General features: G+C 44.9%; 5 protein-coding genes and 1 long non-coding RNA gene across 12 annotated transcripts in view; 4 read left to right on the top strand and 2 right to left on the bottom strand.

Moving 5' to 3' along the window:
- Positions 1 to 35,899: 35,899 nt before the first annotated feature.
- On the top strand, positions 35,900 to 80,133 carry LOC120655526. 3 transcript variants are annotated; one of them, XM_039933376.1, is made up of 21 exons: positions 35,900 to 36,086; positions 36,354 to 36,530; positions 36,929 to 37,085; positions 37,174 to 37,444; positions 37,539 to 37,764; positions 37,847 to 37,970; positions 41,902 to 42,111; positions 43,055 to 43,519; positions 45,448 to 45,942; positions 48,506 to 49,024; positions 51,254 to 51,309; positions 51,378 to 51,432; positions 69,098 to 69,607; positions 75,753 to 75,808; positions 75,878 to 75,932; positions 76,856 to 76,889; positions 76,997 to 77,316; positions 77,414 to 77,545; positions 77,836 to 77,981; positions 79,480 to 79,548; positions 79,769 to 80,133. In XM_039933376.1, the coding sequence occupies exons 2-21, from the start codon at positions 36,481 to 36,483 to the stop codon at positions 79,836 to 79,838; spliced, it is 4,020 nt and encodes a 1,339-aa protein (XP_039789310.1). In that variant the 5' UTR covers positions 35,900 to 36,086; positions 36,354 to 36,480; the 3' UTR covers positions 79,839 to 80,133. The 3 variants fall into 3 exon arrangements, with proteins under 3 accessions (XP_039789310.1, XP_039789311.1, XP_039789312.1); XM_039933377.1 differs by having other exon boundaries at positions 36,387 to 36,530; XM_039933378.1 differs by lacking the exon at positions 43,055 to 43,519.
- An 860-nt stretch (positions 80,134 to 80,993) lies between these two features.
- LOC120655527 lies at positions 80,994 to 82,161 on the bottom strand. The gene is made up of 3 exons (XR_005667568.1): positions 81,868 to 82,161; positions 81,707 to 81,794; positions 80,994 to 81,638 (listed from the first exon to the last, which is right to left on the bottom strand). It is a non-coding gene; the product is annotated as an uncharacterized LOC120655527 (long non-coding RNA).
- Positions 82,162 to 94,914: 12,753 nt separating this feature from the next.
- Positions 94,915 to 99,475, bottom strand: LOC120655528 (dnaJ homolog subfamily B member 4-like). Its single transcript, XM_039933379.1, has 3 exons — positions 99,069 to 99,475; positions 98,048 to 98,484; positions 94,915 to 95,553 (listed from the first exon to the last, which is right to left on the bottom strand). The coding sequence occupies exons 1-3, from the start codon at positions 99,426 to 99,428 to the stop codon at positions 95,115 to 95,117; spliced, it is 1,236 nt and encodes a 411-aa protein (XP_039789313.1). The 5' UTR covers positions 99,429 to 99,475; the 3' UTR covers positions 94,915 to 95,114.
- Positions 99,476 to 103,530: 4,055 nt separating this feature from the next.
- On the top strand, positions 103,531 to 109,722 carry LOC120655529. Of its 2 annotated transcripts, XM_039933380.1 has the most exons (7): positions 103,531 to 103,874; positions 104,120 to 104,283; positions 104,804 to 104,863; positions 105,443 to 105,556; positions 106,585 to 106,698; positions 108,620 to 108,724; positions 109,388 to 109,722. In XM_039933380.1, exons 1-7 carry the CDS (start codon positions 103,592 to 103,594, stop codon positions 109,409 to 109,411), a joined length of 864 nt encoding a protein of 287 aa, XP_039789314.1. In that variant the 5' UTR covers positions 103,531 to 103,591; the 3' UTR covers positions 109,412 to 109,722. The 2 variants fall into 2 exon arrangements, with proteins under 2 accessions (XP_039789314.1, XP_039789315.1); XM_039933381.1 differs by lacking the exon at positions 108,620 to 108,724.
- Positions 109,723 to 111,327: 1,605 nt separating this feature from the next.
- Positions 111,328 to 118,489, top strand: LOC120655531 (nicotianamine aminotransferase 1-like). The gene is made up of 7 exons (XM_039933382.1): positions 111,328 to 111,738; positions 116,185 to 116,524; positions 116,642 to 116,860; positions 116,951 to 117,010; positions 117,392 to 117,547; positions 117,823 to 117,916; positions 118,242 to 118,489. The coding sequence occupies exons 1-7, from the start codon at positions 111,422 to 111,424 to the stop codon at positions 118,373 to 118,375; spliced, it is 1,320 nt and encodes a 439-aa protein (XP_039789316.1). The 5' UTR covers positions 111,328 to 111,421; the 3' UTR covers positions 118,376 to 118,489.
- A 22,354-nt stretch (positions 118,490 to 140,843) lies between these two features.
- The window catches only part of LOC120655532, a 5,540-nt gene continuing 2,204 nt past the window's right edge, over positions 140,844 to 144,179 (top strand). The window contains exons 1-5 of one of the 4 annotated variants that reach the window (XM_039933383.1): positions 140,846 to 141,182; positions 141,549 to 141,676; positions 142,845 to 142,898; positions 143,149 to 143,262; positions 144,057 to 144,125. In XM_039933383.1, the coding sequence (XP_039789317.1) occupies positions 140,963 to 141,182; positions 141,549 to 141,676; positions 142,845 to 142,898; positions 143,149 to 143,262; positions 144,057 to 144,125 (585 nt within the window). In that variant the 5' untranslated portion in view covers positions 140,846 to 140,962. Of the gene's footprint in view, positions 141,183 to 141,548; positions 141,677 to 142,844; positions 142,899 to 143,148; positions 143,263 to 144,056; positions 144,126 to 144,179 lie in introns of all 4 variants that reach the window. The other 3 variants (XM_039933385.1, XM_039933384.1, XM_039933386.1) reach the window with 3 other exon arrangements.

Below are 144,179 nucleotides of genomic sequence, written 5' to 3' on the forward strand. Positions count from 1 at the left end.
ATCCACACACTTGCACATCTTGATCAAGGTTTATGACTTGTTTCTCCTTTGGATCCGGTCTTTAACTAAGCAAAACATGAGAAGCAGGTATGCCTTCAAATCCTCCATACCTATAGCTCCCCAAAAACAGCCATTAGTGATAGGTAGAGGAAGTACGGCACAATAAAAAGCCTTGGTAAGGAATCATACACATTGAGCGATCCGAGAGATCATTCGAGGAACTTTATAAATTTTCTTTTTGAAAAACTTTACAAAACCTCCGGATTGATGGTTGAACTAAAGAGGAAGAAATATGAGCACTCTATGATACCATTCTAACTCTCAACCGCCAAAGATGAGGTGAAGCTATAAGCTCCACAGGAGTAAGGTAAGAGTTAAGAACAAAATCCAACTTACTCAAAATCAAGGTAAGAAGCATTCGGTTGTGCCTAAGTATAAGTTGGAAATTCAACATTGTAGCAACTCCTGATCAACAACGAGCACCTTGTTTTGCTCGAGACGAGCAAAAGGCTAGCTTGGGGGTGTTGTTGATGGTCGTTAAGTGCAAAATATGACAGTCTACTATATTCATAAAAGAAGGAAAACTATACGCCTTACCCACATATTTGTATCACTAACCTAGCTCCATAGTTGTTTTCGAAGATTTATGATTTCAGGAGCACAAGTACGAAATAAGAGGAAAACACGACGAATACGCAGACAGAAGTTGCAAACGATCATGTCCTGCGTAACACAAGCAAAGGAGGCCCACAAACCAGACCAAATCGACCAACCAAGCCCCGGCACCGACCATCTGACATCAGGACCCACCAGGCAGTGTACCAGAGAAGGACGGTGGCCAGAGGCGGCAAGGGGGGTTCGGCCGACCCCACATGTCAGCCAAATAGGCTGAGTTTTGGTGGGAAGACTGATCCTATCCTCCTAAAGCCGGTTTGGCATGTTTCCATACAAGGAGATGGCGGGAACCGACCTCTCAAGCTATAAAAGGGGCATCCCACCACTCTCACCACACACCACTTGAAGGCCTCTCTCTCACTCTCATTTGTGACTAAGTACTCCTTAGGGTAGTGGAGCTAGGCTAGTACTTCATCTTCCTTAGCGAATCCAGTTGTCCTCGGGGTCGGCGAGCAATCCTCGGCCTCTGGTATGGCTTTATATTCTGACTTTCGTTATACTATTCATATTGAGTTCATTCTTGGTTATCTTGCTATGTTCGTAGCTTGCTTAGCCTTGATCAGTGCTTTATCAAGTTATACTAGTTGCTTGCTTAGACTAGATGATCTGGGTAAGGATATCGGTTCGTTGTGCTCTCGGGCTTGCCTTAGCATCTTACCTGTCCATCCGAAGGGTGGGGGACCCAGGGGTGCTAGGGTAGTGACTTCATATGCGGGCATGGTGCCCAGGTATGCAGGATCCTTTGGATATGACGGTGCTCCATGGTGTGACTGGGGTTGACCGCAGGTGGTGACAGCCCTGTCGGTCCGCTGGGAAGCTGCTTCTCGGTTAGCGTACTCCCCGATGTTCGGGTATTGTGTAGGAGTTCATGCAAAGATGAAACGGGTCTAGATGTTCTCCAGTGCGAGTCATTCTCCCCGATGTCCCTAATTTCCCGGCACCTGCAGTTCTAAGCATGTGGCTAACATAACTTATCTGCTAACATGAATAGTATACTAGGAATCTTTGCTTATGCTCCCACTAACCTTAGGTGTGCTTGTTTATTCTTTATTCATGAGAGTTAGCTGTTCTATGTGTGTCACATTACCCCTGATTATCCATTATTTATCACTTACCCCTGTATAGTCAGTGGTCTTTATCTTACTTCATACGTGTCATGGTTATGGAACTAGTAAATAAACTTTACACAACCTAGCCATCCCTTGGGAAAATATAAATAACGATACCATGAATACTTCTGGGTGAAATACTACAATGGTATATTCGTGCACTTGCTGATCCTTCTGTAAACATTAAGACATACCAACACGGCTTTTCCGTGGCGCCGTTGCTAGGAACTAACCCTTCCTAGTGGCGACGCTAAGAAATGTCAACAGACATGCAGTACCATGTCTTATAATTCTTCTATAAAAACAGGATTCATTAGATTATTACAAGGCTTACCTATAAGTACTCGACAATACTTTCTAATTCTTACCCTGGTACTCTCGGGTGGATTGACTGCTGAGAAGAGTGCTGGTAGCACTAATGACTTGTCGAAGTCATCGAGTACTTTGCAACATCTTCTGACTACTTCAGAATGAGACATTGCCTCTGGAGAAAGCCTGGTGGGATCTTTTGTACCCTCATATCTGAAGGCAGGATGTTTCCGACGCTGAAGGGGTTGGATCCGATGACTGACAAAGGAAAAGACCACATGGTCGCCTGTAATTCCTTTGTTCTTGGATGTTGCAATGGCATCGAGAAGACATTTAACTTGGCCGCCACCGTGTCCAGTACTCATCCAACATGCTCGGACTTGGGGGGCGCCAGGAGTTCTCTCTAGAAGTGGAGATTCAAAGTTCCCGACATGAAACCAGAAACTTTTCCACTCGACTCCTTTACCCACTGGCTTATAAGATAAGTACTCATCTCGGGTCTCAGGACAGAGTACCAATTCACATCCCCTGACTACGGTGGGTTTGGTAGCAATCGGAATGGGTACAAGGATGAAAAAATGTTGGAAAAGATGGAAGTGGGGAAGGATGCCAAGGAATGCTTCGCAGAAATGGGTGAATATAGAAAGATGCAAGACAGATTGTGGTGTCAAATGATGCAATTGCATTCCCCAGAAGTGAAGAAGAGCATGAAAGAAATCAGAAATAGTTACTGCAAGACCACGTTCCACAAAATCACAGAACACAACGATTTCAAGTGTACCTTCGAAGGGATAATCTTCCCCTTCGCCTGCGCGCCATTATATCACAGCTTGATTCTGGAGAAGACCAATAGTCTCCAGTTCTTGTACAGTTGCTTCAGACATTTTGCTTTAGTGCCAGACCGTTGAAAGATTCGCAACTGCTTCATCTTCGACTTTGGACTGGTTCTTCTTGGGAGCCATCTCAGTGTCACGAGCTATGCTCGGGGGCTACGAGAGGGGCTAATGGATGGAGAACTAAGAGCACAAGTAATTGGGAAGTTTAGATCCAAATTTGACTGCGGCCAGGAGTCAAAGGGGTAAAACCCTAAAAGTCACTGCATGGGTTTATATGGTTCACAATGGCAATTCTGTGAATACCTTGAAGATCAACAGTTATTCATTTCTCTGAGCAGTTTTACCATATATTTTGTCACAAGTTTTGGATTCTTAAATCTAAATTGACAAGATTTAAATTCAAGACTCGGGGGCCGCGGGATATGTGCTTCAAAGATTTATTTTTCAAATTTTTTGGAAAATAGTGAAGGAAAAATACTGAAGTGACCCTCAGCCTGATTCTGTGATTCAACCTAAGGCTCGGGGGCTACTCCATATGGAGCGCGAGTACTTCGCGCACCATATATGAACAAGATTTCGGAGCTTGAGCACCGCACAGCCTCGGAGCAACAGGAAGTACTTGGAGGACTATTCGACGTATCTGAAGAAAGGCCCAGAAGCAACCAGAAGGACGTTCTGACTACTTGAAGTACTCGAAGACGCCCAGCCAAGTACTCGACGCCTAAAGGACTCAGCTATGAAGAGCTCGGGGACTTGTCAGACCCGGGCAGCGGGACTGCTTATATGCATAGAATGTTCTAGAGTAAGGGATAGCTCATGGATGTACCTTACCTCTCTTGTAACTACCCGAATAGGTGTAAAACTAGCTGCAGTACGAAGGAAACTACCCGATTGTGTTGTAGTAAGACATCAACTGTACTTGGCTAGGACTTTTCATGTAACCCTATCCCCCCGGATATGTAAGGGCGGGCAGGGACCCCCTCAAACACGATCAACACCTAAGGCAATACAAACAACCACACAGGACGTAGGGTATTACGATCAGTTGGTTTGGTTGAAAAAAAGGGGCTCCGAAAACCAACGAAGTGTTTCTTTAGCATCTTCCGAAATACGATGAGGTGTCCCAGATTTTGCCGTTAGCAAAGATCTTCCCTATGCTGTTCCAAGTGCGAACGCTTGAGGGCAGCGTTCGGCTCGCATCACCGACGGGAAGATCAAACTCCCTCAGCTGACTGAGGATCCTTACCTTCTTACCTTAGCGTAGATGCGTCGTTACAGAAATTAAGGGTTGCTTGTGAGTACGGTTTGACAAAAATGTAAAGTGCTGGAAGTCAGATATAATAAACCATACATAGATAGCCACCTGATAAATCCCACAATTTCCCTAGGGCTTTACGCTCTATGCATAACCCTTAACGAAACCAACGTAGTTTTATAAACACTTTGTTGGTCCAATTTTTATACCGAAATCAATTTTTAAGGTTCCAACACCTCTGGTGTACACTTGTAGCTCTGATACCAGTTGTGGCAGAACCACCTGAATTATCCCGGCTCAAGTGCGCTGGCCATCACCATAAAGGCAACATCGACTCAAATGCACTTCAAACGGAACAATTCTTGGTCTGTCGGGTAACGTCCCGATACAACCATCGGTTCTCGGATCGAACAAGCATACCCCGCACGAAGGCGAGTCCAGAGATATTACAACCATGCATATTTTACAACATAGGCATAGTATTTATTACATCACATTCAAAGTACTTAATACAAATACAAACTTAGTAAAACATTATACAAGACATAAGTTTAAGTTCAGAGTTCAAAAGCAGCGGCAAGAAAACACGACGACTACAACACGTCGCAAAAGGTTACCAAGCTAGCCCAAGCAAGGTATCACTCGTCGAGGTCATTGCCGGCCGAAGACGGATCCCACTCTACGGACCAGCCAAGAGGTAAAGAGCAGGGCCAAGACAGACTAGCGATCTGGTCCTCAAAACTCATACCTGAAAAAGGTTTCAACAGCAAGGCTGAGTATTCTAATACTCAGCAAGACTTAACCGCCAACGGATATACTTAGTCCACCTAGCTAGACTATGCAGGATTTTGTAGGCTTTGGTTTTTCTTTTGCTGAAAAGCAATAAAGAGTAGGTCCTTAATTTCAAATTTTAGCTTTCAGTGTTCTAGTTGATTAACCATTCTATGTAAGCAAATACTTCTAATCAACCATGGTAGAACTTTAATTAAACATCAAGATTGATCATAATAATGTTACTCTTATTACTCTGTGTGGCAAAGGGATCAAGCAGTCCCAAACTATGAGAAGGGGACGATTAGAATCGAAATTTGTTGACCTGGCCAGGCAGACCTAACACACACGTTTGGAACACCGTCGGGTCGTTCCCAAACAACCATTGACCTTTCATTCCGGCTTGTGGATAGGGTCACTCTCCCCGACTACAGGGCACCAACTTCCTCCCTGCACCCGTGGTGTTGCGCAATATAAACCTAAATAAAACATATCTCTAAGAGAGAGTGAAAGGTATATCCACTACCCGATCCGATCGACTACTAGGCTTACCACGTACCATATTTACGACATGTGGCTAGTACGTTCAAAAACTTAACCACCGCTACCACACACCGCGACCTTAGCAGAATTTATCAACACAGACGGGGTCTCCCCCAAGGTCATGATATCGAACACGACCCCGTCCATCATCCTTAGATTGATAGCAGAAAGTAAACAACCAATTCCTATAGAGCTCGCGAGTGACAGGCAATCACTCGACTTTTACCGGTCCTATAAGCTTAGCAATTATTCGAACTCAGGTCTAGTGTTCAGTACATAGGTTCCTAGGATCATGTATCTAGGGTGTCAATTCAAATCCTAAGAATTGTAAATGCACAAGTAAGTAATAATGATAAATTGTAATAATTTGAAATATTGGGTTATGTCCGGGGCTTGCCTTCTCGGTAGTCGCTAGCTAAAACAGCCTTGGGCTCTTCCGAACTTTGGTCCGGGTCTTCAGTTAGTACAGCAGCATTCACCTGGACTTCTGGATCACCTTCTTCGAAATCCAGGATCAACTCGTACGTCCCGTCCGATAAAACAGTCGTATCTATATGTGATGCAAGAACAGTATTATGGAGTAGCTAATTAACACTGCAGTCTAACAATTAGCAAACAAACTTAACACATGGGCAGTCATTTATGGAGTAGCTAATTAACATCACTTACTCCACAAAACAACATGATCAACTTCACAAAAGAACTACACTATCTTCATAAAGCAAGTGGTAGTTGTTTCCTATAGCAAATAAAACATGGTTTGCTAATAAATCAACAACTCAATATTCAAACACCAAGAAATTCAAAAAAAATTACTGTAAACAGAAGGTATACAGAGTAATTAATCCTAAAAATTTCATATCAATTCATGCAGCCAATTATTCAGAACAATTCATTTACTCAGACAACACCTAGAAGAAGATTTAATTCTTCAGATTAAATCAAAGCAAATCAGAAGCTAGAACTTTTACATGAGATAAAAACAGATCTAACTTAGCTACTGTAAATTTTTCATGATTTTATATGCAGAGAATTTATCCTGAGAAAATAAAAAATACAGACAGCAATATAAAAATATTCATTTTTAGTTTCTGTTATAGACATGAACTGATGCTCAAATTTTACAGAGAAGAACATATGACCAAAACATGGTTTCGCAAATAGTATTAGAGTTTTCTGAGCAAGGAAACTATTTATCACAATTAAAGCCTACTTAATAAGTATTAAATCAAAGAAATAGCCAAACAGATCGAAAATTTCTAAAACTTGGGCAATAGCAAGGATTTAGTAACATGTATGCAAGGAAAATGTTTCACACTCAGAACTCTAATATTTCTACCACCACAAATATATTAGCATATCTAGTAGATCAAGGAATCTTGAAACTTTGACCTGGCTAATGATGTCAAATAAGCTTCAAATTTTTACCAGACACTAGTAATATTGCAAGACACAATCAAGCCTAAAATGACATGCAGTTACTGAGTAGAACCCCTAGAACAAATCAAGCCTATTTATGCTGAACATGCAGTCTTGGATTAAAATGCAGACCAAGACTGAACATGTGCATGTAACAAAACTTATAGTTCTTGTAACAAGGATACCAAAACATTTGGATTTGCGTTTTTCTGATTTTTCTACGAATTTCTAGGCATTTTCAAAATTCAGCCTAAAAACAAAAGGAAAAGATCTGAGAACTTGCAGAAAGGTCCCTAGAAGATTTCAAATCCTAGCAAATATGCCCTTGGCCGGAGTCAGAGCGAGGGGGAGGGTTTGACCGGCCGAATCTGGCAGCTCTGGTCGCCGGCGGCGAGGGTGGAGAGGCTGGGGAGGTTCAGGGCGTCACGCGCTACCTTCTAGAGGGTTTGGGTCGAGGAGAAGGCGACCGGAGATGGGTCGTCGACGGCGAGCAGCGGCTGTCGGAGCACGGGATCGACGGCGAGGGTGCTCTGGTGGGTTCTGGGCGAGGAGGAGAGGTCTGCAAGCTGCGCAAGGATGAGGCGAAGCAAATTGTGGGGTCTGCGTGGGCGGAGCGGCTGCGGAGGTGCGGGGCGACGGTGAGCTTCGAGCTCGCCGGCGTGCAGATGGACGGCGGCGGCGTTCTAGGGTCTGGGGGCGGGGAACTGGCGAAAGAGCAAGTGGATTAGCAGGCGGGGGTTCTTAAGGTGCCGATGCGCACGAAAGAGATAGCGGCGGGGCTCTATCCCGTGCTGTCCACGGCGGTGGCGAGGTGGCGGCCGGCGGAGCCGTGGGGGCGCGTGGCACGGGGAGGAGAGCTCCAGCGCAAGGGCAAAAGAGCGGTGAAGGGCTGGGGCGCGACGCGTGGGTGCCACGGAGAGCAGGAGGTGGCCGGGGCCGGCCCTGAGCGGCGGGCGGCGCTGCGCCGGTGGACAGAGGAAGCAGGAAGGGAGGGAGGAGGAAGAAGAGACTGGACTTCTTTGTAAATTCCGAAAAGATCAGGGGTCCCCCTGTAAAACTAAAATATCTCCTAAACTAGGGCTCAAATGAAAAAGTGTCCAACATGAAAGTTGCTCAACTTTTCAAGATCCACGACTTTGGTGTTGTGTAAAAATTGATTTGAGCAAAGGTTAAAGAGTTATTTTGAAAACATAAGTAGGATTTTGAATTTAATGGACTTTTGTCTTTTCCATTGCAAATTCAGTTTAATTTCAAACTAAAAATCAAAATTTTCTGCCATGTAATGATTACACTAAATTTTACACATAAACCCTCCACAAAAGCAATATTAGCTCTCCCTATTCAAATTAAACTATAGAAAGGACCTTGCATTAAATCATATTTACACAACTACCCTTTTATTTTTACAATAAGATCCTTTTTCAAGCAAATTAAGCACATGATGCATAAAATAAATACAATTCTATTATGCAGACACCTAGGGTGTCACATACACTTGGTCCATTTGAGCCTGAATCGGTACTCCGATATTTTCTGTGATTTTTTGCAGGGCCAAAGTGTGCTTGCAACCTGCATATTAGCTCAAAAACACAACTTGCATATTCTAGAAGGCAAAGTGTTGTTTAGGGACTTTATTGAATATAAGTACGTGTAAGAAATGCAAACTCTCATGATTTTCTGATCAAGTTGACGCCTAGAAATGATCGTTAGAGAGCGTCAAGAAATGCCAACAGCATTTGTACCCAAGGTAAACTACCTTTCGAGAACCTTCAAGAAAAGATGATACGATGTCATCCACGCAAACCGTGCATCCCTTCCTACCTTTGATCTGTCCTAACAAGACAAAAACTGACTGGTAATCATGGATGGTGATGAATATAATGGCTCTAAGATTAGGGCTGCCATGCAAAACCATCAAAGATATCAATACCCTCCTTCCATAAAATTTCCATCTCTTGCATCAGAGGCTCAAGAAAAACATATATATCGATGTCAGGATGCTTGGGGCCCTGTATAAGCACGGATAGAAAAAATACTTCCTTTTCTAGTACAACCATGTAGGCGGGTTGTACATCGTCAGTATCACTTGCCATGTGTTGTGGGTGCTACTTCTTTGACCAAACGGTTTCATTCCATCCGTACTCAACGCGAACTGAACATTATTTCTAGGGTCATTCCCAAATTCCAGATAGAACTTGTCGTCGAATTCCTTCCACTTCGGACCATTAACTAAATGTCGGAGCTTTCCATCACCCATCGTGCTCTTATCTAAATCCCACCATTGCATCAACTCAGCATCCTTTGGGTTCAAGAAGAAATGCCTAAGGCGATCGAAAATTGGGAGGTACCACATAACCATGGCGGGAATTCTGCTCTGCTTCTCATAAATGCCTAAAGTAGCATCATCTACCTCAATGGAGGCAACACTATTCTTCACCACATTCCTTTTATTCACATCGGATAGACCTTGATCGTCATCACCATAGTAACCAGCACTGTTTTTGTACTGACTTGCAGAAAATACATGGCATTTCTTCAAATCTTTGAAAGTAACCCAACGACACAAAATACAATGATTTGGACATGCATGGATTCTTTCCACACCCATCGTGAACGGGCTAACAAGCTTCTTGGCTCGGTATGAGTTGGCTAGCAGTTTATTTGGCTTTGGAAGGAACCAAGCCAAGATACGCAGTAGGTCGTTGAAACTACTATCTGACCAACTATGATTAGCCTTCAGAGTCAACAGCTCCAATATGAAACAAAGCACGGTCTAGTGTTTGGACATCCCTTTAATCGCTCATATATATTTTTGTCGGCCGATTTTCTCAAAGTCTCAAAGTTTGGTAACCCCCTGGCATTAGCAGCCAATACCTCCACTTTGGTGTGGCGCAACAACTGGCTCAGAAAATCTCCATCATCAAGTTCACCTTTTTTTTGAAGGAAAACTGTGGGGGAGTTGCCCACAGCGCTTCATTTTATTTTTTTATAAAAAGGACTGTACAGAGAATAGGGATACTTACAGAGATACATTAGGGGGGAAGAAGGTAAATGAAAAGAACAAAAATTTTAAACAAGCGTTTCTAGCCATTGTACAATTTGTGGGTGCAGAGATTGCTTCACTCTTAAGAGCTGAAGGTGAACTTGCTTCTTGAAATTGAATAACCATCAAGACCTACTAATCATCTGCTGGTTAAAGATTCTATCATTTCTGATCTTCCAAAGCTCCCAAGCAGCCACCAAGAAGATCTCCATAAAGAAAGGGCTATTAAAATCTGTCCTGGCAGAAAAGAGTTTAGCACGTATATCATGATCATCTGTCCACTGTATCTGAAGAGTGAGCCAGCAACTTGTTGCAAAAGGACAATCAAAAAAGAGATGCTGAATGTCTTCTTCAAGATCATGGTTACACATCACACATGAGTAGCCAGCATCAATATGGAAGTGCCTTCTTCTCAGCATATTTCTAGTATTAAGTCTATCCACAAGCAGGAGCCATCCAAAGAAATTTATGCGAGTACATTTTGATTTCCAAAGCCAGGAGAAAGAGCGTGGTACTTGCAGATTTCTAAAGGCCAGAGCATAGAATTTCTGAGATGAGTAAACATGGGAACCCCACATGAAGGTCCATCTATCAAGATCTTCAAAGTTATATGGGACTGATACTAGATCAGTCTGCAGTGTGTGCAATTGACTATAGGCTTGTTCTGATAGGGGGAGAAAAAATAGACTATCAAGATCTTCTGTCTCCATGACTTCTTTGACAGATATTCTTTGATTCTTCACAAAAGAGAATAGGCTTGGAAACTTTAGAGATAGTACTTCAGAGTTCCAAAGGTCTTCCCAAAAGAGGACAGTCGAGCCATCACCAAGCTGACATCTTGCTATTCCTCTATATAAAACCGACAGCCTCAGGATGTCTTTCCACCAGAAAGAGCCAATCTCTTTGGAAGCATGTGGCACTTTTCCATTGGCATAGTATTTAACGGGGGAATAAACCAGGGGTCCCTAACAGGCCTAACTAATATGGAGCAAGGCCCAGCAGGCTTAATGGGCCAAGGACGGGATGGCCTGCTAAGCCGCGTGTGGGGCTGCCTTCGCTGCTAAGCAACCGGGCCCGGAAGCCCGACCTCTCAGGACACGTGGCGGCCCCCCGACCTAGCGCCCCGGGTCAAAACCAAGCCGGTGGCCTGAGACGTGCGCTCCAAGGGCACCGCGACCCCTGACAGGTGTGCTGGCCAAGACAGCCTCCGTGCAGGCCCCAAGGCACCAGCCGTTCTTATCTTGCAGCAAGAGCCAAGCCAGCAGGCCTCCCTGACAAGGGGACAGCGCTGCTCACACGGGCCCCTTGACACAATGGGAGGGGCGTCTGCAGACGCTGCCTCCCCTCGCCGTAATGATGGTCGCCTCTGCACACCACTCCATTACGCCAGCGATCGTGACCGGACGCCCCCGGCCAGGCCTCGATAAGATGCCCCTCACTAGGCGCGCTGTTTGGTGATAGAGCTACGTAAGATAGCCCTGTAGGTAAGGAACCAAGGCTCCGACAGACAGGACCGGAGGAGACCCCCGAGTGACCAGCCGAGTGGTCGCGCCGCCCCGACTGAGCCAAGATGGGACAGCGCCAGGAGGACACACCGCTCAAGGAGATTGCCAGGATAATTCCTTGCACCAGAAGATTGTCAGGATCAAGCTCGCCCACTCCCGACCGACTGAGTGGGCCCCAACGACTGACAAGGGTGATTTGCGCTCCGACAGTGCAAAGGCACAATGCTAGATAAATGTAAATGGGGGCCCACCTTGGGCTATAAAAGGGAAGGCCCCCCACGTAGGAAAGGGTTGGTTGGACTCCCACGGGTTCGACACTACTAGACCAGCTTGTAAGCTCCCCTCTGAACTTTGAGCACCCGGGCTCGAGAGCAACAGAGCAAGAGCACCACCCCCCATACTGGATGTACGGCATTTCAGGCTCGAACCAGTCTAAATCCTCGAACCTTTGCGTGCTAGACCATATCCGATCAAGCGCACAACAATCAAGCAATTGAGTAGTTTTGTAGTCACCCATTTCCCGCAGTGACAGTTTTAGCGCCGTCCGTGGGGAGCGCTTTGTGTGTTCACTGCTTCGCGATCGGATGGTTTCGATCACCCCATTCGCCGCTCCGGCGGCCAGCCATGGCGAGACGATCTGCTTCGGCTCGCTGGTGTTCCCCGCGATCCCCCGCAATGGATTGTGGGCGCCTCCACCGTTCTCGCCTTCCCAGACCTTCCAGTTTGGAAGCCCAGAGTTCATCACCGACCAGCTCGGTGCACTACACCTCCATGAGGAGGAAACCGCTCCGGCAGACGCTGAGGAGCCAGCTCCTCCTCCCAAGTCTTGCAACTAGAGGCGTCGTCGATCTGTTTGCTGGTGCGTCAAGAAGCACAGGCCATCGCAGCCAACCCATGCAGTGCACCAACGCATCTCGCTCATGATGGCCACCTACCCCGCCGTCAAGGACGTGAATTTGGTCCTCTTCTCTCTGGCCAACGTCTCTCGGCAGCTCGTGGGCGGACCACCGCTTCCTACACCGCGCTCGTTCTCGGAGCGACTTCCATTCGGCCTCCGCAACGCCGCGAGCATCTACGCTCGGGAGGCGCGCAAGGCCGCCCAAGGGTCCCAGCCCGTGTCACAGTTCGTGGGCACGACGGAGAGCTACCCTGACTCCGTCCACGACATCCTATGCGACGAGGATCCCCTGAGCGACTCCTCCAGCACAGGGGACAACCGTCTGGAGGGGACATCTGCGCCACCGCGCATGTGTGCCATGACCGACGGCGACCCGCCTCCGGAAGTGGTGCCGTCTGAACAGATGCACACCCCGGCGGACCAACGTGAGCATGAACTCGCCAACGCGCTGGCCCACGGTGACGACCTTCGCCATCGCGAGCAGGCGCCTCCGCCCGTGGAGCGGCCCCACGGGCCTCCTCTGGGTGAAAAGGAATGAACCCCATGAGTTCCGCGCATCAACACGCACGTGCGGTCAACCACGACATCATCAACGACGCCCGCATGCAACTCCCGCAGGAGTTCCGTGCAGGCCAGAACATCGTAGCGGCTGCAATCCTACTGCAGACACTGCCAGAGCCGTAAGATCCGGCCCAAAGAGACCTTCACCGCTAGGTGAGGAATTTGGTCAAACTTGCCGCCGTCCAGCAGGCAGAGAGCTCCTCGTTCCACCGCCGGCAGGCTGCTGCCTCGTGTCCGGTTGGCGGCGCAAACCATGGTGGACGGGAACCATCCGAGGTGCAAGGCACCCCACCTCCGCGGTGGCCCGACGTGGGCGGCGCGCCATCCCCAGCGGCGGCGTCCACTCCTCTCCCGCCGAGGCCACCGATTCACGACCACGTCGGTCCTAATTACGACTCGCGCAGCGTGATCCGAGGCTGACAGCAGGCGAGGCACCTCGCCGACATCGATCGCATGGCCGCTCGGGCAGAAGATGCGTCGGCCTATGCCCCAAACCAGGAACGCTCACCGCTCCATCACGGAGGGCGTCCCTGCGACCCCGATGTGGATCACGACCGGAGTCCAAGTCCGGATCCCACCGGGCCAAACGCCTTGTCCAGAGCAATCCGGGGGCACCTTTCCCCCAATGCTTCCGACCACCAGTGAACATCGTGAAGTACACGGGGGACACGAACCCCGGTGTGTGGTTGGAAGACTACCGTATCGCCTGCCGGGCCGGAGGAGCAAATGATGACCGCTTCATCATCCAGTACCTCCCCATATGCCTGGGAGAGAACGTCCGCACCTGGCTAGACTTCTAGCCTGCCGACTCCATCGGCTGCTGGGCAGACCTCCAGAAGGTCTTCATTGGCAACTTTCAGGTCACGTACGTGCGCCCTGGCAATTCTTGGGACCTCAAGAGCTGCAAGTAGGAGCCTGGCGAGTCCCCGCGCAACTACATTCGGTGCTTCTCCAAGCAATGCAACTCACTACCAGGCGTCGTCGATGCCAACATCATTGGTGCGTTCCTCAGCGGGATGCATTGCAAGACCCTGGTTCACAAACTGGGATGCCAGAAGCTGCGTACCACGCACGAGCTCCTGGAGATCGCCACCAACCATGCCTCCGTCGAGGAAGCGGTCGGGGCCGTCTGGGAGCGCGGACAACGCACGGCGAAAGAGAAGCGGCATGACTATGACAGGACTTCCTCGAGCCGCGAGGACAAGAAGAACAAGAAGAACCGCCGACCTCCCGCTGCCGGCGAGGTCACGGTGACCGAACGCCAGGACAAGCATCCGCCGAGAAACGACCACTTCTACCAGCTCCTGGACAAGCCATGCACCAACCATGGTTATCCTGTGAACCACAAGTTCAAAGATTGTGATATGATGAATCGCCTCCTCCGATGGACAGCCAAGACCGACGGCGATGACTGCGACAAGCGGCCCGACGCCGGCTAGGACAAAGAGAAGCCGGCGGAAGGATAGTTCCCGGACGTAGATCAGTGCCTGGTGATCATCGGCGGCCTAGAGGACGAATGCTCCAGACGGCTGCAGAAGGTGCGACTCCGCGAGGTATGCGCTACCGCAAATTCAATTCCTAGAAAGTTGAAGTGGGCGTCCACGCCCATTATTTTCGATCAGGACGATCATCCAACAAGCATCCCTCGGCATGGGAGCTATCCCCTCGTCGTCGACCCCGTCATCAGCAACATGCGTCTGTCAAAGGTGCTGATGGACGAGGGCAGCAGCCTCAATATTCTCTACTTAGATACCTTGGAAGCCATGGGGATTCCGCGAGGCTACTTGCGGGACTCCCCCTTTCCCTTCTACGGCATCTTGCCGGGCATGAAGGCCTATCCGGTCGGCAACATCAACTTGTCGGTCACGTTCAGCAACAAGACCAACTTCCGCACCGAGATCCTCACGTTCGAGGTGGTGGACTAGAAGGGGGTGTACTACGCCCTCCTTGGGCGCCCCGCTTACGCCAAGTTCATGGCGGTGCCCAACTACACCTACCTCAAGCTCAAGATGCCGGGCCTGAACGGGGTCATCACCGTGAGTGGCTCCTTCGAGCAGGCTTACGTCAGCAGCCGCGAGTATTACGACCTTGCCACCACCACGGTGAACTCGGCCGAACTTGGCCAGCTTCGCGCCACCACTACCAAGTGCCGCCCTGACTGTGGCAGAACCACATGAATTATCCTAGCTCAAGTGCACTGGCTATCACCATAAAGGCAACACCGACTCAAACGCACTTCAAACGAAACAATTCTTGGTCTGTCGGGTAACGTCCTGATACAACCACTGAATCTCGGATCGAACAAGCATACCACGCACGAAGGCGAGTCCAGAGATATTACAACCATATATTTAACAACACAGGCATAGTAGTTATTACAACAAGTTTAAAGTATTATTACAAGTTCAAACTCAGTAAGACGTTATACAAGACATAAGTTTAAAGTTCAAAGATAAAGCAGCAGAAAGAAAACACGACGGCTACAACACATCGCAAAAGGATACCAAGCTAGCCGAAGCAAGGTATCACTCATCGGGGTCATTGCCAGCCAGAGACGGATCCCACTCTACGGACCAGCTAGAGGGCAAAGAGCAGGGCCAAGTCAGACTAGCGGTCTGGTTCTCAAAACTCATACCTAAAACAGGATTCAACAGCAAGGCTAAGTATACTAATACTCAGCAAGACTTAACCGTCAACGGATATACTTAGTCCACTTAACTAGACTACAGGGTTCTGTAAGGCTCTGGGTTTCTTTTTTGCTGAAAAGCAACAAAGAGTATGCCCTTAATTTCACATTTTAGCTTTCAATATTCTAGTTGATTAATCATTCTATGTAAGCATCTAATTCTAATCAATCATGGTAGAACTTTAGTCAAATATCAAGATTTATCATAATAACATTACTCTTATTACTCTGTGTGGCAAAAGGATCAAGTAGTCTCAATATCCGCGAGAAACGGACGATTCGAATCGGATTTTCAACCTTGCAAGGTAAACCTAACACACACGTTTGGAACACTATCGGGTCATTCCCAAACAACCATTGACCTTTCATTCCGGCTTGTGGATAGGGTCACTCTCCCAGACTACAGGGCACCAACTTCCTCCCTGCACCCGTGGTGTTGTGCAACATAAACATAAATAAAAACCTATCTCTAAGAGAGAGTGAAAGGTATATCCACTCACCGGTCTGATCAGCTACTAGGCTTACCGCGTACCATATTTACGGCATGTGGCTAGTACATTCAAACACTTAACAACCGCTACCACACACCATGATCCTTATAGTGATTGCAGGAAGTAAATAATAAACTCCTATAAGCTCGCGAGTGATAGGCAATCACTCAACTTTTACCAGTCCTATTAGCATAGCATCTAACTCGGACTCAAATCTAGTGTTCAATCAGTAGGAACCTAGAATCATGCAACTAGGGTTTTCAATCAATTCCAATACCTTAAATGCACAAGTTAATAATAACGATAAGTTGCATAATTTGAAATACTGGGTTTATGTCCGGGGCTTGCCTTCGCGGTAGTCACTAGCTAAATCAGCCTTGGGCTCTTCCGGACTTTGGCCCGGGTCTTCAGTCAGTGTAGCGGCGTTCACCTGGGCTTCTTGATCACCTCCTTCGGACTCTGAAATCAGCTCGTATGTCCCGTCAGCTAGAACAGTCGTATCTATATATGATGCAAGAAACGGTATTACAAGCTAGCAGAAAAGCAAACAGTAGAACCTTTTTCAGGAAAAACATAGAACAGTACTTCGATCACCAAGCGTTGTATGTTTTTTCCTCGTCAACAATCCCTCATAAGACAAAAACTAATACATCGTTTATTTGCAATGGTGGATCCACACTCGAGGAAGGAACGACAGACCCGCCGATCGACGATGTGTCTGCCATGGCCCCAGTGCTCCCGTCGCTGACTTCCAGCTCCTGCTCCGCACGACAAACGTTCCTCACTGCCGCGAAGGTCAGGCCTCGCGCCACTTTCTCGGCGATGGGTTCCAACCTCCTGGCCACCACAAGAGCGTCCTCGAATGGCTTCCTGTTGGAGAGATCATCCTCAAGGCCCGCCAGATCTAGCTCCAAATGCCATAGCACCACGGCGCTCAACGCGGTCGAAGCCCCGTGGTAAGCTGCTATGGCCGTCAACGCGGCCAGCTCCTTAGGAACCCACCAGAGCTCATCTTGCAAAGGACTTGAGGGCGGGGAGCCACGGACGCAGGAGCAAACCTCCTGGGCCGACGACTGCAGTCGGTCAAATTCATGGCGCAGGTCTTGGAGCCGATCAAATTCATGGTGTAGATCTTGGTGCCGGGTAGTCATTTCTGAAAGAAAGCATCACCACACCATGAGGATGTACTACGAGCATAATCAAAAGGAAGGAAGGCGAGGGAAATTACCATCCAGTGCCTTCTCCATCTCCTGGCAACTCGCCTCCTGCTTCACCAGGTTGGCCTCCGCAGGGACACGACGGGCCCGTTCTCCCTCAAGTTGGGCCTCCACGGCCGCAAGGTTGCGACGATACTCCTCAGTATCCGAAGCACGCGCAGCCTCCATGGAGCGCAACCGCTCCACAAGGTCCTGGCGTGCTGCCTCGCTCACCATCTCGAGACCATACTCATCCCGCAGAAAAGATGACTTCCTCTTTGATATGTTCTCCAACACCTGGAAAACGGAAGGGGGTCACAACAAGACACATGCGGGCAGGAAAGAACAGACCCGACGCAAAAGAACTCACCCCAACGGCGGGATGCAGGCCGGAGGTAACAAGCTTCTCAGCTCGCTCCACCTCCTTCAACACTAGGGCGAGGCGACTTTTAGCGGAGACGAGCACTTCCTGGGCCTCGAGGCCCTGCTGACCTACATGCCACCAGACCTTGTCTTCCTAGGAGTCGTTCAACACGAACCGTGCATCACCGCCTTCGTTGCAAGACGACCACTCTAGTGGCCCCTCCGGCAAACGATATGGGATTAGAGCACCCTCCACCGACGGCGGCCTCTCCGACGCAGTAGTCTCCCTCACGGGAGGCGACAGGGGAGAACTCCCAGCGGGAGCGCCCGCGTGACCCACCGGATGTGGCATGAACGCCAACGCCGTGCCGACCGATGAAAGGATGGGCCCCGGCATCGCCACCGTCACCACCTGCGACAAGGACGTGCCCAAAGGCACGTGACCTCCCCGACACCTAGGAAGCAGTGTCGCCAAGGCAGGGTGCTCGGTCCACTCCATCGGATCGGCTGCCGGCTGGAAACTGGTCGAGACCCTGTATTGCAAGAACAGGAGAACACGTCACCAAAAGCCCACCCCTCCAAAAACACCAGAACGGAAACGGCGAGGGCACTTACATTCTTGTCGTCCTCTTCGGAAGGATGACCTCGGCCGCCGACCAAGGAGGCAGGTGCATCGTGTCGGACGCCGCAATGGGCGGCGGTGGCCCATCGGCTTCTCTACGGCTCGGGTGGGGATATCATTGGCATCCCGAGGAACATCGCTAACAACCCCCGGCACACCCAGACCTTCACCTCGGAACCGTTTCGCCGGCTCCGGCTCCGCCTCATCACGGGCGTGCTTGGGGGCCCCGGACTCGCTCGTCCCACGAGGGGAAACATCCGGACCAAAGTCCACGTCCCCGGGTGTTGGCGCTCCTTAAGTACCCATTTTACTATATGATTAGGAGTCGTTTTGGTAAATTCTTCAGGATGATTCATGTACTAACCCGCCACTTGGCACCCGAACTTGACAATTTTCGATTTTGTCCTGGATTTTGGAGCATGTTGCATTTTGACAGGAATTTGGACATTTTTGGAGATGTTTTGACGCATGGTTACAACTGGGCTAAGATGAGGAATAAAAGGAAGAATCAACACACAAAAGATGGGACCGAAAGGGGACAGAAAAGGCCCAGGCCGGCCGGCCTGGAGTCCTTGGGCCGGCCGGCCTAGCCCTTTTCGGAGCCCAATCGGTCTCGGTTTTCTTCAGCATGAAGTATGCGTCAACCCTAATATATGTTTTACCAAAACCACCGACCATATTTGCCTATAAATACCCCGAAGCCGCCGTCAAAGAGGGGGACCATGGGAACATCGCAGAGATCGCAGAGAAGAGCATCCAGAGATACATTCGAGTTAGACACAAGAGAAAGGCGATACCGGAGGCCTCATCGTCCCTCGGCGCCGCTGTAAGTTGGAGGACAGCAAGGGATCCATCCCTTGCCGGAGATTTCGTCACCATGATCGACTACGCTTCGCTTAGCTTCATGGGGTAAAGTCCTCGTTTGTTCATGGGGTTGTAAGGAGATCTTGAGTTGTAATTGCCGAATCCTTTATGAGATTGATCTATCACGATTCTTGTTGATGATGCTTTGATGCCTAATAGTTTGCGGCTTGGCTTTGGGTTTGCTTTGCTCTTGCATGGTTTACTTAGATTACATCAACTATCGTGTTCTTGTTGATTCGTTACCGATTATCCTCGTGTAGTGATAGTATGTGGGAGGGAAAGGTTTTGATCTTGGAACACACCTTTGGTAGATTAGATCCGTTCTTCGTTGCTTGGCGATTACATCTCTAGTGATCCTAGACCCTATGGACAAATGCTCTTCATATCTTGTGCACACATCTATCATTGCTCACTAGTCTAGATTAGATTAGATTGGTTAGATTAGATCTATTTCACACTCAATCATTCAATATAGATCTTTTACCAACATCATTAGTGCTTAGTTAAGCATAGTAATACACTTGTTCCGTGGATTGATAAACCTTGGGGGAATACTCTAAGGGAAAAGCTACACGATCCGTGCGCTTGCGGTACGTAAATTGGCGCTTTAAGAAGCGTCAACAAGCTTTTCTGGCGCCGTTGCCGGGGAACAAGCGATTTTGCTACGTTTAACTTTGTATTAATTTTGTTGGTTACTAACACCTAACCTTTTCTCTAGAAAATTTTTGTTTTTGTTTTTGTTTTGATTGTCTAGATGGCCCATCTCATTCAACACATGCAAGAAGGAGAAAAATCATTGAGGGATTATGCAAGCCCGCGATCGGAGGACTTCGACATGCAAAAATCAGATTCGGTGTTGCGAGCCACCGAGTACGAGATCAAGCCTCAAATCATCAAGATGGTGGCAGCAAACCCCTTTAGAGGAGATGAGACGGACAACCCATATAGACATATCAAGTGGTTCACAATGCTATGCAACACGGTACAACAAGACGAAGTTCCGCTAGCTTGGTTTAGATGGAATCTTTTCCCATACTCACTTGCGGAAGAAGCGAGAAGATGGTTTGCACTTGCATCCTTCGAGGTAAAAGGAAATTGGGATGACTTGATGAAGAAATTTTGCGAGCAGTTCTTTCCGTTAAGCAAGGTTCAACATATTCGGAAGCAAGTGATCAACTTCGCGCAAGGAGAAGAAGAAGGGATAGATCAAGCATGGGATAGATTCAATGGATTGATTGAACAAGGACCGAAGCTCGGATTTTCCGGTGAAGTACTCTTGCATACTTTTTATTTTTCCCTAACCCCCGAGTGCATGTAATTTGTTCAAATGTGTGCAGGAGGAGATCTCATGGAGAAAACACTCACGGAAGCCGCCCAACTCCTACAAAAAATCAGCAAGGGTGCGGCCATGCGAAGAGATTGGGAAAAATGATGTTCGGCAAGCTCCGAGGAAAAATCTCAAGTGCGGGTGCTTGCTGGAATTTTCAGAAAAGAGACATCGGAAGTGAAGGAAGAACAACCGAATTATGGGAAAGTCATAGAGACAAACCACGATGAAGAAGCATCGATCCGGACTGCAACGAAAGATGACCCGGAAAAGAAAGGAAGAACCATGGGCACCGCCAAATCGCTAAGGGAATTCGAGCAAATAGATTGGATACCAATTGACTTCAGAAGATTATTCGACAAAGCAAGACCGCATCCAAATCAACGAGGAATGGCGAAGGTGATAGCGGAAGATTTTCCGCCGGATAATCACACGGGATACACATTTGGCAAGGAATCGGCCGGTGATATTATTCGGAAACTTTTTGAAGAAAAAGAGGAAGAGATTGACTTAGACGAAGTGCTAGATATCAAAAGGACCCTGGGAGTGAACTCAGAATCGTCACCCTACGCGCACATAGCCCAAGTATATGCGATTGGAAGCGATCAAGGCGAAGGTAACCCATCACCCACACCTCGTGTTGATTGCATAATAGAAGGAATAAAATGTTGCAATGTTTTATGTGACGTTGGCGCCCATGTTAGTGTGATGAGTTCCAAGGTTTATGTTGAGCTTTTCAACGAAACATCAAACCTAGATGCCACAATCATTAAATTGATCATGGGAGATGGTAGATTAATCAAACCGCTAGGAGTGCTTAGAAATCTAAATATTGCTATAGCGGGTAAAAAAATTCCTACCGACTTTTTTGTGATTAATGCTAGTGATGATGAGCATGAAGGCATAATCCTTGAAAAACCCTTTCTCAAATTAGTAAATGATGTTCTAGATGTTGGAAAAGGGATTGTCACTTTTGATCTAGATGGAGAGAAGCGTTCATTTGAATTTCATTCAAAACCGTCTTTTGCTTCACCTCTACCCCTTGATAACGAAGAGGTAGAGAGCATTCGTTCCATTGATTCTTTCAGGGATCCTTTCCAACGCGCTTTGGAGAATGAAGACGCTCAAGATGATCAAGACGGAGAACTAGTGGAAACAATGGAAGAGTTGAAGCCGCAACACGGGAATTTGGAGGAAGAAAAATTTGAAGACATTGGAGAGTTAGATCAAGAAGAGGATGGTGCGCCCGATGTTGAGATGAAGCCACTCCCTAAGGGATTGAAATATGAATTTTTGGGAGATGGCAAGACTTTTCCGGTGATTATTAGCGACGAATTGAGCCCAAAAGAGACGGAGAAGTTGCTGAATTTATTGAAGAAGCACAAAAAGGTGATCGGCTACTCGATCAACGACTTGAAAGGTATTAGCCCCGCTTTTTGCACATCGTATACAACTCGAGGAGCAATACAAGCCAGTCGTAGAGCATCAAAGAAGGTTGAGCCATGCTATGTGTGATATGGTGAAGAAGGAGGTTATCAAATTGTTGAATGCCGGAATAATATACCCCGTGCCACATAGTGAATGGGTAAGCCCTGTGCATTGCGTTCCGAAGAAAGGAGGACTCACGGTTGTGAAAAATGAGAAGGAACAATTGATACCGCAAAGAACCATCACGGGATGGAGGATGTGCATCAATTATAGAAAATTGAATAAAGCAACGAGGAAGGATCATTTTCCACTACCATTCATTGACGAGATGCTAGAAAGGTTGGCCAAGCATTCACACTTTTGTTACCTTGATGGATACTCGGGATTCTTCCAAATACCTATTCATCCGGATGATCAACATAAGACCACGTTTACTTGTCCGTATGGAACTTTTGCATATCGGAGGATGCCTTTTGGATTGTGCAATGCGCCAGCTTCTTTTCAAAGGTGCATGATGGCTATATTTTCAGATTTCATAGAAGAGATTATGGAGGTATTCATGGATGATTTCTCGGTGCATGGTACTAGCTTTGATAATTGCTTGGCAAATTTGGAGAAAGTTCTTAAAAGATGTGGAGAGGTTGATCTTGTGCTTAATTGGGAGAAGTGTCATTTCATGGTGAAAGAAGGAATTATTCTCGGTCATGTTATCTCCGAGAGAGGGATAGAGGTGGACAGAGCAAAGATAGAAACCGTGGAGAAATTGCCACCACCTACGGACATCAAATCTTTGAGGAGTTTCCTCAGTCATGCCGGATTTTATAGGAGGTTCATAAAGGATTTTTCGAAAATCACCAAGCCATTGACACAGCTTCTCCAAAAAGATGTGGAGTACATCTTCGATAGTGATTGTCTTCACGCATTTCGAACACTCAAGCAATCCCTCATAAGTGCTCCTATCATGCAACCTCCGGATTGGAATCTACCTTTTGAAATCATGTGTGATGCAAGAGACTACGCCGTAGGAGCTGTTCTTGGACAAATGAAAGAGGGAAAGGTAAATGCTATCTACTACGCAAGCAAGACTCTCAATGAAGCCCAAGTTAATTATGCAACAATGGAGAAAGAATTGCTTGCCGTGGTATTCGCCTTCGAAAAATTCAGATCATACATAGTAAATTCAAAGGTGATAGTTTATACTGACCATGCAACAATCAAGTATCTCTTATCCAAGAAAGATGCTAAACCACGCTTGATTCGATGGATCCTATTGCTACAAGAATTCGATGTGGAGATAAGGGACAAGAAAGGGGCAGAAAATGTTGTGGCCGACCACCTATCAAGGATGAACCATGGAGATGATGGAAAAGAACCTATCGAGGATCAAATGAGAGATGATCACCTATATAGAATTCTCGACAAAGATTGTTGGATGAATGAAATAATAAGGGCAATAAAAGGGATGCCCTTGGATCACTTGGACAAGAATGCAAAGAAAAGAGTGATCGCGGAAAGAAGAAAATACTATTGGGATCCACCATACTTATATAGATATGGAGAAGATGGAGTCCTAAGAAGATGCATACCGAGGGAGGAACGTGAAGAAGTTCTAAGAAAGTGTCACTCGTCGGGATATGGAGGACATTATGGGCACTTTAGAACTCAAGCTAAGGTATGGTCTAGTGGATTCTATTGGCCCGAGATGCAGGAAGATGCGAAAAGATTTGTTTCGACTTGTCCGGAATGCCAAAGGACGGGGAATATCTCGCAAAGGAATGCCATGCCATTGAACTACAATTTGCAAATAGATCTATTTGATGTCTGGGGAATCGATTTCGTGAGACCATTCTTGAACTCACATGGATTTGAGCATATATTGGTGATGGTGGACTATGCTTCAAAGTGGGTTGAAGCTATGCCATGTCGGAAGGCATCAATGGAGGAGTCCATAAACATGATTAAATCGGTAATCTTCCCTCGATATGGCGTCCCGAGAATCTTGATAAGCGATGGAGGAACACACTTCATGGGCAAAGACTTTGGTAAATGTTTGAAGAAATTGGGAATTGAACATAGAGTGTCCACGGCTTATCACCCCCAAACAAACGGACAAGCGGAAACTTCGAACAAGCAATTGAAGGATATCTTAAAGAAGACCGTGGTAAAAGGAGGAAAAGATTGGTCGAAGAGACTAGATGATGCACTATGGGCATATCGTACGGCACACAAAACCCCGATTGGTATGACTCCTTATCAATTTATTTATGGAAAAACATGCCACTTGCCGGTTGAGCTAGAACATAAGGCGTATTGGGCGATGAAGGAAATGAACTTTGATGCGGAAGCCGCTGGGATTAAAAGGAGAATCCAAATAAGCGAATTGGAGGAGTTAAGATTGAAAGCGTACAATAGTGCATCAATTTACAAAGAAAGGATGAAGAGATGGTACGACAAATGATTACAAAACAAGGAATTCAAAGAAGGAGACAAGGTCCTACTCTACAATTCAAGATTCAAACTCTTTGGCAAAGGAAAATTGCAAAGCAAATGGGATGGACCATACGTCGTACACTCGGTTTCACCCACGGGAGCAGTGACAATCATGGATGCGAAAGGCGACCAATATGTGGTGAACGGACAGCGACTAAAGGTATTCTTGGAGCCCGACGTCGTGCCCCTTCATTACATCGACATATACACCATGGAGGAGAAACCGGAACGTCAAGCCTAACGACGTTAAGCAAGGTAAGTTTGTAAATATTCTCTTTTAGGTTTTATTTTCATAGTTTTATTTCTATTCTGGATGAACTTTGAGTAAAACATAGGCTTCTAATTTATTGGTGTGCACCTCAGAAAAAGTTGGAGTCCAGGGGGCTGAAAAACCCCCTGGGCCGGCCGGCCCAACACCACTAGTCCGGCCGGCCTAAGCCTTCTCGTGTGCGAATCGGTCTCAATTTTTGGTAGGTGCGAGATAAGGAAATTTCAAACCTGTGCCTTATAGATTTCGCATGCCAAAACTGAAGATATTTTGGACTTCTCGTCCAAGTCTTTTCGGGATATAAATAGAGGCGCGGGGTAGATCTATTCCCTCATACTTTTCAATCTACACCACCAACTCATGAGAGACTTCGACAATGGCCGGTCCAGCGAGTGCAAGAGCCATGATTGCAGCAATGGAGATCGAGGAGAGGGGTTGGACGCCCGACACCCCCATGCCAAATTCGCCTAGCCCCATCTCGGCAACCGGTGCGCAGCCCCTCCTTATCGAAGCAAAGCGATGTGAAGCGAAAGCCCCTCCGAAGAAATTCAATATTCAGGCAAGGATGTGTCAGAGGGAAGGGCCTTCAATGGTACAACGAGAAGTTAGCTCAAGCCCAAAGGGTGGTTATAGTCATCAGCAGCGACGAAGATGAAGGCGAGAAGCGACAAGACAAAAAGCCGCCCGCACCTAGGCGTTCCTTGCGCCTTCTCGGAGTTAAAAGGAAAAACTACGTCGAGCACACCTCGGAGCCGAAGGAGTATGCTGGAGAGAGCGATTGGGAGAGCATCATGAGCCCTGGTTCATGGGGCGCCACCGGTCGTGACTACGATGATGATTGGCCGGGGTGGGCCGAAGAGGAGAGAAAAGAGGAAGACGACCCCTCCGGAGGTGATAGCGGCAAGAAGAAGAAGGACGACGACGAACTCGAAGATGACAGCGCCAACAGCGGCGGGCATCACTTCGGGTGCTGTTTCAAGTGCTGCAATGAAATCGCGGATCTCCGCGCCACCATCGATAGGTGTCACGATAGAATTGTGGCATTGAATCGAAGGATGGATGACATCGAGAGCTTGGTTGAGAGAGACTACAACTTCCTTGTTCGCAACATAAGGAAGTTATTCGGGATGGTCGGAGATCTACTCAAGCAAGGAGGAGGGCGTCCAAGATGCAATTGCCCGAGGTGCCGTTGAGAACGCCGACGAGTGTCACACCCATCTTTTATATCATTGCGACGAGGACGCCGCATAATCTAAGCATGGGGGGGAAGGTGTGACGACTCGTAGATTCAATTTTGTTGATCTTTGTTTACTAGAAAGTTCGTCGTGTGAGTGTGCTTTATTTTTCGCATGTGTGAGAGTCATAGTTTAGTGTTGTGTACTTTATTTTTCGCATGTGTGAGAGTGAGTCTTAAATTAGCGTTGAGTCATGAAAACAAAATAAAAAGAGTCTTTGTTTTTGTTGGATCGTGCAATTTTATTTATGCATTCAGTTTTACTTTATTTTCTTTAAAGCAATTGTTCACGAGCGTTGTCATGAAAATTATTTCGTATTTGTGGAGCTTAGTAGATTATTCATCCATGTTAATACCCACACTTGAGCTTTGATCTAGCACTTGGTTTTGATTACGCTTGCGAGTAAGGCATGATTTGGAGGACTTTAATTTCATAAAAATAATAAAACCCCTACAAGCGTAAGGTTGATCAAGTTCTTGACAAGTTGAGAGTAAAAATCCTATCATCCAAAAGCTTTATTCGTTCCACCATAAGTATTGGATGTACATTGAGTTGAGTTAGGATTTCTTTCTCTTGGGAGTTTTAATTTCGAGCAATGATCATGTACGTATTTTTCATCTCTGAATTGCTAGCCACGTCAATATTCGGTAATGAGAATTCCTCATTGGAACAACTCATGAGATCTACCGGATTCCAAAACCCGAACCTGAGATTATCTTGTTTATTATCATCTTCCTTGACCACAACCCAATTGTGAGGATACGTTCTGTTTCTGCACATGATTTGTATAAAACATAACTTTAGGATGAAGAAAGGAAGGAGTATTCAAAAGATGGACCGAATCCGACCTAGGAAAGCCCCAGGCCGGCCGGCCTATACCTCTTGAGCCAGCCGGCCTAGGCCTCTCTGGTCTCGGTTCGGGCTCTAAAAATTTAGGGAGACACTTTGGATATTTTCCTATCTATGTTTTATAGAAAGTGTCCTATGAAAAGGGTCGGAACAGAGAGAGAAAATTCGGGAGAGAAAAAAAAGAGAAAAAAAAGAAAGAGAAAAGAAAAAAATGTATGAGAAGAGAAGGAAAAAATAAAGGAAGGGATTCTATGGTTAGAGAAGTGCAAAGAGATATCACCTTGTTGTTTGAGAACAATATCTTCAATTCCAAACATGTGCAATCCGACAACGAGGACGATACTTGTGCCTTGAAGTCAATCTTTTTGTATGCCTTTGCACACGTCCACCATTCTAAATCTTCTTACCCTTGAACCCTTTACATTATGAAGAAACTCTCATGATCATTGGCTCGGAAGGTAAGCAATCATTAGAAGGTTTTCGTAATTTGACAACATATGTATATACTCTACTAAGCCTCACCTATAAGCCCCACTTTACACTTGAGAGACTTTTGGGAGATGAGAGTTTGCAAATAATAATAGGATAGCCACCTATATTGAGAGACATGAAAGGATTTGTGCAAGAATTTTTGGTCTAACCTTTGTTGCAGGGTATTTTGTTTCTTAAAAAAAAAAGAGAGAAAAACCTCCAAGGATGGCAAGAAAAGCAAGTGTTGTCGATATTCGAGTTGCCGGCTAAAGGTAAGAGTTGTGGAGTAATATTGGATGAGTTTTTAAAACGCCCATGATATGATTATCCTCGCTGCTCCTCTAACCTTTGTTTGAAGAAATATTGTTAGACTTGTTTGCATAAGTAAATTTTGCAGTTTGAGAACTCTTGAGCAACCCATGGAAGGATTTGGATGATTTGATTTGCTCGAGGACGAGCAAAAGCTAAGCATGGGGGGAATGTTGGCGCTCCTTAAGTACCCATTTTACTATATGATTAGGAGTCGTTTTGGTAAATTCTTCGGGATGATTCATGTACTAACCCGCCACTTGGCACCCGAACTTGACCATTTTCGATTTTGTCCTGGATTTTGGAGCATGTTGCATTTTGACAGGAATTTGGACATTTTTGGAGATGTTTTGACGCATGGTTACAACTGGGCTAAGATGAGGAATAAAAGGAAGAATCAACACACAAAAGATGGGATCGAAAGGGGCCAGAAAAGGCTCCTTGGGCCAGCCGGCCTAGCCCTTTTCGGAGCCCAATCGGTCTCGGTTTTCTTCAGCACGAAGTATGCGTCAACCCTAATCTATGTTTTACCAAAACCACCGACCATATCTGCCTATAAATACCCCGAAGCCGCCGTCAAAGAGGGGGACCGCGGGAACATCGCAGAGATCCCAGAGAAGAGCATCTAGAGATACATTCGAGTTAGACACAAGAGAAAGGCGATACCGGAGTCCTCATCGTCCCTCAGCGCCGCTACAAGTTGGAGGACAGCAAGGGATCCATCCCTTGCCGGAGATTTCGTCACCATGATCGACTACGCTTCGCTTAGCTTCATGGGGTAAAGTCCTCGTTTGTTCATGGGGTTGTAAGGAGATCTTGAGTTGTAATTGCCGAATCCTTTATGAGATTGATCTATCACGATTCTTGTTGATGATGCTTTGATGCCTAATAGTTTGCGGCTTGGCTTTGGGTTTGCTTTGCTCTTGCATGGTTTACTTAGATTACATCAACTATCGTGTTCTTGTTGATTCGTTACCGATTATCCTCGTGTAGTGACAGTATGCGGGAGGGAAAGGTTTTGATCTTGGAACACACCTTTGGTAGATTAGATCAACCTTCATTGCTTGGCAATTACATCTCTAGTGATCCTAGACCCTATGGACAAATGCTCTTCATATCTTGTGCACACATCTATCATTGCTCACTAGTCTAGATTAGATTAGATTGGTTAGATTAGATCTATTTCGCACTCAATCATTCAATATAGATCTTTTACCAACATCATTAGTGCTTAGTTAAGCATAGTAATAGACTTGTTCCGTGGATTGATAAACCTTGGGGGAATACTCTAAGGGAAAAGCTACACGATCCGTGCGCTTGCGGTACGTAAATTGGCGCTTTAAGAAGCGTCAACAAGCTTTTCTGGCGCCGTTGCCGGGGAACAAGCGATTTTGCTACGTTTAACTTTGTATTAATTTTGTTGGTTACTAACACCTAACCTTTTCTCTAGAAAATTTTTGTTTTTGTTTTTGTTTTGATTGTCTAGATGGCCCATCTCATTCAACACATGCAAGAAGGAGAAAAATCATTGAGGGATTATGCAAGCCCGCGATCGGAGGACTTCGACATGCAAAAATCAGATTCGGTGTTGCGAGCCACCGAGTACGAGATCAAGCCTCAAATCATCAAGATGGCGGCAGCAAACCCCTTTAGAGGAGATGACACGGACAACCCATATAGACATATCAAGTGATTCATAATGCAACAAGGTACAACAAGACGGAGTTCCACTAGCGACCCCGTCCAAAAAGGGGACAGACCCCAATCGGACGGCGACCTTCGCCCGCGATCATGCTGTCAAGCCACCTCCATAGCCCAGAGCTGGCTGGGTCCTGCAACTCCTCCTGCGGCTCGTCGCGCTCAGAATCCCACATCTTCCCTCGCCACGCCGATAGAATGTGCACCCTGCGAAGGAAGATGGTGGAGAAAACACGAGCGTCGTCCAAACCGCGGGACACCAAACCTTGCAACACCTCCTCGATCGCTCCCACATTGTTCTTCTTCCTCCAGGAAGCCCCCCAGATCCAACTATTCTGCTTGTCCGGGGCACTCCTGGTGAACACCGGGAATGCCTCCTCCCTTCTGGAGGGGTTCCGGATGTAGAACCACTCGTCATGCTACCCCCGGTTGTTGTCTATAGGAGTGTACCGGGGGTACGAGGTCTTCCCAGGCCTCCGCTGCAAGCTGAAGCCGCCCACGGGTGCAATGGTTGTTTCCGAAACGCGACGCCCCTGCCTCGCGCCTCAGCGTGACTGGGCGGCCGACGAACATCTCCCAGAATAAACTCACATGGGGATCTATCCCGAGGAACGCCTCACACACCGTCACAAAGCCCGCGATATGCAACATCCCAGCAGGATTGAGGTGATGCAGCCCGATCCTCCACCCCTCCAGCAAGCCTAGCAAAAAGGGGTGGGCGGGTGGCCAAGCCCTCACGCATAGAAGATGCGGAAAGTGACCACTTCGTCGGAGCGAGGATGAGGCTTACCTCCCCAAGCGGCAACGCCCTCAAGTGAGCAACATCCCTGAGAGGAATCGATCCCTCCGCGGCCAGCCTCTCGAGTTGGGTCTCGGTCACGGAGGACGGCCTCCACAGCGACATGGCTGCGCCGAAACCACGACCAAAGCAACAGAAAGGAGGGCGGAAGCAGGAGCGGCGGCGAGCAGAAGCAGAGAAGGAGGCGAATGCTGAGAGGTGGCAGAGGAAGGGAGTCGGGGACGGGTAGATAAAGAGACAGAACCCTTCACTCCGCGTATTAAAAGGCCAGGGGGTTTAGGCAGGTGGGCCCCGCCAGACGACAGGGCTCCCCGAACGACGTGTCGTCAAAACGCGCCCAAAGCGCGCCCCCTCAGGGCCGGAGGTGAGTCTGGCCCCACGGGCCGGCCACTCATTATGCATTCACCAAAGCCCGACTGCCCCCGACCTCTCCTTGGGCACCAACAGGCCTCGGGTCCATGAAACCCAAGGACGATGGACGGGGCGAAAGCAAGGACAATGGCTCTCTTTTGAGCTCGTCACTCACAAAAAAGACGACCCCCGTCCAAGGCGGTGCGCGTCGGTTTATCATCCAGCGGGTACGACGGAGCCAAGTCAGATCATGCAGAGCAAATTCACTTCCACATCGGATTTATTAAAACAATTGGCCAAAAGCCATTACAACGAGCCGGGATAGTCCGATCCCAACTCAGGAAAAACACAAATACAATGGATCAAATCCATAGATTTCCCACAAAGTGGGAAACCAAAAGAAAAGAGGCGGGAAGACGCTCCAAGGACGCCTTCTCCGGCTATGGCCTTGTCCCCCAAGCTGCAAAGGATAGGGGCAGCAACCACCCCGGGCAGGAAGCAGAGGACATGCTCAAGAGAACCCACAGGGTCTTCTCCGGGGCGTTCGCCGCCTCCTTCCCCCGGAGCCCGCCTCGCCAGAAGGCCTGCAGCGGTGGGCGGCACAGGGGGCCACGACGCAGGGAGACTCCAAAGCAGACGCAAGGTTAGGCGCTCCGAAAGCACCACCTTCCACTTGCAGCACCATGCCCCCGCCCGCGCCGGCACCAAGGAATACCAAGGGAGCCACAAGGGAGATATGGTCGCTTACCACGACCCTTGGAAAGGGAACCGGTGGTCAGGCTTGCCTAATCTCCCTCCACGACACCCCGGTTCCTTAACGCCGGCACGAGACTAGTGGAAAGAGCACGATAGCAGGTGCATGTCTGAGGAAGATCCCTCGCCGTTCGCAAGCATTCTTCTAGCACCAGAAAAATGAGCCATGCCCACTCTCATCTGGAGGACGGGTGTGGGGTGTGAGGAAGAGAACTAGCAAATGGAACTCCATGATCTGTTTACTTGTGCGGCACCATGTATCCGCAACCCCCCTATTTATAGGCGAACGTGGGCACAAACAGCCCCAGTAGTCAATGGGCCGGCCAGAGCGGGGCATACCAAAAGCCCTCGCCAAAACCAAACCCCACTTAAATGCCGACGAAACGGCGCCAGCACGCCCGGCAACTACCACACCATTCGGGGCACGATCGCTGCATGACCCACCAATGGGAGACGACCCCGAGCGAGGGAAAACGAGTCGTCCGCAGTACAACGATAAGACGCGATGACCGGCCTCGAGATTCCACAACCCATCAGTCGACCATCAAGATGGGATTGACCCCGTCACGCCTCGCCTAGCGCACGCCGAAAGCTGAGGGCGCGGGCAGTTGGATGGGACGCCCCGGTCAGGGGCCATCAAAATCATGGAACCGCTTGGGGGCCTCTGGCAGGGGAATAAACCAAGGGTCCCTAACAAGCCCGACTCATATGGAGCAAGGCCCAGCAGGCTTATTGGGCCAAGGACGGGACGGCCCGCTAAGCCATGCGTGGGGCTGCCTTCGCTGCTAAGCGACCGGGCCCAGAAGCCCGACCTCTCAAGACACGTGGCGGCCCCCCGACCTAGCGCCCCGGGCCAAAACCAAGCCGGTGGTCTGAGACGTGCGCTCCAAGGGCGTCGCGCCCCCTGACAGGCGTGCCGGGCAAGACAGCCTCCGTGCAAGTCCCAAGGCACAAGCCGTCCTTATCTTGCAGCAAGGGCCAAGCTAGCAGGCCTCCCTGAGAAGGGGACAGCGCCGCTCACGCGGGCCCCTTGACACAATGGGAGGGGGCGTCCGCAGACGCTGCCTCCCCTCGCCGTAATGATGGTCGCCTCTGCGCACCACTCTATTATGCCAGCGATCCTGACCGGATGCCCCGGCCAGGTCTCGGTAAGACGCCTCTCACCAGGCGTGCCGTTTGGTGACAGAGCTACGTAAGATAGCCCCGCAGGTAAGGAACCCAGGCTCCGGCGGACAGGACCGGAGGAGACCCCCGAGTGACCAGCCGAGTGGTCGCGCTGCCCCGACTGAGCCAGGATGGGATAGCGCCAGGAGGACACACCGCTCAAGGAGATTGCCAGGATCATTCCTTGCACCAGAAGATTGCCAGGATCAAGCTCGCCCACTCCCGACCGACTGAGTGGGCCCCGACGACTGACAAGGGCGATTTGCGCCCCGACAGTTTAAAGGCACAATGCTAGATAACTGTAAATGGGGGCCCACCTTGGGCTATAAAAGGGAAGGCCCCCCACATAGGAAAGGGTTGGTTGGACTCCCACGGGTTCGACCCTACTAGACCAGCTTGTAAGCTCCCCTCTGAACTTTGAGCACCCGAGCTCGAGAGCAACAGAGCAAGAACACCACCCCCCATACTGGACGTAGGGCATTTCAGGCCCGAACTAGTCTAAATCCTCGAGTCTTTGTGTGCTAGACCATATCCGATCAAGCGCACAACAATCAAGCAATCGAGTAGTTTTGTAGTCGCCCATTTCCCGCAGCGACAGTATTTGAACCAGATCAGCTGGACCCAAGGGATGCTTTCCTTATTATAAAATTTATGAAGTTGCTTTAAAAGCATACCATCATTTTGTTTTCTGAGATTAAGCACACCTAAGCCACCTTTTGTCTTTGGTAATGTTACCATGAGCCAGGCTGCCAAGTGGCCACCCATCTTGCTTCTATCATTACCTCTCCAAACACATTGTTTTCTAATTCTGTCGATGTTATCAATGACTCCAGCAGGTAATTTAAGTGAACACGTGGTATAGATTGCTATTGGTGTGATGACTGAATTTACCATTTCCAATCTTCCAGAATATGACAGCATAGAAGAGCAAGCACTCAGCCTTCTTTCCATTCTAGTCATGAGTGGGGTTAGATCCTACATCCTTGGTTTAGTAGTTCCCATTGGCAAGCCTAAGTATGTGAAAGGCATTGATCCTACAGCACAGCCAAAAGCAGAAGCCAGAACAGCAAGTCTATCTGGGTGGACATTTATAGGTATCATACTGGATTTGGCATAATTAACAACCAGGCCTGTTGAATTAGCAAAATTCTGTAGGATCCCCGTAAGGTGCAATAATTAATTGACAACAGCTTCCAGGAGCAAAATAGTATCATCAGCATACTGGATAATGGGGAAATCATTGGTTGGCTGTGGGATGGGTAGTGTGAAAAAGCCATGATGAAAAGCATCATTTACCACATACTGTAACAATTCAGCAGCTAGGACAAAAAGCAAAGGTGAAAGAGGATCACCCTGCCTTACCCCACGTTTACATTTGTACTGTCTACCTAGAACTCCATTGAGGATAATGGAATCAAGTTCATCTTCACTACTATCACTATTGATGGGCCTGTCATTGAAATCATCACTATGGAATCCATCTGCTCCATCATCAGCGCCGACACCATCATCATCTCCGCCACCATCATAATAAGAATCAAACATTCTGTCGAACTCCTCACCATGATTTCATCTAGTGGATTATTTATCAAAGAGGGAGCATCCGTCTCGCCATTTCTTTCAGATCGTGTAGTCCTTAACAAAACCACTCACCATCACATGCGATTTGATTGTAGTTGGATCGCTAAATACTCTCAAATTCCTGCAGGCTCAGCATGAGCAATGTATCAACTGTGTCTTCTCCTTTATTGTGTGGTTCTCCGCAGCTTTAGGGTGCGTTTGGTTGGAGAGTGAGGTAGGATGGAACGGTTCCATTCCAGATTTTAGGGATGGGGTGATTCTATGCTACGTGTTTGGTTAGAGGGATGGAACGGCTCCGTTTCTTGTTTGGTTGGAGGCACGAGGATGGAGCTGTCCTTACACCGTCAAGCACCGTTATGTGGGTCCCGCTTGTCGGTGACTCGATCCTCTTCTTCCTCCCTCCTATTTCCCTCTGCGGCCATGGCTCCTCCTTCCTCTGCTCCGCCGGCCTCCATCCCTCCCGGTCTCGCCTCCACGCGCCGCCCGCGCTCCGCTCCCGCGCCTCCCAGTCTCACCTCCACGCGCCGCCCGCGCTCTGCTCCCGCTGGAGCTCCATCCCCGCTCCGAGTACCAGCCCAGCCCGAGTTCTGCAACCGCGCCAAGCTCCGCCCCTGCGACACCGGTGCTCCGCCTCCACGCCGAGATCCGCCCAGGCCCGCGCTCCGCCTCCGAGTCGTGCTCCGAGCCGGCCCGAGCTCCACCTCCGTGCCATGCTCTGCCTCGGCCCGAGCTCCGCCCTGACCGGAGCACGGCCTCCGCGCCCTACTCCACGCCGGCCTGAGCTCCGCCTCCGCCTCCGGTCCGCCGCGAAGCACCTCCGCCCTCAGTCCCCGGCGCCGCCGCCGCCGAGCCCCACCGCCTCCGGTGCGCCGCGAAGCACCTCCGCCCTCGGTCCCCCACGCTGCCGCCGCCGAGCCCCTCCGCCTCCGGTCCGACACGCCGCCGCCGCGAAGCCCCTCCGTCTCTGTTCCGACACGCCGCTGCCGCGGAGCACCTCCGCCCCCGGTCCGCCTATCGAGCTTCGTCGGCGCACAAGCCGTCGTCCCCACCGCGCCCGAGATGCGCTTCCTCCTCACGGCGCGGGACGGCGTCGAAGTGGGACGGCTCGGTTCGGTCGATTTTGCGGGATCGAGCCGTCCCGAATCTTGAGTGAATATTCGCTCCTCGGAACCGCTCTGTTCCTACACTCTTCATCCAAACATGACATGGAGCGGCTCCATCCCAGTAGACTCCTGAACCAAACGCACCCTTAATGAATTTATTAAGCTCTCCATCGAAATATGCGTCCATCCTATTTGCATTGTAAATCCATACCCTATCTATCTGTGAACTACAACAAATAATATAAATAGAATTAAAACATTCATAAATTTTAGTCTCCAAGGAAAACCATAAATGGTAATAAAAATATACTTCTTTATATGCGTAGATATTGAAAAATATAATTTAAATAGTACTGTGAGAAAAATAAAACCAAACCTATTATTGTACCACTACATCTTAAAAAGGTATCATGCAGGTTTGTAAAAATAGGGGAAAAAACAAGTCTTCTACTCACTCCTCCATAGATCTAGTAAATAATTTAGTTAGCAATGAGTGTAAAACATATAGATATAGTTCAAATGATTAGATAATCTTGTTCTCCTACAAATGGTTCGCGGTACTGTAGCAATCTGACCGCCTCTAGAAATACCATTTGTAGGGGGGAGGGATGAGCCGCCCCAACAAATGGTATTTCTAGGGGCGGCTGGAGGGTGAGCTATCCCTACAAATGGTATTTCTAGGGGCAGCCATATTGCTACAGTACCACGGATCATTTGTAGGAACGGGTGAAATTTTTATCCACCCCTAAAAAATGAGGCGTTGTTAGAAATCGTTTTTGTAGTAGTGTATGTTGCTTAGCATGAAAGCTTAAGCTAACTTATTGAATGCACAAGTAGCATTAAGAAATCAAACTGATCTAGATCAGTCGCACGCAAAGAAAAAGATTAAAATTAAAGACCCAGCAGGCACGTCAATTAGCTCGCACATGCGTGGCAGTAAGGACATCTTACTAGTCGCCCTATATGAATTAAACTAGAATTGGGATCAGATCAGGCTACATGATTAAAGGTATCCTGTGCAAGCCTTCGGAAGCTAAGGAAACATATAAGTGATGGGACCTCAGAAGTGCGTGTAGCCTTCCCACACCAATCTAGCGTGCTTCAGTGCAAACAGGTGTGTGCAATTGTTTCTTTGCATTGCTCTTTTCGGAACTTCTATCGTTGCTGTTGTCAAGATCTGTCGTTGAAATATCTCTGTTGGACTTGTGCATAGAGCTAGCATTCTTTTCCTTTTTTTTCTGCTTGCCAGTTCGTTCTCTACTTGTTTGCCTCAGCATTTCTGTTTGAATTTAGCTTCCATGTCAACTATATTCGGCTGGCATTTAGATCAGAGATATAGTCAACTCACCGTTTAAGCGTGTCTTTATTGCTGGATATGCAGGACCGGATCTAGATCTCACCTTTTCTGGAACAGGGCTGTCTTTATTGCTGGATATGCAGGACCGGATCTAGATCTCACCTTTTCTGGAACAGGGCAATCCTGATACCAGATCCATCTCAACTCTTTCATGGCCTCCGACACGGAGCTTGGCTTCACTGCACAGTACGGCTTCTTAAGGTATTTAGAGACCTGCTTATTAATGATCGAGTTTAGCCTTTGAAGCATTCGCAAAAATTCTGGTCTTATTATCCCAGTTTCCCTGTTTGCCATCAATTTTCTACGAATTGTTATTGTTTTCTAAACCTTAGAACAGATTGAGAATAACACAATTTATCTTTGATTTATCGAAGAGATAATAGTATGGGTATGGCTGCTCAGTTTGAGCATCAGTGCATATCTTTTTTCCGTAAAAAACTTACAGCTAGTATTGCGCACTTTACCAGAAGATTAGAAAATTCAGATACGTCGCGCACAATGGCACCGCATTGCACCAATTTCACCAACCCTGGGTTGCTATATAGGTGAAAGATGTCAAATTTTGTTTCCTATAATTCATAAGTGCACTACTTACACAGAATGGAAGACATATATTTGAACTATGACATCCTGGAGAGTATACTCAATGGAGGCAGCGACCCGACGAATCTGCCGCTGCAGTTTTTAAGTTACATCACAAAGAATTTCTCCAAGGAGAGAAAAATCGGAAGTGGTGGCTTTGGTGAGGTTTACATGGTAATATTAACCTTTCGCTATACTGGCCCTTCAAATTGCCTGACAGTAAGCTATAAGTTCCACAACTAACAAGAGTCAACTCGAACAGGGAATGCTCAAAAACAGGATTGTGGCTGTGAAAAGGCTTTTCAGCGACAAAACAATCAGAGAGGAGTCATTTCATCGCGAGGTTGATAACCTGATGACGGTTAAGCACCAAAATATAGTACAGTTTCTAGGCTTCTGTGCAAATACAGAGAATATACCTATAAAAGATCCCGAATCAGAAGATTATGTGAAATATATTTACGTCGAGAAGAGAGAAAGATTACTCTGCTTCGAGTATATGAGCAATGGAAGTCTTCGCAGACACCTCACTGGTGCGCGGGTCGGCTTTTTGTTATGTGAACATGTTTTCTCCACTTCATTGATGTGTCTTCTCTTTTTCACAATTATTATTATGTACCTATGCAGATGAATTGAGAGGACTTGGGTGGCAAACACGTTATAAAATAATTAAGAATATCTGTGACGGTCTGCGATATCTTCACGAGGAAATACATATGATTCATAGGGATCTAAAGCCTGAGAATATACTGCTAGATGATTCCATGGCACCAAAACTTGCGGATCTTGGTATATCTAAACTTCTTAACGATGACGCATCAAAAGCTATCACTACAAACACTCAGATGTCACGGTAAGCTTTGTTCAAGAGCTTTGCTCTCTAACTCCTTTGTGATGTTTTCTTATGCCATGTGTCATATTTTTTTTTCATGCAGAGGATATTGTGCTCCAGAATTCATGAAGCATTACGAGGTCTCATTCAAGACAGACATATATAGTTTGGGTATTATTATAATTGAGCTCGTGACTGGACGAAAAGAACACCCTGATATAAAAAATGTAAGGTTTATTACCTCACATTTCTAGCTGGGCTAGTTAAGATTTTGTCAATGCATATTGTTGTTCATTTCATATAGAGTAAATTGCACTCTAGGTCCCGGAACTTGTCCCCCAGTTTCACCTTGGTCCCCAAACTCTCAAACCATGTTAAGTGGTCCATACGAGGTCCCAAACGCACCACGTGTGAGTCCGAGCTGCTATGGCATGCCACGTGGTGCCACACTAGCATCTATTTACAAAAATCCCCCATGGTAGTCTTATATTCGCTCATTTACTCTTCTCTCTCCCTCCCCAATCTCTCTCTTCCCCACCCTCGAGGTGGCGGAGCTCGAACCCTTGCTCGTGCGGCCGTGGGGGAGCTCGGCAGCCCTGCCTGCACGGTGACAGAACTTGTGGCTTTGTAGTCTTATATTCGCTCATTTACTCTTCTCTCTCCCTCCCCAATCTCTCTCTCCCCCACCCGCGAGGTGGCGGAGCTCGAACCCTTGCTCGTGCGGCCGTGGGGGAGCTCGGCGGCCCTGCCTACACGGCGACAGAACTTGTGGCTTCGTAGTCTTATATTCTCTCATTTACTCTTCTCTCTCCCTCCCCAATCTCTCTCTTCCACCACCCTCGCGGTGGCGGAGCTCGGACCCTTGCTCGTGCAGCCGTGGGAGAGCTCGACGGCCCTGCCTGCACGGCGACAGAACTTGTGGCTCGCACTACTACAAAAATCAATTAACAGCGACTTTTTTTTGGAGCTCTGAGACGGGCACACAAAATAACCGCCCAGGGGCGTTCATTTTCTTTTAACTCCTCAGAAAATTGATTAACAGAGGCGGTCGTAGTTACGATGACTGCCACTGTTAATACTCCTATTTTCAGAGGCGGTCGAGTTACAAAAGTCTGCCTCATTTAATAAGCCAAGCCCAACCATACTTAGAAAAGCCCAACCCGGCGCGGTAGATGCCTCCGAGTATATATACTTAGGTTAGGGTTTTTTCTTCTTCGTTATCTCTCTCTGTCTCTCCCGCTGTGGCGCACCGACCCTCACCCTCACCCTGCCCCTCTCCTCCCCTCACCTCTCCTCCCTCTGTCTCTCCAATGGCGCAGTGGGCTTGGGGCAGCAGCCGGGGCTGACGGCCTAGGCGGTGGTCAGGGCGGCGGCGGCTCTGCTGGCCCTGGGCATCCATGGATCGGGCCCGGGGGTTCAAGGTTGGCAGCCCCGCGACAGGGGAGTGGCGGTTGGCGTGAAGCACGTCGCAATTGTCGGGGGAGGAGGGGCAGCGGGCGGCGCCCCGTCTGGCGGGCTTCGGGCGGCGCATGGCGGCCAGCAGACGTGTAGTGGCGAGTGGCCCTCAGATGGGCTTTAGCGGGCCTGTGATGGCTTTGCGGGGCACATCATGGGTTTTCTTTTTTATTATATTTTTAATTCATTAACTGAGGCAGGCATGCAAACCGCCTCAGAAAATGTGTCATTTTTTGTGATCTTTACTCTGAGGTGGCTGCGAAAACCGCCTCTGTTAATCGGTTTTGCCCGCCTCTGTTAAGTTTTGTGTAGTAGTGTCTGTCCCCCTCCCACATTGTGATGTCCTCATGCGCGCTCGCTCCAGTTCACTGCCCAGCCCCCACCCATGCACCTCCGCCACCGCCAGTGGCCAACAACCCCGCACCACATGGGCTGCGTCCATGGCCACCCCTCTATGTCCAGCCCCGACCACCTGTCGCTGCTTCCAGAGCCGGCCCCCACTGTGCCACCGCAGGACATGGCGGCTGACTGCAGTGAGCTCTAGTGTGTGCGGACATGGCGATGAGCGCTTGATGGTAGGCAGGGGTCGATACACACCTAGGGCAACTACAGCCACGACCCTAGGCATCGGCCAAAAAAATCTTTTATGTCCCTGTTTTGTTTCCGGGGCCCAGCAAATATATAGATGGAGGGGACCTAGTCTTAGTCAGCCCAGGTTATTTCGCGGGTTACTAGCCTAGCAACTCGTCCTGGCCTAGCTAGATTGCTTCCACACGATATGACCCGCATGCATCTGCTCGGCTTCCAATCTCAACATGCCTGCCTAACGATCGCCTATGGAGCCTACTCCCAAACCTAGGAAGACGAGCAGAGGTGTGGAGGCATGGAGGGCTACTGGCGGCGCCAGCGATCCGCGCTGGATCCAGCTGATGCACGGGGCCATAGTCTTGTGGAGGGAGAGCAAGTACGGCTATGCCTGGAGGCCGTTATGGGCGGGCGGTGGTGGTGGTTGGAGTCGCTTAGAGGCCGGGGGAGGGGTGGTGCATGGAGGTCGGCGGCCCGTGGGGTGTGTGGCCCCTTGTTTAGAGGTAGGCATAGCGGCGTGTGGAGCCTGGAGGGTGCAGGCCAAGGATTCTAGGTTTGATCTGCGCACCGCAGAGGCACGTAGGGCAGGCGGATGGGCAAACAGGAGCAGCCCCAAGCGGCAGGCAGCTCAATTTTTCTCCAACCATACAACGTGAGTCTAAGGGTGCATGACACCCTGACTTAGTAGCATTGAAAGCTAGCAATGCAAATGAAGGTTGATGAAGATAAGATTGATAGGTGGGGATGAACCCACTCGGCACTAGTTAGGTGATTTCTTTGTATTTTTTCAAAATTTTTGTTGAGTTTGTCATGCAATTATATTTGAAATTGGGGATATAGTATAAATCATGCAATTTAAGTACTTTTAGCCTATCACTATTGCAACTATGGGACGTGGGAATAGTCTGAGTGCTTTAAGCAGTTTATATATGTGGCCCTATGTGTCAAATTCCACCAGCTCCGCCACTAGCGGTAGGGGTGGCAAGCAGATTAGCGGTCATGGGGTGGCGGGCTTAAACAACGGGGCTGTGGTGGCTGTCGACGCCATGTTGTTCTCGCTGTCAGGGGCTGAGGGCAACTTGCTTGACAAAATGGAGATGGAGAGAATGGGGAGGGAAACATATAGGAAGGGGCAAATTGGAGAAGATGGAACTCTATAGGTTTTTTTATAAATATTTGCGAGCATAGCACCATGTGGTATATCACGTCGGTGTTGGAAACTCGCTTTGCGTGTTTGAGACCTCGGATGAACCACATAACATGGCTTAGGGACCCAAATGGACGATTTGATAGTTTAAGGACCCAAAGTGCAATTTACTCTTTCATTCATATATATATATATATATATATATATATATATATATATATATATATATATATATATATATAATTCCAATTTGTAACCAAGATTGATAGATTTCTGGTTATTGGGGCCACGTTACCTGTCTTTGCGAACCCATCAATAGCCGTATTATGGCCATGCCGCATCATATCTAGCAAAATTAAAACTTTACCCTATATCTTTCACTACTTACATAATAATTAAACTAAATCATGACATATAAGATAAAGTTCCCCTAGTATTTGCACCGACAATGAATCGAAGACTTCTGCAACCTGGAGTCGGTCCTAGAAATAACTACTATAACAAAGTATATGCACTTAATCAGAAAATATGAAATATGAAAATGTAAATGATTGAGGTAGCGAATATACAAACTCGGCATGAAAATTTAGCGCATGGTATCGGTAGGTAGTTAGATGCCACCTTTAGTTCATATATATTGGAGTTTCAATATAGATATGCTCCCAGTCATCAAGTCCCTCTAATCAAAATTGTAGGTTCACCACAAAGGCTCCCACACTTCCTATATCTTGCTGTGACTGTCTGTATTACGTAGCTTCTCCACGAAGGAAAAGGTCTTGTCATCCCACACACATGATCGTCGTTGTTGACTTCAAAATGTTAGTAAAGTCTTGTTAACAGTTCTATTGGCGATCAGTATTGTTGACACTTTAACTAACTTGATTTATGTCGTTGATGTACACAAGAATGTGTTTACAATGCTTGTTGAATATTTTGTCATCGTATACGTATTACCTTTTTTGAAATAACAGGTTCTTAGAAGATGGAGATACAGGTGGAAGAAAGAGAAGGAAACAACACTGAGTTACCAAGAAGTTGCTAAATGCGTTGAAATAGGGCAAAAGTGCACGGAAGAAGACCCCAGAAAACGGCCTTCTATATCGAATATAATTAATGATCTTAATATGTCGGACAATGAGAATTGGCAAATCAACAATCCCCGTGAACCAACTATTGGACAGGTAAAACCACTTTAAGACCCTCTTATCCTATGGTTAAAAAATAGTTTTATGGCAGAGTAGGTATTAGTAAAGTCTAACCCCTTCGATACTCCTGAGGACACAAGAAACACAAAAAACGCGCAGGATACAATCTGACGAAGCTTGTTAGATTTTTAACCTCAAGTCGCTGCTTCAGCTCCTCACTTCGTTCTGTATATATAAGAACACCTGCTCCCCGTGGCGGACCTTGGCCTGGCGAACCTGGCCTCCGCTAAGCTCCTCAAATTTAAGTCCACCGGCTCAGTTATTTAGTTGCATGCCCATGTATGAAGCAGTTAAGATCAATTAGTTGTTGGGTCCAGTAAATCACACGGCTCCTTTTCTCTCTTTTTTTCACAAGCATCTGGGTCTTTATACTTTTAGGCCCCCTTTAGAATGTTGGAAATGTTGAGGAATTTTGGAGGACTCAATCCGGTAGAAAATTTTCCAACGTTATGCACGAGGCAATAGATCCCGGATTTAAACCAAACACACAACACGCGCATATATTTCACGTGAAAAAATCCCATAACTTGTGGCTTAAATAATTTTTTTATTTTTTGGCTATCTCACCTTTTAGTGCTGGTTGGTGAAAGAGTGTTCTAATTTTTTTAGTACCGGTTGGGAAACTAGATCAAAGAGGTAATCTCGGTCTGCCAACTGTTACTAATTGCAGGTTTTCTAGTAGCATGGAGAATGCACAGGGGTGGTAATGGATCATGGTCCTAATGATTTCTTCACAATCCTACTTAGCCCTTAATTTTTTTAGCTCAAAATTAAATAAGATTAGAACCCGGCCCTTAGATTATCTTGACAAAAAATTAAGACCCTTTACCACCCCCATCAGTACGGCCCCTACAGTTTGATACATACAAGTTAATTTGACCCGAACTATCATATAACGTGCTTGCCTTTCTTCTGACAGATAATTCCTAACTGGAATGAGCTGCTTTTGATTGAGCCACCTGAGTTACATTTTCCTTTTGAGCGAAACAAACAGATATCATGCTCTTTACAACTAATCAACAAGAAGGATTCTTATATTGCATTTAACATTCAAACGTTGAGCCCATTGCATTACTTACCAGAGCCAAAAAGCGGCATTGTGCCACCGCTATCGAACTGTACTGTCAAAATATCGTTGCAGAAGGCACCACAGCATAAACAGCATGCAAACATGTTCAACGTTCAGAGCACAAAAGTCAACAAGGATCTAACCGATGAGAATATCACCGAATGCATGTTCAACGTTGATGCTGTTGAAGTGGTTGATGAGGTGACTTTGACGGTTGTATATGATGTGCCACCATTACTCGAACTAGACCGTGATAGAGGAAATCTTAACCGTCCGGAAGCACCCAATCTGCCAATAATAGAAGCAGTCTCCAAGGTGAGCTTAATAATTTAAGTTTTGCAGGAGAGATTAATGATTTAAGATTTGTGTGCATATAATTACCATGCTTAGAAGAAGGAAGATTTTATTAAGTATTTTTATTCAGCCACGCACAAAATTTCACTTGATAAATATGAACTTTTCATTGAGCAACACAAATAGTGTCTGGTTTTCAATTTCTTACAAGTGGCAAAATTACTTTACATTAGCATAGTGCCCGTGCATTGGTACGGGTAACATAATAGATCTACGTAATACAATTTTGTGTTCATTCACTTTATGTACAGGTCGTGCCGTGATTGTGCGACACACTGATTGTTCATGTTCGGATTGGGATTTGATCAATGTTTTAAATCGCGCGCTATGAAATTTAGCGCGAGGCTGTCCTGGACGCTATTGGCGCAATAGCGAACTCTATAGCAGCAGCTAAGCGCAGTAGCGCCAGCTGAATGAAAATGCTATGTCACCGCTATTTTCACGCTATAGCGCGCTATTTGTTTACAAATATAGAAAACATTAAAATATATCAATCCTCCACAAGGTCTCAATAGTCAATATTGCCTACTGCCTAGTGTTTACTGGGGAGAAGAACAGGGGAGAACAACTTGACTAGTGTTGGTGTTGGCGCATCTGGACTTTCTCTTGGATCAGACATAACTGGGCGTGAGGTAGCTTGTCGTCGCTGCTCACCAGAGATCGTTGCCGGTCTCCCCGTTGCAGCTGGTCGCCCCTCACCGCCTCCGCTGCCGGCAGCTGCTTGCCCCTCGCCGCTGCGCTCGTCCACCTCCACTGTTGCCGAGCCACTGCGCTCGCCCGCGCAGCCGCCGCGCTCGCCTGCCACCCACAGCTGCCGCTCTCGCCCGCCGCCGATCTGCCGCGCTCGCCCGCCGCCGGAAATGGAAGCTCGGGGAAGGTGGCTGCCGCTCGAGCCGCCGCCCTCCGCCGCCAACTGAATAGCTCGAGTGACTGAGTTCAGCTGATCGACTAGGGTTCAGCTGAAGGCTTCAAGCCGATTGGGCCGGGCCATGATGTTCTTTTTTTTTTGGGAATTATCGGGCCACGCTGTTTGATTTGAGCCTGCCAGCGATAGTGGCTGGTTAGCGGCGCTTTAGCGCTAAACGTGCTTAGCGGCGTTTTAGCGGACAATAGCGGCAATAGCGCGCATAGCGCAAAAATGAGCAATTGCGTCGCGCGAGTTGCTTTGGGCCTCTATAGCGCCGCGATAGCGGAGAAATAGCGTGCTATTTTTTTCGTTGGATTTGATTGATTTGTCTGGCTTCCGATTAGAATTCGGATTGATTTGTTCGGATTCTGATTGACGGACCAAGGAAACATTGATTATTTTAGAAATAGTAGATGCATGTTTGGATCCTGGTTCCACTGTATAACCTTTAGTTATCTCCTTGAAAATGGCATGTTGATAGTAACTAGTGGAAGCAGTAGACCGATCAGTTGTTCATACTCTTCAATTCTCAAATAATGCACGTTTTGGAATTGCGTACCATCACAATGGAAATTTTATTTACTAATATATTGAGTATGTAGATTGTACCCAACAAACTCGTGTAGACGTACTTCACACAACAAATTTTGTTCATTTTATAGAAATATTATTTGTTAAAATGATGCAAGAATTGGTATTTTGAACGTTGTATATCATTATGTTGAATTGTGTAGCTAGTGTGCTGATCATAGTTAACCTTCATTTTGTAACGGTCTTTGCCCCCACTAAATTGATCTTAAATAGCTTTTATACTTGAAATCTTAAGATAAATATTTGCATCAGTGATTATGTGTCTATTTAAGTCTGGCATGAGGTAGCCTGTTTAAACTCAATAGTAACAGTGTTCTTCCTGTAAGATATGTATTCTTCAATTGCATGTTATACCAAATCCTATTGCCGATTACTTTGTTCTTCCTTGTAGACAAGTTCATTGGCCACAGACGAGCTTATCCAGGTCTATCCCAAAGAGTTCATCTTTCCATTGGAACCAAAAGAGGTGGAATACACGATGACGATAGTCAATGTTACAGATGACTGGGTTGCTTTCTATATAGGGATGAAGCATGTGACAGCAAAGTATTTTTCTTTTGATGGCAATGGAATTTTGTTACCACAGACGAAGTTGAAAATTGATTACAGAAGGGTACCACACAAGGTGGTACCAGCAAACGTGCGGGCCAAGGAATCAGCTATTGTGTATAGCACCATCGTGTGCCCGGGTTTCAAGAGCCACAACGTCACGGCGGATTTGTTCAAGGATCCAACTAATGGTAGATTAGTTCAAAAGGTGGAGCTGCCAATGTTCTTTGCAGCACGACATGGAATTCAGCCTTGGGAAGTCATGCCATATGCCATTCCATCTGTGTCTCCAGCAAGCAAACAGGATTTTTCAAAGCCCACGGAAATAAACTCTCAGGTGAGTCAACTTTTTTTATAAAATATTAAATAAATCTACGTTCATCAGGCTAATTTTCTAATGAGACATTTGGTAAAGAAGGATTTAGACTTCTGACTACGTTCAGGGAGGTAGAGATTCAAAACGTATAGCTTCGCCGAATGGATATGGTTCGATACCATGAAGTTGGCACAGATCATTTGTCTCAAAATTTGCGAACGTATTATCCATCAGAGAGAATCGTAAGGCATTTGCAAGGTTTTTAGTAAATTGTAGTTTGATCCACTAGATTTCAAACTTCCATTGATGATCACTAGAAAAACAGTTTATAGGGGCGGGTAAAAATGCAATTTTAGGGGCGGATGTCGCACCCGCCCCTGCTTTCCGCAGCTAAAAATAGCTGTTTGCAGGGGCGGGCCACGCCGACAGCCGCCCCTACAAATCGAATAAAAAATTAATAAAAATCACTCGCAGCAGCTCCTCCGAGCCGCCGCCGCTTCCCGTGTCGGCGCCAGTGCCGCCGAGCCGCTGCGCACCCGTGGCCGCGGCCGTGCGCGCCGCCGCTTTCGCGTCCGCGCGCGTGCCGCCGCTCGTCCGACCGCACGCCGCCGCTTCTGCGTCCGCGGCCGAGCGCGTGCCGCGGCTCCTCCGCGCCCACGCCACCGCTCCAGCCCCCGCCGCAGCCCCAGCCCCCGCCGCGCCATCCGCCGCGGCCACATCCGCCGCAGACGCGCCACGCCGGCCCGTGCGTCTGGCCGCCCGCGGCATCCGTGCCTCGCAGCGTTCAGGCCGCCGCGCCGCGCGCGCTGCCGTGCCGTGCCGACCCGCGCGCCGCATCCGCGCCCCGGCTTGATCGGGCCGCCGTGGTCGCGGCGCTGCGCCGCGCCGCCATACGCCGCCGCTGCTCTCCCATGCATGGCGCCCAAGTGCCCTGCGCTTGGAGAGGGAGGGAAGAGGAGAGAGGGAGAGGGAGAGGGAGAGGGAAGAGACAATGAGAGAGAGTGTGTGGAAAGAGATAAGGAGAAGGGTCCTGGCCACCCACTGACCCATGCGCCTCGAGGAGGAAGAGATAAGGATGATGACTTTCGAATTTGTTTTACCAGAGTTAAGCCGGTGGTTTTTGAAGTCTTTAGGGGCGGGCGATGGACTCACCCGCCCCTACAAATGACTGCTATTTTTAGGGGCGGGTGAAGGGTGATCCGCCCCTAAAATGTATTTTTAGGGACGGGTCGGATGCTACAGTACCTTCGCTCTATTTGTAGAAATGGCTGAAATTTTGGTCCACCCTTAAAAAGATTTTGGGGTGTTCCTAGAAATCATTTTTGTAGTAGTGGATGTAGCCCGTCCCACTAGATGCACATGCAGAAAAAAATGATATTGTTTTCAAATGTTGAAGATTATTTTTTTGGCGACTGTGGCTGAGCACGTTTTTTATTAAGAAGAAGGAGAGTTTTAATTACAAAGAAGAGTGTCGCGAAAAGGAAAATTACATCATGAACGTGTCGCGACCTGTAGCTAAGTCATCAACCAAGGGAGGGCTATGCAAAAACTCCGGAAACAGCTGGAAGAATTGTGTGTGACTTGCATAGGCCCAGACCTTTGCTTCATCCATAATTAATCTTACTATTACTAATTGGCGGCTTCTTTGAAGCCTCCACATGAAGCCAACTAGGATCCTAGGTGGACACTCTAAAAAAATAGAGAAATCCTATAAATTCTCACAAAAATCAGAAACATCCAGCCATCAATCCAACAACTCTAATTAAAATAACCATCGGATATGTTATCTTTTCTAATAAATTACCCACATCTTCCATTATGAAAATAGACTAAAGTAACCTCCTAACATGTATCTAAATTACCCACCTCTGCCATTATGAAAATAGACTAAAGTAACCCCTAAACATGTATCTAAATTACTCACCTTTACCATTATAAAAAAAAATTCTAAACTAATCCCTAATCTATGTGTAAATTACCCACCTATGCTAATACACCCTAAATTTTCATATAAATTATCCAATTATGTCATTATTGTTACAAGTTAAATTACTCCTAAATCTGAATTTAAATTATATAATTATAATAAAATATTAAAGTGCACTACTATAAAAATTTTAAATTACTGTTTCTATCATTATTAATATATTATTTATATAAAAATACTACCCACGATATATGTCACCATATATTCATGTATGGTGGAAGAAATAAGAATACCAATTCACAAACAAATAGTTTAACTAAATATATATCGAATACATATGGAGGTGTGATACAAAATGAAATCTACTGTAACTAGATAATAATAAATATATATTTTAGAGTATGTGTTAGAATATTTAACAAATGAAAAAGAACGTGAGATAGATAATTATAATTATTAATATTATTCTTATATTAATTTTAATTAGCCCGTGCGAAAGCACGGATTGATAGACTAGTGTCACTAATTCGCTGACCGTTTGTGATTTTCTCTGAAAGACACGTTGGTTCCTTTCCTTCCAAAGTAACCATGCAACCAGTAATTTCTTTCCAAAGAAATGTTGAAGATCATCACTTTCATATATATAATTTCTTGCAGATACGCACGCCTTCATCGATTAAGCTAATCCATGTCGATCCCATGGAATTCAGCTTGCCCTTGGAGCCAAAGAGAGTGAAATTCTTAATGAAGATACTAAACATTACAGATAATTATGTTGCTTTCCTTATAAGGTACACCCGCGATAAGGTGGATCAGTATGAATCTACTCCGCAAGAAGGAATTCTGCCACCACGGTCTATGTTGGTAGTTGAAAACACAAGAATATCACAAGAGGGAGAACATGAGGATGTGCAAGGTCATGAGTTCGTCTATGTGGACAGCACTGTGGTGACCAAAAGTTTCCGCATTAGCGAGATCACGTATGACCTGTTCGATGTACCGTCGGCCGATAGATTACAACATGAGGTGAAACTGCCAGTTTTTCTTGTAGCATCAGGTGAATCGAAGTCGTGGGAGGTTACTTCTTCAGCGTTTCCAGTGAGCAAGCAGAATATTGAGAAGGAATTTGATAGGCTGCAGTTAACTACAGACGACCAAGATGATAAAAATTCTCTGGTGAGTTCCTATGCTATGTAATAGTTCAAAAAATACATAGGCCATTCACTAACCACCTCTATAAGTTTGATTTCAAGAAAAAAAATCAATTGAAAATAACTGTACCTTATTGAAAAGTTATTGGAACTGACATTCTTAATTTGGCACGTGAATAACGTTAAAAATATAGTTAGGAAAATTGGACACGCTGATGGCAGTTATCAACTTTTTAGCAAATTGTGCTACAATATATCAATTTTAAGCGAGTCATTTCTAAATTACGTACAGAAAGCTGCTGCGTTCACCTCTACTACCATGTGCCCAACCGTCTTAGGAAAATAACCATTCGACGGAACGAATAGCAGCAGTGAGCCCAAATATTCCCGGACTATTGCACGGTAAATTATGTACAAAGAGTTTGAATGCGTCAACCTTAAAAATACATACAGTTAAGGATTTATCCATGGCTAATAATGTGGCTCGAATACCAAACCACAAAGCTAAGAGTAGTGTACCATAAAACCTACTCCCATAGTGGCCTGAAATATAATTAGGGAAAATCCAACCATGGTGTCCATAGATGATGTCTATGCTACCACATAATTAAGACATCTCCTTTAAAAACTACTCCCTCCTTTTTTATTTACATATTATATTAGAACTTTGACCAAATCTATAAAAAGTACAGCAACAACTATACTATCCAACGTATGCACCATCAACATATACTTCATGGTGGATTCAATTAAACGAATTTGGTATTATAAATGTTATCATTTGTTTCTATACATTTGGTCAAAGTTTGCCAAATTTGGTATTGTAAATAAAACAGGAGTGTACTCTACAATCCATGTTTGGGTCTCTAACGAATTTATTCTCTCTCATCTCTACCAATCACGCATGTTCTCCCATCTATTACGAGGACACTACCTTCTCCCAGTGCAAACTGAATAGTGTCTAGTGTATTGGATTTTGTGTTGAAATCGAGTCTTGCACATTTAGCAATGTAAATAATTCCATGGATATCATCCTACATGAAGGATTTTGGAAATGCCCATAAGTATTAAGTATTCAAAAAAATTTATAGGCAAATTTAATGGTTTATTTATTTTTCCTCATAGTTGATGGGGTAAGATTGATTTATTGGTGGATTTATTGAAGTGTGATGCTTATCTACAATTGATATTGCAACAACTAGGCTACACACCTCTGCACGCCGTACATTGGAGGTGCTAATCCCAACACTTATCCCAACACTTATGAGTGGCCACAGATTAGTGACATCTGAGTTTTGATTAATCATTTGTTCTCCTTGTCGTTTATTCATTTACATTTTTGCTGGAGTAAAGTTCATCACTGGTCCCTAAACTTGTGTCGATGTGTCATCCCGGTCTCTAAACTCACAAATCGACCGTTGAAGTCCTCAAACTTGTCCATCTGTGTCATCTCGGTCCATAAATTTATTCCACTATGTCATTCCGGTCCCTAAACTAGAAAATCAAATATTTACATCCTTAAATTTGTTCAATCATATCATTCTTGTCCCTAAACTTGATTTTGAGTATCATATGGGTCAAAACAAGGCGATTTAAAATCTATATATCAAAAAATAATTCATAACTTTTTCATATGAACTTGAATGAAGATAAACTTAATATCAAAATAGTAGCCTCGACGTAATCTACAATTTTGTAGTTCAAATATTTTTGAATTAAAACTGTTTAGGGTCTCAAAATATTGTTGTAAGTTTATAGATTTTGAAGTTTAAAAGTTAAAATTAAATTTTGGGACTCTAAACAATTTTAATTCGAAAATTTTTCAACTGCAAAGTTGTAGATCACATTGAGAGATACAATTTTGATACAAAGTTTGTCTTCATTCGAGTTTATATGAAAAAGTTATAAATTATTTTTTGATATAGAGGTTTTAGATCATCCGGTTTAGACTTAGATGAGACTCAGAACCAAATTTAGGGACTAGGATGACATGACTGGACAAGTTTGAGGATCTAAACAGATGGTTTATAAGTTTAGGAACCGGAATGACACAGTCAAACAAGTTTGAGGACCTAAACGATCGATTTACGAGTTTAGAGACCGGGATAACATAGTCGAACAAGTTTAGAGACCGCTGACGCACTTTACATTTTTTTTTTTTGCTGCGTTCGCTTCAGCAGCGAACATCAAGCGCATTATGCAACATCAATTAGACTTTCCTTGTGTGCTTATTATATTTGGCATTTGCGCACAGTGCAAATCTGGGTTGACGTGGCTGAATACCATAGATGTGCATCCAACAGAGCCATGGTGAGTGGACTTCTGTTCTTGTGAAGATACATATTTGGAGTGATACATTTTTTTATTTTATAATCCAGGATTATTACGACCCAGGATGACCTTTATGTTCGAATCTGGAACTACGAAACGCAGGTTACCTCCTCTGTCCTCTCACTAGTTCGTGGCTGTTCTAAATTTATGCCAATGTTTCCCATGATTATTTCCAAAGCTGACATTGGATAGTACTCATTCCGCCCCAAATTATTAGTCGTATTGCCTTTTTTGATGTATAACTTTTGCATATTAGTATTTTAGATAAACAAATAAGCACGCAATTTATTGAAGGAAGAATAAAAAAAGGAAAAACAAAAACAAGGGCCACGTACCTGCTTGCTGACTTCTCACGCGAAGGACTGGTTGCCCCGAGGCTGGGCCACAGCCCACATGCACTGTCCTCACGTGAGCCTGCTTGGCCTCTAGCGCCTTGGCCAGGTACCGCGCGCACGCGCAGTGCGCGCCGCCGCAGGCCGGCCAGCTTAGTGCGCTGCGGGGCCTGCTAATTAGGGGCTGATTGTGTCCAGAAGCAAAATCACCCAAACTATTCTTGCGGTCTCGGGAGAGGAGACGCAAAGAGCGCGATTCGCGCGCAGCGCACCGCAAATCCAATTCTGCGGTCGCTCGTCCCGAGCCGTGCTAGCGCGCGACGGATGACAGGTCCATGTGCCGCAGGTGGCACCCACCCCGCGTCCCCGCACACCTAGACAACATATGTTTGTAATTTTTTTCTTTCTTCCATTCAATTAATTTTTTATCATAGTAATTTAACATTTGTACTCATGTGGACCCTTTATGTGCATAATCGATACGCATAAGTTGTCTAATAAAATTCTAATCCAAGTTATATGTATAATTTATATCTGTCATGAAAATTGTGCTACAAAATTATTATATAACAAGTTACGATGAAGTAGTTGTATGTATAAATCCCATGTTGTTAGAAGTTGTATGCATAAGTTACACATATAAATTGTATATATCTTGAAAGTTATAGTCTGAAACAAAATGTTATCAACGAGTTATATGTGAAAGTTATATACATAAGTTAGTGTATTCTAAAAATAGAAAGTTGCGGGAATAAAAAATTTCCAAAAATGGAAAGTTTGCTGTGGTCGGGAATCGCTCGCTGGCGGGGCTTGTGGCAAGCGACTACTAAGGGCCTGATTGATTGGTTGCATCATCCTAGCCTGGCTCGTATCTGTGAGCCAGGCTGGATGCATGCAAATTCTCGTGTTTGGTTGTGTGTATGTGTCCAGTCTGGTTGAGAAGAGAAGGTGTTTGGTTATCTGGATGTGTCATGTCGCATCAAATATAATTATAAAAATAAATAATATGATAATGTTTAGCTTATTGAGTTGTGTTTTAATGATTGTAATTTACCTTTGTAAAACTTAATCTAATTTAAAATATATTAATATTACTTAACATATGCTAATTATATATTAATAACATCATTAGTACACTAATGCCCAGCTCCCGCGAGCCAGGCCCGCCAGAAACGGCCGATTCCGGCGTTTCCAGCGTAATTATGTATGCGGGGAGCCAGGCTCTGCCCCCTATGCACTATCCAATCACTCACTCCATGCATCTGGGGAGTCTGGCTGGGGTTGATGCGCCCAACTCTACAATGCTAGTTTTTGCTGGTAGACACTACTTAATTTTGTCTTTGCTCATGAACACTCTTCTTTGCTATAAGACTTTTTAGTCATTATAATAATCATTTTTTTAAAAGAAAGTGGGAGAAAAGCTTCAAAATGACCAAATTACCCCTGACTTCAACCCATCCAAACCCGAGACCCCCCACCCCCTCACCTCCACCCGTCCGCCGCCCGCCCCCCACACCCACCCCTTCTGCCGCGTCAGAGGCAGGGGCCGACGCGCCGCCTCCTCCCCTCCGGCGGTCGCCCCCCACCCCCACCAGCTCGATCTGGTGCTTGGGCGGCACCGGCGCCGGGGCACCCTAGGACAGGTTCGGCGATGCGCTGGAGCATCTGATGGTGCCGGCCCCGAAGGACCTCGGGCCGCGGTGGCCTCTGGCGGAGATGCGGGAAGAGGAGGCGAAGGTGGGGAAGGGGAAGGATGCGAGCGCTGCTGCCGCAGTGGCGGAGCTCGTGGCCGCCATGGCTCTGGGTCCACGCGAAGGTGTGTGGTGGCGCGTGGCCGCAGGGCCGCCTCGTCCCCTCCGGCGGTCGCCCCCCACCCCCACCAGTCCGCTGCCTCGTCAGGGCTGGGGTCGACACGCCGCCTGCACCCATTCGGCAGCCGCCCCCCACCCCCACCCGTCCACCGCCTTCGTCAGGGCAGGGGCCGACGCGCCGCCTGCACCAGTCCGGTGGCCGCCCCCCACCCCCACCAGTTCCGCTGCTCGTCAGGGGCACAGGAGGCGGCGTCGCCGCCGCCTACAAAAGGCCCCCTGACCGGCGCCGCCTCTTGTGGCAGAAGGGCCCGCGACCGCCGCCCGACAGGAGACCGCCGCCGCCAGGAGAACGTTGCGGTGCGTGGCATGCGGGTGCTGGGCGAGCGCTAGCGTGCAGGGGAGGAGGAGCATGGAGCAGCTGGTTGGCGGCCAGTCGGGCGCCCTGTCTGACCAGGATCACGGCGCAGTGTGGTGCCCCGGTGGCCCGTGGCCGGCGAGCTCTGCTCGCGGGGACAAAGAAACAGGGGAGAGAGAGAGAGAGAGTAGAGTAGAGTGAAAGAGAGAGGGAAGTCAAATAGCACTGCAGGGGGTATTTTGGCCATTTTACTCGTTTTCTCTCTCCTCTAAACCATGAAATCATTATTTTAATGACTAAAGTGTCTTGTAGCAAATATACATACTTAAAGAGTGTTCATGAGCAAAGACAAGATTGAGTAGTGTCCACCAGCAAAAATCAACATTGTAGAGTGTCCAGGAGCAAAATTACCCGAATAGTTAAGACTAGAAGGATGAACGAGAAGCAAAGCGACACTTCAAATCAGAATTGCTTCCTCAAAACTCTATGAATCCAAGCAAAATTTCTATCATAGATGCACAACCAAACGACCTGATAGATCCACGAAGAAGTTCCCGAAAAGATTGAGTAGCCATGACGAATCGAGCGAAAAACTAAAGCACCCTAGCAAGAACATGAATTTGGAGAAACTCAAAATCTAAGTCGATTCACGAGAGATTTGAAAGAGGGATTGAATCAAAGATGTTCAGAAATGTTCTAGCAACAAATCCCCTCAAGAAATTCGGCTCAAATCTCGACCAAATTGAAGAATCGAAAATCACTCCGAAAATAGGTAAAAAGAAAAACAAAAAGCTCGGAACGAAATAAAAGGAGAGGAATTTATAAAGTTTCAATACTTCACAAGGTTCCATTACAAGCCACTTTTAAGCATAATAAAGCTAAGATAGCTAAAAGATCAAATTAAATATCCACTCTGCCTTTCTCGCAAACCCTAGCTATAAAAAAAAAAAGCTAAGATGGCTAAAAGATCAAATTAAATATCCACTCTACCTCTCTCTCAAATCCTAGCTATCAAAACAAATGACAGGACCTCCAAATGAGAGAGTGCCAAAGAGGTGTCAAAGAGGTAACTACCAAACAGCTCACCATACATTTATATATACTAGTAGAGACACACGTGCGGTACTCCGCACGTGTTTAAAAACGAAATACTATTCACATGTGTTATATTTGTAGAAACACACGTAGTAATACCAAATCTTTATTTGACATCTTTTCCATATAGTTTGAGATTTTAATATCTCGTTGCTTATAGCATTGCTAGGCAGATACAAAATAAGACAATAGATTACCTTGGTCAAAAATACCACCATTATTAATATCAGGTTGATTAAAAACAAGCAAAAATGTTTCATATCTTGTATATGGAATGCTTAAGAATCGTATCTTCCAAAAACTGATAGTATAGCTGCCTCACGAGATTAGTAGCTAGGAATTAAATTCGGTATGAGCAAAAAAAAAAATTGCCAGAAAAGTATTATAGATCTAGTGGCAAGAGGCCAACTAACCCAACAAAAATCGTCCAAACTGCAGCCCAAGAGCTTGACGTTACCACCGCATGCTGCTCTGCTTGCATGTTTCTCGAGTCTCTGCATCCAAGTGCCGTCTCCGGTGCTTCTAGACACGACTGCACCCCATCCCCTTCCACCCTCCGCTCAGCCACATCGTAGAACACAGCAGCAGCGTGCTAGGGAGAAGCAGCAAATCTCTCGCAACTCACAGTCCTCCATCAAGTCGCAGCAGCATCGAACGAGGGAGGGAGGACGGAAGGAAGCAATGACGGAGCTGTTCGACACGGCCGTGACCAGCCTTCTCGTGAGAACCGTCCAATTTGATACTATTTTAAACGAACTGCCGGTCATTATCATCCAGATGAGAGTTAGCACGTGCTTTCCGGAGAGCGTGTCACGTGTTATCCCACATCTAGAGACACGAATAACCGACACGTCATTCATCCAAAATAATATCAAATCCGATAGTCCCGGTATGTGCTCCAACATACGTCCAGAATCAACATATGCACATACCATTTACAATCGAATACATCGCCAATAATCCACAAAGAGCAGTTTTACAAAAACAGAGTTCGAAATTTAATATTACAAGTTTAATATAGGTGGGTTTCAAGCTTCACTTACAAGCTTTGGGCTCACGACAGTCATATTAAACAGAAACTTAAAGTTTATTGTATTTACATACTCTCACGGAGCTCGATTACGATAAAGACTTACTAAAGTAATGATGCCTTGCTCAAGGACATCATTACAGCCACCACAACCTATTCTTTCCCCACGTTTGGATCAGCGGGGTAGAAGTGGCCGAACACCACTTCGCTCACCTGCAATTAGGTTTAGAAAGCAACCTGAGTACAAAAGATACTCGCAAGACTTACGCGATTATATATACAAGGATCATGTAATGGCTCAAGCAAAAGCTTTAAGGTTAAGTAATTATTGCAGAAGCATTAGCTCTGTACACTATCACTTATCAGAATTAATTATTCTTGCCCAACCCCAAACACTTTTAGTTCATTAAGAGAGAGTAATATAATCTATAACTGATCATAGCTGTAACATGAACCATTCTCATCATAACCGAAATTCTACGAGGAGTTCATGAGATAAGGAGTTTGCTCATAACCGAGAGCGCGGCAATTCGAATTGATTAAAACCTTGCAAGGGTGTACTACTTTACCCACACGACGCGAGGACCATGCGACTCAGCCAACCGATCACGCCGGGCAAGGGGGTACTCACGTCAACCGTTCCCAACAAGGCTCGATCATTGAACCTCACACCTAGCTTACGAGTAGAGACTTAGTTCCACCAGGGACATCTCTAAACTTTGCTACACATAGGTCCACCTGGGGACACACTAAGCCTCTCTGCATAGCCCGTAGCCACGTATTTAGGACTGCACATCAATGATCAAGTCAAAGAAGGTAATTGGCTTATGCGTACCATTATATTGGATATGTGGTAGCACGAAAAGGTACTCAAAACCGACGTCGTCCACTCGGTCCTTAATCGATCCAAGCGGACTATGCCCATGTGACTTCATTCTCTAGGCCCTACCATTCCGCTCGAATCTCGATACTACCAAACTCTTAATAACCCAACCGAACCAGTGCGATCAAGGGTAAACGGTAAGTGTGATCCTCCAAACCACTCATGTCTAGCGAGCAATAGAAGTATTCTAAGCAGGGCTAAGCATCTAGTCAAATTAAGTAATTAACTAACTAACTAGTGCCAAGAATAAGGATAACAAATCAAGGAAGGACTATGCATCAAGATAGGTACAACAATGCAATACATACATACTATACATATATAGCCCAACAATACCCAGGTGGAATAGCTAAACTAAATCAGATTAGACAGGTGCAAAGAATATGTTTAGCTGCTTGCCTTGGTTAACTTCAGGCTCGACCACGAACGGGATTCCGGGTTCAGGCTCCACGGACTCGGTGGGCTCCACGGGTTCGACCTCCGACGGTTCGGTCACTATAATGCATGAATGAGATGCAAGAATTAAGAAATAAACTTAACAACAAGCATAAATCACCATTTAAAATGACCATGCAGAGAACAAGGCACAGAACTCATGAAAATTGGTTTTGCAGCAAAAGCGTTTTCCTATAATTAATCATAAATATATTAATTTTCAGCCACGGTAAACAAGGTAAAACCGAACAGGCATGCAAACTTAACTAAACAAATCCAAGAAAATTATCTTAGATACTAGGCATGAAAACAAACCTAACAAAACTAGTTTTACTATTTTCTCACTTTCCAGCAAAAAGTTCTATATTAAACCATTTCCAGATAAAGCATAAGAAAACAAGCTAAAACTTTGATAAACAGCAAGGAAGCATGTGAACAAGTTGCTCCACTGAAAACTACACCTCACAAGGAGTAGATCTAAGCATTTTAATCACTTTTGCAAGATAAAACCATAGGTAAATCTACAGCAAAGTAACATGCAAAACAACATTTTTCTTGAGTATATCTAAGCTAGAGAAATCCAACGAAATAAGTTTCATAATTTTTGGAGTGATACACAAATTTCTACACATTTTGCAAGATTGCTGCACAAAGAGAAATATTTGAAAACGCTGGGGGCACCCACAGCCGGCCAGCCCAGCGGCTGACAGGCGGGGCCCATGGCCAGCGGCCCACCAGGCCGGGTCAAGGCAAGACCGGCCTTGACCGCGGCGTGGGCGCGGCCACGACATCGCGCGCGGCGATGGCGAGCGGCGGCGGCGCAAGGCGATGCGGCGAGGCTAGGCCAGAGCGGGGAAGGGGAGGTGCGCACGAGATGGAGGTGGTGGCGGCGAGCCTCACCAGCGGCGGCGCAGGCGAGGAGCGGCAATGGGTGGGCGGCACGACGGCGCTAGGCGGCTGCAGGAGGAGGCGCTCGCCGGCGGCCTAGCAGGGAGGGGGAGGAGGCCGGCTTAGGGCCCAAATCAGTCGAGGATGGGGAGGACTAGGTGGCGCGCATGCTAGATCGGGGAGGACCTCACCGGCGGCGACGGAGCTCGGGGGCGGCGGTGGCAATGGAGGATTGGGGAAAGGGCTAGGGTTTGAGGGGGAGCGAGGCCGGCTGAGCACGGATAAGGAGAGGGGGCGGGCTCAGCACGGATAAGGACGCGGGCACGGAACGAAGATCGTCGACGCATGTTACGAGGATGGACGCTGGCGACGGGGCGACACGCGGCACTGAGCAGAGCAGGGGAAGGAGAAGGGCGGCTGACAGGTGGGCCCAGTGAGGAAAATTTTATTTCTTCTTCTTCTTTTTTCCTTTGGGTTGTGACAACTCTCCCCCCCCCCCTAGAAAAATCTCATCCCGAGATTTTAATAGATAGGATGGAAGGGACAAAACTCCAGGTCGATTGAGGCCATATTCACCTAGACAAGATAAACATCTAAGAGATGATGCACAAAGGCAGGGATGATGTGATGTGATGAGACATTCTTAGAGTCTTCTTGATGGTGACTGTGTCCACATATATAACATCTAGAACTATGAACTTCATCAAGAAAGTGGGGTGGGGTAGGGAGAAAACTTACTCATCGGAAAAGAATTCCGGGTATTCTTGACGTAACCGATCCTCACGCTCCCACGTGGCTTCATCTTCGGAATGATTGCTCCATTGAACCTTTATAAACTTCACTATATTATGCTTCACCTTTCTTTCATCTCAATCAAGAATGACAATTGGGTGTTCCTCATAGGTAAGGCCCGGTTGAAGATCAAGTGACTCAATGTCGATGGCGTCAGTTGGAACACGATGGCACTGCTTCAATTGAGAGATATGAAAGACATTGTGCACTGCGGAGAGTGATTGAGGAAGTTCCAATTGATAAACCACGGCTCCAACCTTCTTGATGATCCGAAAGGGTCCCACATAGTGTGGCGCTAATTTTCCTCTTCGTGAAAACGGCGAGTGCCCTTAAATGGAGAAACCTTGAGATAGACATAATCACCAATTTTGAGATGTAGTTCTCGGCGACGACGATCAGCATAAGTCTTCTGGCGAGACTGAGCAATGCGAAGATTCTCACGAATAATCCTGACTTGATCCTCAGCATCTTTCACCAAATCTGGACCAAAGAAAGGCCTTTCTCCAGACTCGGACCACTTGATAGGAGTCCTGCACCGTCTTCCATAAAGGGCTTCAAAAGGAGACATTTTGATACTTGCTTGATAACTATTATTGTAAGAGAACTCTGCAAATGGTAAGCAAGTAACCCATTTCTTTTCATATATGAGAGCACAGGCTCGCAGCATATCTTCTAAGATTTGATTGACTCTCTCGGCTTGACCGTCTGTTTGAGGATGATAAGCAGTACTATAAGTGAGATCGGTTCCTATGGCTTCATGCAGACTTCTCCAAAAGTGAGCAACAAATTGAGGACCGCGGTCAGAGACAATTTTCTTAGGAACACCATGAAGACAAACGATGCGGGTAAGGTACAACTCCGCATATTGCTTGACAAGATAAGTAGTCTTCACTGGAAGAAAATGAGCTGACTTCGTCAATCGATCCACAATTACCCAGATAGAATCATACCCTTGAGAAGACCTGGGTAACCCGGTGATAAAATCCATTCCAATTTCTTCCCATTTCCATGATGGAATAGGTAAGGGCGGAAGAGTACCGGCTGGTTTGAGATGCTCGGCTTTAACCTTCTGGCAAACATCGCACTCGGCGACATATCGAGTGATTTCTCGCTTCATGCGAGTCCACCAAAACCTTTGCTTGAGATCTTGATACATTTTGGTACTGCCCGGATGAATGGAGAATTGAGAACTATAGGCTTCATCAAGGATATTCGCCTGAGGTTATGATCCTTAGGCACCATAATTCGCTTCCCAAAGAATAGAACTCCTTGATCATCCGTAGAGAAACACCGAGCTTTGCCCTCCTTCATTAATTCCCGAATTCGAGTCATACCCTTGTTTTTCTTTTGAGCTTCCTTAATTTGATCATAAAGGTCAGATTTGACCATGAGAGTAGCAAGATAACCTTCTTTGACTATGGAAATTCCAAGTTTCCGGAGATCATCACAAAGAGTACACACAGGAGGAGCTATAGCCAAGCAATTGCATTGAGCCTTCCGGCTAAGTGCATCAGCGACGATATTTGCCTTACCGGGATGATAGTGCACTTCAATATCATAATCCTTGATCAGTTCAAGCCACCGACGTTGCCTCATATTGATATCTGATTGAGTGAAAATGTACTTGAGACTCTTGTGATCAGTATAGATGTTGCAATAATCGCCAAGCAGATAGTGACGCCATATTTTGAGAGCATGGACAACAGCCGCAAGCTCTAAATCATGGGTAGGATAATTTTCTTCATGTCGCTTGAGTTAACGAGAAGCATAGGCCACCACTCGGCCTTCTTGCATAAGAACACAGCCAAGACCGATGCGAGAAGCATCACAATAAACATCGAAATTCTTGGAAATATCTGGCTGAGCAAGAACTGGAGCAGTAGTGAGGCGATCCTTAAGGGTTTGAAAGGCTGCTTCACAAGCTGGGGACCACTCAAACTTGACCCCATTTTTCAGTAACTCGGTCATAGGCTTCGCAATTTTAGAAAAGTTCTCTATGAACCGACGGTAATATCCCACAAGTCCAAGAAAACTCCGGGTCTCATGGACATTCTGAGGTTGCTTCCAATCAAGAACATCTTGCACTTTGCTATGATCTACAGCAATACCATCCTTAGAAATATGACCGAGAAAAGAGACATTTTCAAGCCAAAACTCACATTTGCTGAACTTGGCATAAAGACGATGCTCTCTAAGCTTTTGGAGGACAAAATGAATATGACGAGCATGATCTTCTTGGGTCTTGGAATAAATGCAAATATCATAAATGAAGATTATCACAAAGACATCAAGTTCCTCCATGAAAATGCTATTCATCATATACATGAAATAAGCCGGTGCATTGGTGAGGCCGAAGGACATGATAGTAAATTCATAGAGACCATATCTAGTAGAAAAAGGCGTTTTTGGAATATCTTCTTTCCGGATCTTGATTTGATGATAACCTAATCTTAAATCAATCTTGGAGAAATATCGAGCTCCTGAGAGTTGATCAAATAAGATATCAATCCGAGGAAGAGGATATTTGTTCTTGATAGTGAATTCATTTAACGGACGGTAATCAACACACATCCGCAAACTATCATCTTTCTTCTTTACAAAAAGAGCCGGGCATCCCCAAGGAGAGGAGCTCGGACGAATAAAACTCTTATCCAATAGAATCTTGAGTTGTTTCTTCAATTCCTTCAACTCATTGGGAGGCATTCGGTAAGGCTGTTTAGAGATAGGAGCAGTCCCGGGCATGAGCTCTATAATGAATTCCACCTCACGATCAGGAAGCATACCCGGTAATTCTTCCGGAAAGACATCTGGATACTCACACACCACGGGAATATCTTCCAAAACAGTAACTTTAGTATTCGGCAAAGCATATAAACAAGATTCCATCTTGGCAAAAGAGAGTAGAACTCTATTCCCTAAGGGATGCAAAAGATCGATGGTGCGGGGCCCACATTTGATAACTCCATCATGCTTACCCAACCAATTCATCCCAAGAATCACATCTAACCCCAGCTTGTCTAGAATGAGAAAATTGGCTCGAAAAGTAACTCCCTCAATGAGAATTGGAACCTCATTAACAAAGTGTCTGGCAATGATTTCCCTACCCGGTGATTCTATATGGTATGTCACTTGTAGGTTTTGCATCTCAAGCTTACTATGCAGTATAAATTTCTTGCTGCTGAATGATAAAGTTGCACCAGAATCAAAAAGAACCATCGCAGGGTGAGAATTGATTAGGAGCGTACCCATGAGGACTTCGGCATTCTCCGGAATTTCTTCGGCGGTGGTATAGTTGTGACGGCCACGCTTAGGAGCTTGTTGTGGCTTGGCTTCTTGGCGCTGTGCTTGAGGTATAGGGTTATTGGGCCAGGGTGCATTGAAGGCACCACCACGCCTCGGAGAAGGACAGTCCCTGGAGGAATGGCCTATACCACAACATTGTAGCATGGACTCTTTGTGGCAACATTTGGATTGCTCCAATAGGCATTGATCAGCCTAGGAGCTTGTCCTTGAGGAGGTTGAGGGTGACGCACAATCCACATAGGACGAGGAGGTTGAGCACCCGGTGCCCGAGGTGGAAGAGGAGAAGGCCCCAGACGTGGACGTGAGGAGCTACCGCCCGCAGAGGTACGAGCAGAACGCTTGTTCTTTGCTTCAAGATTCTTCATCTTGTGCTCGGCTCTGATGACAATATTCACCAGGTCATTGAAGTCTTCAAACTTGGTAGTGGAGAGCTTGTATTGTAACTGTGCGGAGAGCCTGTCATACAGGCGTTCTTGCTTCTTAGCATCGGTGGCCACTTCTTCAGGTGCATATTGGGAGAGAGTGTTAAAGGCATTGACATAGGCCATCACATCACGACTTCCTTGAGTGAGATTCAGAAATTCCTTCTTCTTGATGTCCATGATACCCTTGGGAATATGGAAGGAGCGGAAAGCCGTACGAAACTCTTCCCATGCGAAGCGGTGGTTGGCAGGGTGAGATGCCTTGAAGTTCCGCCACCAAACTCCAGGGGCATCATGCAGTTGATGAGCAGCAAATAAAACCTTTTCATGTGGCTCACATTCAATAAGACCAAGCTTTTCTTCAATGATAGTGAGCCAGAAATCCGCATCAAGAGGATCTTTGGAGCCACGAAAGATGGGTGGATTGGTGCGGAAGAATTCTCCGAACCTGTTCACTAGGGGCTCAGCTCTTGGACCATGGTTGCCGGCATTACCCATTTGATTGACTATGGTCGCCATAAGTTTAGTTTGCCGGGCCAGGACGTCCGCGAGGCTTGGGTGAACGGGAGGATTAGGAAGGGGAACCTCGTTGTTGCGGTTGTTATTGCCACCCGAACCATTGGCACCATCCCTCTCAGTTTCCGAACGCAACACTATTCTGTTAATAAACAAAACGGTTAGCGGTCAGGAATGAAAGATGGGGAATGATACTCAAAGGTAGGGTGGAAAGACAATGTGTAGATAAAAATCTAACACATAACCAACACTAGAATAACATATCTAAGAGAAAGGGTAGATTTGGCACACTAAAATTAACAAGATCCAACAAGGCAAGATCTTAACAACAACACACTCGATTGATGCAGCACATAATTGGAGATCAGAAGAGAGAGTATGCATGCATGCGAAATATGAATGCAACATGACATCTCCTCACATCGTGAGCTCGCTTTAATGTTCTAACACTCACTTACGACCCAAAACAACCGCATTGTCCAGCAGCGCTACAACCCTCCTAATAGCGCTCAGGACAATTGGTGATTCCCACATTCTCAACCCCGATAAAAGGCTTAAAAGGTTTCCAGCAGATGAAAGGGTTTTCCTACGCTCCCGCTACTCATGCAGACAAGAGGGGTTAAGCATATCTTAATTAAACAAGTGAAGCAATAAGAAGGAATTAGTTCTAAGACCAAGGAAGAAAGGTAGCATTTCACCTTAGGTTCAAAATTTTAACCAAAGTTAATCTTAGTGCAAGTAGTCAAATTTTATTTGATTCTCAACTCACTAAACAAATTTTTAGATTCACTTCATGGAAACCTCAGCTCTGATACCCATTGTGAGAACCGCCCAATTTGATACTATTTTAAATGAACCGCCGGTCATTATCATCCAAATGAGAGTTAACACGTGCTTGTCGGAGAGAGTGCCACGGGTTATTCCACATCTAGAGACACGAATAACTGACACGTCATTCATCCAAAATAATATCAAATCCGGTAGTCCCGGTATGTGCTCCAACATACGCCCAGAATCAGCATATGCACATACCGTTTAAAATCGAATACATCGCCAATAATCCACAAAGAGCAGTTTTACAAAAACAGAGTTCGAAACTTAATATTACAAGTTCAATATAGGTGGGTTTCAAGCTTCACTTACAAGCCTTGGGCTCACGACAGTCATATTAAACAGAAACTTAAAGTTTATTGTATTTACATACTCTCACGGAGCTCGATTACGATAAAGACTTACTAAAGTAATGATGCCTTGCTCAAGGACATCATTACAGCCACCACGACCTACTCTTCCCCCGCGTTTGGATCAGCGGGGCAGAAGTGGCCGAACACCACTTCCGGCTCACCTGCAACTAGGTTTAGAAAGCAACCTGAGTACAAAAGGTACTCGCAAGACTTACGCGATTACATATACAAGGATCATGCAATGGCTCAAGTAAAAGCTTTAAGGTTAAGTAATTATTGCTGAAGTATTAGCTCTATACACTATCACTTATCAGAATTAATTAATCTTGCCCAACCTCAAATACTTTTAGTTGATTAAGAGAGAGTAATATAATCTATAACTGATCATAGCTGTAACATGAACCATTCCCATCATAACCGAAATTCTACGAGGAGTTCATGGGATAAGGAGCTTGCTCATAACCGAGAGCACGGCAATTCGAATTGATTAAAACCTTGCAAGGGTGTACTACTTTACCCACACGACGCGAGGACCATGCGACTCAGCCAACCGATCACGCCGGGCAAGGGGGTACTCACATCAACCGTTCCCAACAAGGCTCGATCATTGAACCTCACACCTAGCTTACGAGTAGAGACTTAGTTCCACCAGGGACATCTCTAAACTTTCCTACACATAGGTCCACCTGGGGACACACTAAGCATCTCTGCATAGCCCGTAGCCACGTATCTAGGACTGCACATCAATGATCAAGTCAAAGAAGGTAATTGTCTTATCCGTACCATTATATTGGATATGTGGTAGCACGAAAAGGTGCTCAAAACCGACGTCGTCCACTCGGTCCTTAATCGATCCAAGCGGACTATACCCATGTGACTTCATTCTCTAGGCCCTACCATTCCGCTCGAATCTCGATACTACCAAACTCTTAACAACCCAACCGAACCAGTGCGATCAAGGGTAAACGGTAAGTGTGATCCTCCAAACCACTCCTGTCTAGCGAGCAATAGAAGTATTCTAAGCAGGACTAAGCATTTAGTCAAGTAATTAACTAACTAACTAGTGCGAAGAATAAGGATAACAAATCAAGGAAGGACTATGCATCAAGATAGGTACAACAATGCAATACATACATACTATACATATATAGCCCAACAATACCCAGGTGGAATAGCTAAACTAAATCAGATTAGACAGGTGCAAAGAATATGCTTAGCTGCTTGCCTTGGTTAACTTCAGGCTCAACCATGAACGGGATTCCGGGTTCAGGCTCCACGGACTCGGTGGGCTCCATGGGTTCGACCTCCGACGGTTCGGTCACTATAATGCATGAATGAGATACAAGAATTAAGAAATGAATTTAACAACAAGCATAAATCACCATTTAAAATGACCATGCAGAGAACAAGGCAAAGAACACATGAAAATTGGTTTTGCAGCAAAAGCATTTTCCTATAATTAATCATAAATATATTAATTTTCAGCCATTCTAAACAAGGTAAAACTGAAGAGGCATGCAAACTTAACTAAGAAAATCCAAGAAAATTATCTTAGATACTAGGCATGAAAACAAAGCTAACAAAACTAGTTTTACTCCACTTTCCAGCAAAAAGTTCTATATTAAACCATTTCCAGATAAAGCATAAGAAAACAAGCAAAAACTTTGATAAACAGCAAGGAAGCATGTGAACAAGTTGCTCCACTGAAAACTACACCTCACAAGGAGTCTAACAAAATTTAGTATGAAATTTTTAAGGCAATACACAAATAAATAAGCATTTTAATCACTTTTGCAAGATAAAACCATAGCTAAACCTACAGCAAAGTAACATGCAAAACAACATTTTTCTTCAGTAGATCTAAGCTAGAGGAATCCAACGAAATAAGTTTCATAATTTTTGGAGTGATACACAAATTTCTACACATTTTGCAAGATTGCTGCACAAAGAGAAATATTTGAAAACGCTGGGGGCACCCACAGCCGGCCAGCCCAGTGGCTGACTGGCGGGGCCCACGGCCAGCGGCCCACCAGGCCGGGTCAAGGCAAGGCTGGCCTTGACCGCGGCGTGGGAGCGGCCACGACGTCGCGCGCGTCGCGCGGTGCGCGCGGCGACGGCGAGCGGCGGCGGCGCAAGGCGGCGCGGCAAGGCAGGGCCAGAGCGGGGAAGGGGAGGTGCTCACAGGGTGGAGGAGGTGGCGGCGAGCCTCACCGGCGGCGGCGCAGGCGAGGAGCGGCAACGGACGGGCGGCACGACAGTGCTAGGCGGCTGCGGGCGGAGGCGCTCACCGGCGGCCTAGCAGGAAGGGGCAGGAAGCCGGGTTAGGGCCCAAATCGGTCGAGGATGGGGAGGACTAGGTGGCGCGCGTGCTAGATCGGGGAGGACCTCACCGGCGGCGACGAATCGCGGCGGCGATGGAGCTCGGGGGTGGGGGTGGCAATGGAGGATTGGGGAAAGGGCTAGGGTTTGAGGGGGAGCGAGGCCGGCCGAGCGCGGATAAGGAGAGGGGGTGGGCTCAGCATGGATAAGGACGCGCGCGCGGAACGAAGATCGTCTACGCGTGTTACGAGGATGGACGCCAGCGACGGGGCGACGCGCGGCACCGAGCAGAGCAGGGGAAGGAGAAGGGCGGCTGACAGGTGGGCCCGGTGAGGAAAATTTTATTTCTTCTTCTTTATTTTTCCTTTGGGTTGTGACACTCCTCTACCTACTGGAGGTGCTCGACCGCCTCGCCGCAGCGGATGGCGACTACCACTCGGGCGGCCACCACGGCACGCACCACCTACCAGAAAATCCCCCCCACCCACCCCCCCTCCTCCCCGCATAGGGAATTCGCCGGCCGTGGGAGGTTTTGGGGTTGGAGAGGAAGGAGATGGGGTAGGGGCCGGGAGGGGAGGATTCGAAGCTTGACGAGGAGGCTTCTCCTTGGCGTTCGGCACGAGCCGCCCCTTCGCCGACAGGCTCCTCCGCCTCCTCCAGTCCCGTCTTTTTCTAATGCGCCTTCGCGTCATTGTGTGCCTACTGCTAGTGGCCTGGCGGCTCCTCCGCTCCGTCGCCGAGCGGAGGGAGCCCCCCAAGCGGCCCCACGATGCGCGCCCCGACAGAGTAGGAATGCGGGCCGCCAGTGCCTGCGACGGGCGAAGGCGGAGCCCTCGGTGGCCAGCAAGAGCGGACGCGGAGCCGGTGGCCGTCGCGGTTGCGACCGTCGGTGCTTGCGGATGGCGGAGGCGAAGCTCGGCGGCCAGCAAGCTAGCCAACCCGAAGTGCGGAGAGGACGGGTGCGAGGGTGGAGGTGCAACAGGGTGGGTACTGCGCGAGACGGGTACGCGAGGTGGTGAAAAAAAGAATCGCTTTTGGGCACAGACATCCCCCCAACGTTTAATTTTTATGCAGTCCCTCCCACCTCCCTCAGACCTGACAGGTGGGTCCAACGTGAGAGGTGGTGAGCCCAATCTGAATTAAAAAAATTTTAATTATTTTCGATCTTTATAGTATATGTATATATATATAGATATATAGATATAGAAGATAGGTACTTAGCGAATATCCAAAATGCTCTTAAATGAAGCACACAACCCAAATACCCCTCACAGTAATATCGTCCACCTTTTTGCTCAAGCACCGGATGAACATGCCGCCTGCGCGACTTCACTTCGGCTCGATGCAAGCATCGCGATGACGCCACATGTCCCCACCACCACCATCCGGCCGCACCGGATGCGCCCCTGGTTTTGAGACCCGAATCGGTAAACATGTTCGTTCTCGATTTTGAGACCCAAACCTGTAAACTTACCAACTCTGATATCGACGCGTGTCCGGTCTCTATCAAGTTTCGACGCCTTCAAGTCTTTCGCACTCCTGCCGCACGGGCAGCCTACTAGAGCTTGCCATCACCATCATTCTTGACTTGACTGGCGCCGTCTTTATGACCATCTCGCTCTCCATGAACTCTTTCTCTGACCATGCGCCATGTGGATCACCCATGACTCCGCCCGGACTCCTCAAGTCCCTCAGCACCAAGCCTCCACTTGTTCTTCGCCACTGCATGATGCATAGGCGCCAAGCATCTTGCTTGCGCGTCATCACTGCATGGTCCACCAAACCCAAGCTGGAGCTCGCCCTTCACCGCATGTCGTCGCCCGTCACGTCGCGTCTACATCACGAACCAAGAGATACATCAAATGCACTCAACATTATCAATCACTCATGATCCAAGGGTGTCGTCGCCCTTCACATCACATCCTACATCTGTACATCACGAGCCAAGAGATAAATCAAATTCACTCAACATTATCAATCACTCATGATCCAAGAGTGACCACCCTTCATCGTCAAAATAGTCTACTCTTCCATAATCATGATTAAAACTTACCAAAAGACTATGTTATTGTCTAATGTTCTCTGTGTGAGAGAGAGATGTATATATATAGCTTCCCCGAAAGGATGTTTCAAGCCTGAAATTTTGTCACAGATTGTTTGTCTCAAAATTTGCGAACGTATTATCCGTCAGAGCAAGAAGACACAAAATCCTTTGATTCTCAGGCATTAGGAAGTTTAGGCAAACTGTTTGCATGATCAGCCAGATTTGAACTTGTCGATGATGATGTTGCCCACTAGATTGAGAAAAATGAAATGGTTTTAAGATAGGTTGAAGATCATCCATAACCTGTTTCACAAGCTTCATCATTATAAATTCATCACTTTCCTGCAATTTATTACAGATACGCACGTCTACCACGATTAAGCTAATCGAGGTCTTTCCCTTGGAGTTCAGATGGCCCTTGGAGAAAAAAGAAGTGAGATTCCTGATGAGCATAGAAAACATTACAGATGACTACGTCGCATTCCTTTTTCGGTACACCATAAACAAGGTGCATCACTATGAAGCATGTCCGCAAAAAGGACTTCTGTTACCACGGTCGAAGTTCATAGTTGTTCACACAATAATATCACAAGAGGGGCAACCTGAAGACTTGCATGATAAGGGGTTCATCTATGTGGACAGCACCGTCGTGAACAAAAGTTTCAAGACCAGCGAGATCAAACCAGATCTGTTCGATGTACCGCCGGCTGATAGATTACTGCATGGAATGAAACTGCCTGTATATCTTGTAAGATCAAGTGAAACACAGTCCAAGGAGATTACAGATGCACAAGATGACCACAATATTCAACAGGAATTTAATAGGCTGCAGTTATCTACAGGCGAACAAGATGACCAAAATTCTCAGGTGAGTTTCTATTCAAAAAATACAAGTTTTCTATTCAGTAACCACCGCTGCAATTTTGATTTCAAGAAAACAATCAGTTGCAAATAATTTATACCCTTTTATTCCACATGTTGACTGGAAGTGGCACTACCACTGTCAGGGTAAGGAAATTAAAACTCGATCCAGATGCCCAAAAACCATCAGGAAGAGGAAATGCTGAGAAACGGCCTGCTGACAGCTCACTGTCAGGAACTTGCCGATAGGAGCCGACAGCTCCTTTCGGCGGTTTCTGATGGCAGCTCTTAGGGAACTTTCGGGCAAAAAAGGAACAATTCCTGGTGGTATAACCATCAACAAACCAACTAAGAAAGATTAAAATATGTATTATACACAAGCAGATCTGCACCAGGAATTACATTTTCTCAGATCTTTCAAAACCAATTTTACATATGCAAAAGAATTCTTTATAAATACAAGCCTGCTTTAATTGCATTGTATGCACCTTGAATCCATCAAGGTCAACTGAAGTTCACCTTGAAGTTGAACGAAAGATGGTATATACTTTGTGCATCCCATTGTACATTTGTACCTTACCAAGTGACAAAATTAACTGAATTAGATGCAGTCCATATTGTGAAAAAACTTAAAAGAACTAGTAATGATTGAACATGGAAGTATCAATTCTCCATGCTGCATATATCTAGTTCAATTAAACTTTGGTCAAGTAAACTAGAGAATTCTTTGATTTTAATTAAATTGTCGTTTGAAGATTCTTGAACTCAACTACAAATAAAATCTGGTCACAAATGTAAAGAAGCGCTTATATATTTCTGGTGCACAAAAAAGCCTTCAATTAGTACATATTAAAAGAACTAACCTAATTCTGAAGTAGAAAGAACAATCAATTGAAGACACAGAACATAGGCATATGGTTACTTGTCAACTTAAGGAAAAAAGTGCTGGGCTAGTTGATGACAATAATACAAATGTATGTGTCAAAATTCAGTACTGCTTGCAGAATGCTAAGAATCGCTCATCATTAGTCTGTAAATAGTTTACTGATTTCTATGCTGGACTTAGGTAATGCAATTTGGAAAAAAAAAACACACACACCAAGAGTGATCTATTCATCCTGTCCCAGTTTACCTTACTGCTGTATAGAAATGCCCATATAAGAAACATAAACTGCTTTTGAACTCTTAGTTGCCAAATCAGATGTTTATAGCCTAAATTCAACAATTTTTTAATGGAATTGCAGGGGTACAATTTACATAGGATCAACCCATTTTTGTTTCACATGTTCCTTCTCCATGCTGCTTCAGTTACACATTATTACAAGGCAATAAATTTTCATTACTGAAAATTAACTGCATTGTCACAACAATTCTCAGATTTGCACTAATAGAACTCCTAATTATCTGAAAACTAGTTCTTTTCCACCGCCCAAACACACAGCAGGAATTAGAAAATAAGATGCTTGGAGTGATTTAGCCGTGCATAATAAACCAAAAATGCTAACATCAACAAGAAAGTAACAAATTTATTTTAGACCTGTACAAAGTACTATTTGCTTAACCCTAGAGTTTAACACGCACTACGAGTTAAGGCAAATATGATGCTCAAACCAAGTTTGGTACCTAGGCAGGAGCAAGCCATGTAGATCTACTGCCGTCGCTCTCCGTGGATCAGAGGAATGCCGCCGCGGTGGCTGCTGTCCCGGTCCAGTGTCCCCATGTCAAGCCCTCCACTGCAAAGAGGAGAGAGATTATATCTGAGTGGGAGGTTGCGGAATAGAGAGAAGGGACAGATAGGTGGAGCGCTAGAGTTATCTTTAGCGCGGCCTCCATGGACGTCCGCCACATATCTATATGAGCGCCACCTAGGTCCGTCTCCGAGGTCCGAGCCACTGCCGCCAGTGCTGCCATGGTCCACAACGACCTCACCAAGCCATGGCTGAGATGCCTAGGCATGGAGTGCCGACACGTGCTCACGAGGGGTCGCGACTCGTAAAGAATAGGCCTCCTCCAAGGATCCAACAGGTGACATATCGTTAGCCACGGCTGAGGTGGCATCAAAAAATCTTGAGAATCCTGCTCCGCTAGTGGCTGTTTAGGCGTTAGCGCATGGCACGCTTGACGGAGTAATCAAAGAGCATGTTTTCTGGAGCTGTAGAAACCAAGGAGCACTGGAATTGTTTTCTCTCTTTTTTCATTGTATCCCGTAGACCATCGGTTTCACGATAATTGGAGGCGGGCATAGGCGATGGCACCGAGGAGGTACGACATGCCAGATGAGAGGTTAGGAGGGGGATGTAGGGTTCTCAAAAACCCGCAGGCTAGGTGGAGTGGCTTCTCCACTCCATGTAAGAGTATTTCTAGAGTTCTTTAATTTTTTTTACATCCTTAGATCTAAAGGAGGAATAACTCCACCGTGAGAAAAGTTACACAACATAACACACGACTCCGGCGATGGGCATCGCTTCTGCAAGTTAAGATTCGGGGATATTGGGCAATTTGTGCTGCAAGGGATAGAGGGTGTTTCGAAGGTGGCTGCCGACTAGGCGGTGGACGCGAATTGTGGGTGGGATGGCAAGGTGGAGGCGCCGCCTGACCGGGAGGTAGGAGACAATGGATTGCCAGTGGACTTTGCAGGGGGTGCTAACTCCGTTGATCCACACTGGTCATAGTTATGGATGCAGCCAGGGGCGGATTTGGCCTAGGGCAACTAGGGCCATGCGTGCCCAAATCGCTCCTTGTACCACTCTTCATTTTGCATGGCCAAGGTAATATTTCTATGGCTGGCCTTGGCGTAATCCAGCACCAGTATAGCAGCAGCTAGCAAAAGAGGCAAAGGTCCATTGACCACGCAGCCCAAGTTGGTCAGGCCCATGTCGGCCTGCCTGACCAGCTGACGGTCTCTTGCCCTTGTTGCACCAGCCTGAATCCTACTGACGCGCTCTCTCCGTCATGCCCTCTCACGCTCCCAATATGGCACTCTCCCTCGCTCCCACTAATGAAGCCATCATTTCTGGCTGCCCATTCGCCCAATCCGGCAGTTCCAAATCTTTCAACTTCTATCAAACAAATGTAATTCATTGTACTTTGTTATCTATGCTGCAATTCGTATACTTCTACTGCAATTACACAATAAAGTGGAAGAAGACATTGGACTTTTATTCTGCTGCTCATGTGGCTATAATTCTGCCAAGGCAGCCTGCTGTCGTTCAACCACAATTAGGGAGTAGAGACAATAACAATTAGAGAGTAGAGATGATAGTACAGCTGGAAAGCATTAAAAATTCCTACCCATTGGATATTTTTGCAATGCATTAATAATGAAGAAGTTTTATACTATTTTCAATATACTTAAGGACTCATTTGGAAATATTACCTTCATTACATCAACGTAGTGCAAGTGGTTGCATTGCTTTTGAGCTCGTCGGAGTGTTTTAAGTGCTTTGGTAAGTGGCCCTAGGCATGCAAATCCACCAGCTCCACTGGATGCGGCGGTGGCAATGTGTCCGACGAACCTGTAGTTGTGGGTGGCAGAGCCGATTGGGCTAAGGAGAGCGCTCTAGCGGCGGGAGCTGGGTGGCGGTGGCTTTCCTTTTGCTTCGTTCACCGTACCTTGTCCTCTATGAAAGGATCATGGCCCAAGAAGTGGGATAAATTGGGTCTTTTTCAATTTCTACCAAGCTCTTAACCTAGCACTAGTGTTGCCCAATCTATCAATTCATGACCCGGCAACTAGAGCACACTAACATCATGATCCTAGGAAGGTAAATACATTAACATGCTCCATTTTCCTAGTTGAGATCACACTATCAAGTATTTTTCCTAGTCAAGAGAGCACACTAACAAGCATATATTCTAGTCATCAACAAACAATCAACCAAGGGCAAGAATAAGCAAACTAAATTTAAATACTTGAAAGTAAATGAGAGAGACAAGAGACAACAAGATTTTTTTTGTTGTATTGAGGAGTTGACGCACCGCCGTAATCCATGTTGGAGCACCCACTAAGGGTCTTGCTCCCTTGCATCACCAAGATGCAAGTCTTCACTAAGAATGCTACTTATCCATCTCCAGAACGGCAAGCTTCAAAACATGTACAATCTCTATCTCAGGGCTCCCACAATTTCAAGAGCTTACCAAGATCCTCTGGGTTACCAAGACCGTCTAGGTGCCATTATACACCAAGAGTAGCAAGCCCTAAGGTTTTGCTTGACCTGCACAAAGCTGGCCCTAAGCTTCAATCACACTTGCTACTCTCAAATGGATGTGTTGTTCTCTTGTTTGGATTAACTCTCAAGCTTAAGATCTTCTTCTCATGGCTCAAACACTCTCTCTGCAGCTCTAGGGCAGCCTCAGGTATTCCATGTGCCAAAGGCAGCTCAAGTGACTCGGGATAACTGTATATATGGGCCCAATTTGTTTCCGCTTCTAGCCGATTTTGAAGGCTCAATTTTACAAATTTCAAAAGTTAGATGACTTTGGATTCTTGATTCTGAATTCTAGGAGTCATCTGACTTTTGAATTTCTCAAAATCTAGCCTTCAAAATCAGCCATAAGCTGAAACAAACGGGACCATAGGGTAGGGAGCCAACCATAGCTGTTACATGCAACTGCTCTAAAAAGCAAAAAGCGTCAGATGATCCCATACTAGGTGTCGGTTCATCCGGTCACATTGAGCTTCAATAGTAGATGTTAAACCCTAACTACTCGCTTTTGCTGGCATCATTGCACCAATAGATGTCTGTTGATCTGATGCTGAAGATATTGTTAGGAAAACCCTTCAACAGCGAAACATGCTCTCTTGATGATCAATGCTCAATTTGACTGACGCCTCTGCAAGTAACATCAGATGATCCATTATTGATGCCCAGTTTGCCCAAACCTTCTGGATGTTTTGCGAAAATAGTCAGAGCAATTTAGTATTATACCGACACCTTCTTCCAAAGCGTCGGATGATCTGGTACTGAAGGCACTTCTTCTCTTGATCGTCGTATCGATCCAGAATTGCACCGACCTGTTATTTCTTTGATGGTGTCAGTTTATCCGGTCGGCTGATTTCTACACTATCTTGATCGAGTGACTTGAAGTTGATTACTTCTGAGTTTTTCTTCTCCCATGTTCCTTTGACTTCTTTGAGTTGTCCAGGACTAAGCTTTGAGCAAGCTTGCATCTATTTAAGGCCAAACTATGCTAGATCAAGCTACTAAATCATATGCCCCCTTAATAATACGGTCAAAGACTAAAACTATAAAATCTAAACTAAATCAAGTGTCCTTCATCTCCTTACGACACTCTATACTAGAAAGGTCCTTAATCTTCATGTCCAACTTATTCACGCAAATTGAAGGGTCTCCTTTCATCCTTTCATATTATCATTTGTGATATAATCAATAAATGATATTTTCTTCAATACACACGTTAGTTACATACAGTTGTCATTAATTATCGAAACTTACCATATGCATCTATCGGCCTATATGCTAGTCATTAATCATCGAAATTACCATATCCCATGTCATGAGTAGCGTCTTTGTCTTGAGCAGCAGCTTTTTGTTTTCTGTTCCAAGTCTTGTTCCGACATACCTTAAACTTCTATTGTGGAGGCGCGTCCTCGGAATCATGTGTCCTTGTAGGGGTTTGGTCCAAGAGCTCTGAAATGTTTGAAAGTCAGGTGTTTCAATGCTTCTTATCCTGTCCGATCCACCCATTTTTCTTTTACCCCTTTTTGTGCACTCTTGTTCTGTAAACTCAGTGGTATTTCCGTTCATGTCATGGAAATGGTAGCATTTTTTAAGTCACACATTATTGACACCTATCTAAGGTCCTATTTGGTAGGGTTTATTCCGGTTTCGGCTTCACCTATTTTGCACAAAAAGAAATTCTGCAGTGTAAAACACTTTTTAAACCTAGACTAAAACGAATTAGAAGCTCGATAACTTGTTTTTTTCCTTTTACCATTTTTTATTCACTAGTGAAGCCATTTTGAGAGAAGATTTCCTAACACCCCTTAAGTAATTATTAATAATCTTTTGTTCTCCCTGTCTATTTAGTCAGGTCGATTATTGATGCGTTCTCTTGAGCAGCCAACATCAAACACACAAATCCAACATGAATTTGATGTTACTTCTGTTCTTTTTGGTATTTGCGTGCAGAGTGAATCTGGTTTGACTTGGGTGAACTCTATTGATGTCCATCCAACAGAGCCTTGGTAAGTGGACTTTTGTCTGAGAGATGATAAAAATTCGGAGTGATACATAATTTTTCTTTTGTAACACAGGATTATGACAACACAGCATGACCGTTATGTTCGCATCTGGAACTATGAGACACAGGTTCCTCCTTCCACTTGTTCGAGACAGTTATTGATTTATTATGCTAATGTTGCCCATGATTATTTTGTAAGCTGACATGGAAAAATAGCTGATGAAAATTAGTCTACTCTTTGGTAATCTTGATTAACATTTATCAACAGACAATGTTGTGTATTTATTTGAGAAACACTATAGTAAGGTTTGTTTGTACTAGAGTACGTAAATGATACCAATTACTGTCTACATATTTTTACACTATTTACCAGATTTTTTAAAAAGTTGTCACCTCTTACCATAATTTGATAATTCTGTGGCATCATTTACTATTTCTAAATTTTTTTCTCAATTTTTTGTCAACTAAACGGATACAGATATGTATGAAGCCGAAGTTAGCCACAGGAGATTTCCAAAATCATGTAAATATTAGACGTATCGGACATGTGAGCATAATTAATTACTTGGCAACTTAATTGGCACAGAAATGGTGAATATTTTAGAACTGGTGAATGGTGTGAAAATTCTGTCAAAATTCGGATGGTTAGTTTTTACAGTTATGCATGGTTAGCCTAAGTCCTTTATTTCCAGTAATACACATGATATATAGTATAACCAATCACGGAAATTCATAAAGGCAGAAACATTATTTCTGTCAATATCCCGATAAATAAGAAGCATACATACTACCAAATCTCTTTGCCATATCATCTCCGCAGCCTTGTGAATACTACCTCAAACTTCACTAATAGTGCTCTCTAGAGATTTGGCCGTTGCAGCCGGTACTGACAATCATCCGTACTAGCTGGAACAGTAGCCAGTATTTTTACCTGCATCGATAGGCGTTCAGCGAATTTATTTTCCTCGGTGTCACATGTGGTTGAAATATTGTTCCTTGTTTTCCTATGATTTGCAAACCAATTAATGCATGCCGATTTATTTGTTCACAGCAAGTGAGAAGATTTTTACCCGGGGGATCACAAGGCATGTTTCTTACTTCGCTACATTGTCCCTTTAGCCTTCTCTATTTACGACATATTATTGTGACTCCTGTTGAATATAATACTATATAATTATTAATCCTGTTGCAGTTACCTCCGTTAAATTTATAGCACACGGGCACTTGATTCTTGCGGCTAGCAGCGATGGTTTAATCTATCTATACAGCTACGATCCTCTAAAACAAATTCGTGTTCTGAGAGCGCACTCAGCTTCTATCAACTGTTTGGCTATTCATGCAACCGAGCCATACGTGCTTTCAGCATCATCTGATGGTCAAGTTCAGCTGCGGGACTATGAGAAGGGAATGGTGTTAAATAAATCGTTTTCTGTGATACCATGCGGCGGGCCATGTCTGGCGTTTGATCCATCCGGCAAGAGTTTTGCTAGTGCTTGCGGTGATTCAATAAAGGTTTGCCTTCTTTTTTCTACTTAACTGCATGCAGCATGGTAAGAAAAATGATAACTGATGATCTAACAAGTGCATTCAAATTGTTCGGAAATTACAGATTAGTAATCTCCATGATGATGTATGTAAGATACTATTGCGTGGGCATTCACGAGAGGTTACTTGTTTGGAGTACTTCGCTCATCGAGAGACGACATACTTGATCAGCGGTTCCGAAGATGGAACTGCCAAGGTACAAAATAGTAATAGATTTAATTAGAGGTGCATATTGATGATCGATTTAGTTAGAGGTGCATATTGATGATTCTTAATTGCCCCTTCAACTCTTTTTAGTTCAAAATTTTCGACTAACATTCAAAATAAATCTTATTTTATAAAATTAATATAAAATTTTAAAATAAAGAGAATTGGAAGAGCACCTAAGGATCATCAGTTGACACCTCTAGATTTACTGAAGAATATAGGCATCATTGTTACATTTCTCTGGATCGTCGCTAATATGTTTCTTGTTTGGTGATGTAGATCTGGGACTGCAAGAAAGGGCATTGTGTAAAGACACTGCAAGTGTTTTCACCTGTTCGTACGGTGTGCTCCCATCCGGTTCTTCCAGTGCTAATTATAGGTTCTTATGACGGGTCAGTTCGCGTGTGGAACTCCACTACCTTCAGGTAAACACCCCATATCTTGACACTTTCACTGCTGGCAAACACGCATTATTTGATACCGGTTCGTACTGGAAAACACACATTTGATATCGTTCGTAACTCAATACTATATATCGGATCCGCAATCGGTACAGCGAATTCGAAATGGAGTCTTGATCTTCCAAACTGGATACATGGAGGGTAACTAAATGAAAGAACCATTTTTCATAGGTTGATAACACCAAACTGGTATGAAGGAGAAGCTAGATACTCAAAAATCAATTTCTAGAAAATAAAAAATTAGAAAGAAAAAAGAAACAGCAAAATAAAAAAATAAAAAATATCCCACCAACCAGCCACAACCACGAGCCCCTCTATTATAGAGACAATTTTTTGATGAAATATGGATACTTGCATCAACTAGGGTTCGAACCGCTTGCCACAAGCCTTACGTGTGTACCATCATCTCTATCATACTACATAGTCAATTGTGACTCTATAATATATACTATTCTTTTGTATTACCTATGAAATCAATTTATAGGAATAGGTGACGACGCCACCAGCCTCTAAAAAATATTTTTCTATTTTATCACAAAAAAGTCATTTAGAACTTTAAATATAGCAAAGTAAATAAAAGAGTAAAAATCTGCACAATGGTTATTGTATAAAGGTTAAGATTGTGGAAACCTCAAAACATGAGTTGAGTTGTATGGGATATCATGTAGTCATATCCATATGTATGTCACAACTATAAAATAATTTTTTGATTCAAAATGGTCTTAATGAATAATATATATACTATAAATTTTAGATCTTACCACTACGACTTTGACATGGAACTACACTACACTATGGTTATTGTGTGAACTATACATATAGAAAAAATATACCAAATATATTTAAGTATCTATAAAGTTTAAGATTATGGAAACTTGAAAATATAATTTGAGTTGTATGAGATAGTATATAGTCATAGCCATATGTGGGGTACTACTAGTAAATAATCTTGTAATCCTAAATGGTTTTAAATGTATAATATATACACTATAAATTTTAGATCTCACGACTACATCTTTGATATGGAACTACTTTGCTTCCAAGGTTGTTTGAAAACAAATCAAAACTTGTAGATTTTAAAACTATAGAACTTATAATAATTTTTTTGTACTATTAAATGATCTTAACTGAAAAGGTTATCAATAACAAAACTTTTGATCTCGTTAAGCTCTACAGTTTTAGTACTAGGTTTCACTTCATCCGAGATCATATGAAAAGGTTATGACTCTTTTTTTGCATAAGACTATTTGTAGTGACGGATCATGACATCACCTGCCCCTAAACAAATGCACTTTTAGGGGCGGATGATGGCATCTCCGACGCTTAAAAATGATGGCCATTTCGAGGGATGGGGTGACGCCATTACTATCCCCCTAGAAATAATGCATTATGAGAGGACATTCCTACAAATCATTTTTGTAGTAGTGATTCATAAATACTGAAAAAACATACTTTTTTTCAGGCGTGAGCGCAGAATTAAACTTGGTCTCAAAGGTCTATCGGCTATAGCATGTTTGATGGGATCAACAAGGTATATGATATGAAATATTGCGTTTCCAGCTTTTCCTTCTAATTTTGTTACAAAATACAATGCTTTCCAGAACCATGTTGTTCATCATCAGATAATAGTATAGAACGATTTTATTCTTGGCTAATTCATAAGTTTAATTTCTGAGTATGGTCAAGCTCCGGCCTTCCTAAAATTTTTTATTGATTCGTACACAATTAATCATTTTGCCATTTCTTCTTAGGATTGTGATTGGACATTACAATGGTTTAGCACTTGCGGAAATTGGGCGCGAGGAACCAAAAGCATTGTAAGCTTATTACAACGGTTTAACCCTTGCGGAAATGGTTTAGCAAAAGAGAGAAATGAAACAGTTGGTGCCAAAGCTGCTCGATTGGATGATGAAAGGAAAATAAGATTGCTCTGTTTATTACTACCATTTGTCATAGGTCATTGCTGGAGTCCGAAGCACAAAATGTTTGCTAATGAGTTAATGTTAGTTGGAGGCTTCCAGCACTGGATGTTTTGTCGATCTGATGTCATATTTTATATGTGCACTCTAAACCATACATTCCATAAGTGCAGTCACTGGTGCAGAATTCGAATTTAGTTCCGGTTGAGAAACCCCTGTGGTCCCAGGACTCCAACTAGGACCGCCGTTCCGAAAGTAAATGCTCGGCCATTAGTCTCAGGCTGGGTCAAGCTTTAGTCACTATCGGAAACATGAAGGCTACTGATGGTACAAGCCGACTGTGACGAGCCCGATAGGCACAAGCCACAACCTTGCATCCAATAGCTTAGAAAAAACCGACAGGAACCTGCCACTTGCCCTAACCTTTTTCTCTCCGCTCTATTCACGCCTTTCTTTCTTTTTTTTAGAAGGAGGATTGCATTTCATTAATTTGATAAAGGTTTACAATCAAGGCTTACAAGGAAGGAGATTGATCTCTCCAAATCGCCGAATCCATGCATCATTTTGCTAGCTGGGCTAACTCATGGGATACCTTGTTGCATTCTCTTCCAATTTTACACACTTTTACCTCTGGCATTGCAGACATAGCAGACTTTATTTCTTTCACAATGTTCGAGAAGCTCGCTCTGTTTTCATCATCGAAAAGCCATGATTTTACCACACTATGACAATCAGATTCGATCACAGTTTCAGTATCCTCCACTGACGCGCAACGAATGTCATGCTTCCAAGCTGATAGCAGCACCTTTCCAGAATAATCTCTGATCACAATTCCTATGTTTGCTTCTCCTGAAGATTGGTCATAGGCAGCATCCACATTCAGTTTCGTCCAACCTTGTGGTGGCATAATCCACACCTTTTGTCCAAGTGGAGGCTTAAATTTTTGTTCCTTCACCTGCTTCTAACTATCGACTAATGGTGCTTTGCCCTTCTTATCATTTTCCTTACCATGTCGGATCTCTAACAATGACTTCCAATAGCTTTCAACAAATCTAGCTGATCCGCAAACCGAAGCTTTATCATCGCCATGAACTGCATTATTTCTAAGGTGCCAAACTCTCCATAAACAGAACAGCAGCTGCGCTCTATTCTCTATGTTCAGATCCACAATCAACATGATGAACCAATCAGGACTAGTATTGACTAGTTTATTTTTTAGAATTAAATCCCAATCCTTCCTCAGTTCTTCCCTTGAGGCCATGGCCTTAGTACAGGATATCACAGCTTGAATCTCATCCTCTTCTTCTCTTCCACAAATCCGGCTACTTGCGTCTGATTCCGGATAAGAAGATGCAGCGGAGCACCCTGCGGTCCTCGAGGCAAAGGCACCAAGACCGCCATTGCCGAGGACTATCCGCTATCAGCAGAAAGAATCACATATGACTTAATAGCGGCAGCAGATACCAAAAAGCTAAGCCGGCTCCAATAAAATTGAGAGCACATGTGGGAAGAGGAGACCATGGGGCATGTGCAATCGATTTTACTACTTGGTGAGAACTATCGACCAATGGTATGAGATTAGCTGGACAAGTTGCGATCGTTGGATGGGCTCTGGACGTCGGATATAGAGGCTCCTGTCACACCCACACCATCACTTACCGAAGGTAAGTTACCGAATTTGGCTCCCCCAGCTAGGCAGGCACTGCATAGAAAAAGGGTTAATTTAATTTATGCTATTACAATTATCGCGTTTCTGAAATAGATCATTACTATATGCGATATCGGGAGCATTCCATAGAAGGGGCTTGTTGGTGCTGGAGAAGGGGATCAGCGTGGCATACTAGAAGCCTCGTCGTTGCTACAGTAAAAATGAGACCAGATTAGATCTATGGAGCAGAGAACAAGGACCAATGAGAAGCAGAATCCCTTACCCAAGGCGGCGACGGACAGCCGATGGCTGATCGGAAGGACCTTCATCCTTGCGCTTGTGGCTGGCCATTGCTTGGCAGATGATGGCAAGGTTTTCCTTGGAGGAAGAGGGAGATAGAGATCTAGCAGCCGATGGAGCTTGGTGGGTTTGCTGTTCAGAAAAACTACTTATTTATAATAGCCGAATGGTGGAACTGAATCAGCTGGAGGAGGGGGAAGTGTCTCGACCCCAGGATTAATGGAAAAATTAGAAGTGAAAAGACGAAAGGTAAACCACCATGTTCCAAATATATGGCCAAGATGGTGAGGAGCCTGGGACAAAGAAAAGTTCTTGCTTGCCGCTTGCACGGGAAGCAAGGAATCGATTGTGTGTGTTGTGAGGGTCCACACGGAGAAAAAGGGAGGCCAATCGGACTAAAGAAAATTTGGAGAGTAAATTTATATTTCACTCTCAAATTGGGGGGTCATGTGTTGACACAACTTTTTGACATGTGTCAATCCGTTTGGCAGGCAGCTAATGGAGAATGGGCCGACAATGGAATAAAGGAAAAACGAGAAGCGTATTGGGCCGCTGGACCAGAACAAGCGTCGCAGCTGATAGAACCAAGGAAGGAGCTGACGAGGCTACGTTGTTGGTTGTAACGAACATGGCACCATTTATGCCATTTCGAGTGATTTTGGTGATCGAATGACAACGCAATCAATGGGACTAATGCTTTTGTTAAGTGAACATTTCTAGATCCTAGGGATTAAGTAAAAAGCTATACAAAGTAAAACACGTAGAAAGAACTCAAAGAAACACTGAATTGGACGAGTTCTACTGAAATCAGTAGCACCGGAAGAACAGATGCCTATAGCATCGGTGCATCGGATGGTTGTCGGAAGATCCGACGCCTTGGCATTGGTGCAAGTCTGAGCACCAAATGGAGATCAAGCGAAGACCAAGTCAAATTAGCTAGGTCACCGGTTGAACCGACGGCGTCAAGATAGGCATCGGTGCATTCAATGTACTATGTTCCAGAGACGATGTCAAGCGCGCAGGAGCCACACCTTCAGCACCGGTTGAACCGGTGGAGCATCGGAGCATAGCACCAGTGTAATGACGTCAGCAGAAGAGAAAGAGGTCCAACGGCTAGTTGAGTGCTGTGAGTGACCGGTTTAACCGACACACAATCATCGGTTAAACCGATGGTGCTGCAGACTGTGCGTCAGAAGCTCAACGGCTACTTCAGGTCTGAGAGTGACCGAATGAACCGACGCCACCCCATGTAGAAGCATCAGTTCATCCGATGGTATGTTGTTTTCTACTGACCGTTGGAGCAACGGCTACAAGACTTGGTGGGCCATATATACGCCTCACCCCGGCCATTTGAAGCAACATTATGTCACCGCTAAATGCATAATCTTGTCTTCTCTTAGTGACAATGTGTTCAATCGTGTTTATTCTTATAAAAATGCTAAAGAGTTATGGAAGACTATCATTGAGAACCATGAGGGCACGGAGTATGTTGTCAACGAAGGATATCATGTTCTCATTGATAAGCTTAATAGCTTTAAGCAACATGATGATGAGAATGCCGAATCAATGTACTCACGCTTGAACACTCTTGTGAATGAGATTAATTCCTTAGGTGTGAAGCAAATTGAATACTTGGAACTCATTCGCAAGATCCTTCACTCACTCCGAAGGCCGGACTATGATTTGGTGACCACAATTCTATATGAGAAAGAGCTCAATACGATGACACCAAATCAAGTCCTCAACAAGGTGATTGCCCATGAGCTACGCAATGACATCAAGACAAAGGCACTATCTTCTTCACCAACGTATAGCGCACTTGTATGCAAACAAATCAAGAAGCTGAAGAAGATGGCCATCAAAGGTAGCTCAAGTGATGAGGAAGAAGAGGATACAAGAAGCTCCTCAAATGATGAAAAAAACCAATGAACCCCAACCTCTACAAGCAAGTGAAGAAGATGAACAAATGCTTGAAGGAAATTAATTCAATGGGGTATATGGTCTTCCTCAAAGATGGGCCTCACCATCAACTCATGAAGGTTGAGAAGAAGTTCAAGAAGAACAAACAAAAGGAGAAGAAGCCCAAGCATGAATCATATGCCGTATTTGGTGAATGGGTAAGCGGTGGTGAAGAATCAAGTGCAAGTTCAAGTGATGAATCAAACAAGAAATTCACCACCCGTATGGGATCATCATCCAACACTTGATTTATGGCCAAAGATATGGATAGCGATGTAAGTGATGATGACTCCGACTCTCCTTCAATTGATGAACTTCTTGACTTAGTTCATGAGCACCAGAAAGTCATTAAGAAGTAATCAAAAGAAATTAAAAACCTCAATGCTCTAAATGATCTAAATGCTTCTCTTGCTACAAATTTTGAAGATTTGATGTGCAAATTCAAATTGCTTAGCAAGGAGCATAAAGAGCTCAAATTAAAATTTGAGAGCATTAATGATACTAATGACTCTTTGGAAATGAAGCAAACTATCCCTTGTGCAATTCCAATCTTTAGGGTAGATGCTTCAACTTCTTGCATTGATTTAATTGATGAATCTTGCTCTAACCTTTGTAATGAGAAATGCTATGAGAATGTTGTTGTAAAATCATGTAATGATCTCATTGCCAAGGAGAATGATGAGCTCAAGCAAGAAGTAGAAAGGCTCATGAAGGACTTGTATAGATTGAAGGGCAAAAGCATAGAGAACAATGTCCAACCTTCTCAAGATAACCGTGAAGACATGGTGAAGAAGCTTGAGAAGGGGTCCACCGTGACTTGCTCAAAGTGCCACAAAGAAGGCCACAAGTCCAACAAGTGTCCTCAACCAAGGAAGAAGCTTCCGGATGAGAAGAACAAGAATAAGCTCACAATCAAGAGTTCTCTCATCTACAGCAAGCCCAACCGGAGAAACAAAAGTAATAGCACCTCCTATGTGATCAAAAAGAAAACCAATGGCAAGGTGATTGCTCACAAGGTTGGGAAGAATTAAAGGAGTTGGAACCACTCCATTTGGGTGCCCAAGGACATCATCACCAACTTGAAGGGGACTCAAATGGTGTGGGTTCCAAAGGAGACTTAAAGCCAAGAACGGCTTCGGGGGATTTGGAGGCTTAGCTTACAAATTGAAGTGAAGGTTCAAGCCAAAACAAAGCTAACCTCACAACTTAGACATTTGTTGCCCAAAGTCCCCCATATTAAGGTAATGGTAGCTAGATTTCAATTCAAGCATCATGTTGCTCCATTGCTCTTGTTAGGATGTTTGCATTTTTGCATCTCCTAGTGTTATATATGGTGGGTTGCTTGTGTCATGATTCTAACCCATGAGCAACCTATATGATTTGATAAGTGTGTAGAAAGCTACACAAGGTTACCCTTCATGGTACATAGACTTCATAAGATATGTATTTCATTTGTGTACCATGAACACAAGCTATAGGGTAAACTTCCCAATCGTGTCAAAATCAATGTGCATACATTTGCTTGGTGATTCAAATACAAATACACATATTTAGGGTGAGTTCACTCTATGGCTTGTGATTTTGAGACTAATATATTTGCAAGTTTATCTTTTGTAGTCTCACGTGGAGTTATCACTCTAAGAGAATGTTTCTCACGATCAATGTGAACAAACAACTCTATAAGAGTGATTAGATAAATTATGCTTTCATGCATATTGAGCCATGCTCTATTGAATTTAAATACTCATATCTAAGTTCATAGGCTATGTGCTCATACATTTGCTTAACCTTGGTGTACCAAGTGCTCATCTTCTAAAGACTTCAATTGTTGCAAGTCACTTTCAAATTGGTACATGCAAGGTAAACAAAGGACCCCCGGATGTATGCAAGGTTCTAAATTCATTCAATTGGTATCTTTGTCAATTTCTTATCATTTTTTAGAGCTACTTCCGTGCATGATATGATCTAAGCTTTCTAGTTACAACATCTAGTTGTGCACTTGATTTTCACATTATCATTTTGTGCACATACTTATGGAAAGCTTAGCTCATGTCATGCTAGTTTCGTGATTTTGTGATCCACCGTAGTAAAATTTTGAATTGGTATCTTCATTGATATCATACAATTGGATCATAAGTCATGGAACTAACTGCCTAGGCTACTAACCTTCTCTTGAGCTATATTGTTTTGCAAGACCTTTTTAGGTGCAAGACTTTTTAGGCGATTTGATTCCAAAGAGGGAGAAATGTGGATCAAAGCAAGGTGTTTTCTCAAGGAGGAGAAGTATATCCCAAAGGGGGAGAAATACCTAAGTGAATCAAGTCAACTTATGAGGAAGGAGTAGCAAGATAGGGGGAGGATCAAAGGGGAAATCATGGTTTTAGGGGGAGGCCAAACTGTCATTAGATGGTGGTAAACATCCAAGCGAGTGTAAGTGGTTAAATTTGTCAATTCTTGCAAATTATATGTTTGCTTTGATTGTGTTGTCATCAATCACCAAAAAGGGGGAGATTGTAACGAACATGGCACCATTTATGCAATTTCGAGTGATTTTGGTGATCGAATGACAACGCAATCAATGGGACTAATGCTTTTGTTAAGTGAACATTTCTAGATCCCAGGGATGAAGTAAAAAGGCCATACAAAGTAAAACACGTAGAAAGAACTCAAAGAAACGCTGAATTGGATAAGTTCTACTGAAATCAGTAGCACCGGAAGAACAGATGCCTATAGCATCGGTGCATCCGATGGTTGTCGAAAGATCCGACGCCTTGGCATTGGTGCAAGTCTGAGCACCAAATGAAGATCAAGCGAAGACCAAGTCAAGTTAGCTAGGTCACCGATTGAACCGACGCCGTCAAGATAGGCATCGATGCATTCAATGTACGATGTTTCAGAGACGATGTCAAGCGCGCAGGAGCCACGCCTTCAGAACCGGTTGAACCGGTGGTGCATCGGAGCATAGCACCGGTGTAATGACGTCAGCAGAAGAGAAAGAGGTCCAACGGCTAGTTGAGTGCTGTGAGTGACCGGTTTAACCGACACACAGTCATTGGTTAAACTGATGGTGTTGCAGACTGTGCGTCAGAAGCTCAACGGCTACTTCAGGTCCGAGAGTGATCGGATGAACCGACGCCACCCCATGCAGAGGCATCGGTTCATCCGATGGTATGCTGTTTTATGCTGACCATTGGAGCAACGGCTACAAGACTTGGTGGGCTATATATACGCCTCACCCCGGCCATTTGAAGCTTGCTGGAGTTGCTGGACATTCCACACACACCCAAGAACACCTCCAAGCCATCCAAGAGCATAAAGATCAAATCCTTAGTCCTTAGCACAAGCTTTGTGAGTGTTTGTGCTAAGTTAGCTCTTGAGTGAGTGATCAAGCAAGGTTTAGATCCTTGTGTTGTGGTTCTAGAGTGAACCAAACTTGTATATCAGTGCGCCGGTCTCCTTGGAGCATTGGTGGCTCGTCGGCACGTCAACGACCCTCCGGCTTGGTGTGGAGCGGCGTCGATAACTTTGTGCGGGGGACGGAGACCCTTCCTTCGTGGGTAATCTCCCTTAGTGAAGATCAGGATCAAGGTGACCGTGATTGTGTTCACGGAAGAGACTTGATTGCCAGAAGCGATACTCTTTGTGAGTGCTTCAACAACGTGTACGTAGGGGCGGCTTTGTGGCAATCCGAACCACGGGACAAATCCTCGTGTCGAGAGTTCGCTTCCTCTCATCCCTCCCTTTAAGCTTCCGTATTTCATATTGCAACTTGTGTGCCTTTACTTTCTTAGTGTAGTATCTTGCTAGGATTGGCTATAGATTGCAAAACTCTTTTGGGATGAGGGTTTCACACTAAGGTAAACCGTAGTTGCACATCTAGATAGGTTGATTTAGTTTAAGTTTTGTGCAAACTAGTTGGAGCCATAGGTTAAGGTTTTTAGAGTGCCTAATTCACCCCCTCCCCCTCTTAGGCTAGAGCACCTGATCGCTTTCATTGGTATATTTGAGCGTCATGAAAGAATCCACAAGCGCACGTATACCGCTGTAGCTTTCACCCAGGAGTATTCCGGAGTATCGTATCCATTGAGAAACGTGAGTACACTATATATGATTCAGATTTATCCAAGGACACTACACCAGTAGGATCAATGATAGAGAGGATTTCTCTGGTTAAAAAACTTGAGATAGGAAAAGCCTAGCCTAACTGTTTACCTTGGGCTATCAGCTTCGACTGGATAAACCAGAAGTTTTGATAATAAAGGTACTATCGTGCACCTGAACGTGCAATATTACGATGGCACAAAACAGGGCGGTCATCACCTGCAGGCTACCTCTACAAACCATGGGATGCTACAAAGTCTAATCTAGGCACCACGCCTACACTATCATTTACTAACTCTAATCTCAGCCAAGAACATCAATCTTTGTTAGGAGTCTTAGACTAAAGCTATCATTAACTCAATTTCCGTCGGGTCTGGAAGCATCAGCTGTTCCGGTGGGTTGATCGTCGAGTTTCATCTCTGGTTTCTTGGGAGCGATTAGGTGGCCAGAGAAGACGCCCGATCCATCGGCTGTACAAGCCCAAGAACCAAAGACGAAAGTTGTGCCTTCATGCACAGTGTTGGCATCGCTTGATTCAGCCATCGAATTTGCTGGTGAACTCGCCGAAACCCCTACCTGGTGCACCAACTGTCGATGTTTAGCCGCCAAGCCTGCTCAGGGATACCCTTAGCAGTAGGATTGTAGGCAAGGGACCGACTAGCTCTGGAACTCGATGGTGCAAGGAACACAAAGATTTAGACAGGTTCAGGCCATGAGGTGTGTAATATCCTACGTCCTGTGTGGTTGCTTGTATTGCCTTAGGTGTTGTTATGTTTCGAGCGGGTCCCTGCCCGCGCTTATATACTCCGGAGGACAGGGTTACATGAAAAGTCCTAGCCGAGTACTGTTGGAGTCCTAGTACAACCTAGTCGGGCAGTTTCCTTGTACTTCAGCTAGTTCTACGCCTATTCGGGTAGTTACAAAAGAGTTAAGGTACATCTCCATGCACTATCTCTTACTCTAGAACATTCTATGCCTATAAGCAGTCCCGCTGTCCCGGGCCTGACACTCCCCGGCAACGGCGCCAAAAAGCTTGTTGTTGTTTCCTAACGTCGCTACTAGATTAACCAGCAACAGGGCCAGAAAACTGCCTGGGTATACTAAACCTCACGAAAGAATTCGCGAGCGTACGGATACCGCTGTAGCTTTCACCTCAAAGTATTTCAAGGGTTATCGAATCTAATGGAACATGAGTACAATATCTAAGGTTCAGGCTCATCCAAGGACACAGCACCGGTAGGATCAATGGGTAGAGAGGACTATTCAGAATCATGGTAAGATCAGACTAAGAATCAGCTATAAACGTCGGGCACCAGCTTCGCCTGGTCAAACCAGAAGTTCCGACATAGGCTTCTATCATGCAACCGTACCGAAAATGGAGGATTACGATGGCACTAAACAGGTTTGTCACCACCTGTAGGCTACCTCTACAAACCATGGGAGGCACAACAATTTAATGGTAAAGTCTAGCCCAGGCACCATGCCTACACTATCATTTACTAACTCTAGTCTCGGCCAAGAACATCCGTCTCTATCGGGAGTCTTAGACTAGAGATAACTACTATAATATTAGTAGGCACTCAATTTAGTAAACAGCATGAAACTACTAACTAAACTTGAATTATAAATTATGAAACTGAAATAGTTATGAATACTTACATACTGAGAACTTACAGATCGATAAGCATTCGTCGAGGTACAAGCGCAGAAGTGTTGACAGTCCCAGCACTTCCAACAACTTCTCCTCACTCTCTTCCTATTTCTCCTGACCTCCTAGGCTGCCTAAGCTCCTAGGAAGGACTCCCAAGTTCCAAATGAAGGATGAGATGAGAGGTGTGAGATGTGTGTGTCCTATTCTAGCCCCCCCCCCTCATATTTATAGGGTCATCTCGGCCGAGTTGCAACAGGTGAAGCACCCCCAAACTGACTTAAGGAAGCTCTCTGGAAGTTGCTGGACAAAGCTGGAGGTCGGTGGTGGGGCCCACCAGTCGGTCGACCACCCTGGTCGGCTGACCAATGGGTCCCACCCCTGGCCACCGCCTTTGGCCAAGAAGCTTCCTAGTGGGTCCCCTTGGCATTGCCACGTGCCTGAGCTTCTAACCCGTTGGATTTCTTGCTCTGGTGGGCCCTTTGATCCATGTGACGACACGTGTCGTTGTCTGATTTGCTAAAAAGTTGAACCTTGGATCATGACCTGCCATCCAGCTCCAAATTAAGCTCAAATTCACCTGCATATATTCTCAAACCAGCACTTGTGGAATTTGTTAATAAATAATCCTAAACTACCATATATTCTGCTTTTATGCATGGTTTTTATGCCGGAGTTGACGGTCAAAGCAGGTCGAATTAGACCGTCAACAACTACCATGTCCATGCCCTCCCAAATTCTGCACAATAGCTTCCAAGATCTGATTTTGTGCTTGTCGACTCTCCTCCGACCTCCTAAGGATATCCAAAAGGGTTGGATCCATAGGAGGAGGGGGCAAGTTGTTATCACCACCGGCACCACTATTTTGAGCCATCCTGCCGCCAACCATAAGTGAGATTAGCGACTGGGAGAAAAGAAAATTGATATAATATAATTGCACAAAGAAAGTTGCACAACCATGTAGGATATCAACCACAAATGTGTGAGAATAAAAATTGGCATCATAGATAGGATAGATCAAAGAATGATTGAACCAGAGAACTTTTGGACAGCAACTAGAAAAATTATTCATATAGACTTGCCCATGGTAAAGTATCTAGTAATCCATATAGTACCATAAAAATGCATGCATGAATGATGATAATGATGACATGTCGTAGCCATACACACAAATAACATGGCACACATCTAAGATAACAGAGGTCCACGTAGATAATATTAGTACAATACATAGGCAACCTAGCTAATTAGTATCTCACACGGTCTCACCAATTAACTATTCAATTACATAAAATAGGCGGTACATTACAGCAAGTCACCTAGCTCGAGGAGTCTCATAACCGATAGGATAACATAAATAATTTAGAAGGGACCATAGGGACCTCTCGCGAAGTACAGAGGGAAATCATCAAAGAGGTGATATTGAGGGGAACGGGTGTCTTCGGGGTTCTCCGGATAAGTGAGAGCCGCATGTTCACCACCATAAATAATCTCCCTAGTCAAGGTTGTAAGGACAAAGCGGCGGACGTGCAACACATTGGACATACGAGCTAACCCCTCAACATGTTGAGGAAGGTATATGCCTTGGACTAGTGGAAAGAAAAGCCAAAGGTGCCACCTCATGTGGAGTGTAGTCATTGGGTCCACACAACACACCTTGGGGCACTTGGCCCATACGAACATACGGATGTTATAGCTCATTAAAATGGTGTCTTGTCTCCCTTAACTCAACTCGGATGCAACGGAGACTTCGGTCTTGTGCCGCCACCAACTCGGGCATACGTCTTTCATACAAGGAGGCATATCCCCCACAGCCATCTCAAATACATTCACACCTTGCAGCGGTCCTTGAATTGGAAAATGAGCGAATGGGTGATGCTCCAACTCAATTACTTCTTGGCGGATGATTGCCATGGCCTTGTATGCCACTTCTTGAATTGCCATTTCAATTGAGGTTCCATGAGCGGAAATGTTGTGAGCTTCCATGACCCCTTCAACAAAGCGCCTTGGGATGAACACGGTGGCAACGTAGTCCACCATGCCCGGCCCAAGTCCCATCGCAAAGACCAAATACTCCGGCCTTCGTGAGAAGTTGCCTCTCCATAGCATCTCGGCAAGGAGGGGAGGAAAGCCTTCCGCCTCCTCGGCCCGAGTCACCATGACCAAATGGCTCAAGCTCCCATTCATCTATCATGAGCAAGACATGATGAATTAGTGAAGATACTTAGAATATTTAATTTCAACCCATAAGATAAGAAAAAATAGCTCTATGAGAGATAAGAGTTATATATAATAGAAAGCAATTTAACCTTAGGAAAAATAAAAAATTTGCAAGTACTTGATTATTAGTGATCACCATTTTATTTCTAAGTGTGCCTCACACCAAATTTTAGTGGTAACCATGCATGGAATGCAACCATACCTCTAATGTCACACTGTGAGGAACCAGCCCAAATTGATTTGGTTTAATCGAGTTATTGTCCATTGATCAACTCGATTAAAAGGACCAATCCCGGTAGTCCTTGGAATGTGTCATCAGCAATACCCATGATTTAAACATACTCCACTAGCACAATAAGTGAACACCATCACACAAGCACATCCATACACAAAGTTCAGGTTACATAAAAAGGTTCAAGTACATAACATCAAGTCTTAGAGTTTTGCAGTGGAAAGTTCTACATCGTGCTCATTCCATACATAGTACAAAATAGGAAGGTCTATATGCCGATAGTGTCCTTCTCTAGCCACCGGCCATCTACTCCTCATCCACACCTTCGTCCGAGAGGTAGAAGTACCCAAAGACAGCCTCCGACTGTGTAACACCTGCATCAACTTAACGAGAGCACCATGAGTACAAAGGGTACTCGCAGGACTTACCAAATATGGGTATATACTTGACCGACCTCAAGGAGAATGCATTTGGTTAGTAGTAAGGATAGGTCACGTTATTTAATTTTGCATGAAAAGATCAAGTTATAATAAGCAAAAGACATAGCATCTATGATCTCTATGTCATATATCAATACAATTGCAAAAGTAAAGTGATCATAAATCATGATCTCAATCTTCCATGAATTTCCTCAGTAACTCTATGTTAAAGTTAAAGTACAAGAGCGTGCTCAAAGAACTAGAGCACGGCTATTGCAATAGATCAAAAACCCTGCAGGGGTGTATAACTTTTCCCACACGAGAACAAGACCAACGACCATACCCATGACCAAGGATAAGTGTTGATTCATGCTTCAACCATTCACATACCTATACCCCGCTTTGAGCGAACGGTCGGAAGGGACAAATGCACCGGAACCGGATTACACTCCATCACAACCCGCACTGAATCTGCTCAATGCAAGGTGCGACTTATGCTACTTAGCTTACCATCTCATTATAAAGCATGTGGTTTGTACGAAAAAGTACTCAAGTATTAAAGCGATTATGCATCGGTCCTTAATCAACCCAAGCAAGCCTAAACATTTGAGTTCCACTCCCAACATGGCTCTACCATACTTGCTCAAGTCCGAATCACCTTTCATAGTTGCTCAATTTTATCCAACATTGACTAATCATGTAGAATTAAGCATACATCCTATAGCTCGCGAGCGGTGGTGACCTTGCCACCTCTTGTCTTCTACCGAAGCTAAGCATGATTAAACATATAATTCATGACACCTAAACAAGCATACTCACTTAGGAGGTAATATTCTAAGCAAGATTGGTAATGCATCAAATATGTTCTAAGCAAGTATTGATACATATAGTAACTCATGCGCAAACAAGACACATATACTTCATTGATTCAAAATAGGGGGATAAATGATGCATAGGTGCCAACCTTGATTCCCAACTGTGGTGTCATCTCCCAAGGTCTCCGACTCGTGCTCACCCTCCTCTTGCTCCGACCTCACGGTCTCTACACGAGTGCAATGATGCTTGATAAATAAATATGTCATGAATGATTACAATGGTATGAGAATGACTTGAGAAATTATGGCTAAACATTGCAAATCTATGATAGAAGAGGCTAGACATTTTAGTACATAGGTGCATTATCTATGGTTAATTGCAAGGGTAGTAGATGGGTAAACGATCGATGACTGTCCGGCATAGGAGAAGCGGACCGTCCGGTCCTAAATGGCGGACCATTCGGCCAACCGTCCGTCGGCCAACCGTGGACCGTATTTATGGGTACCCGGATACTCCGGTTATATGTCTGGACACTCCGGACATATGTTCAGACCTCCGATCGTATGAACTGCGGACCATTTTGGTGGACAGTCCGCAAGACGATAGCGGATCATTTTTAGGGGTTCAGCGATCCGATCAATGGACTTAGGGGTTCGGAGATCCGGTCGATGAACTGCAGACCGTCCGCCCCTAAGGGGGAGACCGTCTGCCTCACAATTTTCTTGGAGACCCAGTGACGTTCAGAAAGGCTGTTGGTTGGGTCGTGTGACTAGTGGACTGTCCGGCCTTGGTGGGTGGACCGTCCGCACCACGGTCGAGGCTCACGGGCAAGTTCGCCGCTGGCGATTCCGGCCACGGTTTGGGATGGGATTTGTTCCTAAAGGTTCCTGAAAGTGTGGGGAGTTCATTTTGGTAACTAAATCTCACATGCATTGAGGTTTCAAAGCTCTAGGTCATCAATGGTGAAAGTACTCTAGGTAGCTTCATGGCTTCCAAACCTTGGGCAATGAGAATAGATCGGGGATAGGATGAGCTCACCAGCGACAAGTGCAACACCGGCAAGGGCTTCAAGATGGTGGAGAGGGCTTGGTGAAGCTCGAGCTCGTCCTTCTTGCTTGAAGCTTAAGGAAGAAGAACAAGTTGGGAAAGATTTTGGGGAAACTCCTTGCTCCAAGGAAGATGATGAAGTAGAGGTGGTGCAGCTCGTCGGCATCAGTCTTCGGTGTCCTCCGGTGAAGCGTTGGCGAGGGGGAGGTGCAGTTCTTCAATGGTGGGAAGATGGGGAAGCTCCTCCATGACTTGGGGTTAGAGAGAGAGGAGGGAGAGAGAGCGCGCAATAGGTGCTCTGGTGGAAGGAGGGTTCAGGCTGACGTGTGGGGGCCGAGGGGTACATGGCATCCAAGTTCTGTCGTGTCACAAAAGCTGTCGAGATCGCCCCACACCTCCTAGTTCATTTAGGCAATGAAGATGTCGTTGCTGTTGGTCATCCGTGTAAGTTGTGAATTGTGATAGTGATCCCACGATCCTTTTTAATCAGATGGGACTTTTTTTTAATATGTATGGGACCACTGATAGTGTCAGAACCAAGGCACTGATAGATACTACTCGCATAGACGCAGCCACATCACCACGGCGTGATCACACTAAAACATCTATATCCATGGAATTATTCTGCCAAAAATTAACATTTCAACATTCAAGCTCAAAACATCAAAATGCCAGAACCGGTACAGCTCAAGCAAACCGAAACTTCTGCATGGTACTCACAGCTAACATCTGAATGTACACTGGACTCACCAATGCAATGCCCAAAAAACCAGCCTGTATCCCACTCCTCAAGAACCTAGTAGCCTTTTGATTTCCGCTTTCTGCTCTGAGGTCAGCCTCGTGGGGAATTTGATGCTGAATTTGATCCTAAGATTCCCCTTCTTGGAAGGATCCTTCGGAATCGGCATGCCCTCTCGGGGAACAACCTCCTCATAGCTAGGGTAGATGACATTGTTTATCTGTACTGTCAGGTTCCGACCATCCAATGTTGTTACACTAACAGTACATTCTGTCAAGGCTTCGGCCAAGGAAATCTTCTGAGTCATGACCAGATCATTCCCATCTCTTGTGAATATATCATGTGGTTTCTCATCAATTATGAATACAATATCTGCAGGAATTATGTGTGGGGCCTCATTACCCTTTTCAGGAAATGTTATTTTTGTCCCTTTCTTCCATCCAGGTTTTATGTCAATTGTTAGGATCTCCTCGACAACCATAGTTCTCCTGCCAAATGAATAAAGACATTTATTGCTGAGAATGACCCAACCAAAATTAGCACATGCTCATTGAAAACAACACAAATATACCAAGCCAGATAAGAAGACAATTCAAGGAAAACATGTGGCACAAAAAAAAAACAGAATGGTCAAGCTTACTACCGGAACAATCTTATGTTTAACATCCCTATCACCAATTCAAGATGGAAACTAGTGAAAGGTAACCAAAAATACTAAATGAACTCCTAAGATGGGTCATGCTCAGGCAAGAGAAGGCTGCCAAGACATCATTTTGTTCAACTGACAAAGAATATAATTGATAGAAACAAGTGCTGAATAATAAGTTTATTCCCAGAAAGAAAGAAATGACGTGATACATTAGCTGAATATGTTTGTCAAGCCATGACAATTGATAAAAGGATTGACAGTCCCAGAAAACAGATAAGGCACAAGTGCAGGATAATGAGTTTATTCCTCAAGGATAATGCATGACTGTCTCGGTGAAGATCACAGTATCAACACCTGAGGAGTCGTAAAACTTATGGTCTTGGTCAAAGAGTGAAGTTATAGCTCGAGTTTCTGTCAAACAAATGCACCAAAGAATTTACAGTTTTCTGCTACGAGAAAAAAATTGATTAATGTGGTTGGTTGAAATGCAGATCAACTAAGCAGCATGTGATTTTTTACTAGGGCCCATTAACAAGCCCTTGAGTTTATGTAGCTCCAGATATTATACTATATATGTTTCTACTCGAATAAACTTTGGAAACTTCAACTTTCCAAATATTGTTCAATGTTATCAAACCAGGAAACAATTCAACTTCCCTAATACTATTGAACGTTATCAAACTACAAAACAATATGAATGTGTCATTCCTGGTTGGTGCTGAGGCTGGAGATTACATGTGTTATCTAACAAAATACTCTACAATCTCTTCTCTCTCTTAAAAGCTGCCCGCCTTAAAGCCTCTTTATTATCTACAATAATTATGGAGAAGGGGTTACAACTACATAATAATCTATCCCTAAGAAAAAGAGTGTTTGGTGTGCTATAATCTAGATATCGTAAATAATCATGCGTAATTGATAGATGTATTGATGAAAACCAATTACATATATAGGCCGGCAGCCAAGATAATCCTCCTCTGACTTATAGAAACAGAATCAGAGGAGGTTACGGGCTGGGTCCACACATGATTACGCTAGGATCTGGTGCACCAGACATGGGCAAAGTGTGCTGATCCATCTAGCATCTAGCTATCCATATTTGCTAACAAATCTCATTATGTCATAATGCAGGGTTTTGAAAGTAAGCAAAGCGTACATAAGACTTGATCAAGGTTTATCTATTAAACTGACACCTAGGAACCACAATGGAGTGCTATATTCGCAATTCACAACCTTAGTTTTCAACAGACGGTGCTAGTTTACGTCAGTCCGTAGACCGTGCCTGAAATGGTAATATGTCTCTTCCACATAAATAAAAGCAGTCTGCAATTCTGCATATTCACTTAATAAAAGCAGTTATGAGAATATGTGAATCCATGGTGGCAACTGACAAATAAAATTCGACCATGGGAGGAGACTCCCCCAGGGCTTGGTTCTAAGAAGGTGCCTTGCACCAAACCCAGGTCGGGACGGGAGTTTCTACAACTCCCGGAGTTCACCACTTTAACCGGTCCACCACAGAGCTTGGCCACATGGTGACAGATTATCTGATTAAAAAGGCTTATTTCACTACACGGCTCTAAAGGTTGTTTGTCTGTCTCAATTGGTCCCTTCTTTGTTCGTAAGCTTGCGGAGGTTTGTCACGTAGATGCATTAGCTAGGCCATGGAAAAACAATGGTGTCGCAACTCGCAACACCTAGTGATGCAATCAGAGAATTTTCCAAATGCAAGTGATTATTTACTGTTGACATCACTAGAGTAAGATGGATCCAACCCACAACATGCTGGCTTAAGTGCAACATTGATGTTGAACATAGACAGTAGCCCCCCCCCCCCCCCCCCCCACACACACACACACCCCTCTTCTCTGACCTAACAAAGCTCATTAAAACTGTCAGCTGTACCAAACTCAAGAGTGTTGATTTTAGTTATCATTATTTCACTCTCTTTCAGAATGGATAATATTTCCATTTTCTCTCAAATAAAAGTAAATACTAAAATATTTAAGCTCAGTGACCAGACAACAGAATTAGCATTTGAGTTTTATGTGCCAAGGTTAGGAAATCAGAAATTGTTAAAGAAACTCTGGTTCAATTCAAAAGCTTACATGGTGCAAAAGGGCAATGGGTTCCAATTTTGATTGTTCTCAGTGATATTTCATAAAAATATCTAATGTCGCTACAGAATAGTGTGAAATTTCAGGTTCTGTACATTTAGCGATGTACAAATCACACACTGTCAATAAAATAAGTTCCTGTTCCTCTATTGATTGTTTAATGTGACACTGCAAGAACAATATCTAATTTTAAAGCACATAATAATATTCACTCACCCGCCAGCATCTAAAATCTCCCGTGAGATCTTCATCTTCTTGGAGGTACCTTTGTACAAATCAGCAAGGTTGCATGGCAATCGGTTCTCAATTGGAGGAGCCTTGGAAGGCCGCTGTGGAACATGCATTGATGCCTCACCAGGGAACTGAGGGTAGGACCCAAATACGTCATCGCCGAACATCCCAAACCTTGAGCCCCTCATGCCCCTCTCAGCACCTCCTCCCATGCCACCCATGCTTGAGAAAGGGCTTGAGAACCCAAAGAACTCGGCAAAAATATCATCTGCACTGCGAGGGTTGAACTGGAATGTAGACGCATTCCCACCATAGTAGGAAGACCCACTGGGACCACCTGCTCCAGGAGGTGGAACCTGACCCTTGAGCCCTTCTTCCCCGTACTGGTCATAAACTGCCCGCTTTTGTGAGTCACTCAACACCTTCAAGCAAAACACGCAAGATCAAGTGTAAATACTTTACTGCTAAGGCACAGGCAGCAATTAGCTCACTGGTGTCACAGTAATCAGTGCAGAAATTGATCCTAATCCATAGCATGACAAAATCAAAACAAGTGCACATACACTAAAAGCAGGGAAAACAAGTCATATATGGGGAGGTTGAATAAGTGGCCAAATTCTAGAGAAATGGCACTAACTTACAGGCTCTGGAAATGGCCTACGAACGTCAGCATCAAAATGATGTCACTGTATCCAAACTAGAGTGCTGTTGTCTGATTCCACAAAACAACGCAGAACGCGAATCTTAAATTTGCATCAGATCGAAAGGCACTAGAGGCCAGAGCTCACTCGGGATGCAGAAATTAGATCTTCTCGCACAAAAGAGCCTTGTTTGCCCCAATGCCGAGCACACCGTCATAAACTACAGCTATCCGATCCGTATTAAGAGGAAATGGATAAGCGCATCCTCAATCCTCAATCGAACACCATTCTCTTCCTCGGCGGCCAGCTACGAGCACTGGCACAGATCAGAGGCGCAATGGGGCCAGGAGAGAGAGCGGGCGAACCTCGTAGGCCTCTGAGATCTGCTTGAACTTGGCCTCGGCCTCCTTCTTGTTGCTGGGGTTCTTGTCCGGGTGCCACTTCATGGCGAGCTTCCGGTACGCCTTCTTGAGCTCGTCATCGGAGGCGCCGCGCTCCACCTGCAGCACCTTGTAGTAGTCCACCCCCATCCTGCCGCCGCCGTCCCGGTCTGGCGGGGGCGGCGGGCGTCGGCGTCTGGGCGCCTCGCGCGGCGGTGGCGGGGGGTCGGGGCGCGGCGAGGTGGGATGTGGGCTTGCGCCTGTGAGGGTCGGGGAATTTTCGTGCGTGGCAGATTCAGGAACTGGCGGACAGGCCTGGCAGGGGGATTCCCGATCTCGCAGCATCACAGCGGACGGGGGTGGCCACGTCGGCGGCTGCCGACTCGACAGACATGCCAGGCCCCGCTGACAAACTCCCTCCGTCCCATAATAAGGGCGCGTTTAGCTCCCAAAAATTTTCACCCAAAAATTTTCACCTCCCCTTTAAACACATATATAAAGCATTAAATGTAATTAAATAATAAAACTAATTACACAGTTTGGATGTACATGACGAGACGAATCTTTTAAGCCTAATTAGTGCATGATTAGCCATAAGTGCTACAGTAACCCACATGTGCTAATGACGTGGTCAAAGGCCTCAAAAGATTCGTCTCATGGTTTCCAAGTGAGTTCTAAAATTAGTTTTTTAATTAGTGTCCGAAAAGTCTTCCCGACATCCGGTCAAAGTGCTGATTTGACATCCAAAAATTTTTGGACGGGAAACTAAACGCGCCCTAATAATAATAAGTGCACATCTCACATTTCGAGAAGTCAATAAACATTAAATTTGACTATATTTATAAAAAATAATATTAACATTTATATCTCTAAACAAATTTTGTTATGAAAATACATGATATAATTAATCTAATGATGTTTATTTAGTACCATAATAATTAATATTTATATAATATATATTTGGTCAAACTTAAAAGTGTTTGACTCCTCGAAGTGCGAGATAAGTACTTATTTTGGGACGGAGGGAGTATGGATTTGGAAACAAAAATCTAGTGCAGGTACAGTACTCAATTGCAGGTGGCTCTCCAGACCTAAAACCATATCACACTAGGAATTTGAATCTTTTTTGAAGGTAAGAATTTGAATTTCTCCTAAGCAATGTTAGGAATGTCCGGTTTCTACCCGATTCTATAGAAAAAAACTACTTAGTTGTGCAAATGCTTAGCCTGTAATTTAGAGTTGTTAATACATTAGCTCTCCCCGAAAAGAGGTGATCCAGCCACATCTTTCAGTAGTACAGCTGCCTTGTTACGACTCACTCCAGTAGTTAGTCTAGCCTTAGCCATTCCCCTTCTTACAGTTAAAGGTAACGACTTCAAACCCGACCAGCTCTTATAGTGTAACGGACGGTGTGTACAAGGCTCGGAAACAGATTCACTGCCGTATGGCTGACCGGCGATTACTAGCGATTCATGCTTTTCAAGTATAATCTCTATTGTTTAGGATTCCAGCAAAAAGTGGTCCCGGAGCTCAAATCGTTGTCCCACTAAGTTTCTTTTTCGAAAATTAAATCTGTACAACAAAAATGTAATGGGAAAATGTATATTTTTCATTCATTCAATATCGTGAAACAATGCTAAAAGTGTGGCTTTATCCTCTATGGTCCTGTTTGGATGCATGAAATATTTTTTACATCACCACCTTTTAGCTCCAAATAGCCCAAAAAATCCAAACAGAGAGCTATTTCAGAACTATTTGCAAATAGCCCATCGGAAAAACTATCCCTTCAAGAGGTGATGATTGCCAATTATTTCGGGTGGGTTCCTCTGAAAAAATTAAAGTCTCTCTCCCAGGGAGCATCAGATCCCGCTCGCCTCCCACCTACACCACGCCCTCCAACCCCCATGGCGAGGCCTCCACCACCCGCGCCGCCACCTCCCCCACTAGAGCCCCCCTCCCACCACCAGCACCGTCACGTCCCCAACCCGCCAGCCACGCCGTGTCCCCCATCCGACAGTGCCGGTGCAAGCCCACCCGCCCGCGCCGCCTTCTTTCTCACCCGCCGCGCTGCCTGCTTGGCCACCTGCCAACGCCGCCACCTCCCCCCGCCTGCAGATTCGGCCCACCACCTCCTATCGGCGTCTTCGCCCCCCAGGACTTCAATTTTGTTGTCCATGGATGGTGGCGGGTTTGATTTGTTCTCCCACAAACGCAGACACACAAAAGGGCCATAGCGTAGCAAGCATCCTAGATCATGCAGTAAGAGAGAGATAATGAGACTCCAATGATTGAGAAAATATATTAAATGTCAATAACCTTTGGATCCAAATAGCTCAAAGAGTTATTTTATTGGAGGACTATTTTCATGGGCTAAACAATAGCCCAAAAAATTATCACTAGATACTTCTCCAAACAGGACCTATATTTCAACAGGTGCAATCAATCTATTAACTATTAAATGGGTGCACTGGTCATCCCTACCTGAGCATTAATTAACTACCGGAGTTTCATGGAGAGTTTTATAAGCATTAATTTCTATGCCACATTACCAATTTTGCTGATTTGGCAAGGTATTTATGAGGAGATAAAGAGGAGTTTCATCCCTATGAAACTCCTGGGACACTCAAATATTTTGGACGCTAAGTTGGACAAATCACTGTAATAGTTCGATGCTAATTGGTTTCTTTAATCTGCCTATCAGATTATTGCGTGGCCCAAACCCTGCAAACAACCCTAGCAGATGGCACTAAATTATGGTTAAATCAACACATGGGTGATTAATGCATCAATTTAGTTAGTAAGGATTCAATGACACCAATTACTTAAGGATGCACAATATATTTTTCATAAACAATAATAAGCATCATATAATCCCTTCAGCATGTTTGACTCGGCTAGTTTGGTTTGTCATAGTTAGATATTACCGAACAAAACTATATTGTGTTAGTTGAGAATAACCTTTGGGGCGAAAGAGTATCACAACAGCTCGAAGACCGGAGGTCAAAGCCTCCTTTGCAGATTGCGCCAAGAACAAGAGCACAGAAATCAATGCAAGCGTAACTCCTCACTTGTATTCAATGTCCCATCAACTACAGTTACAGGGGGTATTTATAGCGGACGGTTCACCTTCCCATCGGTTTGGATTCCCCGTTTTGCCCCTAACGCCAGATTCTAGGAATATTTCCTGGACAATTAAGTACATTTACACAGTGGTGGATTACAACTAAGATCCTGCTTGCGTCATGCCCATGGCTCACTTTGCTTCGGACCTGGTCTTCGGCGGCCCGGGCGGACTCTTGCGGCTTCATGGACTCCATTTTCGGCCCGCCGCCTTCGCCCCCGCCGAAGATCACGCCCTTCATCAGGGCATTCGGCAGACCCACCTTGAGTACCCTTCGCGCAGAAGGCCTTCGGCAGGGTGGCGAAGGTGTTGTTGCTTCGTCCTGACTTCGCCGTCTGCTTCCATCTTGCTCAGTCTTCGACGGGTCGCCTTTGATGGCGTCCGAAGGTGGCATCCCCAACATATTGTTCAGATGCGTGTGAGCAATGAAAATGGCTTTTGTGAGAGGTTGCCCCTACGCCAATCCTGCTGTCGTCCTCCTCCCTAGTGCTCGTGGACACTATCGTGACAGACTCATCGCTGCCTCCCTCCACGCCTCCGCTGCACAGCTACGCCTTCACTACTCTGTTGCGCCTCCACTGACCGCAACACGATGTCGAAAGGAAGATTCGAATTGGAAACCACCTAGATACGGATTTGGAGGTGGGAGGAGATAATGGACTGGAGGGCAGAGGATCTATTTATCGCGTGCGCAAGTGACACATCGTAGAAGGGCGACACCATTGCTGTAGGTGGGCATGAGCACTGTTCGTCTTCCTCCCCGAGCTCGTGATGGTGTGCCGGGTTACGGGATGGGGTTGCTGGGGTTGTAGTGTCCGCTAGACATAGAAAAGGGGTAGGGGTGGTAGAGAAGACCGGCGGTGACGGCGGGTAGCTGGGTGGCGGCGATCGCCAGCGGGGATGCCGGCATCCGTGGGCGGCGGCTTGGGTGCGAGCCTACGACTGCGATAGTGCAGCTCGCACTCGAGCGAACGAGAAATAGACGCCCCAACCGGAGAGAGCCTAGGCGGTGCGGCTCAGCGCGACGGATGCGGGTATAGATTTTTCGTTCCTAAACGATCAAGTATGAACTTGGGCCCCACTTTTGTGCCCTCCAAAGGCCCAACCCAGCCATTGACATTTATAGTTTTTCAAAAAAAAAGCCATTGCGAATTGGCTTGTAGTTTAATCGTAGGACGGATCATTGGAACGCTACCCACCAGGGTTTAAATTCTGGTGCTCGCACTTTTTTCTGGTTTTTTCTAGGATTTACTGGCGCGACGTTCAGTTGACAACGAGGCGCCAGTGGTGACTTCGAGAATCTTCAAATATGTTTGATATGTCAGGATATACATGAGCTGCGCCCTAAAAACGCATCTGCAGTTGTAACTTGGGTGCACGGGCCGCCATGACGGTCGACGCCGTGCTCCTCGCCGCCGTCGTGGCCTTCCTCCTCCCGCTCCGCCTCATCTCCCTCGCCCTCCGCCTGGCCTCCAAGGGCCGCGGCACCAGCGGCCGACACCTCCGCCGGTCCTGCGCCGCCTTAGCCGTCGCAGGCGCGCTCCTCGCCGTCATCTTCGCACTGCCGCGCGACCGGGCCGGCCAGTGCGCCGTCCCCGTCCCCGCCGTAGTCGATGGCGAGGGGCTGCGGTCGGAGGTTACGCAGCTCAAGCTCCAGCTCGCCCGGCTTGGTATGTTTAGGGATTAACTTCTGTCCTGTTGGGGCTAAACCTATTTCCACCAGAGCATGCGCTTGTTTACCTGATTTTCGATTCTTTGTATTGTGATGGAAATTTTTTTAGTCTCGGTTTACTGCTTCCTTTTGTAATCTACTTTTTTTTTCTCTTGAGAGGGTATTATACTACACTTGTGAGGTTAACTGAAGTTTAGTAGTATTTTTGTTTTTATGTAAACAATTCTCGAATTCTTCATGCAGAATCTCTATGGGATAACAATTTGAAAGCCTTTGATGAGAAGGGTGATTCTTTGGAGAAGGCAATAGATAAGAAAGGTGATCATTTAGAGGAGGAGGATGGCCGTGTTATGAGAGCAATGGGGCTTGACATCCAGTCTCTGATCGATGAGCAAGAAAACGGCAAGGTTTGCCCCATGTGTCTTGTGCCCAGGTTCCTTCATAGTTTATATTGAAGTTTTAATTCCAGCCTGGTTGGATTGCAGAATTTTTAATGCAAACATGTACATGTGTAGTTGAAATATACAGGAGCATGATCATCCTCCAAATTTCAGTGTTCATATTTGGGCCAATTATGGATGCCTAAAGTGTTATTTTATCAATTAGTTTAACTTGTTATTTGCTGTAGTCCTTAAACTATTTGTTCAATTAATGGACATAAAGTTGAATGTGGTCCTTAAACTTTTCGCTCGGTTCAGCTAATAGACCTGAACTTCAGGTCCTGAAGTTGGACCTGGTTCTTAAACTTTTCGTTCAACTAATGGACCATGAAGTTGAATCTGATCGATCTAGTTTTCTGTTGGTTCTTATCATGTCACATATCTAAATATAACTATTCATCCTATTTATGTGCACAATTTATGTTGTAAGAAAAAAAAAGGTTCTTACACAGCATCTAATTATGTTGTCTACCTTTTTGATATGCAGATGCAGGAATCGTTCTGCAGCTCATATTTTGGTGACAATATCAAGGCAATGGAAGATGAGGTATCTCTATCACTCAGAAAAACTTTGACTAGCTTTACATGTTTTCAGTTTTTTTCGTACTAATATGACTAGCTAGTTTGGACTAAGAGATAAAAATTGGTTTATTCATTTTGTTACTGTTTCTTAAACGGCACTGATTGCGTTCCCATAGGCACCTAAAATATTCACATATTATCTGTGAAAACTTTGTCAGTCTGTTCATCTTGTCTATAGGATTGTAACTCTTCAGTCTTTACCCCCCCTATATGATCTTGCACAATATTAGGAATGGTGTTCTGATTTTTCTTTTATTCATTGATGCAACTTTACAAAAATCATAATGTGACAATTAGGAGGGATAATTTTCTTATGTGTTATTTACAAAACGAGCAAATCACTTTAATTGCCTATAGTTTGTCTTGTGTCAATCAGCTTTTGTATCAATAATTTTCTTGGTTTTAGATTGCCCTGCATATCTGGCAAAGCAAATAGTATTTCAGTTGATCGGCCTTCTCCTATATAGCTTGTGTGCAATATTAGGATTCTTTTCTGAAAACATTTTATTAGTTCTTCTCATGAAATTTATGACTTTTGAAATAGGTTCGTCTCATAAAGGATGAATCAAGAAAGATGAACTCTGTTATAAACAGTGTATGGTCATTAGCAAAAGATGCAACGGAAAAGGTTGAAGCTCTACATTGTGATATCAAGAAGGTATATGTCTATAGGTTATCTTGATCATGTGAGCAATAAGGGACCTAACCATGCCCTTAAGCTTCCTATGAGTAACATCTGAGATCCAATTAACCCTCAGTAAACACACTGCACCTGACATACACTGGATTGATGAGACCATGCCATGGCTACAATGTGATCATGCTTTGCTTGATTGCTTCTTCTCTTTTACATTTGACATTGGCCTTGGTATCGCTTAGGTGTACTGCCTTGCACACCTATTAACCTTGGTATCCATGCCACTGCTTCACGCAGCGCCATATTCTAATCTTGTTTCTTCGTGCTCTGGGTATATTCTCCGTGCCATGTTCGCCATGGCGCCATGCCACATCTCAACCCCATTACTGACATGTGACACATCCTAATAGCAGCACAGCATGCTGGTGGGGGCAGCAATTGCCAGCCTCAACAACCACAACGGGCCAGCAAGCAGGGCCCAAAAGAAAGATTAGTAAAATGATGAGCGGAAAGATACTGTTGATAAATAGAAGGAACAAAGAGTTTTGGGTATTTTAGGCATTACTATAAGTTGTTGTCAGCAGTGATGTATCTATTGTCCTATTCTCCATTGGAATGCAAGCAATTAGGTAGATTGGAGGCAGACTACCCATTGCACACATTTGCATTGATGCACATCTAGGCTTCTTTTCCTATCCCGGATCAATACGAGCCTTAAAAACTTGTTAAGCTTAAACTGAGACAAATAAAGCAAGTCTGACATTATAATTGTTATGCTCGTATAGTGAGAATGTTGAACTTATTTCCTTTATGTTCATACAGACCACTTTAGAAGCTTCGTTTCTTTTTACTTAAAAACAATTTAAGGTTCATGTCAACATAAATGTGTATGCTCGTACCAGTCTGTAGTTGTAGTCATGGTTTCCTTGGTACTTTGAGCTTTGTTTCGCTACTTTGGTGGGCAATTTCATTTGTCAAGTGCAGTAAATATGATTGTAGTTGTAGGTTCTTGTACTTTTAGTTGGTCATCTACGTTCATACAACTGCAGAGTCAAGTTATAACTGACGAATGGGGGAGGATGAACTCTAGTATCAACAAATTATGGTTATTCGTAAGGAATACAGAGAAAAAGGTTGAAGGCCTATGTTCAGATATAAAAAAGGTATGCTTATCTGAATTTTAATTTATTTCTTTATCCGAAATGTTTTGCGAGCCATATTAACTTTTTATAGTTTTATTGTTTTCCGCATTTGCTTTATTATATTATTTTATTGTAGAATTTAAATTTGATTATATTGTGATTTTTGAGACTTGGTGGAAGATGATGAATAGGGGATAAGGAGGTGATAAGGAAGAACAGAGGGTTAAGAGTATTTGGTGCATTATTTAAAACTGGTATCAGCAGTGATAAATGAACGTTGAACCCCATGACCCTAACCCCACCCCAAAAATATATTCTCAAGTGGATGCAAGCAATTAACTAGGTTTAAGGTGGCAGATAATTGATGGAACACCTTTGCAATGGCTAATTACAAATACCCTTTTGCTATCCAGAAGCAATACAGCAAATTTTTCATGAAAGTGTTTCAGGGTAAAATTAGATTGGTAAAGGTAACAGTATTTATCTACTGTAGAAAGGAACTCGCTTGGCATGGACACGTGTCGAAAAGGGTAGGAATTGCTTTGCACATGTTGTACCTCAAGGCTCACTAGCCTGTAGAAGTCATTAAAACCTGATGAAAATTATTATCTTCACAACACTTTCCTTCAAAATTCCATATGCAAGAACTGAAACTTAACGCAAAGCTTACGTTTTTAATGAACTGTTGTATAGCGTTGAAAATGTTAATCTTATTTCCAGCATGTTCATCCACATCACTTTAGAAAAGTGATCATTGCATAGGGTTTTTGAGCATTCATTTATTCTCTTTACCTCTGTTGCACGGATACACCAAGAGGGTGGTGTATCCGATACGGATACGCCCTAGATACGCCTCGGATACGTTCCAGGCCGTATCCTAAAATTCTGGATACGTATTGGTATGGATACGTGTATCCGATACGTGGTCTAAACCACCAGAGGGAAGCAGAGGAGGAGCGATGGCCATTGCTGTGGAGTGCGAAGGGGAGGCAGAGAAGCGGCGGCGGCTGCTGCTGCGGATAGGAGGTAGAGGAGGAGCGGCGGCCGTTGCTGTGGAGGGGATGGGGACGCAGAAGAGGGGCCGCGACCGGAGGCAGAGGTCTCTCCCTCACGCCCTTCCCTCTCGTGCCGCCCCTCTGGATCCGCGGCGATTGGGCCCGTGCCGGGGGGCCCGCGTCGAGACGGCGGCCGGGGGGGCCGTCGCTCGTGTTTCGCTAGGCAGAGGAGGCAGGGCTGGCGGCAGCGGAGGAGGAAGAGGAGGCAGGGGCGGGCGGGCGGAGGAGGAAGAGGAGGCAGGGGCGGGCGGGCGGGCGGAGGAAGGAGGCAGGGGAGATGGTCGAAGGAGGAAGAAGAGGAGGCAGGGCTGGCGGCAGCGGAGGAGGAAGAGGAGGCAGGGGCGGGCGGGCTGAGGAGGAAGAGGAGGCATGGGCGGGCGGGCAGAGGAAGGAGGCAGGGGAGACGGTCGAAGGAGGAAGAAGGACTGAAGGAGAGTAGATCCGATCGGGGTGAGTGGATAAGGGGAAGCTGGGAGGTGGGCTGGGCTGTTTTAGTGGGCTTTTGTCCAAAGTTAGGCCCATTGGCTGCTTATTTTTCTTTTTCTTTTAGAGATATATATCTGATTACGTGATATTTTATATATAATTATTAATTATTCTAGCCGTATCCCCGTATCGGTGTTTTTTGAGAAAGTGCGTATCCGCGTATCCGATACGTATCGTATCCGATACCCGTATCCGTATCCGTGTAACATAGCTCTTTACTTAGAAACAATGGAAAGTTCACGTGGACATAAGGTTGCCTCATAGGTTTCTAGGCAATTTGAACTTTGTTTGGCCATTTTCATGGGCTGTTTGGTCATTTCAGCAAATAAACTAAATATGGTTGTAGCTAGCTATAGGTTCTTTTGTTTCAAGTTGGTCATCTCAGGGTCGTACAACTGTAGGTTCAAATTGTTACTGAGTGGGGGAAGACGAAATTCAATAGAATGTGGTCATTTGCAAAGGATACAGAGAAAAAGGTTGAAGATCTATATTCAGATATAAAAAAGGTATATTTTTTGGAACACCATTTGTTTTCTGTCCTTAATATTTGGCAAGCCATATGTTTTTTAATACTTTTTTCTCACATTATGTTTATTGGAAAATTTGAAATCTGATTGTATTGTAAGGCTTGGTTCGAAAAGAGAATCTTATTGAACCATAGTACTTCGATCCACATTCTTTGTTAATAAATAAGTAGAGATGCAATTTTAAGATTTGTATTGACAGTCTTACATTTTTCAGTTTGCATCTTTTTTTTTCTGTTTGCAAAAAGAAAAAAACATAGAATCCCATCGTCAGATGTTAGGAACATTGGAACCATATTATTTTGATAGTGATGCAAGCATATGCTGCAGTTGCATGTTGTTAATGTAGACAAGTAGCAAACAAACTGTTTGATGGGGAGGTTGGGTTTGGTAGACAACCACCATTGTGTGTACCAGAATGCCTCAGATGCGAATATAGTTCTTGGGGATACTGCCGGAGCAGGATAAATAGTTCGGACTTGTAATTCTGTAATAGTACACCAAAATGAATTTTCTATTTGAAAGATGGCGACTGGAGAATAAAACTTAAATCATTCCTGGGCATGATCCCCCGTAGTTGTAGTCAAAGAAGTTTGGGAATGTCTTAGCACCGTTGGCAGTTTGGGACTAACAACTCATTTGCAGGGCTTCAAGCGGACGAAGAAGTAAGTGCCATGCGAACCTGATGTTTCACCACCAAGGCAGAAGGCGTTACGCCACTCGATTGCTTTTTCTAGGAACTTTTTGTACATATATACAGTATCTTCGTATTTGTAGGTCAATAGGTCAATACATTTTATAGGTCAACTTGATAGTACAAGATGGTTGTCCTTAGGGACGTCATCATGTGTTGCTTTCTGCCTCCGTGCCAGCATGAGAGGCTGCGGCAATATATTAGCAATTTAGCATAGCGCTATAGCACTGTAATAATACAGATAACATTCGGGTGGCTTTCTGAGCACCATTTCCATGGACGCCTATACGTCTGCGTCGCTTGGAGCTGCTGTGTGCAGTTGCTGTCGGTGTGACTCGCTGCACATCTCCTCCCCCAGTTATGGTTTGGGAACCCCCAATCTTTTTTCTCAGTCCTAACTTAGGATTCTTAGGACTCCTAAGAATCCTGTTGGAGCTATATCCCCCAAGATCACACGCATCGACGATACTGGCAAGCAAGACTGCAAGAGTCTCCCTGCTCGCGTACGTCACGGGCGGCGACATGTCGCGCGCACCGGAACCGAAGTCCGAAGCAATGAGCACATGGTGTCGCCACCCTTGGACTCGGCCGCTCTGCCCGTGGACCGGAGCGTCGAGACGGGTGACGACTGTGGCCACGTGTCAGCAGCGCGCCACTTGTGCCAGGCGGCAAGGCGGCGTAACGGCGGCTCTTTGGGCTCTAGCTCTGTCACCGCTAGCCAACCACTTCTTGTTCTGTCACTAGAGGCCACGGTACACGTAGGCCGGCTGTAGGGTGGTTCATAACACCAGTGTCTCGTGGCCCTTGTGGTTGGATGATCACTAATACGCCTGATCGATGTGTCAGCATCATCGAGTGGTTCACGAAACCACGCACCGTATGATGCACTTCTCTAAAAGGTAGTAATAAAGTGGATATTCTCAAGGATCATACGCAAAGAAATCGACCTCATGTACACGGTTAACAAGCTCTGCATTTTCCAGCGCGGATTCTGACCAATGTTTTAAATAGCCGGCTAAGGCATTTAGCGATCTATGTCTAAAAACAGGCTATAGCCGGCTATAACGGACTATAGCGGCAGCTGAGAGCTAAATTGTACATGAAAAATCTTACCTAAATCTCTCTCAAACAGCTTTAGCGAAAGATAGCGGAAGTTATAGCCGGAGATTTAAAACCTTGATTCTGAGACATCACTTGAGCATATCTGAAAACACACGAGGAATCGATGTACTCCCTCCATATTGTAAAATTAAAGTATCAGTCGGTCTCTTTAAAAGTTTGCTGTCTACTATGCACGTAAAATTAAAGTAGGATATATCTTGCAATCTTTTACTTGATAATAAATATTTGAGACCCATTTCAAGTGAATCTGCTTTTGAATTGGCACAAAATGAACCATGTGGAACCGTCATAAATTTGGATTTGGTACCGTATAAATATTAGCTATGTTTTTCCATAATAAACTTTGGTTAAATTTAGAATAGTTGGGACAAATAAATGCAGAAATAGTGCTCATATTTGGATTTAGGGACAGGCAGAGTACAGCATTGACTCGACTGGCACAACTACGACCACGACTGGAGTCCTACTACTAAGTATAGGACACTACAAATTAGTAATTATTAATCCGCTGGGATGATGCAAACCAGGATTGCATGGATCATGCATGCGGCGTGCACTGGACTAGAGTACCCCACGGCATCGGCGTGCCAGTCTGTACCAGTAGGTAGGCACGCAACTCGTGCCACGGACTCGATGCCAAAAGAAGCAGAGCCGGGCGCGGTGCCGGGGACGGCGCCGGGTAGGACGGCGCGCGCGCGCGATTGGTGCCGCTCTCCCGTGGCCGTCAAGGGAACCCGGCCAGCCGGCGGTCGCCTATTTAAGGGCACGCTGGCCGGGGACCAAGCTGCCAAGCACCCAATCCACCCTCCCAGTCCAGACTCCAGAGCAGCAAGCGGTAAACAAACCACCACCTCGGTCTGCCCATGGCGACGACCCACCACCAGGACGGCATCAACGGCAACGGCCACGCGGCGGCGGAGTGGCGGTTCGCGCGGCCGGCGAAGGAGGGCGCGCTAGCGGCGGCGGGGGACACGATGAGCATCCGCGCGGTGCGGTTCAGGATCAGCGCGAGCGTGGACGCGCGCGACCCGCGGCCCGTGCTGCCGCTGGCGCACGGGGACCCCTCCGTGCTCCCGGCCTTCCGCACCGCCGCCGAGGCCGAGGAAGCCGTCGCCGCCGCGCTCCGGACGGGCAAGCTCAACTGCTACCCCGCCGGCGTCGGCCTGCCCGACGCACGCCGGTACGTACGCTACGCGTCCACCCCATGCGCTTTTCAGTGTCACGACTGTCCAGACCCCAACTGATGTGCCCGTCTGTGTATGCTTCGGGTAGCTTTTCAGTGCACCGGTCATGCGTCATGTTTTGGAAACCTCAATACCTGCCAAGTAAGAGCAAGTATTATGGTCGCCGTTTCGCCTGCCTCGTCAGCGTAGAGGCTGAGGTGGAGGAGAGAGGGAGAGAAAGATTCTGTCAGTGGGCGTCTCGCGGACCGCCGACGAAACACGGGCGTATGCACAGTTGCGGGGCCGCCGCCACTGGTTTCTTGAGTCCGATTGGCTCTTCGTTGCTGCTGAGCGGCGCGGAATTTTTTATTTTCAGCATATAATTTTTTTATTTTCGTAATTTTTGCGTAGTTAAATATTTGGTACACATTTGTGTAAAGCTGACATGCATAATTTTGTTGTTTCACAAAATAATGCAATTTCTATACACAAAATCATGTTGCGCGGTTTGGTTCCGATTTTTTACATATATTTTGATCATACAAACTTTTTCATGTTTATAAATTCATATTATTTAAATTTGCATCTATATTTTGGAAATATTTTTTCTAAATATTTTGGTTCCCCAAGTGCGGTGCTCACCGTGTATGGTGCAAGTAGCCTGTGGGGGAACCACGCCGGTCGTTGTGCAGAAATGGGGATCCCAGCTCAGCGCAACAATCGAAAAATAAAGCTCCTGAGCGGTGAGCGCAAGCTGCCTGTGAAGCCGGGAAGGAAATGCAGATTGGTAGGTACGGAGCCAATGATTGGTGCGGAAACCGAAAATGAAAATAAAACCTTTGGTCCGTCGGGCCTGGTTCGAAATCGACCGTAGCGAAGCTAACAAACGGGCGACCCTAAATCAGCTTTGCCCGGATAGGGTCTAAAATACTACTGAAACTTTTATAACCATTAGACTACATATTTTTTTTCAAATCAGCACAAACCTTTCTGCATATCAGCGCAAATCTTTGAAGATGTTTCTTATAAATGAGGGAACGAAAGGCGACGCTTTCTGTCCAGTTTTTACAACGGGCGGACAAGTGGAGATTATGATGATAGTGACGCGTCTTAATTCCTTCTTACTCCCTCCTTCCCTGTTTATAAGGCATACACGTATATCAAGATTCAAACCTTGTCATCTTTGATCAATAATTTGACTATTAAATTTTTATTTTTATAATGCAAATTTCATATGATTGGATTCATAATCAAATATATTTTACAATGATTATAAGTTTATAATCAAAAGTGATATAATATATGATAAATAAATGGTCAAAGTGTTGTTTAGAAGACCGTGTCATATTCCACCATGCCTTATAAACGGGGAAGGAGGGAGTAGCACTTTGGAAACGTCCTGATGATGGGTTGCTCAGGGATGAAATGTCAATGTTTCTCGTATTAATTACTAGAGTTTTCTTTTGAATATGTTTTGATTTTTTTATACTTTGCGCCCTCACTACTACAAAACAGGCCTTTGTTCCTGGCCATTTGTCCCGGCAGCCTTTGGGCCCGGGACAATAGGTGGCTTTTGTCCCGGGTCCAACGGCTAGCCGGGCCAGCGGGGGGACGGGGGCCTTTTGTCCCGGTTGGAGACACCAACCGGGACAAAATGGGAGCCTTTTGTCCCGGTTGGTGGTTCCAACCGGGACAAAAGGCCCGCGTAGACTTTTGTCCCGGTTGGAACCACCAACCGGGACAAAAGTCCCCCCTTTTGTCTCGGTTGGTGCCTCCAACCGGGACAAAAGGCCTTGCGCCCCTTATCCCCTTCCCTCTCCCCCCGCCCGAGCCATTCAGCTCACTTGTTTTCTTGCTGTTCTTGGCTCGGGATAGAGGAGTTCTTGCTCATTTCTTCACCACATTTGTGAAGATCTTTGATTCCCCGTCCATCCATCTGCTCTAAAGGTTTGGGGCTTGTTTTTCTCTTCTTCCTTGGCTTGTATAGCTCATTTCATACTTTAGAAATAGAGAAAATGTGTAGCTAGCTCATTTCTTGGACATTTAGCTAGCTAGATTGCATATGTAGGTGTAATTTTCTTTTAGATTTAGATGAGTATATGGATAGTAGAAATTTTTAGAATGAGTGTAGATACTTCATGTGATGTACTTGTATATATGACCATATTGTGGATAGTTGATTTTTTTATTCGTGAATGAATTAATGAAATGAGTATATTATAGAATTTTTTGTATTATGAATGGATTATTTTGACACTCTAGTGATGTATTTAATCAGGCTCACATTGAAACCATCTAGAAGCTAAAAAAATCTTTATTTCGAAACAAGTATACGTCGTTAATATCCATCCAACGGTGATGGCACTACCTTTCAGGGATACACGATGCGCTATAAGGACGTCGCAAATCGGTTGGTCGCATCACCAGCACTTCCGATTGATAAGAAGACAGCATTTGACGCAGTCAGCATGCCGTTGTTGTACTGAGAGCATATGAACGAGCATGCTGCCTGTGCCAAGTGCTGTGCCTATTAATCGTAAATGTTGGTGCTGCGACTAGCCGATTGGTGACATCTCTTGATTCTGTAAGTCTCTATGGTCGCCTTGTGGGTTCTGTAAGTATTTTACTCTCCTTACGTATTGTTTTGCATGATCTCAACATACTGATCTCTTGATTTATTCGGTATCATGTAGAATGGAGATACATACTTGCAGAAGAAAGGGATACTCTCACCTCGGCTTCATCGACCCAATTACTTGTAATTGGAGGCTTCTACGCGACAATACCGATGAGATATTCCAAATGTTGTTCAAGTACATAAGCGTTTATCACAACAAGCAAATGATATTGTTTCCTTACAACTTTGCGTGAGTGATTCCTTCCGTCTAACTCTTTCTATTCTGTAATCGAATTGTTTAAACCTTAACTACCAAGAACTGCCTCCGTATAATCTTGCAGTGAACACTGGGTCCTAATTGTCATAATTCCCGAGAAGAGCCTACTCGTGGTTATGGACTCATTGAGGAGACCTCCAGAACAATACGAAAATCTTCTTAACATGATGAAAAAGTAAATCTACCACTACTCCGTCGGTGACCGATAATTTGAATCACTTTGTTACTTGACTATAATTGTTCTAATCATGCACAGGGTTTGGAAAGAATTCGCTAAAAATCATCCAGGCAAATTTGACAAGGAATTGAAGATCAAGACAGATTTTCCGGTACGCGCTTGGATGATTCGTTGCACGATTCATTAGTTTTATTATATATTCATGTAAATACCTGATAATTTCTTCTCTCTTAAAGTGTATGAGGCAGAAACCAGGCACTGTATTGTGCGCATACTATGTATGCGAGAACATCCATGGTCTGGTAGGTCCTCCAAAGGGCTGGACAGATTAGGAGGAGGAAGTAAGTAAAAAATTAGTTAATATTTGAACTCGTATTTTAATTAGTCGAAATTAATTATCCCCTTTTTCCATAGGTCGGGGAGATGCGCGATAAACTCATACCGGAGGAAAAGATTATGGCGATTCAAGAACAATTCTCCGGATTTATTGTTGAGCAAGTTCTCGATCCAAAAGGCGAATTCTACTACGATGGAATATCTAATATTGACAATCACAGCAAATATGACAATATACGCGTATATATGTAATTAAGAACGAATATAACTATGTAAATATATATGTGTGTCTATGTATTAAATTTCTATTTATGAGTATGTATGTATGTATTAAATTTCCAAAAGGCGAATTCTACTATGTAATTAAGAACGAATATACCTATGCAAATATGATGGAGTATGTATGTATTATATATATAAGCACTCCAATAATATATATGTGTATATATATATTTATATAATATTGGTCCTAGACATTTTCATATGTAAAGGAATTCACATGTATAGATATGTGTATACATATATATATATGTGAATTAATTTATATATGAAAACTATCTAGGACAAATATTATATAAGTAACTATATATATATGTATATATTAGTGGAGATCATACACACAGAATTCCAATACATAAGTTTAATTGAAATGCAAAAGTATAATTGAAATAGAAAAAGAATTGAGAAAAGAAAAACATGAAAAAAAAGAGACCTTTTGTCCCGGTTGGTAACACCAACCGAGACAAAAGGGTGCGCCAGCCACGTGGGCGCTGGCTGCACCTTTTGTCCCGGTTGGTGTTACCAACCGGGACAAAAGGTCCTCTTTTGTCCCGGTTGCCACACCCGGGACAAAAGGGCACCCCTTTTGTCCCGGACAGGCGTTCCCGGTTGGGAAACCGGGACAACAGCGGTTTCCCAACCGGGACAAATCAACGTTTTTGTAGTAGTGCCTACTACTAATAAGGCTATGATTGACATGATGATTTAATTTGTTTATATTTAAGTCTCATCTAATTGAATGCCTACTGATTTTGGTGCTTCTGGAAATCTAATAGTGCTTTGGCGAAGCACCTGTCGCGTGATCTTCCATACGACCTATCCTCCGACGACATTTTCCTCACCGCTGGAGGCACTCAAGCCATCGAGGTGGTGATCTCAGTTCTAGCCCAACCGGGCACCAACATATTGCTGCCAAGACCCGGGTATCCAAACTACGAGGCGCGCGCCGCGCTGAACAACTTAGAAGTTCGTCACTTCGATCTGATTCCTGAGAAAGGGTGGGAAATTGACATCGACTCTCTGGAGTCTATTGCTGACAAGAACACCACCGCAATGGTCATCATCAACCCCAACAACCCTTGTGGGAGTGTGTACACCCGTGAACATTTGGCCAAGGTATGGCTGCTTTGTTCCATCGGCCATTTAAATGGATTCGAGTTATTTGATCTGATATCTATGGACTTCCAAATTATGTTGTAATAAGCATGTCTTAATACCAATTGTTTTCATTAGGTTGCCGAGGCAGCAAGGAAGCTTGGGATCTTAGTCATTGCTGATGAAGTATATGGCAATTTGGTTTTCGGGGACTCCCAGTTCATCCCAATGGGCGTCTTTGGGCACATTGCCCCTGTGTTGAGCATAGGATCACTCTCAAAGAGATGGCTAGTGCCTGGATGGAGATTTGGCTGGGTTGCTGCATGTGATCCCAAGAAGATTCTGCAAGAAACTAAGGTGACTCATCAGTGTGTACTTATTTTTCAAAGTGCCCAGGCCGTGCTGTTGCTGTTTTACGTACTGACCATAGCAACCTTAATTTTGCAGATTCTTACGTCAATCGCAAACTTCCTTAATGTTTCAACTGATCCGGCAACTTTCATTCATGTAACCATTTGGCTTGTAACTTTTTCTCATCCAGTTTGCCATGGCAGCTCTCCAGCCAGTTCGAGTATTTAGAAATTATTCCATTCCGGTACCAATAAGTTTCACTTGTCAAGTAGAGTTTTTTTTGTTTTTAAAATATAGCAACAATAATATTGGGGATTCTGAGTTGATAGTGCTTCACTTTGAAGTGGATGCCAGGAAAAAAAATCAATGTCGTTTTGTAGAAAACATTCTAAGTTCCATAAGCACGAGAGCTGAAAAATGGGACATTGTTTCAATTTGTACTACACATTCTTGAACTGGTTCTTTTTTCCTCTACTTGTCAGCACTCTCTTATGCATTTTAACTCAGACAAATAAGAGTTACTGTTGTATTAACTAGGGAGCACTTCCACAAATTCTTGAGAACACGAAGGAAGATTTCTTCAAGAGGATCATTGGTTTGCTAGAGGAAACATCAGATATATGTTACAGAGAAATAAAGGACATCAAGTGCATCATTTGTCCTCACAAGCCAGAAGGTTCCATGTTTGTGATGGTAAGCAATTTTTTAAACAATGTTGTTAGTGGTCAAATTTTTAAAAATGTTAGTAACATGAAAAAAAAGAGATTCAGAAACTAAGGATTGTTAGAGCATTTGGTACCCGCAAGTGATCATATACTTCTTATTATTTTATTTTATTACAGTAGCTATTGGTCATCAAAATCAGTCGTATTAACAGTATCTGTTACTCACAACCTACGAGGAAATGAAACATAGCGATACTCTAATGCCTGTTTGTCATTTTGCTTACATTGAGATATCATATACAGGCGAAGCTGAATTTATATCTTCTGGAGGGGATCCATGATGACATTGATTTTTGCTGCAAGCTGGCGAAAGAAGAGTCGGTGATTTTGTGCCCAGGTAGTTATAGATGAATATATTATTTTTAAAAGTTAGTATATCTGAAAAGACTCATTTAGTTTCTACTAGTGTTTAGCTCCAGTGTTTACAAGTATTGCATGCCTTCACCGATTGTGCTAAGAACTGCTATGAAATAATGCAATAGTGCACTATACATGTTTCTTCTTTTATTAAATTTTATTTCAATAACTTATTAAAGACGATATTGAGAAATAAGTAGGAAATTTTAATATCGCCTTTCAAAGACACTAGTTGATATTAATGTTCTTAGTGTACAGTTGATATGTGTACATTACTCTGACTTGCATGGGTTCGTCCAATGCAGGGAGTGTTCTGGGAATGAAAAACTGGGTTCGGATAACGTTTGCCATTGATTCATCTTCTCTTCTGGATGGCCTTGAGAGGATCAAATCTTTCTGCCAAAGGCACAAGAAGAAGAATCTGCTTAATGGCATCTAAAGTTTTAAGTGTATCTGAAATCAAAGTTGTTGCTCAGTTCCAGTGTTTTCCATTGTCCCGTCGATGAATGTGGAACTTTGAGTTTCATAATAAAGTGTTAATCTTTTCATGCCACTTGTTTTATCACCCTGACGCTTTATTTGCTTTTTTGAAAGAAAGTTTTGCAAAACCATGTTTTTTTTAGAAAACAAAGACTGGCCCATATATATCACTTGGACGAGTTCGAGATCCTCCGTCCGCTGCCTGGATCTGGGCCGGGGACGGTTCTCCTCTGCTGCCTGGATTTGGGCACAACGTGGTAAGCCCAAGTCGACAAGTACGCCATGCGGTGAATACGGCAAGCTCGGGAAACGTTCCGCAGTGGCGAGCTCCACGGGAGTGGCTATATATCACTTAAGGTGATAGTAACGGAACCATCGCCTGAAGGATATATTAGATGAGTCATGATTAGCCTAATAATTGGACTATTTAGCAATGATAATGTCATCCGTGTGCATACAAATTTGAAACTAAAAAAAGCTACAAGACTTAAACTGAGCATCCAAATTAAATTCTAATTGCAGTATTGTCTTTCTTATGATAAGATCTTCAAAATAAGACCACACTTGCCTATGTTTGCATGATATTTTTTTTAAAATATTTTCTTTTACATTAAATAATTAATATGGATCCTGGAAATAAATAATTTAACAGGACGAACACATAATTGTTTTGACGAATACAAAGGTAAATATAACGAACAAATAATATACACGAACAAAATATTAAACATCGCGAACAAATGGGTCAACGTAATGGAACAAATTTTATTTACAAAGCGAATAAATGGATCAACATCACATAACATTTGATTGTATATGAGCTTTGAGTGAAAAAGAGGTAAAGAGAAAATAAATAAATAATAAATACAAAGTAGTACAAGAAAAAAAATGAAAAACAAAATTAGAAACACGTAATGTCAAGCAATGTGGGTCAATATTCACATGCATGCAGTAGCAGTATCAGTTAATAAAAAATACAATTCAGAAAATTAACATAAAAACTGTAGCGTGGAGCAACCAAAATGTTATTAAAAAATACAATTCAGAAAATTAACATAAAAACTGTAGCGTGGAGCAACCAAAATGTTATTGGGCCAAAATTAACCTCATTGGCCCGCAAATAACCTTTAGGCAATGGATTGGGAAAACGTGGCGCGCGTGATATATAGTTGTTGCGGAGCTCCACTACTTCAGGAGGTGAGGTGAGCCGGGGACAAATATAACTAAGAACTGAGAATTGTAGTGAAAAAAAACTAAAATCGAAATCGAAAGAACTGGAACCGAGAAAATTCAGTTCTACTTCGATTTCTAGTTCTAAAGAACCGAATTTACTCTTATCTCACTTCTGAGTCTCGGTTGGTTAACTGAAGAACCAAGCTCAGGGCAAATTTGGTCCAGCTGACGAAGATCCAAGTGGCCCAACCCCCACTCCACGCGGCCACTCCCACCCAATCCCATCGCGGTTTTTTTATTTTTTTTATTTTCGTTTTTACAAAAATATATTTTCGATTTGGAAATTTACAGGAATATACTCCGGCCGCCCCGCTGTTGGGCGGCCGGGACCTAGCCGCCCAGCAGCGGGGTGGCAGGGCCATTTCTGAAAAAAATTTCGCGGAGAAAATTGTGCCCAGGTCCCTGGGGGCCGGTCACCCGGCAGCGGGGCGGCCGGCCCCCTAGGCCGCCCGGCAGCGGGGCGGCCAGCCCTGGCCGCCCGGCTGCAGGGCGACCAGCACTCCCACCCTTATATAAGGGTTGGCTGGTCCCCCCAACCCTCATTTGCATCACTAAAATTTTAGAAACCAAGAAAAAAGAGGAAGGGAGGGAGAGAGGCGAAGCCCTGCCGGTTTTTCGAGCCGGCGACTGCAGGTAACCAAAATTCTTCTACGCTTTACAAATAGATTATGTTGTAATTATTTTTGTTGAAACAGTAAATTAGCAATCAATTTAATTATTGTTAGGAGTGATTAGTGGTACATTTAGGTGCAGTTACTTGTAATAATTAGCGTTGATACAGTACATTTACTGTTAGATTAAGTATTAGAAAGTACTAGAAAATTGTTAGAGAAGTATTAGAATGTCTTAAAAATTGGAAGATAATATTAAATTTTTTTAGGAAATGTTAGAAAATTGTAGAAAGTATTTTGTTGAAACAGTAGTTTAGCAATCAGTTTAATTATTATTAGGAGTGATTAGTGGTACATTTAGGTGTAGTTACTGATAATGATTAGCGTTGATATAGTATATTAGCAATCTGATTGCTCACTTGTGATTGCCAGGGCTCAACACCATGTCATCCTCAGGATCCACCTACATTCCATGTAGTAAGGTGACGAAAACAGTCCTCAAGGAGTCCAGGTGCCTATGTGTTTTTGCGGATCCTTGTACAAACTAATGAAATCAAGGGTTTTGGGGGACGACTTTGGCAAGAGGTTCTTCATGTGCGAGAATTACGAGTACGACCCGCCCAAGCATTACGGCAAGAATCGAGCAAAGGTACTACAAAACACTATCAGAGTTTGTCGCTTTCAGATCTAGTAATGACTTCTAACATGATTTGGGGAAAGACTCCACCGCCTCTATGTGATTTCGTGTAGTGGTTAGACACCAAGCAATCTCAGCAGGATAAGGACCACGTGGAGCGTCAAGTAAGGTGGGCTGCACAAAGGTGGCAACGTATGCTGCATGAAGAACAGATGGAGGAGAAGCGCAAGAAAAACCAGGAAGAGATTCAGAAGAGGATTGCAGAAGTGGAACGTCAGAAGGCAGAGGAACGTGAAGCTGATAGGGAGAGGAAGCGAGAGAGGGCCCACCGTGCTAAGGAGCAGGGTCTGAAGCTATTAGGAAGGGAAAATATCCCCGGCGCACTCAGTAAAGCACCACCATGTAATCCCGTCTTTTTACATTTCCTAAGGCATGTTAGGTTTACTCACAATACGAGGTTATCGTGTTGCACATGCCATGCTTTTCATTGTTCAAGTACCTAGTAGTACGAACGCCTTAGGCCTCTGCTTTGTAATCGTAGCATTGTTTACAAAACTGTATTGCAAACCGAAAATTTATGATTCGTAACTACCCTTCTATTTTCAGTACACTACATTCAGTGAGCAATCTAATTGAACCAACCTACACATTTAGAACTGCAACCAAGAAATCTTACTACACAAATACCTTTGTAATATTACATGCTACAATCTGGTGCAAATACATATCCATACATAACGAAATGTAATTATCACATACAGGTCGGAATACATATCCATACATCTGGTTCAAATACATATGCACACATAACGAAATCTAGACGCGATGGGCTCCAAAATCCGGAGTCAATCCATCGGTGGATTTCCAGAAGGTCCAACCTCAGCACCAGCATTATCTTCTTGCATTTTAGGGCACTTCTTGTAAGTGTGACCATCTGCTCCACACAGCTTGCATCATTTTTTCTTCTTTCCTGCCTCAGACTCATCCATTCCGTTACGGATACGAAGTGTCTGCCGTCGACCTACCCCTCTCCTAGCATCTGGATTGGGAATGTACATTAGAGAGATATTTGGTGTAGTGAATGATCCCAGACTGTCTATGCCATATATCTCATGGCCCCAAGTGTGCACAGTGGTTTCTTTTCTGTAATATTCTGAAACAAAAACCCCAGGATCCAACCCAGATTCTGAACATGCCGCAATGACATGGGAGCATGGTAAGTGAAGAAGCTATGGCTTCTTGCATCTGCAAAAAATCTTGCCTTCCGGCGTTATCAAGCAATCCTGAATGACTCTTTGTCTGCGGACCCCCTGCCCTGTCCTGTCCTTGCATGAAACCTCAAACCTTTGATCCTTTGTGCCCATGGAGACCACTCTGTGATATTGAGCCTTTTCAATCTTTTCTTTCATGTAGTTAGTGACCCTATTACAAAAAATCACTCCTGGATCATTAAGTAAGACAGCAGCTGCCTGGTATCGCTCTCTGAAGTACCTTGTGCATCCGTACATGATGAACTCAACTATGCCAACAAGAGGAAATCCACGAACATGACGCATTACCATATTGTAACACTCTGCGTGGTTGGTTGTCTCGATCCCATATCGACGACTACCAGTGTCGTATAGAATTGACCACTTCTCCTTAGGTGCATCCTTAATCCACTGTGTGAAAGGTCCGCCGCCGGAACGTCTCCGGCTAGAGGTTGATGCCTGTTCCTTTAGCAGCTCGGCGCACATGTTATCTAGCACCTGCCACAATGCATCAAACTTCCGCTGCTGATTCTGAGTGCACAACCTCTTGAACAAATTCATAAGTTCCTTATTCTTGAAGCGCTCATAAAAGTTTGCACCCATATGCCTTATGCACCACCTACTCACAACATCTGGCCATAGAGGAGGTTGTCCTCGACTTCCTTCATGTAGTTTCCTTATTGCTGCTAGAAGACCTGCATGTCTGTCACTGATGAGGCAAACATCAGGCCTTCCAACAACAACGTGAATCTTCACACGTTCCAGCTCTCTGTATTCTCATTCTCAACAAAAGCAAAGGCGATGGGAACCACCTGCTTGTTGCAATCAACTCCAATCGCTGTCAGTATTGTCCCCTTATATCTTCCTGTCAAGAATGTGCCGTCAATACGTAGAACAGGGAGACAATACATAAATGCCCTCACACATGCACCAAGGCAGAAGAAAGCACGAAACAGAAACCCAGGTCCCCCATCTAAACTCGGTACAATGTAGGTATCAGTCGCGCTTCTAGGATTTCTCTACACAATTACTGACAGCATGCGAGGCAGGTTATTATATGATGCCTCATATATGCCGAATCTCATCTCAAGCACCTTTTGTTTTGCCCGCCAAGCCTTTGCATAGTTGATTTTGTATTGAAAATGGTCGTTGATGTCCATAATTATTAATTTTGGCTCATAATCAATTTTGTCCAGAATCACTCCATACATCTTCTTGGCCACGAAAGTGGATGTGATGTTACGGTGAGTTTGCGCAACAGCAGTTAATCTACATGTATGTGGTGTAACAATTGAACACTCCCAGTGTGTCTTGTACTTGCCCTTATAGGCATGTACTCGCCATGTACAATCGACATTGACACACTTCACCTCATATTCTTTGCTGCTAGACTTCACAACTCTGAATTCCTTCCTCAACGATATAGCCCAAAGCTTCACAGCATCTTTCACAGCTTCAATGCTAGGATACTTTGCCCCCTGCACAACCTCATTCTCTCTGTATTCATACTCATTACTCCTAATATCCTGTATCACTGGATTTCCAAAACCCTTGTCTCGCCATTCACCTAGCAACAAGTCATCATCGTCTGATGAGTCCCCACATTCTTCCATCATTCGAGCCTCCTGGTCTTCATTCTGTACAGCTTCCACTATTCCAGGTATCCGCTCCCCCTCATCAGCTAAACCTTGCGGCTCAGGTTGAATGACATGCACGTTCTGATCTTCTTTTTCTTCTACCTGATCAGCTATACCTTGCGGCTCAGGTTCTGTGACATGCATGTTCTGATCTTTATTTTCTTGTTCCACTGCTTGATTCATATGAGATGATATACTTGTTGACCCTTCACCGAATTGGGCTGCCTTCTGTTGAATCTGAATTAGCATTGCAAGAGGCCACCCGCGGTCAAGAGCTGCTTGTATGTAAGTCCGCAATTCTTTGGTGTTTGCTATAAGCATCAACTCCCAGAAATCCCCTTCAGTTCCCCAATTCGTCACAGTCTGAACGGTTAGGAAATGAGTATTTGGATTCACATTAAATATCTCGTGAAGCCATTTGCGTATGGAACCAAAACTCCTCTCTAAGGGTTTATCTATTCCGCACTCTCTTCGTTAACAAGCTAATAGATCTACTCCATACGCATTATGAGAAATATAGTAATCACCATAATAAACTTGAAAACGAAGCTTGCTCGACATATCTGGACACACAATCACGATATTAAATTGATTGCTAATATACTGTTTCAACAAAAATAACTACAACATAATCTATTTGTAAAGCGTAGAAGAATTTTGGTTACCTGCAGTCGCCGGCTCGAATATCCGGCAGGGCTTCGCCTCCCTCCCTCCCTCCCTCTTTTTTCTTGGTTTCTGGAATTTTAGTGATGCAAATGAGGGGTGGTGGGGACCAGCCAACCCTTATATAAGTGTGGGAGAGCCGGCCGCCCTGCAGCCGGGCTGCCAGGGCCGGCCGCCCCGCTGCCGGGCGGCCTGTGGGGCCGGCCGCCCGGCTGCCGGGCGACCGGCCCCCAGGGACCTAGGCGCAATTTTCTCCGCAAATTTTTTTTCAGAAATGCCCCTGCCGCCCCGCTGCCGGGCGGCCAGGTCCCGGCCGCCCGGCAGCGGGGCGGCCGGGGTATATTCCTATAAATTTCCAAATCAAAAATATATTTTTGTAAAAAAAGAAAATAAAAAATAAAAAAATAAAAAAACCGCCAATTCCCAGTCACCCAGCTCACGATATCCCAGGTGGCCAGACCCATTAAGGTGGGGAAGTCTATTCATCGCATATGCGAAATATAGACATCACATCGCACCTCACTGTGCTTCTTCTCTGGCGAGCTCCGGCGGCCGGACTTCGGCGGCGGAGGCTCCGGCGGAGGCGGATCCGGTGGCAGAGGAGGCGGAGGAACGCGGTGGCGGCGAGGGAGGCGACGGAGGCGGGCGTAGGCGGCGGAGCGGCACAGGAGACAGCGGGGAAGACGGAGGGCGGCGGAGGTGGCAGAGGAGACAGGCGAGGGGAGACGGAGGCGGCGGGACGCATCTGCGAGTGGGTCGATTCCAGTCACACATGCGATGTATTGACTTCCCCCATTAAGGCTGGCCCGGCCAGACCAGGCACAGCCTCCGTCCGACACCAACGCTAGGTGGGAGGAGGTGTCGGCCGCCAGCTCCTGCCGCTGCCGCCAGCACGCGCACGGCGGCCGTCGCTAGCCCATCGCCCCAAGCTCGACCAGTGCCCCCTACCCCCCGCTCCAACCGCCTCCATCCCCGCTCCTGACATGCGGTCACCGTCGTTGGCTCCGCCGGCCAGCTCCGAGCGCACGCCGCAGTGGCGAGCCGACCGCCCGACTGACGGCCACTTCTCACTGATCGTTGCTTGCTTTTCTTTAAATTTTGGTTCTCTCGCTTAGAACTGGAACCGAACCGAAATTCCTCGGTTCCACTTTTGGAAATTGATTTCTATTTTTTTAGAATCGAATTTCTTAATGAACTGAGGAACCGACCCGTTCGGTCCTAACCAAATGCCTAGCTCTACCCATTAGGGAGTGAGGCTGGCAACATGTCGGGTAAGTGCGGATAGAGTAAATACCCCAACAATCATAGACGTACCCATCAAGTCTAACGGGTAGATTTTTATACCCTTACTCATACTCACCAGGTACGGATTGGGTTTCGGGTACTTATCAGTTCTATTAATGATATCATAAATAACATGTCATTTGGTCATATAGACTAACACATTTTGAATTTATTGCCCATACAAGCAAATACAAAGCATTAGTAAAATAGAGAACTACAAGCTTCATTCTACAACATTTTTTTTATCTCGAGCATCTATTTTGCATTCAATTCTAGCTAAGTATTTCAACAAAAATGTAAAAATGATGCATACACTTCACTACAAACAATAAACAAAATCTAAACCTCACTTTCACATCTCTTAGTTCACACAATATCATTATCAGTCTATATAACATATACAATCACAAGAAAATGAGATATAAAATTTGAGAATGATATGAGTTTACTAGATAATAATTATTGTATTTCAGGTTCTATCGAGTACCTGTGGGTAAGAATTTTTACTGTGTTCTACCCGTGAGTAAAAATTTCATATGCATACACTCACTTATCGGATCGAGTACTCGTGAATACCCGCACTCGCGGGTAAAATTGCCATTCATAGGTTATTGTTGGTGCTCTCGTCGTCGAACTCGAAGGAACCTGAGCTCTAACTGACAACGATCAGCCGGTGGTGCAATTAGCGCAAGGCAAGCATAGGCGGCGCCGCGGCTTGCTGGGGTTCGGAGATGAAGGGGCGGGCATGACTGTGCTGGAGCGAGCATGAGATAAGGATATGGATAGGTCCCACGTCCCATTGCTTTGGTGTGCCCGTTAGTCCCAGTCTCAGTGGTGTCAGACGAAATCTCTATCTCATTCTATGAAACTCCATCTCATCTTTTCTCGTAATCACTTTACCATATCAGCAAATTTATTGATATGGTATAAAATTTAAGACTACTGACATTTTTATGGAACTCCCATTCAGATTGATCTTATGGCTCGGATGCACTAGCGGTACTCTGGTACTGGGTAGTAAAGAGTCTAAGCTTTAGCTTAGATAATTTAAAGGCTGGGCTTGAAAAACCCAAGCTCTGTAAGCTAAAAATATATAAGCACCTGACCTGCGGCTGGAGCGCTAACTAGGACACTAAGACCGTCGGACAGGCCGCCACAAGTCAAGGCCACCCGTACGATGACTACACAAGCTCCACGCCTTGTTACGAAGTTGGAGGATGAGACTAAGGCTGTCCGCACCGGGTGCCTACCCCGTCCAGCACAGCGCCCTCCAGGACAGGGTAGCGTACCGAACTCCTGCAGCGGCAAACTCTAAAGCGAACGGTATCTTCCCGTATGGCTCCCGCTCCGCCAAATCTAGCGGCGTAGCAAAGCTACGCTACCGCCAGCGTGGGCCCGCCTCTCGCCCTCCAGCGCGCGCCGATCCCTGCCTCTGCATCGCCCTCCCGCTCCGTCTCCGCCCGCCGCTCCGTCGCGCTCGCCAAAGACGCTGCTGGATCCGCCGGACCTTCGCTGCCGTCCCGGGCTTCCTCTCCGTCATCGCCGCCTCTGGGCCCACTAGAAGCCCGAGCTCGTCAACCTCGTCGTCACTGCCCGTGCCATCACGAAGGAGCTCTCTCCGCGCCTCCGATGGGCCCACGTCTTCGAGCTCCTCGCCGGCGCCAGATCCACCCACCAGGGCATCGAGGGGCGGCCGCCCGCGCGCCGCCGTCGGGCCACCCAAGAACCGCCGAGCCGCCCGCACGCCGCCACCGGGGCAGGGGAAGGGGGAGGGAGAGAAGGAGGGGACGGGGCCGTCTGCCGCGCCCAGCCCGCCACCGCCGGGATCCACCGCGTCAAATCGAGAGGGAGGGGGGACGTCGACCGATCATGTCCGCTCGCCACAGCCGCCACCGACGGTGCTGGCCATGCGTCCGCGGTCCGCCCTGCCGAATGCCTCTCCGCGAGGAGCCGACGCCGCGCAGGCCATCCGCCGCGCCGCTCCTCGCACTGCCCGGCCGGCCTCCGCTCCGCCTCGCGAGTCACTCTGCCGCAACCGCCCGCGTGGGGAGGGATGGAGCGGTGGCCCGCGGCCCCGGCTCCTCCACCGCCGGCCGGTCCATGGCCCTGCGTGGCTCGAGAGGAGGGGAGCAGGGAGGTCGGCGGGTGCACTGGAGGCCGAGTGGGAGCAGGGTTAAAAAAACCATTCGGAACCGGACCGGTTACCGCGGTTACCGGTCTAACCGGCCCGGCCCGGTTCCGGATCCGGGTGGTTAGAAACCGGGCCAAATTCAAATTTTAAATTTGAATTCCAAAAAATGGAAAAATCTCAAAAAATTCTTAAAAATACTTCAAGTTGTGACGAATCTAATGGTGTCAAATTTTTTCAAATATTCGTTCATTTAGTATACTTTGCGAGCATTTGAAGTTAAACAAAAAAATGTGCATACAAAAGTATACAAATACAATGTAAAAGTAGTACAAAAAAGGGTTTGAGGGTTCATTTAGGCTAAAACTTATTATACAAACATTTATTTAGTATACTTTGCGGGCATTTGAATTTAAACTAAAAAAGAAAAAAAATGAATTTGGTCAGTTGCCGTTCAAACAGACCGATTACCACTCAAACCGACCGGTAACCGGTCAAATCGGACCGGTAAACCGGTCTAACCAGCCGGTTAGCCGTTCGAAACCAGTATAACTGCGGGTTTTGAATTCAAATTTGAGTTTAACCGGTTTTTACCGGTAACCGGTCAAACCGGACCGGTTAGCCGGAACCGGGCGCCGGCGGTTCGTACTCAACGGTCGGTAAAAAAATCCCTGAGTGGGAGAGGAGAGAGGGGCAGAGAGGTGGGAGAGAGGGAGAGAGAGAATCACGAGAGTGGAGGAGGGTGGCGGATGAAGGAAGGGGGGAGAAAAAAGTAAATATTTCTGATAAAGGGCCCCATGTCCTGGTTGTTGGTATAGAGTAGAAATATAGAGTACGAATGGGTGCGGGAAAACTGGATGTAGAGGAGAGAATATTGATGACCAGCCAGAAATATTCTTTTTAGAGGATAGATTTATAGTATGACGAGTGCAGATAACATAAAGCAAAGTCTGGCACTGTGGCTGATCCCACGAACAGTGCCTGGCGTCACTACTGTAGAAAACGTTTCTAGGGCGGGTAGATTGGCATTTTCAGGGGCGGGTGCGCCACCCGTCCCTGTCTCACGCAGCTACAAATCAAGTTTTCCAGGGGCGCGTAAAAGGGCCGCCCTTGAAAATCAATTTCCAGGGGCGGGCCATGGCACCAACCGCCCATGGAAACCCTTTTTAGGAGTGGCCCACCCCGTGATCTGCCCCTGATAATGATGTTTCCAGGGGCGGCTGATGCCATCAGCCGCCCCTGGAAATTCTTTTCCCGCCAAGCCAAAATTTGAAATTCCATTCAAATTTCTATTTCTCGCCAATTTATTTTAATATGTTTCCCTCTGTATTTAATTATTCTATTTTTTATTTCCTGCCAATTTGCACCTGTAAAGCAATTGCACGATTCGATTCAGGTTTTCAAAATTCTATTTCCGCTTTATTTGAATTTGTGTTTCCCGCCAATTTTCACCTGAGCTAGTGCGCTATTGAGGATTTTTTTGATCGATGATGAATATATTTCTTAAACATTACTAATTACAAATTCAACATAAAATCGTATAAAAGTATCATTACATGCATCATTAGATTACATCCATCATAAAAGTGCGTAGAGTACATACATCATTTACATTGAGAAACGCTAGTAGAACCGGCCCGAAGATCCTGATTTTCCCACTGACAGAGGCTTGCATATTTTGGGTCGGTTGATAATTCATGCTCAGGGTGAACAAATTCTCCACCTATATGGACCACTTAATGCAAAATGAAGTGACATAAATCGTCATCTATAAAAAGAAGTTGTTGCTCATGGAGTGGATCTTTGTGGAGTGGCCGTTGATCCTGAAAATAAGAAATCCATTCTAAAATTAAGCCAAGTGTTAGATGCAAACACTTAAAATATACAGTTATGCATCTATCCTAGCAAAGAGTATATGATTACCCGTTCGGGATCTTTTGTGTACCTCCCAAACTCCCTCATGTGCTCGACACGTAGTATTCACAGTACACGGAACCTGAAAGTTGCTTGTGGCATGGATAGTGTGTGTGCATCACCATATTTTTTTCCCTATGGGGGGGGGGGGTTCCTCCTCCTTTGAGCACGTAGTGTCTGTAAGCCCTGTTTTTTAAGAAAAAGAAAAGAAATAAGTAGTTATTTATGTATGCAAGATTCAGCATGAAGTCAAAATATATGATAACGATTTTGCTAACATGTTGAGGATGCCCTCGAATTCCTTATAACTCTTCGGATCGAAATTAGCGGAGTCTAATACAAGCATATGTCCACACTTTGACTTGATCATAAATACAATCCAATGATTTCTGCAAAAATATCATATATGATTTCATAAATAGTTGTTGTTGTTGTGGTTACTGAGCCGGTGTCGTGTGCGCTCGTGGTGGTGATGCTTGAGCTGTTGGGGCTGGTGAAGCTGGAGCTGCTGGTGGCGGTGAAGCTTGAGCTGCTAGTGGTGGTGAAGCTAGACCTGCTGGTGGTGGTGAAGATGGAGCCGGTGGCGGCGATGCTGGAGCCGGTCGCGGCGATGCTAGAGCTGCTGGTGGCGATGCTGGAGCTCATGGTGACGGGCCGCCGGTAGATAATCTGGAGCTGGTCGAGTCTGATGTGACGGCCCTTCTGGTGAAACAAGCAGTACGATATCTCGTTTGTGCCATAGAATGGTGATGCCAATGCACTCTCCAAGCGTGGTCGTGCCATCCAAGTAGGGATGTCTATCTCGTTGTCCTCGTAGCTTGTTTTCAGTAGCTTCTGCACTCACTCACAAGATCCACATGCGCCTTGGCAACTTCCCTCGTCTTTCCAGCTCTGCCTATTGGATAGAGCAGCATGCATGGAGTAGTATTTGTGATGCAATCTACCAGATATGGTTGTGCAGTGGTTGAGGCAACACTGCTCTGAGCATAGGCCGTATTCGCTTGTGCTAATACCGGAGGGGGCATCGTCACCATCTGGCCGGATTGCTGCTGCCCTAATTGCAACGGTTTCATCCATATTTGCCCTGATTGCTGCTCTGCTAATTATGCAAACATTTCGTTAAACTTTGATTCCGCTGCTTTCTCGGCCGCTTGTATCATCTCTTTCTTATGCTGTGTTTAAATGGCTTATTGAGATTCTAAAATACCTAGGTGGTTCACCTCTTCAGGTGGTAACCACAGAACGCCAACAATTCAAGAAAATGACAATCTCTTTCGAGATACCATCAAGACAAGATGTAGGTACCATGATTCAAATAGTGGCCAGTGGGAAAGAATCACCAGTTCAGATGACTTATGAAAGAAGAGCCATAGAAGCCTGCCTTTTGGAACTTCAGAATTATGGTTATCCGATTCCAGATTTGTCATGGTTCAAAATCAAAGCACTTCAACAGAATCAACAAGATATTGTTAGTCTCTGCGAGACTCTTTCACGAGAAAATCTATATGACATAGTAAGTGAATTTTGTTAATTTCAAGAATTATGATAGTTTCTTTGATTGCGCAAAGCAGTTAATGATATTTGTATTTCATCTCCATTTCAGGATATATTTGGTAACACCTTTACGGCAATGAGCTTAGAAGAACTTTTATGTCAAGCTGTGGAGCAGTTGGGTTATTATTCGACTGAGTACGGACCAGTATATACAAGGGAAGGTCTCTATCAGAGTTCTTATAAATTTCGAACTACGCCAGATCCTACCGTGGAACCAATGCTCACCGTCTACGGCAAAACACTTCCTCGTAGAAGCGAAGCAAAGGACAGCGCACTTATCCGTGCATTGATTTTCATTGACGATGCCCTAGGGTATAAGATTGGTGATGCTAACTATGTTTAGTACCTATTGCTTCGGAATAATATTCCTTAGATGATGTAGTAGACATGCAATTGAACTTTTGCAACATGTATTCGCTATGAATTTTCATGCATTTATTCTGTCGCTAGGTAATGTAGGCTATGAATTTGTTAAGTCTACTATCTCTAAGTGTGAGTTTCTGAGATTGTACTATATATTGCACATGTGTCTGTGAACTTAAGTTTACAAATTGATATTTTCCTTGTTCTAGGTTGTATTAAATTTGAAAAAATAACGAAACTCTTTCAAAAAATAGGGGGAAATACATCAACAAATAGTTCACTAATAGGTCTGATATTCAGAATACAAGAGAAAAATACGATTACATGCAATCCGATTTGAAATAACTACAAATTTAACCGGTTACAATTCTCGATTCTCCATTCTTGCGTGCCCATGGCTTGCATCTTTTCTTAAGCTTGCTTCTATAATCTTCATCTTTTGGGGTCGGTCTGTGAAGAGGTTCGTTTCATTGTACTGATTATAATCTTCCACATCGTTGATACCATCAACCCATATGATATCTTGTTTTCCTGGGACAACAACATGCTTTCCTTTCTTTGCGGGGTCAGCTACATACAGAACCCGTGCGACCTGTGAAGCAAGTACCCCTAGGTCATCTTTGTAACCAACATTATTGAGGTCAACAATCGTGAGTCCATAGCCATCCACCTCAACACCTCTAGGGTGTTTGACCCAACGACACCGAAAAACCGAAATTTGTATATTGTAACCATAGTGCACTTCCCATATATCATCTATGACGCCATAGTAAGTTATACTTTGGTCTGTTCTCTCGTCCAAGGCTTCAATGCGGACACCACTGTTCTGGGATACAGTCTTCTTGTCCTTTGCGGTAGTATAAAATAAATATCCATTAATATCGTACCCTTGCCACGATGTGACCTGGCTTGATGGGCCTGCTGCTAATCTTTTAATCGTTTGTTCTTCCACGGTCTCCCCATCTGGTAGATCCAAGAACTTCAACCATGCAGTCAATCAATGCTTGTGCTCTTTCATGATCCAATCATCCGAGCGGCCATTAGATTCGGCACAAATTATGCTCAAGTGTTCATTGAGTAAAGGTGTCATTATTGCGAGATGCTGCAAGATGCTATAATGTGCTTGTTGCACTCCTTTAAAATCCTTGTCAATAAATGTTTTCGTCCCAACTGTCCCAACCCCTTCCAACCTCCCAAAAAAGTGTGGAACGGGCAAACCAATGGATACTTTATCATTTAGGTAACCAAGGCAACACTCGATTACTTCCTCAGTACTATATCTCTTGATCATGGAACCCTCAGGGTAAGCACGATTTAGTACATACTAGTTTAGAATGGACATGAAACGCTTTGTACGTCCACTTTTTGTGAAGGTAAAGTAGGCCAAGTGCACGTATCTGGTCGACCATGTGAATCATTAAGTGCTCTGTAATATCAAAAAAACCGGAAGGGAAACACATCTCGAGTTGTGCCATAGTCTCCCCAATAAATTCTTGGAGATCATTCAATTCATCTTCGTTGATCACCTTTTGAGAAATTTTGTTGAAGAAATAACACAACCGAGTGATTACCATTTTCACGAATACTGGCTTGATCGATCTTATTGCAATAGGGAGGAACACCGTCACCAAAACATGACAATCGTGACAGTTATAGCCGCATAGTGATAGATCTTTCATCGAGACTAGTTTCTTTATGTTGGATGAAAAACGACTTGGGACTCTGACCCCCAGTAAGCTCTTGCACATTGCCTTCTTCTCATCATGTGTCAAGTTGTAGGAAGCCGGGGGAAGTTCATATCTTCCATTTCCTTTATCTATAGGGTGAAGATCCTCCCTTATCTTCATGGCTACTAGATCTTGACGTGACTTTAAGGTATCCTTTGTCTTTGCTGATGTCTCCAGAAGGAGCCCAATCGTGTTACCAAACACATTCTTCTTCAGGTGCATACCATCGATTGCATGGCGGACTTCAAGATCACCCCAATATAGTAAGTACTTGTAGAAGATGGACTATTTCTTGAATGATATGCCTTCGATTGGTGCCTTATCTCTATTTTTCTTCTTTCCATCTTTTGTCACCTTACCATAGCTAACCTGGATGGTTCTCACCATTTTGAAAATATAGTGCCCGTCTCTTTTTACTGGAGCAGAATGTAATTCAGCCTTTCCATCAAAAAAGGTGTATAACTTCTTACTTCGGTATTGATGTCCTTCCACCAAGAAGCGTCTGTGGCCAAGGTAAACTAACTTTCTTGAACCTTCCAGGAAAGATGATACGGTCCCATCCACGCAGACCATGCATCCTGTCCTACCTTTGACCTGTCCCGAAAGGACAAATAGAGCCTGGTAATCATGGATGGTGGTAAAGATAATAGCTCTTAAATTAAAGGTCTGTCGTGTGAAGCTGTCAAACATATCGATACTCTCCTTCCATAGAGTTTCCATCTCTTGCATCAGAGGCTCAAGGAAAACATCAATATCGAAGACAGGATGCTTGGGTCCTTGTATAATGATGGACAACAGAAGATATTTCCTATTCTGGCACAACCATGTAGGCAGGTTGTACATCGTCAAGATCACCGGCTAAGTGCTGTGAGTGCTAGTCCTGTCACCAAACGGATTCATTCTGTCCGTACTCAATGCAAACATTCCTTGGGTCCTTTCCAAATTCCAGATAATACTGCTCATCGAATTTCTTCCACTGCCGAGCATCAGCTGGATGTCGAAGCTTTCCATCGCCCTTCTTGCGCTTATCTGAATCCCACCAGCGCATCAGCTCAACATCCTTTGGGTTGGGGAAGAAACGTCTTAGGCGGTTGGCAACCGGGAGGTAACACATAACCATCGCCGGAATTCGCCTATGCTTCTCAGAGATGCCTAAAGTAGTATCTGGTGCCTCTGCAATACTGTTCGCTGCACCCTTTCTCTTCCTTTTGGTCCTGTCTCCTGGACCTTGATTATCGCCGCCACAATAACCAAATTGTTTTTATACCTATTTGCAGAACATACAGGGTATTTGTCCAAGTCTTTGAAAGCATTCCCACGATACAAAATACAATGATTCGAGCATGCATGAATTCTTTCCACACCCATTGTGAACAGGCTGACAAACTTCTTTGCTCGATATGTGTTCGCAGGCATTTTATTTGGCTTCGGAAGCAACCAGGCCAACATACCCAGGAGATCATTCAAACCACTGTCTGACCAGCTGTGCTTAGCCTTTAGAGTCAACAGCTCAAGTACAAAACGAAGAATGGTCCAGTGTTTCGGACATCCTTTAGACCACTCATATATATTTTCCTCTGCTGATTTCTTCACCGTCTCGAAGTTTTCTAACCCCTTAGCACTACCAACCAACAGCTCTGCTTTAGTGTGACGCAACAACTGGCTCAGAAAATCACCATCATCAAGTTCATCGCTATCATTATCACTGCCAAGATCGATGGGACTCCCGTCGACACCATCAAAATGACCACCACCAACACCTTCATCCTCACAGCCAGCATCATCAAAGGCATCAAATAATATATTAAACTCGGGCTCTTGCATTATTTCATCGATTGAATTCTCTCTCTGTGGTTGTTCTTATTCACCATGTTTATTCCAGATCATGTAGTTGTCTACAAAACCACTAATCAACACATGCGATCTAATTATAGTTGTGTTGCTGAATACTCTCAGATTTTTGCAGGTTCTGCACGGGCAATGTATCATCTATGTCTTCTCAATTCTTGCATGGTTTACCGCAGCTTGAATGAATTTATCTACTTCTCCACGGAAATATGCATCCGTCCTTCGTGCTTTGTACATCCAAGTTCCATATCTAAACACCAACAATAGAAAAACAATACATGATTCAAACGAATTAAAACAAGCTCTTAAATAATTTGCGAAATATATGCCAAGTAAATCTACACATAAGCGTAAATATTAGAAAAAATCAATTTACTATGTCATCCGATATAATAATAAAACTTTGAACAAGGGTTAATCCTAGGGTTAAAGTCTTGCGTTTTCTGAAAGTATTTTGTTATTCTTTCGGATTTCATATAATTTCAAACAAGAGAAATAATAATTCGTGTGAAAACATAGGATGAAAAAAAATATCTTGCATGTGTATAAATATATGAGGGAAATCATATCATTTTCTCTCTCCTCTATATTTTTGGAAATATGTTCACATCTAAATGAGGCTAAAATTTAAAGGTTGGGCCCAAATAATTACCTAATCATGTGCTCCAACTAAAATAGCGTAGATTTATCTAAAAAGTTAAAGCAATTCGTGGCTTAAATGTTAAATCCACCTAATTTAGATCTACATCTAGCTAGAGAAATGAGAGCACAATTTGACCCTTAAAATTAACCCAAATGCTTAGAAAAAACTTAGAATTAGGTGCTACTTACCTCCTAGAGCCTCCTACTTCAAAAAAATCGAGTTTAAAACCTTCCCCCCTATTTATGATGCATGGAAAAATCAGAAAGCACCTCCCCGAGAGAGCACTGTTCTGTCGGGAGGAGTAAGAAGTGATGCACCCAGATATTTATGGCGCTTTTCAGGGGTGGATGCCATTACCGGCCGTTCCTAGAAATAATTTTTTAGGGGCGGCTGATGCCACCAGCCGCCCCTAAAAATGGGGCGCATTTCTAGGGGTGGCTGATGGCACCGGCCGTCCCTGGAAATCGGATCTTTCGGGGCGGATGAAGGCACCACCCGCCCCTGAAAATGAACCCTGTTTTCAGGGGCGGGTGGTGCCGTCACCCGTCCCTGAAGATGTATTTCTAGGGCGGGCGAGATGCTACAGTATCCAGCTCTTGTTGTAGGAGCGGGGTACATTTGCACCCGCCTCTGGAAAAAAACGAGGCGTCCCTAAAAATCATTTCTGTAGTAGTGCGTCATGAGGCGAGGGAGCAAGACCGACCCTACAAAGACCCTTAGCTTAACTAGGATACATGTAGTTCTCCTGACATCACCCGCGGGATGCATGTCAACACCCGGGGTGAGAGACCCCTTTCTTTCGCTATAACCCAACCCCTAAGGCATATAAACGGGAAGCTGGGCTCTTTCTACGACAACTTCAGCTCACGCACGACACACACCTTCAACCGCTTGTAAGCACCCTGTTGTAAGCATCCAGCACTCAAACGCAAGAAATAAAAAGAGAAGCCACCGATATTGAACATAGTAGGGCGATCGCTCGAACCAGTCTAGACCATTATGTTGTGAGTGTTAGCGGTCGAGCTACGGAAAATCGCGGCGTATTTTACTAGCTAGTGTACAAAACGCATACACCTCCGTTACAGACAAAAATGTGAAGGCACAAGAGGTTAAATGCTTGAATATTTTTAAAAAATATTTGACTGATTTAGAGACAAATTTATCTCGTGTTCCAACAAAGAAAAGTATTTGGACAAGTTTTCATCTGCCAGCGGCAGGGTAAGAAGGCAATTGGTTTGGTTCTCTCTATTTGCAAATGTGTTTCTGTACATAATAAATGATTATGTAGCTATTGTTTGAATATCCCATTAGAATTTGCATTAAGTTTGCTTTAGAAAGTGTCCTAACACCATGAAAATTAGACTAGGATTTGGAGCGAGCCGATGATAATTTTGAAGTGGATAAGAACCCGTGGCAACACACGAGTATGATAATTTCTGTTGGTCCTTTAAATTGACAATAGTATGTGAGAAAATGAAGGCACATGCCTTTTGGCCTTAATTGTTAAAACTTCTGCTCCTTCGCAGTGGCGGAGCTCAGTTGGGGCCATACTGGGCTCCGCCCCCCCTTGCCATCCAAAATCTCCATTAAATGAACAGTAAGATTGACACTGTTCATTGATTTCTCTTAATTACCAAAGGCCAGCCCTCCCTCATTGGTTGGTCAGGCTCCGCCACTGCTCCTTCGGGAGTGGCCCTATCTTCATAAGATTCAGCAAAGCTTAGTTCTTCATATATTTGGGAGAGAAATAATGGCAGTGGTGGAATGAGAGAGAAATACATAGGAATGGGAGAGAAAATTAAAGGGAAGCTAGAAAAATATATTTGTGGTTCAAGAATTTGACAATTTACTCCAACTTTTCATTGTCCACACAAGCATACACTACCAGCCATGACTATAGTAATAAATTACGCAATGGCAACACACAAAAACGAATAATTTACAAATATGGTTAATATACTTTGCTTGTTCATTTAAATTTCACTGTGTGGTTGCAATACTCGAATCTATCATGACCTTCATTGCAATCTCTCTCCTAATATAGAGTATCAAGCAATCTCTTAAAAATCCATCTTCCATCCTATTTCGTAGCCTTGTCTTATTAAGTTTCATTGCAAAAAATGCATGCTCTATACTAATAATATAAAATAAAAACATACCGTTACTAAATGATGATCATCTGCTTTTTTAACTTCTACAAGTGGATGATAAGATTAGCTACACTTGTCAAACTTTAAAAATTTATATTGTTATATACATCAAGATCATGATGACATAATTGGCATCTTAAGTTAGATCTTTTTTAGTTCTTAAATTTATCTGCCTACATAGGTTGATAAGGGGTACTAACTTTTTGTTTTTTTGTTGGCCTCTGCCGACCACCCCCACTTTCGCCACTCCTTAAAGGACATCAAATGCCGAGCACATGCACGCTTGGCGCTTCAAAATCAATACCTTCACCATATTTCGATATGTTCATTTTTTGAGTAAAATTCACCGATCCCTAAACTGGTGAATGTGGGTCACTTAGTGGTGTATTTTTGAATTAAAATCTATTAAGTTGTTCACTACATGTTCATATATACACTACTAGAAAACAGACCAAAGATCCAGGCCAAAAGTACAACTTGTTGTTTGAACCAGTACTAATGTGAGACATCAGCACCGGCGTGGCCGCGCGGGAGCGCGGGAGGAGCGGCGGCCCGGCGTGGCCGCGTGTCGGCGCGGGAGGAGCGGCGGCCCGGCTGTGGGGCGCAGGCGCGTGGGCAGCCGGCCGCCGCCGCCGCCGTGGGGTGTGCGGGACGTCGCCGCCGCAGGAGCTGGCCGTGGGAACCGGCCGCTGCAGGAGCTGGCCGTGGGAGCCGCCGTGCCTCGCCCGACCCACTGTCGTCATGCCTCGCCGGGGCCCCTCGATCTGGCGACGGGGCCCCTAGATCCGGCGGAGCTCAAGGGGCTGCCAGATCCGGCGGAGCTCGAGGGGCCGCCAGAACCGGCGGAGCTCAAGGGGGCGCTGCCGCGCCAGATCCGGTGGAGCTCGAGGAGGCCCTCCATGGCGTGCGGCGGAGCTCGAGAAGGCGATCCATGGTGGTGACCGAGCTCATGCGGCGGAGCTCGAGGAGGGAAGAGGAAGAGCGGCACCATGGACGCGACCTTCAGCGGCACGGCGCCGGTGACCCACCAGAGGAACACCAACGTGAGCACGGCGCCGGTGACCCACAAGAGGAGGGAGCCGCGCCGTAGCCTCGTGCGCACCGGCGGCGGGATCCCTGCCGCGGTCTCCGCCCGACCGCGCGCCGGCGGCGGGATCTGCCCGACCGCGCGTGGATCTGCGGCGGTGCGAGCACAGTAGTGGCAGGGTGCCCACCGGAGATGGACGCCAGGGAGGTGGAGCGGTTGTTGATGACGCTGGGCTCCTTCCCTTGCCGCCGGCCGCCGCGACGCCCGCCTGGATCCGCGCGCCGGCCGCGTCGGCCCAGACCGACCGCCGAACGGGTTTAATTTGTTTTTTGCCAAAAATGCTTTGGTACCGGTTGGTCTTTCCAACCGGTACCAATGGATGCCTAAGGCACCGGGTGAAAAACCCGGTGTCCTAGGGCGAGGCCATTGGTCTCGGTTTGCGGGTACCGGTTGGAAAACTGGTACCTATGGGCGTTTTCAACCGGTTCTAAAGGCCGGTTTTCCAGTAGTGATACATGTCCATACATGCATGTAATGCTGACACAACATGCTAATTGTATATCTTCCGTGTCATTTATCTTCCATTTCTCTCAATCTCTCCGATCCGCGCCCATGTGGACTGCTGGATGGCCCCAGCAAGTGGGACTAGGTAAGATGAAGACTAGATAAGGAAGATGGCATGGCGAAGAAGCCATGGGCAAATACATCAATTCTTATCATAATCCACATTGGCAGTTTCGCGAACGTACAATGACCGTGTCATATTAACATTATGTGCATATATGGATTTGTGGTGAACAATTTAAATTTTTTTATTAACTTAGAAATACACTTTCAGAGTTGATGGATCTAAGTGATACACCCTTACAAGTTTAGGAATTACTTATGCATTTGATTTTTTTCCAAGAATGCACAAACATGCTTGCACGCTCACCCTATAAATTGAAAAGATGGCAGATTTCAAGATTGATAAAATCACCACAAGTCTTTTTATTGATGAGCACTTTGCGGATTACAGAAAGAATAATCCTGATTAAATTCTGAAATAAATCTAGAAAAATACAGGCAACCGTGCTGAGTCCGAGGACTATAAAACATATTCATGGATGCGATTTGCTGAGCTCGATAACTCAACTAAAATAACTGCAAAATGAATAGTCAGATACTCAGCTTATTAGTTGATTAGACATTCTCGGTGCTAACTTGCTAACTTTCATGCCACTGTTTTCAATGCTGCCATATCATATATAATTTGACAAAACCTTCAATGAAACGACCTCTACAATAACAATTTTATTATTTGTTGTTTGTTAGGATACATGTAAGACATAAGCTTTTTTTTGGAAACAGTGTATATATGATTTCATCCCCATAAAACTCATTTTACCACTCTTCATTATTTTTTCTCCACATCATAAAAAATGCTGACATAATATTATATTTAATATTAATGAAATTTCCATTGAGAATGTCCTTAGAACTACACTTAGATGAATATAATTAGTTTAATGAAAAGGTTTTCTAAATGTCTTTTGGGTATTTCCCAAGCATATGATCCATATAAAACATTCAAATATTTGCAATTCAAGCAGAATTTAAACCTTGCTCCTGCATATGAAAATTCAACTAAACCTTATTTTAAGCTCAGCGTGTGACCGTGAGATGTCATTGTTGACTCCAAATAAATAAAGAAACCGTCGCCCGTGATGGCATGTCAACGCCTTGGAAAGTTGGAAGGGTCCAAGCACCTTCACGCCTCCATCCCGCTCAATATTTGGACGCAGCATTGCGCTCCCCGCGGCCCGCAGCCGCCGCGCCGCATTAAACCCTAAACCATAGCCTCCCGCGCCGCCTCGGAGGCCACCCTCCTCCTCGTCATGGTGCTCCTCCTGCCGCTCCGCCTCCTCTCCCACGCCCTCCGCCCGCGCTTTTCCCATCCGTCCGCCGCGGCTCTGCTCACTGCCGCCGCGCTCGTCTCCGCCATCTGCGCGGTGCCCGACGCCGGAGCCCGCGCTGGCATCGCCACCAGCGCCGACGCCGAATCCGACGCCTTGCGTTCGGAAATTGAGGCTCTCAGACTAAAAGTCGCGCAGTTGGGTGAGATTGCCTTCTCCCTAATCTTGTCTCTCCATTGCAGCCTTTGAGCACCCTCGCAACTGTATTGCCAATTCGTATTAGCAGGGGGTTGGAAATTTTGTTGTGTAAGTGCTCGAGCGAACGGATAGCTGTGACCTGATACATTCTTAGTGCAATGTGAGATGACTGGATCTAATCCCCCAGCCTTTTTTAAAACGACTCTTGAAAGAGTAAATTATATGCTTGTTTGACATTGTCACAAGTCGCACAAGTGACTCGCACTTCGAAGGAAGGAATCTATTTGCTGCTAGATGATCAAAACTGATACTTATGCATTTTACTTAGTTTACTGTACCTCGGTATTTATTTAACCCATTTCTCGAACAGAATCTTTGTTGGAGGAAAATACAAACACGTTGAACAGTAAATCTAGTATTTTAGAGGAGGATAACAAACTCATTGAAGCAATGGAACGTGATATCCAGCTTTTAATGGATGGACCTGAGAGTACAAAGGTATGCAGTTAGATCATTAATATTGGTGATGTACTGATGTGTTGCATTGCTTTACAACAGAAGCAAGTTTTTATAATCTCTTAACCTGTTTCACTTTTGGCGAAACAAACAATAATTTGGACTGTACAAGAATTCAATCTGTGTCCAGATATTCTTTTTTAGAAAGCCTTTTACTAATTATAAAATTGGAGAAAATTAGATTTCTGCCACTGTGAATTAGGGTATTGGCATTGGTTTTGTAATATTTAAACCAAAGCCACCATTGTGTAAAATTTGTTATTTAAACTAAAGCCACCATTGTGTAAAATTTGTTCCATTTATGCCACCGCCGTACAATTTTGTGTGGTATGAATTGAACAAGTATTGACACTAAAGTTGTTATGGCAGTGGTATATTTGGACATGTTTCACAGTGGTGGCATATAAATTTACAGAAGCAATGGCAAATATCAGAACTATAATTGAAAAATGGCACAAACATAAATTTTCCCTTTAAATAATCTAAAATGCTGAATACTTGGAGATTTGATTTCTTAGCAACCAGACTTGCTTTCCCAGGAGCCTATGGGTGTTGCATGAGCTAGCAGCAGAAAATAGAGTATAGAAACGCTGCAGGGGAGATTTCTTCTGAAATATACTTTATGGAAGTAAAGGATAGCAAGTTGCATACATATTGAATTTTCTTTGATTCCTGACTCACGATCTCAAGTTCTGTATAGTTTCAAGCAGGGTTTTTAAGGCGTCGCCTAGGCGGCGCCCAGGCGACAAGGCGGTTTCCCATCGCCTTGCTTAAGGCTCGCCTTAGCCCGCCTTAGCCCGCCTAGGCGTCGCCTAGGCGACTGAGCGGCTCCCCATTGCCTCGCCTTGCCTTACTGCTTTAAAAACCTTGGTTTCAAGGGCATATTAATGGGAAACATAAGTGGGAATTTAGGTCCAACTTGTATCAAAATGTATAAAATACCAAAATTTTCTATTCAGTTTCAACCAAATTTATGATCTTCAGTCACTGGATGGGCTAATTCATTCTAAATTTGACAGTCTTATGTTTTTGTTTATGGAATTATTCATGAGATTGTATAATTGTCTGTCTGAAACCTTATTACAATAGATAGATTATGTATCCACATGCTTTCTTGCACATGAAAAACACATGCTTCCTATGTTTGCAGGATTCTAAAATAAAATCATATTCTGCTGGCAACATTAAATCTATGGAAGATGAGGTACCTCCCCATTCTGTCGTAGTGTTGTGTGTGTCATCAGCATTCTTGTTTTAGTTACACATGTATGTATAAGTCATATATAAGGAACTAATCTCGGGTTTTGAGTAGTACTATAAACACATATTTCGTTATCTATTCCATGGATCATGTGCGGAGGGGGTGAAAATCACATGCATGTTTTAAAATATGTAAAAGGCAGTTCTTATTCAAATTCACTTGTCATAGGATTCATGGTATGAATGCTGTATAGGTACAACAACTCCAGCAAGAGGTCAGTAAGATAAACAAAAATTCTGACACCATAGAATCGTTAGCTCGTGATACTGAGAGAAGGGTGGAAACTCTGGGCTCAGAGGTTAAGAAGGTATGTTCTGAGCCTCTTACACATGTCCTTGGATTTGCATTTGTATTTTAAAGCTCATACTTCTTATGCATGTAGTCTTGGTTAACTGTTGTTACGAGGAGCATTAAAGATGCTACAATGATATTAGAGCAATTTGGAAAACTAGAAAATTGTCTTCATGAGTTTGATGATAGTGATTGTTTCTGAAAAAGCAGCCAAATTTTGTGGTTTGTTGGTGCTAGGTACAAAATTTATCTGGTACACTTGAAAACAAAAGAAAATACTATATTTTACTCTGAGTTCTGCAATGTACTACTTGAGAACATGCTTATTCCTTCCATATGGCCACTTCTCAAGATTCTTTCCCTCCATGCCATTCCTGCCATCTCTGTCTGTGTGTTCCATTAATCTCGCCTCATTTCCTCCACAAAAATAGATTTCCTTGTGCTTAGTCATGAGTTCCTACATTTGATTCTTGATTGATCCAAGAGTTGTTCCCTAGAATACTAAAAAAATGGCCCTCTACTTATCTCATTCACAGACCCTAGATCAAATTCATGGCAATGTAAAGTACAAACTAATTACTTGAAATTGGCAGCTCAAATAACATCACACCAAATCTATCAATTGACTCAATATACAACTACTGTGCTCTGGACAATCCTGAAAAATAACAGTAGTTTCTCTTGAAACAACTGCTTGACACTAAACAGACATAAAACACTACTGACTGAACTCATTGTTCTTTTGTGCCACTAGACTTCATGAAGACATCATATAAAATAGAATACTATGTTAATTTTGCAACTTCTCAGATAGAGGATATAATTGCGGAGCAATGGATCCAAATTCGACAATTTGAACAAGCATTTGTATTAACTAAGGTAACCCATCATATATATCCTTTACATTATTCAGACGCAGTTCTTCATTGAATT

This window comes from Panicum virgatum, chromosome 1N (genome assembly GCF_016808335.1).
Source record: "Panicum virgatum strain AP13 chromosome 1N, P.virgatum_v5, whole genome shotgun sequence".
In the NCBI taxonomy this organism is placed as follows: domain Eukaryota; kingdom Viridiplantae; phylum Streptophyta; class Magnoliopsida; order Poales; family Poaceae; genus Panicum; species Panicum virgatum.

Bases quoted from the DNA above. Each gene is read 5' to 3' on its own strand.
- LOC120655526 (XM_039933376.1), top strand. From the start codon at position 36,481: ATGGCCTCCGACACGGAGCTTGGCTTCACTGCACAGTACGGCTTCTTA. The intron at 69,608-75,752 runs GTGAGTTTCTAT...ATTTGCGTGCAG, and splicing joins AAGATGACCAAAATTCTCAG to AGTGAATCTGGTTTGACTTG. The intron at 75,933-76,855 runs GTTCCTCCTTCC...ATTTGTTCACAG, and splicing joins TCTGGAACTATGAGACACAG to CAAGTGAGAAGATTTTTACC.
- LOC120655528 (XM_039933379.1), bottom strand. From the start codon at position 99,428: ATGCTGCGAGATCGGGAATCCCCCTGCCAGGCCTGTCCGCCAGTTCCT. The intron at 98,485-99,068 runs GTTCGCCCGCTC...TTTTGCTTGAAG, and splicing joins AGATCTCAGAGGCCTACGAG to GTGTTGAGTGACTCACAAAA. The intron at 95,554-98,047 runs GTGAGTGAATAT...TTCATTTGGCAG, and splicing joins GAGATTTTAGATGCTGGCGG to GAGAACTATGGTTGTCGAGG.
- LOC120655529 (XM_039933380.1), top strand. From the start codon at position 103,592: ATGACGGTCGACGCCGTGCTCCTCGCCGCCGTCGTGGCCTTCCTCCTC. The intron at 103,875-104,119 runs GTATGTTTAGGG...TTCTTCATGCAG, and splicing joins GCTCCAGCTCGCCCGGCTTG to AATCTCTATGGGATAACAAT. The intron at 105,557-106,584 runs GTATATGTCTAT...ATACAACTGCAG, and splicing joins TACATTGTGATATCAAGAAG to AGTCAAGTTATAACTGACGA.
- LOC120655531 (XM_039933382.1), top strand. From the start codon at position 111,422: ATGGCGACGACCCACCACCAGGACGGCATCAACGGCAACGGCCACGCG. The intron at 117,011-117,391 runs GTAACCATTTGG...TGTATTAACTAG, and splicing joins ATCCGGCAACTTTCATTCAT to GGAGCACTTCCACAAATTCT. The intron at 117,548-117,822 runs GTAAGCAATTTT...TATCATATACAG, and splicing joins AAGGTTCCATGTTTGTGATG to GCGAAGCTGAATTTATATCT.